We start from the raw sequence: 144,179 nt of genomic DNA, 5'->3' as shown, positions 1-144,179 counted from the left end.
TCCCAAAGACCCTGAATTTTCTAAAAAGTTATGAAGTCATACTGTTTTTGAAAATGGGGAGGACTGTAATATCACAACAGCAAAGTGATGTTACAAAATCTTATCATAATGTTTTATGTTTCAGTTATATTGTGAGGTCTTAGTATTAATGACATCACAATACATTTGTGATGTCACAATGTAAAAATAGCAATCTAGATGTCTATTGTCATGAATTCACAATGAGTATATGAATTCATAAATGGATTGTGACATTTCCAAAGGGATATATTGTCACAAATGTTATGATGTTCTAACAGGTTTGTGGTGTAGCAATATGAAATGATTATCATGACATATGGCAGTGTGGTGTCATAATAGCCATGATGTCACAGTGGATTTCTGACATCACATATCATACCTGAAATATTACATGTTCACAAACAGATTATGAGCTCACAAAATGCCTAAGATATCACAATGGCAACATACCACAAAAGTTATGAAGACAGGACAGGATTATTATTTAACAATTATGATATCACAATAACAATGTTATGTCACAAAGGGATTTGGGTGTCACAATGCTTATGAGGTGATAATGGGTTTCTTGTGTCAACTGTCATGCCACATTTGAAATAGAAGAAAATCACAGAATAGGTGTTCACAATGTGACTCTGATAGCACAATGCCAATGTGATGTAATAATGCTATGATGTCATTGTCTTTTTGTGATGTCACATGCTCTGATGATTTCATAAGGATAATGAGGTGTCACAGAGGAGATGATATCACAAAGGGTTTATGATATAATGGCATATCTAATCCAAATTTTTCTTAATTCATAATAAGGATATGGGTGCTTCAAAGTACGGTGATGTTACAAAGGCCATGTGTATTTTCAAAGTTGCTAAGGTGTCATAGAAGGATTGGGATGTCACAATGTGGTCATGTTGTTACAATAGCAATGGAATGTTACAAATGGACTGGTATGTTACAGTAGTGATGGTGCCATGATGGGTTTGATATGTCACAAAGAGTTTGTAATATCACAATAACATGTCCAATTCCAGTTGTTAATACTTCAGAATGAGGTTACAAGTTCACCAAGGAGATTGAACTTCCTAAGTCCATGAATTTTTTTTGGGGGGTCCAGTTGTGGGGCCTGAACTCTGGGCCTGGGTGCTGTACCTCGGCTCTTCAGCTTAAGGCTAGAGCGACAGCGCCACTTCCGGCTTTTTTCTTTTTGCTTATGTGGTGCTGAGGAATTTAACCCAGGGCCTCGAGCATGCAAGGCAAGAGGGCTACCACTGAACACCTTCCCAGCCCAAGCCTATGAACTTTTAAAAATGTTATAAGGTCATAATAGGTTTGTGAAAACACAATGAGAGAGTGATATCACAATGGCTATCTGATGTCACAATATCATGTCATAACAATGTTTTGATGTCACAATTAGTTGGTGATACCATACTGGTCCAGGCTTCATTTGCTTCTGGGTATCCAGCCCAAGACAAGGTAGCCACAGGCCCCATTGTAGTGTAAATATTTTTATTTTAAATATGCTTTGATAGATTGTCTTATTCTTTAGAGGTCATAATTTTTGAATGTCCCAGTGAAGTAATCCATCTGCATAGCATTGGGACATGAAGCCCTGGAAAACCCCCTCATAGCTGAGTATTTCAGCCCTCAGGGGTGAGAGTCTCCCTCAAGTGATTGTTTCCTGAGGACCCATTTGGAAAAGAGTAATAGAGGAACTCCATTGCGGTGAGCCTAGATGAGCTTGACAGCCTGTATTTGGGACCTCCTTTGGAAGCCATGTGGGATCTCTTTCCGAGATTATGTGGAGATGTTTTGAGAAGCCATCTTTAACCTCTGGAGGTCATGTGGAGCTTCCAAAGGAAGCCATTTGGGACCTCCTCAAAAGTCTTTTCGATTTACTGTGGAGGTCATCTGGGGCCTCTTTCAGGGCTCATCTGTGGGCTCCTCAGGAGGCTATCTGGGACCTTCTCTGGAGGTCATCTTGGGCCTCTTTTAGAAGACATTTGGGACCTACTGAGAAAGTCATCTGGGTCTTCCTTGCGAGGCCAGCTGATTCTCCTTGAGAGGTCAGCTGGGACCTTCTTCAGAGGTTATTTGGGACCTTCTTTGGAAGCTGTGTGAGACCTACACTGGAGGTCATCCCTTAAGAGGTCACCAGGGAACTCTGGGTCATCTGGGTCCTCTTCCAGAGGTCATCTGGGGTTCCTCAATCAGCCATCTCATAGCTACTCCAGAGGTTATCTGGTGTTTCTTGAGAAGCTATTTGGTACATACTCCTGAGGTCAGCGGGGTGTCCTTGAATTGCCATCTGGGACCTCATTGTGAGGTCACCAGAGGCCTCATCGCGAGGCCATCTCATTCTTCCTCCAGAGGTTATCTGGGAACTGCAGAGATCATCTTTGAGAGATTTGGGACACACGGATTTTGTGACTTTTTTTCTGTTTGTTTGCTGATAGTTCTATGTCCCATATATACACTCTGGTTTATTCCTTTTTTCAAGGATTGGAGGACAATATCCTAAATTTCTCTTACTGAAAAATTTTCTCCCCCTGTATTACAGGATCTCTCAGAGTAAGACCAACAGGTTACTCTCCTTCTATTTCTGATCAATCCATCAACACCTCCAATGTTAAGAACCTCCCAAACCAACAGTGATTCCTTGAACCATCCTTAGGTGCTACAATGTGTTACAGTCTCCTTATTATCCTTGAGACAGGTTCATGGTGAAGATGGTGGCCAGGCCCCTTTTCTGAGAATGTTTGCTTTACAAATAGTGAGCTGTATAACTGGAAACAACAAAATGTGTCGTTTTCTAAAAAATCCCAGTGATCATCTTATTATTAGAGATAGTATTTTTCACATGCCAGCCCACATGGGATGATTGTCAGCAAATTTTACAGGTGCTTTTTACCTGTAAAAGGCAAAGGGAAAGAATCTAGCACATTGCCTTGAAGGCAGTCCTTGGATCTGATGATTCCCCCACTGATGACCTAGTCCATTTGGCATAAGTCTTTCCTTTGACTAACCCATGCTGGGACTATAATAGCAATCGAGGTAAGGAAGTACTTACCAATTAGTACCAGATACTGTTATCAGGGTATAGGCACTGACTAGGAAGCCAATTCATTAATCTATGGTGAGTGAGACTGTACAGCTCCACAGTGAGTCCCCTAATGCTTTTCTGGAACAGCTGGTAGAGGCCTATGGGAGGAATAAGTCTATAGATCCTGAGGCCCAGGAAATTGGAAGAGTCCTAATTATGGACTTTGTTACCCTGTTAGCCCCAGAATTAGAAGAACGTTTCAAAACAAAAAATTTGCAGGGAAAGCTGTTGAGTTGGTAGAGGTTACCCAGTGGTTGTTTGATAAAAGAAATAACCAAGAAGAAGAACAGACTAAGCAGGGGGTTTGAATTTTCGAAGCAGCAGCAGGACATGGATCAAGAAACCCTCGGTAATGAGAGTAAAATTCATTTGCAAATGGCAAGAGGGAACCTCTAGGACTAGATCACAGTATCCCTGCTTACAAAGTGTGGTGTTAATTGGTACATGCCTTTTATCTCAATTGTTTTGTCATCCCAGCTTGGGCAAGACTGGCAAAGTACTTGCGCCAAATGGACTGAGTAATCATTGGAGCAACCAGATGGTTCAAGGACCACCTTAAAGCCATTGTGCCAGATTTGTTCCCGATCCTCTTGTAAAGCAGCTGTAAAAGTTACTGACAATGGCCAGGAGATGATGGTTCAGAGCTGTAAATCTAGCTACTGAGGAGGCTGAGATCTGAGGATCACAGTTCAAAGCTAGCACAGGCAGGAATGTCCCTGAGACTCATCTCCAATAAACCACTAGAAAAACAGAGGTGGTGTTGTAGCTCAAGTAGTAGAGCACTAGCTATGAGCTGAAGAGTGCAGAGATAGTGCCCAAGTGCAGACTACACACACCATGACCAAAAAAACAAAAACAAAAACAAAAAAGGTTGCTGACAATCATTACAGATGGGTCATGTGTGAAAAATACTATCTCTACTAAAGAGATGAGTCCCTTGGGTTTTTCAGAAAAGGACAGATTTTGCTGTTTCTAGTTATATAGGTCATAACTTATAAAGGGAACACACATTAGAAAGGGGGCCTACCCACCATCTCCCCCATGTGCCTCTCTCAAGGTTAATAAGGGGACTGTACCACCATGTAGCACCTAAGGCTGATACAAGGGAGGATTTCTGCCATCAGAGGTACTGATGGCACAGAATAGGCACAGTGGGTCTTCCTCTGGGGGATCCTGTAACACAAAGAAGAGTTTTTAGTTACTAGAACTTGAGGACATTTTTCTCCCATCCTAGAATAAAGAGTAAACAGAGGTGCTGATAGGACATAAAAAACACGCATAGATAGTAAACATACAGAGAGAAATTTCCACAGACACTTAACCTACATTTCCCAAATCTCTCAAGGGTGCCCATTTGAGATTGCAGATGACCTGTGGAGGAGTTTTCAGATGACCTACTGAGGAGGCCCAAGATGACCTCTGAAGGAGGTCCCCAATGGCCTTTTGAGGAGACCTGAGATGACCCCTTGAATAGGTCCCAGATGACCTATGGAGGAAGTCCCAGATGATCTTTGGAAGAGGCCTCATGAGGAGGCCCCATATGAACTCCAGAAAATGACCCAAATGACTTCCAGAGGTGTTCTCAGATGACCGGTCAAGTCCGTCCTGGAGGCCTTCTTAAAAAATCTAGGTCACCCCCAGAGCAGGTGGATTAAGGAAGTACCATATGACCTCCCAAGGAGGTCCAAGATGGCTAACCAAGGAAACCCCAGATGACCTCCAGGGGGGTTCCCCAAAACAATCTAGCAAGCTTTCCCTAGACAGACCCCAAGAATCCTACATGATTCATGTCCACACTTGTCCTCAGAAAACAGAAATATGAAGGAGGTTGTGAACCCTGAGAGTCAAGACCCTCACCTATAAGGGAGTTTTCCCGTGGCCAAGTCCCAATGATATTCAGATGGATTATCTTGCAGGGGCATCCAAAAATTATTACCTCTAAAGCACGGGACAATCCCTCAAGGCACATTTAAGATGAACAAAATTATCTACACTAGAAAGGGGCCTGAAACTACCTTGTCCTGGGCTGGATACCCAGAGCCACGAGCAGCCTGGACCACCAAACCTCAGACCTCCAATGGGCAGGCTCTCCCTTTGTGAATTGGTCTGCAAACCACTCACCCCCAAAATTATGTTATCTAAAGCTATAAACTTTTTTCTTTAACCTTCCTCCCTCCTCCTCTACAGATTTGTCCTTTCCAGGTCTTTCCCTTTTTCCTTTCCACAACTTCCTTAATTCCTTCAGTTCTCTGTAATCTCTACAGACCTAAACTGCTCTGACCCGGTGTCAAGTTGCTGTACTTCTCCTCTGGCTGTTCCTTATCTTCCTCTCCTCCCAGGACTTTTTTTTTTAAACTTCAATTACAGGGTTGGGAAGGTGGCTAGTGGTAGAGCGCTTGCCTTGCATGCATGAGGACCTGGGCTCAATTCCTCAGCACCACTAAGCAAAAAGAAAAATAGCAGGAAGTGGCACTGTGGCTCACTAGCCAAACTAGCCTTGAGATGAAGAGCTGAGGGACGGCGCCCAGGCCCAGATTTCACCCCCCACGACCAGACCTTCCCCCAAAAAAACCCCTTCGATTACATGAGCTAGGTAATGAGTACATTTCTTGTCAAGCATTGTTGTTTCCTCCCTTGTTTTCCCTTCCTATCCCTTCCCGTCTCGCTCCTCCACTCCCACATCCCAACCCCTACTTCCAGACAGAGTTTTAATTTTGTTTTTCGACATAACGACTTATACATCTCATTGTTGCAAGGGTCCACCTGTATCCCTGGTGAAACCATTTGTTTTTTTTCCCTTCCCCTCCACAAATTATAACAACATCAAATAGTTTCTAACATAATTATAAGATGATTTGTTTGTTGCTTTGCATGTCTCTTCCCCATGGTATAATGGTATAACACCTGCTTTCATTGTATTTGATGTTGGTATAATTTGTGGAGGGGAAGGGGAAAAACAAACCGTTTGAATAGGGATACCCATTTCCACAAAGAGATGTACAAGTAGTTGTGTCTTAAAATGAACTTTATAATTTTGGCTGGGAGTGAGGGGTGAGGGGTGAGGGTGGGGTCTGGGGGTTAGGAGATGGGAAGGGATGGTAAGAGGAAACAATGGAGGAGGCAACACTGCTGCATAAGGAATATATTCAATTCCTTGCTCATGTAATTGTAACCCATCTGTACAGTATTTTCACAATAAAAAGTAAAAGGGAAAAAAGTCATCAACACTTTGTGACATCATCTCCACTGTGTCATCTCATTTTCACATATAACTCCATCAGTTCATTGTGACATAACCAAAATTCATTGTCATCATAGCATTGTCATTGCCTTGTCTTTGGGATATGGAATTATAAATGACTATTCTATGATTTCATTCCATTTGAAATGTGGCTTGTAGGTCTCTAGCCAAAACCCTTGGTGACTGCATAACCATTGTGACATAACAATCCCATTTTGACATCACATTGACATTGTGATATCACTAACCCACTGTGACTTCACCAACCTGTCCTCTCCTCATAAATTGTGTGACATGCTGCCATTGTGATATGCACCTTGTCAGATGATTATCTGTTTCTGACCTCAACAATTTCAGGTATAACATCTGATATCAGAAATATACATTGACTTCAAGATCCCTGTGGCATCACAGTGCTAGACTTCATGACAATTGTGTCACATTATGACATCAAAACCTGTTAGGACTTCATTATATTTGTTATAACACTTGCATTTGGAGACATCACAGTCTCTTTTGCGCTCATATACTCATTGTGAGTCAATGAGAATTGAGATCTGGAATTCCATTATGACATCATCAGCCCATTGTTATATCACAGAACTATAATGTCCTTAAGGCATAGCCAGCTATGCATTCAAAATATTATCATGAGGAGATATCGTGACATCATATTGACATTGTAATATCACTGTCCCATTGGTTTTTCACACACCTATTATACGTTACAATATTTTAGCAAAGTCGTTTCCTTTGGGATTTACACTCCTTCTCTGAACTCCTATCCTCATTTTGAACTAGAAACATTGCAATTGTACACATGATTGTGATATTAGAAACTTGTGATTTCACAAACCCCAAGGGACATCATTACCACTGTGTTATCACAAACCCATTGTGATATCACATTACTGTTGTGATATCATGATCACATTGAGACATCATCAAACTCTTATGAACTTTCAGCTTCTTTCAAAAAACAAATTGCCTTTCGGACATCACAATCTCTCTGATTACCCACATCCTCACTGTGACCTCATGACAATTAAGATCAGACACGTCTTATAACATCACAAATACTTTTTGACATCATCACCAGTATGATACCACATTGTCATTATGACACCATCCACTCACAAGTGACATAACAAAACTACATTTGCATCATAGGATTGTGACATCTCATTGACATTGTGACTACATAGACACATTGTGCATGCCTATTCTGTGATTTCATTCTATCAAATATGTCATGGGAGTTGATGTCACATGCCATTGTGGCGTTTGGGTTGATGCCAGAAGCCCATTTTGATCTCATTACAATTGTGAAGTCACAATCCCTTTGTGACATCACATTGCCATGTTGATATCACTAACCTGAAACATCACAAACCTGTCCTCATTACTTTTGTGACATGCAGCCATTATGACATCTTCGGCCCTTGTTGAACTCATATTCAGTTTTGGACTTCATAATACTTCAGGTATGATAGGACATAGAAATACACTGACATCATGATAACTGATTCTTCAAACTGCCAGATGTCATGACCTTTGTGGCACATTTTTACTTCATAAACATGTTAGGACATCACCACATTTGTGACAACACATGCCTTTGGAGATATCACAGTCCTTTTGTGAATTCATATAGTCACTGTGAGTAAATGAAAATTGAGATCCACAATACCATTGTTACCTTAAAACCCATTTTGACATCACAAAACTATTTTGACCTCATCTCCATTATGGCATCATTAACTAATTGTGACATCAAAACAAGATTATGATATGATTCTGTGCCATGACATTGCTGTTATAACACTATCACATTGTCACTTCCCAGACCTATAATGACCTTTTAGCACCTTTGAAAAAACACATGGCCTTTGTGTCATCACACTCTTTGTGTGATGTCACCTATATCTTCATTGTGAGCTAATGACAATTGTGATTAGACATGCCATTGTAATATTACAAACACTTTGTGGCATCATCACATGTGACATCAAATTGTTTTTGTGAGACCATTCATTCATGAGACACCAGCAAAGTACAAGGACATGAAAGCATTATGTTTTCACATTGTCATTGTGATATCATACACACATTATAAGTTTCATTTTATATTAAATTTGGCATGTGGGTTGACATCAGAAACCCATGTGACATCATAATTATTGTGGCCTTACAATCACTCTGTGAAATCACATGGACATTGCAATATCACTAACTCATTGTGACATCACAAATTTGTCCTGTTCTCATGTGCTGCCATAGTTACATCTAAGTCTATTTGTGAGCTCATAATTTGTTTTTGACCTCATAATATATCAGATATAACATGCGATATCAGAAATCCACTGTGATATCATGAGTATTGTCAGTCATCATGAACCTGTGTCACATTGTGACATGAGCACATTGTTACGAATTTCTGCATTTGTGACAAAACATGTCCAAGGAAATACCTCAGTCTCTGTGTGAATTCATATACTTATTGTGAATGAATGACCTTTCATATCAGTAATGCCGTTCTGACAAACCCGTGCATATGACATCAGAAATTTATTTTGACCTTATCATCAATATGTTATCACCACCTAACTGCAATATAAGTACCTTAGTATGATGTGATATTTTGAAATCATAATGACATTGTGATATCTCAATTCCATTGTTTTCACAAACCTATTATGACCCCACAATAATTTGGAATATTCACGTATTTTGAGTACTAGAGCTTCTTCTGAGAACTCACAACCTCATTGTGAACTAGTACAGTTGAAAGTGAATATGTAGTTGTTATATTACAAACTTGTTGTGACATCACTAACCCTTTGTGATCTTATTACCATTGTGAAATCACAAACCCATTTATATCACATTGCCCTTATGACTTCATGACCACATTGGGATATTCAAAACTTATTAGGACCTCTAAACACCTTTAAAAAGAGTTCATGGTCTTTGTGAGACCACAATCCTTTTGTGTACCCATCTGGACATTGTGAACTAATGGCAATTGAGATCAGACAAGTCTGTAACATTGTAAACACTTAGGATGGCATGTTATTGTCATTATGAGAGCATCAGCTCACTGTAACATCCCAAAATTCAATAATATCCTAACATTACATCACAGTCATTATGAAGTCAATGAAACATTATAATGCATATTATGTATTTTCTTTCTATTTCCCATAGGGTATATGGATTGATATCAGATACCAATTATGATCACACAACCATTGTGACATCACAAACCCCTTGTAATATCACCTTGACTTTGTGATATCACAAACCCACTGTGACATCACTACACTCTCTTGAACTCAACTTTAGTGGCATGCTGCCATTGTGATATCTTAGGACTTTTGTGAGCTCATAATCTGTTCTGGACCTCTTAATATTTCACATATGACATATGATACATAAATGAACTGTGATATTATGACCTCTATGACATCCCACTGCCAGATTTCATGACCATTTTTCACATTATGATATTGTATTACAGGTTTGTAAAATCACAAAACAGGACTTCATTAAATTTGTTACAACACATCTTTGTAGACATCATATTTTCTGTGAACTCATATACTCATTGTGAGTTAATGATTTTATGTTTCAGCATTCCATTGTGACACCACAAATTTATTGTTACATCACAAACCTATTATGACCTCTTCACCATTATGGTACCATGAAATAGTTGTGACATTAAAACATTATTATCACATGATATTGTTACTTAACATTGCCATTATGATATCATTGTCTCATTTTTTCACAAACATAGTATGACTACATAACCTTTTAAGAAATTCATTGACTTTGGGAGTTCATGCTCCCTCTGTGAACTCATATCATCATTGTAAAACAGTAACATTTGAAATTGAAGATGGCACTGTAATATAATAACTCATAGTGATATCCCAAAAGCTTTGTAACCTCAACACCACTGTAAGAACACAATCGGACATCAGATTGCTGTTGTGACATCATGATCACATGTTATCTCAAATATATGACCTCTTACCATCTTTTAAAAAACATATGTCCTTTGTAGCTTTGTGACATCACATCCCTATTCATATTGTCATTGGGAAATAATGACAATTGAGCCCAGACATGCCATTGTAACCTCACAAGTACTTTGTGACATCATGTAAACTGTGACATCTTATTGTTATGATGACACCATCAGCTCTTTATGACATCATAAAACAGCAATGGAACAATAACATTATGACATCACATAGTCATTGTGATAGCATAGATTCATTGACAATGTCTATTGTATGATTTCATTCTATTTCAAATGTGGCATATGTATTGATATCAGAAACCCATTGTGATCTCATAACCATTGTGACATCACAATCCATTTGTGACTTCATATAGCCATGGTGACATCACTACCACAGTGTAACATCATAAACCGGTCCTGTACTCATAACTTTGTGGCATGCTATAATCATGATATCTTCGGCCTTTTGTGAGCTCATAGCCTCTTTTCAAGATCATAATATTTCAGGTATGGCATGTGATACTAGAAATCAACTGTGACAACATGACCACAGTGCCACACACTTCCTGACATCATGACCATTGTGTCACATTGGGACCTCACAAAACTGTTAGGACATCATCACATTTTGTGTTTCAAGACATCCTATTCCCTTTGTGAACTCATATAATCATTTTGATTTAATGATAATTGAGATTGGGCGTGTCTCTCTGACATCATAAAACCATTACAACATCACAAATCTACTGTGACCTCATCACAAATTTTGCATCACCAACTAATTGTGACATCAAAAAATTATTATGGAAGGAGGACCCAGATGGCAACAGAACACTTGTGAATCACCACAGCTCTCTCCAACCAAATAGAGTTCAAGTTCCAACTGTTTACATAGCAAAATGATGAATACGCAGAGAAAAACAGGAGGTGTAAAAAACAAAAGGATAATATTTCAGAACAGAAAAGCATGAAGACCTTCCCTCACCCTTGATAAACTGTGGCCTGGCCCAGCCTGGAGCTGCCAGAGTCCCCAAAGCAACTGTGGATAATCTGCAGAATGGCAATGCAGCAGACTCCCAAAGTGGTGATGCCGGTGATTATAAAGAGAGAATCCCTGTAGTTTGCAAAATGAACAAAGACCCTTTGCACACCCCTCATTAGTAGAGCAGCTCCCCACCATCTCACTAAGTCAATTGGTATGACAGCCGGGGAGGACCCGATAAACAGGGGTCTGACCACAGAAGACCAGTGCAGAGGACTCCTACGGTGCCAGGGCTAACCCAGAGAGTGCAAATAGAGACAGAATTATTGGTCTAGAGCACGTGCACCAAGACCCTTCCCTATTCCCTGCTGATGGCACAACTACATGCCATGCTTGAGCATGGGCCAGTCAAGAGTGACCAGGGACCCTAGAGCAACAGTGGGTAGTCTGCAGAATGCCAGTGCAGCAGATTTCCAAGATGCCTGTGTCAGGCCTGATGATTTCAATCAGAGCAATCTTTCAGCTTAGAACCTGTACAAAGACCTTTCCCACACACTTCATCATTGAAGCAGCCCTGCAGAATTACCAAAGCCATCGGGCCTCATAGCTGTGTGGTGAAATCCCAGAAATACAGAGGTCTATCCACAGAATGCCAGTGCAGAAGACGTCCAAGATGCCAGTGCAAACTCAGAAAATGCAGAGAAAAAACCTTGGAATTCAGAACCTGCATGAAGACCCTACCTACTCCTTGCCAGCAGATGAGCTTCTCACCTTCCCACCAAAGCCCACCATTCCCCAGAAATAGAGTGTTCCATGCTATCACAAAACAAGCCTATGGCACTGACCTGGACAGCATAAACAGAGGCAGAGATGGTGTAAAACACAGAAGCTGAGCCACCACCACCATCTGGCCCAGTTCACAATTATCTCAATGGATCTCAGAATACGGTAGCAACCAGTGTCCTACAGCACACAGAAACAGATAGACCACCGCACTACTGAAGAGCTCCCAACCTGCTCCTGGATAAGTGAGCACACCACAGGGACAGCCTTTTCCCCAATTGAGACCAGTGAGGGAGACCAGTGCCTACCATCTAGACTACACACCCTATTAAAACTGGGAAATGTGCAAGCTTCTCATTAGCTTGTGTAGTACAACCAGCTCACCAAGCTTGACCAAGAGTGCCCTGGAGAGGAATCATAAAAGCTCAAGCCAGGAGCAGCCCCTATGGGCGACAGCATTCAGCAGAAGAAATCCGAACTGCATAATTAAAGTGGAAAATCCAGCATAACAGGTCCCACCTGAGCCCAAATAGTGTGTCGCAGTCTGGGGACCAGGAGCCAGGGCCAGGACTTGGGAAAGCATTCTTGAGCCACACAACCCACCAGTCATGATTGAAGTGAACAGCTGAGTACATGCCTCAGAAGTGGGTGGAAAGAAAGGAAAATCCACACCTAGGAACCATTCCTGTTTTGGCAAAAACCTGTGTATCCAGGGAGATAGAATCAGAAGCACAAATCTCACCAGTACCTGGCCTATATATGATGGGGATTGGACAGCTTAGGGTACTAGCACATTAGTACACTCAGGAATTCCTAGAGGACTCCAGCAACTGGAGCCAAGAGCATCCATAAGAGGGAGCAGGAGCAGTATAGGCTGCTTAGTCCTTGGTTGAAGATGGGAACTGCCTTTGATCTCCAGAAGAAAACTGAGAGTCCTATGTACATCCGATTATAATCTGTAGGTTGGCCTCTCTCCTAACAGAACTGATACCAGGTAAAGACTCAGCCAAATCAAAGCTGAGAGTGAGCTTTCTAAATTGGTCCAGGAATCAACCAAGATCCAAGCAAAGTCAGTCAGTTAATGACCAAATCAGTCAGAGTTTGCAATTGTGCTCCAATAATCCCTGAAACCTCATGCAAAACTCACAGCAAAAAATTACAAAATTCATCAAGAGCTAAGATAGAAAGCCTAACCCAAATACCAACAGACACCCAGAAAAGAGCCCCAGTGAAAGCAAAACAGAAATGAAAGACAAATAGTACATCCAAGAGATTTTAGCGATAATGTTCAATTATTAAAGCAAGACATAGATCAGAAATTTGAAGAACAAAACAATGAATTATCAAAAGATATACAGGATTTTCAAACATTAAATGCATACAAAATTAGCTGCAGTACTCTGAGAACCAACATTTTAAAAAGACAAAGAAGAACACTACATATTAATTCAGAGAACAATTCAAGAAGAAGATAATAACCTCATCAACTTATACTCCTCAAACCTTGATGCTCTGAAGTATGTTTGTTAAATACTCTCAGACTTACAGAATAAAATAGATCCAAATACAATAATACTGGGACATGTTAATTGTCCACTCTCACCAAAGGACAGATCTACCAATGACAGGATTGACAAAGAAGCCTCTAAATTCAATGATGCCATATCTCAAGCAGAATTAATTGGCATCAATGATGTTTTCGACCCCACAACAATCCAGTACACATTCTTCTCAGCACCCATGAAACTTTCTCCAAAATAGACTATATCATAGTTCATAGAAAGGCTTTAATCAAGTAAATGTGGATGGACCTATTCCCCTGTAATATTTGGCTATAGTGGAATCAAGCTAGTTCTCAATATCAAAGCACACTATAGAATTAATGAAATAAATGGAAATTGAACACATACTTCTGAGCAACACCTGTGTAACAGGAGAAATTAAAGAAAAAATTCTAAAATTCAATGAAAATGAATACAAATCACAAAGAAACCTGTGGGTCATGGCAAATGTAGAGTTGAGGGGCAAAATCTTCCTCTCAGTGCATAGATCCAAAAAGTAGAGACAGAGCAAGTAAATAATGTCATGTTGCAAGTAAAACTTTTAGCAAAGCATGAACAAATTGAACCTAAAGTTCTAAATGTAGTGAGAAAAATCAAAAGAAGAGCTGAAATTACCGAAATAGAGACTAAGAAAACTATAAATAAGTTTAGCACAAACAAAAAGGTGTTCACCTGAAAAAACGCTGGCAAGATTAAAAGAAGAAGAGAGGAAATCAAAATCAATAAGATCACAGATTCCACGAGAAAAGTTAACAAAAACTGACATTCAATTCTAAAGAATTATTCCCAGAATCTAATCTCAGTAAGGGAGAAAAAAGCAGCAGAAATGGATGAAATTTTACAGATATATAAATTGCCCATACTGAACATGGAAGAAATACATCAATTAAAATAATCCAATAACATACAATGAGATAGAGGAAACAATCAGAAGTCTTCAAACAAGGAAAAGCCAAGGACCAAAGAAATATGATAAAACCTTTAAACAGGAACTAATACCCACACACCTCAACTCTTCAGAAAACAAAACAACAACAACAACAAAAAAGAAGGAATTCTATGAAGCCAATATCACAATCATCTGCAAATCAGGCAAAGATCCAACAAAGTAGAGAACTACAGAAAAATCTCCTTGATGAACATAGATGAAAATCTCCTCAAAAACATTAGCCAACAGAATTCAGAAACATATAAAAAAAATCATATATCATGATCAAGTAGACTTCATCCCAGAAATGATGGTATGGTTGAACATATGTAAATCAATAAATGTATTCCATCACACCAACAGATCCCAGCTCAAGAACGACATAATTATTTCCATTGACCTGGAAAAGGCCTTGGATAAAACACAATATTCATTCATGTTAAAAGATCTTGAGAGCATAGGTATAGTTGAAACATTCTTTGAAACAGTAAAATCTATATATGACAGACCAATAGCCAATATTATATTTAATGGGGAAAAACAACAAAAAATTCTCCTAAAATCAGGAAGAAGGCGGGGATGCTCACTCTCCCCACTTCTCTTTATTACAGTTTTGGAATCCTTAGAGTAGTAAAGAAAGCAAAAGACACTAAAGAGATCTGCATAGAAAAGGTGGAATTGAAACTATCCCTTTTTGCAGATGATCTGATAATATTGCTCATTTGTCCCAAAAACTACAGCCTCAAACTTTTAAAACTTGTAAACCACTTTGGCAATGTCGCAGGATACAAAATTAACCAACAAGATCATTTGCCTTTCTGTACTCTAAAAACATACAAGCAGGAAGGGAAAGCAAGGAAAGATCCTCATTCACAATAACCTCAAAAAAAAGAAAATATTTAGGAATTAACCGAACCGGAGATGTAAAGAAACTATTTAATGAAAAACTATAAAAACTTAAAGAAAGAAATCATAGAGGACTCCAGGAAATGGAAAGATCTTCCATGTTCTTAGATAGGCGATTTAATATGAGGAAAATGACCATACTCCCTAAATTAATATACAAATTCAATGCAATTCCCATTAAAATCCCAATTACGTAATATATTAAACTTGAGAAAACAGTCCACAAATTCATAGCCAAAACCATTCTATGCAGAAATTCCAACAACACTGGAGAAATGATGATAAGGTTCTCAAACTATACTATAGAGCCATGATAATAAAGAGAGCTACTTGGTACTGTCAAAAAAGCAGGCCCCAAATCCATTGGAATGGATTAAAAGATCCAGAAATAAAACCACATTCTTACAGTCACCTGATATTAGACAAAGAAGCCAAAGACATGCAGTGAAGAACCTTAGCTTCTTCAATTACTGGTGCTAGCAAAACTGGGCAGCTACATGCAGAAAGCTAAAAATGGACCCTACATCAACTCAAAATGAATTGAAGACCTTAACAACAAATGTGAATTTCTGAAATTACTTCAGAACAGAGAAGGACAGACACGAAGTTATAGGCACAGGCAGGAATTTCCTGAACAGAGTCACAGGGTCAAAACAAATTGAAGAGAGATTCCACAAATGGGACTACTTTAAAAAGTTTCTGCACGGCTAAAGACATAGAACTCAAACTGGAAAGACAGACAACTTATTGGGAAAACAATTTCCCCATGATATATCCAGTATATACAGGGAATTCAAGAACATGATCCTTCCAAAAACTATCAAACCAATTTCTAAATGACCAAGGGAACTCAAGACAGACTTCTAGAAGAGATAAAAATAGCAAAGAAATACATGAGGAAATGTTCATCCGCCTTGTCTATAAAGGAAATGCAAATAAGAATAACCCTGAGATATCACCTTACCCAATCAGAATGGTCCACAGCCTAAATTCAGCCAATGACAAATGCTGGAATGGAAGCAGAGAAAGAGAAACACTACTGCACTGCTGTTGGGAATGTGCACTAATACAAACACTTTGAAAACAGTATGGAGATACCTCTGAAAGCTAAATAAAAATTTCCCCTATGACCCAGCCATAACATGCCTCAGAATCTACACTGAGCAATAGGAAGCAGTATACAGGGACACATGAATCTCCACATTCATTGACGCACGGTTCACAATAGCCAAGATATAAAAAGAACCCCAGAAGCCCCAGTGCAGGTGAATGGACCCAAAAATTGTTTCACTTGTATACAATAGAATATTACACAGTCATTAGAAAGGAGAAAATAATAGAATTTGCAGGAAAATGCATGGAATTTAGAAAAAGTTATTTTGATGGAGGTAAGCCAAGAGTAAAGAGACAAATGGTATGATGTCACTGATATGTGAATGTAAAATACAAAAAGTATAGAGATATGAAAAAGTAAACAGGTCCCTAGACCGAATGACCTCCACTCGTCTTGTTATATCGTTACATAATGACCTAATTCTGCTCACCAAATATATGGCATATATGTGCAATTCTGAGGGAAATTAGGAGGAATACACCAAATCAGAGGTAAACTGGGAAGATCATACAAGAGGGGCCCACCAGCTGCACTGGACACTGATGAAAATGAACTGGACATGTCATTGTGATATCACAAACTTCTAGCTACATTACAAACCCATTATAATCTCATCATCACTGTGACAAAACTATTGTGAAATTGCATTGCTGTTCTGACATCATGATCACATTGTGACATTCCAATCCTACTATAACCTCTTAGAATCTTTGAAAAAACACATGTGTACCCATGTCCTCATTAACAAAAGACAATTGAGATGACATGCTATTGTAATGTCACAAATCCCTTTTGACATCATCACCAGTGTAAAATCACATTATCATTATGACACCATCAGTTCAATGTGATATCACAAAAACACAATGACATCAGAGAATAAGGATATCACAATGTCATTGTGAGGTCATAGACCCATTGTGAATGCCTATTCTGCAATTCCATTCTATTTCAAATGTGGGATGTTTGTTGATCTGTGAAACACATTGTGATTTCATAAACATTGTGACATCACAATCTCTACGGAATTCACATTTCCACTGGAACATCACTAACCCACTGAGACATCACAAACATGTCCTGTCTTCAAATCATCTCTGATATGCTGTTATTTTGATATCTTAGGATCTTTCTGAGCTCATAATCTGTTCTGGACCTCATATTTCAGGTATGACAAGTGACATCATAAGTTCCACTGTGACATCATGACCATTGTGATATCACACTGCCAGACATTGTGACCATTCTATTACGTTATTACATTGAAATTCTGCTACAACACAGGTGTCTCCACATTTATACCCAGTTACCACTGTTTTTGCTTCTTTCAATGTTACCTACTAGTTTTAGTGTGGTCTACCCACCTACGAAATTAGCTCAGTGGTTTCCCTGAACATCAGGGGACTCTAGTTCCTTTAACACCTGCTTAGTATCCTTATGCTCAGTCTGGAACATTGGAGACTCCTTCCTTTTTATCCTCCTCCTTTTCTCTCATGAAAACTCCCTTTCATGATCCCAATCTCCTTTTCAAAATCCTCAATTTGCAAGTGTGCTTCCAGAGTCACAGGAGAGTTCCTTTGGCTGTCCAACTGCTGCTCCTTTTCACAGCACCTTTGCTTTTCAGCTTCACCATGAAATTCTCAACGCTGCTATTGAGAGTTTTTCCATACCTTCACATTTTGCACTGGGACATGCACTCCTGCATTACCTTTCCCGTGAGGATCCCAATAGTCTGTTAAGTCTTCTCTTTAACAGTATTCTTTCTTGTTTTTCACTTCAATTTATTTCTGTGACAGATCTTTGAACTGTTTGTTTAGCTGTAATGTTTTGCTGTCCAATGCTCGCTCTGTTTCCCACGCATTCACAATCAGAGCATTTGTGTATTTTAGCTCTTTCTGAAAAGTAACAATTTTTCTATTTTAATTTTAAATATATATTTTTATTTTTATTGCTCTAATTCTATTTTTCTCAATGATTCTACCTCAACCTATTAATTTTTGGTCTGCTGAACACCTTTATGATGTTCTTAGCCCAATAATCCATAGTAGTTTGATGTTGAATTAGATTGTATGTGTTGAAATAGATTGTGTCTGCAGCCATTTTGACTGCATCAATCAATCTGTACAACTAAAGGTATGTGGTTGATGCTTGCCTTAAAATTGTCCTCACACTAAATTGGTTCATAACAAGTGGGCAGAACAAGCCAGAGGTACACAAGAAAAATGGCAAGTCCAGGTGTCTCAAGTCCCACTCATGGTATCTGGTGACAGAACAGTTAATGAATAATCCAGAGAATTGCCCAGAAGTTCTAGAAACATTGGGAAACATGGTGAATAATAAGATAGAATGCCTGCAAAGGACTCAGTGTGAGCATGATAGGGAGCAAGAAGAGGCTAACCAAAGAATGACACAGTAACTTCGTGAGCATAATCAAGGTGACAAAAATTAATACAGGAATCTCCTGACCTTGAGGGAGCTAATCAAAGAATAATACAGGAATTGCCTGAGCAGGCAGAGAATAGCCAAAAAGAAAGACAGGAATTGCCTGAGCCTGAGGAAGCTAATCAACGAGGAATACAGGCATTGTACAAGCTGGATGAGAATAGACAAAGTTCAATGGAGTCGTTCATGAAATCCAAGTGGAGGAATTAATGAAGTCCATTCAAAATTGAAAACAAAGCTCCGACAAAGAATTTGAAGTCATAAAAGCAGACTAATTATAAGGAAAGGAATAAAATGCAGAATAGAAAGTCTTGACAGTAGGTTAACCATGCAGAAGACTGAATCTTTAGGAGTGAAGACAACCTAGGTAACAGAGAAAGAACATACAATGATACAAGACATATCCAAGACATATGATAGGTCTATTACATATTTTGAAAACACCTTTAGAAAGCCTAATGTGAGGAAAATGCGTGTACAAGAGCACATAGTAGTTAATGTTCTACGAATTTTAATTAACAGGATCCTGGCCGAGAACTAACCTAACATGCAAAAACCTAGGACTTTCAGAACCCCAAATAGATTAGACAAGAACAGGACCTACCACCAACACAGTATAATACACATAGGATCAATTCAGAGAAAGCAAAGAATCCTTAAAGCTGTCAGGGAGAAATATCAATCATTCAAAAAGGAAAAACAATTAGAATAACCAAAGATTTCTCAGCAGAGTCAAGCAAAGCAAGAAGAACCTGGAATGATATGTGACATGCTCTAAAGACAAATTATCAAGCAAGAATACTGTACCCAGCTCAAATCTCCTTTATAATGGAATAAAAAAAGCAACCTTCCATAGCAAAGAAAAACTCAAGCAATATATGGAACAAAACTAGCCCTACAAAAGATACTTAAGATGTCCTACACCTAGAAAACCAACAAGAGCATTATAAAGGCCAACAAACCACACCCAATCTGAGAATCAAAGAACCATAGGAAGAACCCAGCTGTCACATTCCCCCAAGAATGTGAACTACATGGCAGAAACTGCCAAAGATCATCAGTTCTAATGCTCAATATAATGGACTAAACTCTCCAATTAAATGACATAGCCTGTCTAGATGGATTAAAAAGCGAGATCCTTCTATCTGCTGCTTTCAAAAATCACAACTTGCCCATAAAAACAAAGATATTCTGAAATTGAAAATCTGTAATAATATGTAGTGAGTAAACAGTAGGAGTTTCAATCCAAATATCAGATAAAAAAGACTTCAAAATAAAATTAATGAGAAGAGATAAAAAAAAGGTCCCTACATACCAGTGATGGGATCTCTCCTTCAGGAGGATATTAAAATTCTAAACATGTATTCACCAAACAAAGGAGAACCCAGATTTACTCAAGAAACCCTACTTTTCCTCAAATCTCACTTAGATCCAAAGACATTAATTGTTAGGGAATTTAACACACCATTATCCCCTCTAGATAGATCAACTTGGCAAAAATTGAACAGAGAAACCACAGATCTAAACAACTGCATAGAACAACTACATTTAGCAGACTAGATTTAACAGAATATTTCACCCAGCAACATCAGAATACACAGTCTTCTCAGCAGAACATGAAACATTTACCAAAATAGAGCACATTTTAGGTCACAAAGCAAACTTGTCCATATTCACAAACATTAAAATTATACCCTGCATTCTCTCATTCCTAGTGAAAAAAAATTAGAATTCAATACCAAAACCCAGCAAAGAAAGTCTCTTTTAACACTTGGAGGCTGAACAACACATGGCTGAATCACCAGTGGCCCATGTAAAAGATTAGAGAGGAAATTCAAATGTTCATGATGTTCAACAAAAATGAACACACAAATTAGAAGTTCCTCTGGGACACAGGAAAGGCATTACTCAAAGGCAAGTTTATAGCTCCGAGTTCTTTCATCAGCAATTTGGGGAGATGTGCATCCAACAATTTATTGAGACATCTGAACCTCCTTGATAAACAACAGCAACCTAAACTCCAATCCAGTAGATGGAAACAAATAAATTACATCAAAACTGAGTGAATTAGAATCCAAAAAGATCACAGATACATTCAACAACAGGATTCTCTTCAGGGATACAAAGCTGGATCAATATATGCAAATCAATTATTACAAATTATCTCTTCTGAAAAGCAAGGAAAAGAATCAAATGGTTTTCTCAATAGATGCAGAATTAATATTTGACAAGATCCAACACCACTTTATGATGAAGGCTTTGGAAAAATTTGGAATCCATGCAACATTCGTCAATATAATAAAGGCAATAAAAGACAAACTTACAGCAATCATTTAACTAGATGGTGTAAACTAAAGCCATTTCCTCTAAAACCAGGATTGAGTCAAGGATGTCAACTCTCTCCACTTCTCTTCAATTAAGTATTAGAATGCCTTGCTACATCAATAAGATGATACACATATAAAGGGGAACCAAAAAGAGACAGATGAAGAAAAACTCTCCCTCTTTGGGGATGACATGATGTCATATTTAAGAATCTCACTGACCCTACTCACATGTTATTTAAGCTGATCTGAAATTTTGGCAAAGTAGCAGTGCATAAAATTAACCCTCAGAAAGCAATGGCTTTTCTGTATGCCAACAATGAGAAGAGAGCTGCTAAAATCAGTAAAACTACTCCTTTTGTAATACCGTTACAAAAAATAATATACTTAGGAGTTAACTTAACTAAAGAAGTGAAGGATCTCTACGATGAAAACTTAAATTATTTGAAAAGCATATCAAAGGTGAACTTAGGAAGTGGATAACCACCCATGCTCTTGGATTTGAAGCATCAACAGTGAAAATGACAATACTTCCCATGGCTATCTATAAATTCATTCAAAAGATCAATATTCAACTTCATCCTTCAATGAAGTAGAAGAAGCAATCCAAAAATTTATATCGAACAATAAAAGACCCTGAATAGCAAAAACAATCCTTAAGAGAAAGAACTGTGCTGGAGGAACATCAATACCAAATTTTAATCTCTACTACAAACCTATAGTAACCAAATATCTTTGTACTTGCATAAGAAGAGACCTAAGGACCAATGGAATAAGATTGAAATCCTAGAAATGAACTGAAAACCAATAGCAGCTAATCTTTGATAAGGGAGCAAAAAGAATAGTATGAAAGACAGCCTCTTCAGTAAATGGTGCTGGCAAAATTGATTAATCACCAGAATCACCTCCAAGTGGATCATAGAACTCAAAGTCAAAGCAGACACCCTGAAAATATCACAGCAAGCAATTGGAGAATCCCTAGGTCTCTTTGACACAGAAACACCACAAATCAAAGAATAGATGGACAAATGGAATTGCATGAAGCTTCAGAGCTTTTGCATGACAAAATATACATACTTAGCAAGATCAGATTGGGAGAAGATCTTCACTAGCTATACAATGGACAACAGTCTCATATATAAAATATATTTGAAACATGAAAATGTCAATTCTATAAGAACAAATCCTCAAAGAAACAACTGCCTAGGAGGGAGAGGAAGATGGCAAATGAAAAGCTGGAGACTAAACATGCACTTGCATAGAAAGCAGATTTAGTGTTCCAGTGAGCAGTCCTAGGCTAAGGAATCACACCAAGTTGTGCCATCACAGTACAGAGTTTGGCCAGAGAGGGGAAAATCCAAGCAAGGATACAGATAGGACCACTTGCTAGTAGCCCCAGCTGTGGAGGCAGTGGTGGCAGTGGCGGCAGCTGTAGCCTCCATACCTTCAACAGAGAGAGTTCAGGACAAAGGTGCAAGATACAGCAGGGTTATGGATTCTACTCAACACCAGCAAGAACTAATGAGTAGCAGATATTTTCATCCTGCCGTTCACAGATCAGAGATGTCCCAGGAACCATGAATCTGGAGTGGATAGAACCCTCATATCCTCACTCCTCAGTAAGCAGAGGAGGAAAGGCCGCCCCTCCCCCACCACGGAGAAATCCATCATTAATATTGACAAAAGCCTAACTGAGTATCTAGCTCCAACTCAGGCCTTAGAAGAAAACAAAAGAGTCATGTCACAAGAACCTAACCTGACTTGCCAGGCTCAGCACCACACAGGGGAAAGTCACTCTGCCCAGGAACATGTAGCTTTGCCCCTGGTGGAGTAACTTTATTCACTGGGTATCCAAAGCCAGAGACTGCCCCTCTCTACAGAAGCATAGACAAAATATTGAAACTCAGTAAACATAAGCCCTGAGATTTACACCATGATGGGCTCTGTGAGTGTCTCAGGAAATAGCCCCTCAGGAAAAAGCTGCTTGCTGAAAGGCCTCAACCCTACTCAGAACCTAGCCTCTTCACAGCATTTCCAAACTAGAGGAAACAGCCATCTTCCTCTTTTGTGAAACTCAATGCAGATCTCCCTACCACTGAAGTAACCTGGGAAGAGGATCATAAAATCTTGGGTAAAGCAGAGCATTTTTCTGCCTGCTCAAACAAACTGACTTAAGAAACCCATCAAACCATAGGAAAACCAAACACCACAAGTAGACCAGAGACCCTACCAAGGGCCTGCTTATGGACCTAGAGGAGATACACGATATTCCCATCCCTCCCCACAAAAAATATATCAAAGAACTCTTTTTGTACCTTTTTAAAAATGAAATTAAGAAGTGTTTTCTATTAATCTTTTTTCCTTCAAAAGTTTTATTTTAGGTAATATATGGATGTGTGTGAACTTCTTTTTTATTTTTTTTTTTTGACATTTGGGTCCTTCTTTTCATTCTTTTCATGTTTTTCTCTTTTTTTTTTTTTTGGATGACTTAATGTTTTGCTCATCTCGAGATATACACCCATCTTCGAACATTAGAGCTTATCCTCCATTGTTTACATGTTTAATGCAGAAATTCATTACTTGATTCACAAGGTCTTAGGCTTCACTACTTTAATAGAGTATTATATTTTCTTTCCCCTCCTCTCATCCTATCCTATTCTTCCCTCAATATAATTATCTTAGACTTACATTATTTTACCTTGGAAATACACATTATATCTAGTGGGAAAAAATGGAGATTTTATGCTGAAGAACAGTGTAGGAAAAATAAAGTAAGAACATATAATGAGAAAAATACTTATTCACTGTCTTACATATATAAACTATTCCCTCTGTACATCACCTTGACAAGATTCTATTTAAAAAAACAGTATTGATATATAAACCACAATTTTCATAAATTTACACATAGAAACTTGTCGATGGGTTTGTAGTACATACACACACTTGTGGAAATAGTTTTGTTCTCTTGACTTTCCTAAAACATAGAAAAGATACAGTTTCCCTGTCACCAAGTTGCAAGGCAAAGTTGACAAATGAATGTTGAAATCATTTTTGTTCAAATATTTCTGTATGAATCCCAATTTGAAATTGCAAACCTGGAGAAATCCTGAGGCTCAAATATGCTCAGATTAGAAACCCTTACAATTTCACATCTATCATAAATGTGAGCAAGTGTCTCACATGTGAAATTTCCTCATCTACAGTCAAATATTTCAACTTTTTTGATTACACCGGAATCCTAACTATTAATAAATATTTTTGGCCAGAGAGGTCTTCCTAAAGTATATTTCAAAGGCTATTCCATTTATCAGTAGGAATGCTGTGGACCAGGAATGCCAAATGAACCATAACATGGTTGTGGTTGGCCCATAAATTACCCACAAATTGAAAGCAAACATTCATTTGATATGGTTTTGTGAACTGGTCTTGAATTATAATCCAAAGTTACAGATTAATCTTTCTTCAAAAGATTAGATATGTACCAGAAAATTCTCAAATTACACACGTATTCTTATCTGATAAATCACAGATTCTATGTACAAAATATGGTATCTTCAAAAAGTTCACATTGCCCCCTCCAAAACCAAAAAAAATTTTGGTTGGTATTGTGTGTACCCCTGCAAGAATCTTTTTCCCTGCTACAATCAATGGGAAGAAGTCATAGAATACTGTAAATTACATAACACATGAAAAATATTGAGATTTAGAATATTGTGACTTGTGAAAAACATTGCAAAATTAGATGGTGTAACAAACTCATAAACTTTCCCTACCCATTCTTGTGTTTGGAACACAGAAGTTGATCTGAAATTTTGATAAGGAATCAAATATAAGTAAACTTTTCTTATACATACTATTCCAAGAAAAACATAAATATTGTGATGGTCCCACTTACATTTAGAATTTAGAAAACAGTACTTTCCTCAGTTATCTTTCTTCACCCAACAACCTAGGAATGCTAAGTAATGAGCACTTCGCTATCTCCAATGTGTCCCTGAAAGATGTGCTTTTGTCTTCTATGCCCTTCAATTCCACATTTTGTTTCATTGACTGTTTTGGCATGAGGCACAATTATTCATTATGTAAAATAGTCAAGGTATTTAACTCCCCCAAAATCAGAAAAAAATCTGATTCTTTTCTATTTGCCTTGAAATGTTTCTGTAACTCTTGTCCCTGTCACTGCAGGACAAAACAGTCATATAACTTTTGCATTCTCTGGAGAGACATAATTCCAAATCCCTTGTTGGTGTCTCATTATTATCAAATATTCCATTGTACATTGGTTCATATCTGCTGTCAGTAAGTCGTTCATGGAAAATTGTTGATGGTACATAGCACACTAGTAAGAATTAAGGTATATGAAGGAAATGGCTATTAATACCACACATTCTGCTCATTGGAAACCCCCTTTGTAAAATGTGTGATTCTTTTTGAAGGAAAATTTTGAATGGAATGATTCTGAACTTTGTAATTTTGCAAAGCTCTGTAAAATTCTTTCAAAAAATGCCATCTCATCATAAGGCAGTTAGTATTTTGAAGCACTTGGGCCAAACATTAAGTTTGTAGACCTTCAATTTTACACAGAAATATTGTGAATGTTTCTTCCTTTTATTGTTTGTGGGGGAGTTTGTACTCTGGGCTTGGGCTTGTTCCATGAACCCTGCAGCTAAAAGCTTGAGCTCTGCCACTTGAAAGAGACTGCTATTTTTGGTTTTCTAGTGGTTATTTGGAGACAAAATTCTCACTGACATTCCGGCCCATGCTGGCTTTGGAACTCCTTCCTCAGGATTTTTCCTTTTACTCTCGGTTGTCTTCCTACAAGTTCATTCTCTTGTCATATTCTCTAGTTTTGGTTGAAATACCAGGATACTACACAATGAATTGCAATATTGTTCTTATCACATAATTGTAGAAATGCTCTCTAAATTTCTAGCCAATATTCCATTAAGTCTCCAAATTTAAATCTTTGTCTTTGCTAGGAAACTTTTAGGATTGTTTACTAACAGTTAATAATAGCACAAGATAAGTATCAAAGTATACTTTCAAAAAATGACATTATCCAGGCACAGAAACTATATAATTATACATTTTCAGTAGCTTCCTGGGAATTTTTCCTGATAATTCAAACTGTGATCCACAAAGTAGAAATGCTCTACAAAATTCACTAAAAAATGTACATTTTAAAATAAAATTTTATTAAAAATTTAGGGAAAAACAAATCGTTTAAATAGGGATACAGGTGGATCCATTGTAACAATAATATGTACAAATCATTATGCAGAAAACGAACTTTACAAAATTGGGTGGAGGGAAGTGGAGGGGTGGCGAAGGGATGGGAAGGGGAAAAAAAGCAGGTGTCTACAATGCTTGATAAGAATATACTCATTATCTTGCCCATGTAATGGTAACCCCTCTATACAGTATTTTGAAAATAAAAAATAAAGCAAAAGTTTTTTATTAAATTCTTCTGAATAGTTCTGAGAATTGGGCTGGTTATCCTCCATATGCTATGGACAAGTAATAGTACAGAATTAATTCCAGAAACATTCCTAACATTTAAGTTCAAAATATTTATTAAATATTGAGAAATATTTCTATCAAAAAGTGGACTTCAAATAAATTTAGTAGTTATCCTGACGTTTTATATCTGAGATATCATTTCTATTTTTTCACATCAACTTAGTTTCTAAACATGGACGTAGGGGAGACATTGCAATGCCTTTGATTTAAAGGAAACAGGAAATTATTTTAATATATTCTGCAATAATCAGTTCTACCTAGCTTGTAGCGACTCTGGAGAGAGGAATCCAGAAGGCAAGCATATTTCCTGAAAGTCATATGGGAAATAAAGTGGAAAATAAAAAAAAGTACCTCACCTGAATGAGTAATGAAGAATAATCAATCAGGGTTGATACTGATTAAGGACTCACAATTAATAATTTATGAGAAGAAAATTCACCATCAATAACCAAAAGTCTGAGAATTCTGAAAAAGGGAGCATGTTTCATGAATAAACACCTTTTGAGAAACGACTCCCAAAATAATCTTGTATAAACTAACTTGGAAAATGAGTGACATTTTACATTACCTGTACTGTTTTGATTGAGTTATTTATTCATTTTATTAATTTTCTGCCTGAAAGGGTATAGTGATTAAGTGGATGTCCTTCAGTTTAGGTGCTCTGGGAGGACAAACACACTGTTCAGATGACATTCCATAGGATCTACATTTTATGCAGTTAATAGTAATTATACTCACACATTCTACCTTTAATGCATGTAAGATGCACAGCTGACCTAACAAGAACAACACTGTATGTCTGACTACAAAATCACAAGCTCTGTTTCTTTTCAGGTGAAGGTTGATTTACTTATGAAAATTTATTCACACTTGTAAAAGTTGTTCAATTTGAGACAGCACTCCATCTGCTGAATCTGAAATACTCTCCATTTTCTCTTTGAATTTCCTGGAGAGAAAATTCCCAAAGGCAGTTTGCTAAGTAAATATGATTTCCCGATTATAAATTTAGACAAAACGGTTTAATGAGACCTAATGATAATTCGAATATTTTAACCTCATTTTGAAAATAATTGTCAGCTCAAATTATAGTTCTTTTAGGAGGGACGTATACAATCGTCTAGATATTTGTGTAAAGAGAACATGTGAAAATTTAGTGGCCAAATGAATACTTTCCATTTTTTTCCCACAAAGTATTGATTTGTTTCTTTGTGTCGAACTATGTAATGTGTGTGTACTCATCACTTGCTATATTCTTCTTAGTTTCTTCCTATAATTTTCTCTTATATATGTTTCTGAAGTATTTGATTTCATCTGGCGCAATCTTGTTTCAACTTATGCCTCCTCAGTTGCAAAAACAAAATTTTTCTTACATTAGTTAGGGAAGCAGAGATATTCCCAGGCTTTTAATAGGATTAACCCAAACATAAATGTGTATAACATGGCACCTTTCAATAATATTTAAAATAAAACCTTTTTTATGTTTCCTGCCTAAAATTCTCTCTTATCACTCATTTAGGATAACCACTAAGTTCTCTAACATTTATAGGATTTAAAAAATATAGATGTTCCCTTTCAGTACAGGTCTGAAGACACAGATATGTGAAAACTAATTTTAAACAGGATTCAGTCTTTAGAAACACCTCACATTGTGCTGTTGTGCAATATTGACATTTAACATTCATAAATTTATGAAAATATAATTAATTTACATAATTCTATAGCTTTCCCTATTATCACTACATACTGTGACTGTTACTACTTTACAAACAGTGCACAATTCTTAAGGGAAACAAAGCGATTCTCAGTTTAAATATAGGGCAGAATTATGCATGGCATGCCTTTTATAATTATATTGAAGATTTTTTTAATCATATCACTTCATAATTTTTGGTAAGTTGATACAATTCTTGCATGAATTCTTACATTTTTCATTACAGAATATACATAGCTTCACATTGTGTTGTGCAAGAGTTTTTTTTTTTTTAATTTGGGGGGAAGGGATTATGGGGCCTGAACTCTGGGTCTGAGCACTGTCCTTCAAATCTATAGTTCAAGACTAGTGCTCTACCACTTCAGCCACAGAACCACTTCTGACTTTTTCTGCTTATTTGGTTCTGCAATTGAACCCATGACCTCATACATGCAAGGCAAGCACTCTACAATTCAGCCAACCTCCCAGCCTCAGACAAGTCCTATTTTCAGAGTTTGGGATCTATAGGAATCCCCATGAATATATGTACCAGTTATTTCCTGATTACAGAAAATATTTTAAGGTCTTTTGCACGAAAATACATTAATACTGTATTGTTACCATTGAATAGTATTCTCCAATTCAGGAATTACTTTTTAGCACCAAATAAATCGTTTTTTTCTTTCTAATCACAGGAGAATCATTTATTGCAAGCTCGAGCCTAGTCTCCCAAACTTCACGGATGCAGCGGGTCATAGTTGAGAGCCCCAACTTATGGGTTGGCAAGGTTTTTATCACAAGTAAAGCAAGGGCAGGGGGCCCCCAACTTAGCAGTTACATCATTGGCTAACAAATGGGTAGCTAAGTGTTAGTAAGTTTTGTCACATTCTTATCGGCTAGTACAATTGGTTATTCTTTACCAATTTTAGCAGACATTTAATCAGCGTTTTATAACAGTCTTGTAACAGTCTCATTAGATAGGGCAGCGAGCTAAACCACAAAAAATATGCTGGCAATGCAACAATTGTGGTCTCAGGGTCTCAGTCTCTGGGGACTTTCCACCTTCTCACTCATTGACTGTTGCTGGGGGAACTTACCAGGTAGGGTGCAGGTGGTACATCTGTGATAATTTCGGAGACCTAAGCTCATATGCTGGAAATAGGCCATGTCTCAAATTGGACCTTTTATGCACAAAATGGTGATTGTCTTGGTAGGGTTCTACATACCACCCTTTTCTTGAAATTAGATAGGGGATCCAATCATGGACCCCTAATATTAAGTTCTATGCTAACTTTATCAATGAGTGTATGTTAAGTATTGTCTTAATGTCTTTGTATCAGAGCACCAAATAAATCTTTACAAAATTTTATATTTTACAGAAATTTCAAATGGATTTAAATGCCCCAAACACAGGAATTCCCACTGACATTTGAACTAGAGCTTTCAAGAAAACTTTTAGACAAGAATAGACTACTGTCATGGTTTTGACAGAATCATTCTATCACAGGTGATCACTGAGTAAATTGGTTAATGTACAGTGAGATTTTAGATTTTAATATTTACTCATATTGCTGAAGGAACTTCAAAGAGAGAAGACATGCTGAATATTTTAAGAATGTGATTTTTCAAAAACTCTTGAAACTAGCAACATGAAAATGTATATTAGGTGTTGATATGGTGAGATAAATTTTAGGAAAAAATTCCACATCCTGTTACAACAGTTGTCAAGTTACACCTCCACCCACACAAACCAACAAAAATAAGATACATAAAACTAAGTTGCTGAGAATTTCATTTAGCCAAGTACAAATCCCTCTTTTAACACTAACTGTAAGTTACATCATTTTCTTGTTACTTAATGAATTACTACTTATAATTAAGTTGATAAACTTTATCTTCTTTTGGCTGGACATTGCACTATAATAAAAGTGTGTTTTATACAGTTGTGTTTCCTTTTTCTTCTTTTTCTTTAGGACGCTTTGATTTGTGTGCTTTTAATTTTATGATGCATGTCTTCATATTTTAAAGCAGAATGTATTTGACAAGAATTTTTCAGGAGTAGTCATTCTGAAAATCAATAAACATGAAGTAAACGTTATAATTCATTTCAGTTTAATTGCTTTTCAATTTTCTGCTAAATCAATAGAATTCCACCATTGAGAATAGAAAAAAAAGATAATCATTCCTTAATACACTTTGTTCAACGTAGCATTTAGGGAATAATGCAGTCTAATATCAACTGGTCTATTCTCTTAAATCCTGGTCATATTTTCTGTACCTTTCAAGAAGGCTATATTCCATTGAGAACTCAAAAAGAACAAAAATTTCACAATGCAAAAATTGTCATATGTGATAGTGCTACCTCTACGAAATAGAGTAATAGGGAATTTGGATGCCATAAATAGTTCATTTTTGCTTTGTGTTGGCATTTTTTGTTCTATTTTAAAAATGTTGTGAAAAGATGGTGTAGAGCAGAGTTACATTTATATCACTAATGGGTATATTTCTTGTGGAGCATTTTTATCCATCCTTTGCTTTTTTTTTTCCACTAACATTTCCCTCCTCCATCTCCAATAGTCTTTTTCCATCACAATGTGGTAAATTTCATTTCCAATGGAGTGTCCTGTGATTATCATTATTTGAATGGGTCATATTTTTTTCTTCTTTCAAAATTTTAATTTTCTCCTTCTCCTCGCAAATTAGACCAATTTATATAGAAAATAGGTACCAAAATCAAATGCAGTGACAGGAATATACCAAAGGAGAAAGAACATACAGTAGAAACAACAACAAAATTCATGTAATATATTAAAATCAAGAAAAACAAAGAAAAACAGCTTCTGTCCATACCTTTTTTGATTTCACATAACATAGTTTTATATAGTATTACAATAATTATATACATCTATCTATCTATCTATCTATCTATCTATCTATCTATCTATCTATCTATCTATCTATCTATCTATCTATCTACCTACGTACCTACCTATCTAACTATTTATCTATCTATTTCTCTCTATCTACCTATCTATAATCTATCAATCTGATTCATTTTCTGCTCATCTGATATCATATACATATGCCAATTTTTGCAAATGATCCATTTGTGTTGATCATTTGGAAGGAACAATCCTAATAAGTATCAACACAAGAGACTCTAAGGGGATTCTATAAATTCCTATACCAATCACATCTAGATGAGATAAAACTGGACTTGAGAAATATTCAGTAGATACTGCTCAGGTATATTGAGATAAAATCATTACCTGTCCAGTTACAACTAAAAATTTTGTTGACGATTGCAAAATCCTATTTTCATTAATTTTGCTATACATTTTCCTGTCCTTATTAGATGATTAAAATTGGATACCTGGACTTGGTGTTCAAGACCTAAAGGGACACAAACAGTCTTTGATTAATGGATTATAGTCTGATATGAAATGTAGAGTATATAATTATTGGCAGGAATTGAAACCCAATGATCTGTATTAAACTTTCAATGTGTCATTTCAAATACACTTCGTTTTGATTAATTTCAGGAGATAGTTATGAGGGCCAATACTTAGAGATTTCCTGTACTCTAGTAATAAATACATAAAGAAGGAATGGAATTTCCTTTTTGAACATTAACAAAATAAGCCAACAAACAAAATGCATGAAATATGAAGAAGGAATTTATTCAAGGAAAACTTTCTTTCTATGTCTTTCATAGAGCAAATGGGAAAATAAATATTATATATCATTTTCTTGAGATCAATGCATTCTTGGTTTTTCCAAATGTTACTTCATGAGAATTTTAGAAAAAAATGATATTGATCATATTTTTTCTTACTTGTCAACGAAAAATTACAGCCTTCAAATATACAATTAGGATAAACGCTAAAACACTATAATCTGCACATTTTGAAAGTACTGATGTGTCAGAAGCATATGCTACCCAAATGCATGCCAATTTTAACAATTTTGCACATGAGTTGAAACACTAATTACTAAATGTTTCCCACATAATGTATTTCATTGTTCATACAAACCAGTGTTATGATTACCTTTTTTCTGAAATTACAAATTGTTTTCAAATAGTATTGCCCATGAATAAATAATACTGTGGAACTATTACGGTTGCTAATTAGACTAGTTCTTCAAAGCTTATTTTAAGAATTTCTACCTTGTGATAGAAACAGGAATTGTGTAGTTAGGGTACAGTTTAGATACGTGAATACGGATGATGATCATCACGTATGCTGATTTTGAAAACAAGTTGTTTCTGGTGATGTGCATATTTAGTCATTAGTACTTTTCCTATTGAATAATATAAAATATTGGCTGCAATCTTTGCAGAAAAATTTAACATGAGTATAATTGTTGAACTTGATTCAAAACTAATACTTACTTGAATCCTGGAAAAGAGAGTTTATGAGTTACCCTAAGCAATTTCTATTCCTATTAGATTGTGTAGAGACTAAAGAAAGACCAAGGAATCAACATAAGCAGAAACGTTTTACAATGCATATTAAAATGGAAAAATGTGAGAATATATACATAGATTGACTATATCTGCCCTTCCAGACAGTAACCAACATAAGTCAAGAAACATTCATTTTTATAAATTGCTACACGTTTCTATAAGTGTTCATGTCAGGAAAATGGAAGCCTGTTGGTTGTGAGCAAAGCATTTTTTAATATTCACATTTTATTATTCTGTATTTGGTTGTTGTCTAGGTTCAAAACACCTGGACAAAGTAATTAAAGCCAGAATAGTCATTGGAAATTGGATGAACTCCTCAATTTCAGAAGTAACATGATTTCTCTGTCATCAAAAAATTCATAGATGTTCAACTCAGAAGATTTATTTGTGACAAACCATTTTTGAATAGATTTACAGTTTGGTCCATGACATTTCAACTCCAATAGTGCCATGAAGCAAAGCGTTCATTTAATCATTTTCTTTGTTACTTATCCTGTGTGCACCTTTTGCTCAATTACTGTTAGAACAAATTGCAAATATTCATGAATCCTTGAATGCCATTCACTAGAATACAACTCCAGTGATTTTTTTTGGTTCTTCATGAGACACTGTCCTATCAAATATTATCCCAACATATACAATGTGCATGAATTATTAGTATTTGTAGCTATCAGTAAACTCCTTTAATGAAGAAAACAAGTGGAAGCCTACTCCATCTGTAAAATGTGCTTAGTGATTTCAAATGTAGTCTAATTTTATCTCTATAAATTCGATTGAAACTGGTGTTAACCAAAGTATCTTGTATGCAGTATCTTACAATGCAGTAGCATACACAACAGGGATAGAGAAAACAGGACTGACTAGTAGAAGGAATTAGAATGAGGATCAAATTGCAGGCTGGTCAGTAACAGGGAGAAATCAACTACTGATCAAATTATTGAATTTTAATACAGTTGAAATGAATTCTAATTCATTGAAGAATATAAGATGTTGGATGTTGTCCTAGACTTTGACTTAATTATCAGAAACACATGTTGGGCTGGAAGTCCAGAGATCCTGATTCTTATATGAGCTTGATTTGTCCTAACAAGAATGATGAACACATCCACAATAGACATAAAACCTCCTCTTTACTCCTGAGAAGCCTTCTGAAGGGAATCGTTTCTATCTACTTCAGAGATGGTTCCTGCCCTGCTTCATCAGATATCAACACTCCTATACAATCATTTATCAGATCCTAAGTTTTCATGTTTTTATTTTTGCTCAGGTATTTGGCCTGACTTTCCATTTAAAGACAAATAATGGTTTTTAATAGTTTTCTCCCTTTGCGGTTTTGTTAGAATTGTCTCAAACCATGTTCCATTGTTTGACACATAGCAATATTGAAATTCTTCAGTTCCTCAGGTTCATCAAAGTGCAATTCCAAACAGGGAGATTTGACAACCCACATTATCTGTTCCTTATATTTTAATAACAACTACTTATATTTTCAGTATTTTGTTCAGATACACTAGATATTTAATGAAGGAATGTGCCACTGAGTAATACATACTAGCAATTTGCTTAAGTCTCTCTACTCCCAAAGTCCCCTGAATATGACTACAAAATATTGCGTAGGAGGTTTTTAAAAAAATTACTTGGTGTTTATGAAAACTATGGGTAGTGAATCTACCTAATACTAGAATTGTTACAAATACATTGAACTGTCTTCTACATGTCATTACACATGATGATTTCAATTTTAGAACTTGGAATATATTATTTTTAATAATACACAATTTGATTTCATGTTTTCTGGATAGATCTGTCAACCAAGACTTTAAATGAAAATTCTACAAAGAAGTTATATTCTTTTTAAATATGCAAATTCGTCCTATTATATGGAACACAAATACATAACATTATATGTGTGTACATAAACACACACATTCAGTAATATTTCTTTATAGAGTAAATGCTTTGGTTCTTTGTGTTATATACTAATGTTAATATTTATATGTATGTTTGTATATATACATATATAGATATATAGATATAAATATCTTTATATATATGAGGCATCCATTCTGGGATCAGGTCTTTTTCTTGCTCTGTTTATTTTATATTTGCAAGTAGTTGCTTTGAGAAATCTTAGCCCATTTTACTAGTACTTTACATGAATATGTATCTAAGGTATGAATTAAAGAGACATACAGAAAGATGAACCACATGAAGTAAGAAGATGGATATTTTTGCCATAAGTCAAATACATTCTAAAAATACCTTATGAAACTACTTTTTAATAAAATATTGCTAATTGTCATTCCTGTATATAAAAATAAACACTGTCATTCAGAGACAAACTCTCCCCTTACAACAATATGGATAACTTTGTGTAATGATGGAGTCAGAGAATGAACATGAAAGTTTTATGTATAAACAGCACTCAAACTTAACCCGAGACAATTTGCTTTAGTAAATTAGCAGCAGTAAGATTTACTTTTGTGATGTATTATGATCATTTTTTAGCATGTACCATTTATGAACATGAGAATTTTCCTAATGTTCAAATGATGCTGCCTGTTTGTTTACTAAAGTTAGCATTTTCAAGATGTTCCTGGCTATCAGTAGGAAAATAACGAAAGGAAGAAGGGAATAAAACAGTAACAGTTAAAGATTGATTTATTGTGGCTTATGAACCACAGAAAGTGTATTGCTGTGTAGGCAGAACTAACAAATAGGTCTTGAATATGAGGTCTGGGCATTTAACTTGTGGACCGCTCTTGGAATTGCAGTCCTGGGACTTTAACTCATATCTTGGGACCTGTACTCAAGGCCTGTGAGTAGAATTTGCTGCCTGGGTCTTGAACCAATGGCCTGGCCCTTGAACTCAGGATGGGTATTGACAGTAGTGCCTGGGCCTTGAATTTAACTCCTGGAAGTTGAAATTACTGGAACAGACTTAATCTTGGCTTGGGCCTTAAAGTCAGTGTCTGGGAGTTAAATTAGAGCACTGGACCTTGAAAACGGTGCCTAGGATTAGAACTGGGGTCCTAAGACTTGAATTCATATTACGCCTTGAAACTGTGTCTCAGCCTTGAACTTACAGCTTTGGACCTGAACACGGGACCTGGAAGTTGAACTGGGCCCCTGTTCCTTGAACTCTGAGCATACAATTTTAATTTGGGACCAGATATTTTTACTCATGGTCTTGGACTTGAACTCTTGGCTTGGCACTAAATTCAAGGCCATGCTCTGGAATTCAAAACACACATTTGAACTGGGATCCTGGGCCTTGAACTGGGCCCTGGGATTTGAACTTATTTGTGGACCTGAAACTATAGGCCTGCACATTGAATTCACACACTGAACCTTTAGCTCACAGCTTGAGCCTTCATCTCAAAATGTGTTATTTGAATAGGGCCCTGCATCTTGAACTTATGGTGGAAGTGGGAACCTGGTATTTAAACTCACAGCTTGAAACTTGAACACATGCCTGATCCTTGAAATCACTTGGATTGTGGCCAGAACTTTAAACTCAGGACCTGTGACTTAAACTTTTAGCATAAGTCTTGATCTCGGGGCCTAAGACTTGAATTCTAAACTTGGGAATTGAGTTCACAGCCTATGCTTTGCAGTTGGGGCCTAGGTATTCAGCTTTCTGCCTGGCTTTGAATTTGGGCCAAGGACTTGAACTTTCAGCATGGAACCTAAACTCAGGGCCAGAGCCTTGAACTAGGCATCCAGGTCTTGAATAACCAGCTTTTGCCTTGAACTCAGGCCCTTAGCCTTCAGCTTATGACCTGATCCTTAAACTCAGGTACAGAGACTTGAATTCAGAAACTGGGACTGGAATCCCAGACTGAGTCTTGAGATTCTGATCTAGTCCTGGAATTCAAGGACTTAATCTTGAACTCATTGCCTGGGACTTGAGTTTAAACCTTGAGCAATGAACTGGGGCCATGGGACTTGAATTGCCAGCCTGGGAATTGCAATCAGGATATGAGACTTAAAGTCACATCCATGGCATTTAACTTGTGTCCTAGTGCATTGAACTTGGGGCCTAGAATTTGAACTTGGACCTTGAGAATTGAACTCAGGATTGGGACTGGAACTTGCATGTTGGGACTTGAACTCACAAAATAGGATTTGGACCTTGACAGTGTACTCAGTGTCAGGAACTTGAACTTGCAGTATGCAATTAGAACATGGGGCCAGGGATATTAACACAGCCTAGGCAATGAATTGGTCCTGAACCTTGAACTTGGAGCTTGGTAGTTGAACTCAGGATTCGAATGGAACTCCCTTGCTGGGCCTTGAACTCACAAACTGGGACTTGAATTAGACCTTGTACTCAGTGTTCAGGCCTTGAACTCACAGTGTGCAAGCTAAACATGTGGCAGGGGATGTTAACAAAGCTTGGGACATGAACATGACCTGGGTTGCAAAATCAGGATCTGGAACTTCACCTCATGGCCTATCCTTAACTTCAGTGTCTGGAACTTGAACATACAGACAGGAGCTTGAACCATGGGATGGTACTTGAAATGCTGCATGGAACTTGAACTTGCATCCTGGGATTTGAAATCCTGCCTGGGCTTTGAACACACAACCCAGGCTTTGAACTGGGTGTCTGAGCCTTGAATTTGGGGCCTAGGAATAGAAATCATATTTGGGGCTGAAACTCTGGGTCTGGGCCTTGAACACTCAACCTGGATCTTGAAGTGACAGTCTGGCCCTTTATCTCACAATCTGTGCTTTAATCCTAGATCTGGGCCTTGAACATCCAACCTGGGCCATGAATTCAATGCCTTTAACTGACAGTCTGTGATTTGATTTTATATCCTGGTTTTTGAATGGGGATCCTGGACCTTTAACTCAGCAAGAAGGGGATACTGGTGCTTCAATTTGTGGCCTGGCCCTTCAACTCATGGTCTGGGCCTTAGTCTCCTGGTCTGCTACTTAAACTGAAAGCCTAGGATTTGATGTCTCTGCCTGGGTCTTGAATTCAATGCTTTGGCATATAATTTGTAATCTGGGCCTTGAACTGGGTACCTCAAACTTGAATTAGAATCTGGAACTTGAAGTCATAGACTGGGCCTGAAACTCTGGGTCTGGATTTTGAACTCAAAGATTTGGCCTTCAACTCACAGCTTGGGCCTTAACCCCACAACGTTGAACTCTAAGAGGAAGAGGGAACCTGGGACTTCATCATGGGTCCTAGAACTTAAATTCACAGCCTGGGCCTTGACCCAGTCTTGGCACTAGAGTTTATGTCCTGGGCAGTAAACTCAGGACCTCGAACCAGAACTTATGACCTGTGATTTAAACAGTGGCCATGGACCTTTAACTCAAGGACTGGGACTTGGACTCAGCACCTATGACTTGAATTCTCAGCCTGGTCATGGTCTGGTACTTGAATTCTCAGCTTGGGATTTGAATTCCTGGCCTGCAACTTCAACTGTTGGTTGGGATTTGAACTACTGCCCTGGCCATAAACTCTTAGCTGGGCTTATTACTTGAACTCATAGACTGAATTTTCGCCTGGACATTGAACTTAAAAACCTAGGAATTAAACTCCGACATTGAGCCATGAACTCTCAGTGTGGCATTTGAATTGAGAACATGGACCTCTAAGTTGGGGCCTGTGATTTGAAATAAAGTCTGGGACTTTGAACTCAAAACCTAGGCCTCAAACTGGATGGTTGGACATTGAACTGTTTACCTGGGACTTCAACCCATAGCTGGGCCTAAAACTCTGCCTGGGACCTAAACTCACAACCTGGGCCTTGAAACTCAAACCTGGGCATAAACTCACAACCTGGGCCTTGAACTCAAAGCCTGGGACATGAACTCATGCACTGCTAGTTTAATTGGGACCCACGTCGTTGAAATCTGGGTGTGAGGATTGAATTCAGGGCCTGGGTCTTGAGCTTTGGGCCTTCAACTTGAAGTACAGAACTGGGAATTTTACTGTGGAGCCCTCGGTTCTGTTCAGGCATATGCGTCATCTGTACAAGCGGCACCTGGCACTGTGAATGTGTATCCTCGGGTCTCTGTGTCTGTCAGTACTGGCAATCCTGCTACTGCACATGTGGCATTGATAGTGAGGACTCCTAGTACTGTTAATGTGTATCTTGGAATCCTTGTGTCTGTTCATACCAGTGAGCCTTCTGGGTACAAGGTGCTGTGGATTCACATGCCTGCTCTATAATCACCGGTGGGTTTACTAGGACATCCTATTGTGTCAAAATCGAAAGTTAAGAATAGGATAAATGAATAAACTTTCTGGTCTCCAAATCCATAAATTTTCCTCATTACAATGTAAGTTTTGAATTTCTGTATGATCTGTTGACCCTATGATTTGTGACAAACTTCAAGAGTAATTTCACTGGGACCGATAAAAAAAATGTCATCACCCAAACTACTTCAAAACAAAATTACTGTATCTGAATATTCACTTAATTCTTGTTCTGTGTTTACATTTTTCTTTTATTTATTTTTTCTCATTCTCTTATATTCAATTTTAGTAAGGGAAGGAGTAGATGACAGTGATATGCCACACAAATATTTTTATTCCCATTTTCATGTTTTCAGGATTCATTCATCTCATCAATTCTGAAATTGTGAATGGGAGTATGTTTAAATGGTAATTAATCAATGTATTCACATGTGAGTGCGTACTATGTCTTCATTCTGAAATTGATTAACGTAGCTCTATATTAAATAAATGAATTTAGAGTGAATGTTAAACCACCTAGACATAAATGGATTTCTAATTTCACATTCATTATGAAATATGAAAACATTCTATATTTTGAAGATAGGAAAATCAAAATAAATGTATTACTTCAAAAGTTATTGTATCTCTGAGTGAGAGTATGTATGAGATTGCTTAAAGAATTGTAACTGGTGGGATATACTTGTCCTTATGTAGTCCCAGAATAGATTGCATTTTTGAATTTATGGAATATTAAAATAAGAATTCTCGCTTAATAACATGGCATGGAGCAAATACAAGAAAAATGAACAGTAATTGGGCTTGCCAGGTACTCTTCATAAGCATTTATTCCATTTGGAATCATGTGATTTGTGTTGCTTGCCAATATTTGCCCTCATCATTTTGTAAATGAGACAGTAGATTCAAGATACATTGATGTATTCAAGTATTTCCTTTGTGGTCAGTTCTGAAAAAAAAAAAAAAAAAAAAGCTTGTTCAACTTAGTATCAAATTGTTTATATATAAGTTGGTCATAATGGCGGGGCCTCATGTATTTTTTTTCCTTTTATTTTATTTTATTTTTTTTGTGAACATACTATACAGAGGGGTTACAATTACATGGACAGGATAATGCGTACATTTCTTATCAAGCATTGCAGCCTCCTCCTTTGTTTACACTTCACATCCCTTCCCAGACAACCTCCCACCACCCCAACAAATCCCCCCCCACTCTCCCCCCCCCCGCACCAACGTTGTAAAGCTCGTTTTCAACATGACAACATGTACTTCTCATTGTTGAAACAGGTCCACCTGTATCCTTAAACGACTTGTTTTTCCTCATATCCTCCACAAGTTGTACTGAGATCAAATATAGTGAAAGCAGGAGTTATACTGTGGGGAGGGACATACACAGCAACAAAGAAATAATCTTATAACTGCGTTAGAAACAAATGAATGAAAGAAAAAAATCATTAAAATACATATCTAAGGATTTATTTTCCTAACATCACATTATCTGAACTTTTCTGCTTGACTCATACATATACTAAATATTGAAAATAAGGGAAACCATGGGACTTACGTTTCTTTGGGCCTGGGTTACTTCACTAAATAAAATTTTTTCCAAGTCTATCCATTTCCTAACAAATGGGGCAATGTCATTCTTTCTGATGGAGGCATAGAATACCATTGTGTATATATACCACATTTTCTTGATCCATTCATCTACTGAGGGGTATCTGGGTTGGTTCCATATCTTAGCTATGGTAAATAATGCTGCAATAAACATAGTTGTGCTGGTAGCTTTAGTGTGGTCTTGTTTGTAAACATTTGGGAAACTGTCACAAAGTGGATTGCTGGGTCATAGGGGAGCTCTATGTGAAGTCTTTTGAGGAACCTCCATACTGCTTTCCAAAGTGGTTGAACAAGTTTACATTCCCACCAACAATGAAGTAAGGTTCCCTACTATCCACATCCCCTCCAGCATCTGGTGTTGTTAGAGTTCTAACTTGAGTGAGGTGGTATCTCAATGTAGTTTTGATTTGCATTTCTTTTATGGCTAGGGATGTTGAACATTTCTTCATGTGTCTATTGGCCATCCTTCTTTCTTCTTCAGAGAAGATTCTCTTTCTTTAGCCCACTTATTTATTGGGCAGTTGTTTCTTTGAGGATTTGTTGTTGGGGGATTGAATTTTTTGAGTTCCAATTATATTTTAGATATGAGACCCTTTTCTGTTTTATAGCTAGTGAAGATATTCTCCTAATCGGTGGGCTTTCTATTGATCTTGCTAGCTATGTCCTTTGCCATGCATAAGCTCTGAAACTTCATGCAATCCCATTTGTCCAACCTTTCTTTGATTTGTTGTGTTTCCAGGTCTCTATTCAGAAAATTTCGGCCTGAGCCAAGGAGACTTAGGGTTTCTCCTATTCCATCCTGTAATGTTTTCAGAGTGCCTATTTTGATTTCGAGGTCTTTGATCCATTTGGAGTTGATTCTGGTGCAGGGTGATATATAAGGATCTAGCTTTAGTTTTCTACAAGTAATTAACCAATTTTGCCAGCACCATTTACTGAAGAGGCTGTCTTTCTTCCATTCTATCATTTTAACTCCCTTATCGAAGATTAGATGACTATAGGTCTGTAGGTTCATTTCTGGGTTTTCAATTTTATTCCATTTGTCCTGAGGTCTGTTCTTATGCCAATACCAAGGTGTTTTAAATACTATGGCTTTACAGTAAAGTTTGAAATTTGGTATTGATATTCCTCCAGCAGTGGTCTTTCCGTTGAGGAGCGTTTTTGCTATTCGGGGTCTTTATTGTTCCATATGAATTTCTGGATTGCCTCTTCTATTTTCTTGAAGAATGAGGTTGAAATTTTGATAGGTTTTGCATCGAATTTGTAGATAGCCTTGGGAAGTATTACCATTTTCACGATGCTAATCTTTCCAATCCAGGAGCATGGGAGGTTTTGCCATTTTCTAAGTTCTGTTTTGATTTTCTTTTTCAAGATTTTAAAGTTTTCATCATAGAGGTCCTTCACTTCTTTGGTTAAATTAATTCTTAGATATTTTATTTTTATGGGGCTATTACAAATGTAGTTGCTTTCCTAATTTCAGCAACAATTTTCTCATTGTTGGCCTACAGAAAAGTCATTTATTTTGGTGGGTTAATTTTATACCCGGCTACTTTGCCAAAGTTTTGAATCAGCTTGAGTAATTTGGGAGTGGAGTCTATGGGATTCTTTAAATACAAGATCATGTCATCTGCAAAGAAGGAGATTTTTATTTCTTCTTTCCCTATTTGGATCCCATTTTATCTCTGCATCTTGTCTTATTGCTGTGGCTATTCTTTCTAATACTATATTGAATAGAATTGGAGAGAGTGGACATCTTTATCTTGTTCCTGAGTTAAGAGGAAATGGCTTAAGTTTTTCATCATTAAGTATAATGCTGGCTGTAGGTTTGTCAGATACAGACTTTATTGTATTGAGGAATGTTCCATGGATTCCTAATTTTTCCAAAACCTTCATCATAAAGGGTTGTTGGATCTTGTCGAATGCTTTTTGTGCATCTTTTGAGATAACCATGTGGTTTTTATTCTTGCTCCTGTTGATGTGATGAATAATATTAATTTATTTGTGTATATTGAACCAGCTTTGGGGCCTCATGTATTCTATACCTGAAAAGGTAAAAGCATTTTAAAGAAAATATATTTGATTTTCAGTTGTATGTCAAATATATTTCAATGTTGTCTGAAAGATGACTTGGCAGTTTAGAGAGCGAAGAAACTGCCACTTGAGGAGATAATACTATTGGAAAAATTAGTCCTAAAAAAGGATGACAATTTTCTTATTCATGAAGATTATAGAGACTTCTAAATCACATACTGTTTTCAAAATATGCAAATCAATTCCGTATTTGATCAAGAGAATATGTTTATTCTTGTGGTTATCGCGATCAGCGTCCTTGTTCATGCAGAGGAAAAAGTACAGGACATGGGAAATGATTTTTGTTGTCGAAAACCACACTTGAGCCAGGCCAGGTGACAATGGTGTTAATTCAAGCATCTCAAGTGTTTTACACTGGAGGCTGTCATTACAAATCAATGAAATCAAGGATTTTTCTCAGCTTCATTTAGGGAATGAAGCCCTCAAAAAGGAATATTATAGAGTATTATCCTTGAGAAAAATCATGGTTACTCATAGACCAAAAAAATGCCATCAATACTGTATGGATAACAGAGAAAAGAAGCCTGATACAGGTCAATTAGAAACCTGTAAGAGGCTGACATCTGAGGTTCAGGTTTCATGGTAGCCCACCAGGAACCTCTATAAGGCTCTCATCACTAATTCAGCACCTGAGAATTGGAAGTGGAATTGTTGTTTTATTGGGACTGCATTAGCCTTGATGAGAACAGGCCTGGGAGTTGAAGCCCAATGAAAACTTCAACAAAAACCAGAGACAGATATGGCATGCAATGTGTAGAAATAATGCCCCATACTCATGGGTATTTCCAGAATCTTTGAATTAATTTAAATGATATAAGAGTCATTTAGATTTTATTTACTCTCTATTTGGACCATCTTGCATTTTCTCTTTGATACTCAGTCATGTTTGAGGGGCAGTGATATTTTTCTAAATTCCTTGGTTGTTAGAACACTGAATGTAACTCCATGGTAATACTAATCCTGTTACCTTATTCTAATATGTCTTAGATATAAAAGCATAATTATTTTGGCTTTTAAAAGTAGATGAAACTAGCAATCTGTGAATTCATAAGAGAATCTATGACAATGTAGGATACCAGGTTACTTGCTGATGTCAATTAAGGTTTTAATCAACACTATCTTTGTAATTATACACCTGTGAGAAGATTTCTGTTCATGATCAGACATTTTTATTACCTATCCATTTGTAGATCCTTGTCTGTTTCTGTGAGGGTGTGTGTATATGTGTACAAACTGAAATGATGTCACAATTTTTCCCTACGCTGTTCAGCACCCATAAGGTGAAGAAGAGCACATTACTACGATTTTGGGAATTTTAAACTCAGGAGACTTGCCCACCTTCAATACTTGATTTTACTCAATCATGATAAACTTCAATCACAGGTTGTACCATATATTTTTTGTATTGCTTCTTTGGTAATGAGGATTGAATCCATGATTGGGTCATTGCTTTCAAGCCTCTTACCTTGTGTTCAGTCCCAGGCAAGTGCTCCAAGTGTTGGTGTGCCTCTGGCATAGAATTCTCAAAGTCATACATATTTGAGAAAATATTCTTAACAATGAAATGGTAATGTAAGTTAATGACAATCGTTTCCATGTTCATAAAGTCCAATATTTCCATGTTCATACTGACAGGTGACATTTACATATTTTTTTGCCTGGCAAGATATTTACGTGATAACACTTCACAATGTGACTGTCACTTCATAACGGTATTTGTTTTGTCCGCATATAAGAATGTAAAAAGTTTTTATTTATTTGAGTGATGTCACATTGCTTGTAATTGTACCTGAAGGTATTTGCATGCTATCCCTTTTATTTTGCTTGCCTAACTTTAAGCATGTAGCTTTGGTAGGACACATCTCATGAAATAATCACTCTGTGTGCTTTGTTGTTAGGCATTCCTTCACAAATATTGAAATGGAGATCAAACTATCATGTTGATTTGTGTTCATTGCAATAAAGTTATACAGTATATCCACTGTAGATTTTCTTTCCATTACAACCATTGAAGGATTCCTTCTAATTTTTTGGATGCATAACATATTCATAAATAGTTCATAAGAGACATATTTCAGAACTTGTGCCAATAAATAACTGGGCCTGAATGAAAAGTTTAGAGTAAGGTTTGAAGAACTGGGCGATAATAATTAAAGAAATAGATTGACTACTGTCACACTTCAAATGTTCAAAAAACTTGAATGTGTTGGGAAAGAGTGTCAAAGAGTAATTTAGAGAAGTTGTGAATACAGTGACAAAGTTTGAATGGAACTAAAAGTGAAAAAAAGCATGAAACTTTTGACAATAACTGCTGTTATTAGTTTTTGCATTTCTCTCCAACCACTACTCAATTTCCTTGTTTTTTATAGGCAGAATACAGACATATATCTTTGGGTCTTTTTCACAGAAAGAAAAATAATATTGTTTTCTCTTACTACTCTGCAGGAATGGCCAGTGAACAAAACATGAGTTGAAACCATTTCTCATTACTTTACCTACATTTTAAATTTATAAATACATTGTGAAGCTCAATCAATGAAATAAATTCGTTTTGATTTGTAATACCTATTCAAACTTTCAAATTTCATTAGAGTACACATTGTTTTCCTTGAACTCAGAATTAAACCCAGGTGTTTATATTTATTGCAACTCACCATGTCAGTTTCCACATAGATTTGGTAAGGTATATGGAAATTTCAATTATTAAGTCCAAATGTGCATGCTTCCCTAAAGAGAACAAGGCATAGTTAATTTTTCACTTTCCTCATGTTTTCTTGTGAATATCAACTTCCATTTCATTTATTGTAATAATTGTAAAGCCCAATAAATCTGTAACAAAAGTTTAATGACACACTATCCCTTATATTAATCTTACATCAATTCCATATTAAATGGCATGAAAATTTAGACGGGATTTTTCAACCAAAATTCTGAAGTGTACGTTTTACTATACAAGATGCTCATCCATCTCAATGATTTCCATGTGTAATCTCACCTGAAGGACACTGTGAGTTCTTTCCAAAGCCTGTGGCAAGGAAAAGAACAAGTGCACAAAATGCGTTTGGTGAAGATAGCATATGTTTGTGCATAGAATGTGATATTTATAGGGCATGAAGATATGCATCTTTAGTAATTTCACAATATATATTTACAATGTTCCAAAAAAAATGGGCTGTGACTGTCGAGTACAACACAAGGCACTTTCAAGAAACCAGATTCAATGACTTTAACTTCATTGTCAACTTGCCACATGTATATATGGCCCCCACATATTTATAGTTAATTTGGCACTGTCGTCCACAAAATTCGAGATGCAAAAAGGAATACTCTTTGATGTATATTTTAGAAAAATCCACCTTGACAAAATTACTGGAGGGATTTCTATGAAATCAGTGGAGTTGAATTATTTGAGGACAGATGAGGGAGTTAAAAGTTCTAGAATTTGTCTTATAATTACTGGTGTTGAAATCAGAGAATTTCTGATTATGGTCACATTTGTGCACCTATTGTGTAATTTGAAATATATATTGGTCTTCTCTAGAAATAGAGAGCAAGAATGGATTCCGCATTAATTTTTGAAGGATAGTTTGGAACCTGTAGACTCAGGGAAAACTGTGCCTTTTCTACTTCAATAGGCAAGTAAAGAGACCCAAACTATCAATACATGTCTGTATAAGGAATACTATATATATATATATATATATATATATATGTATATGTGTGTGTGTGTGTGTGTGTGTGTGTGTGTGTGTGTGTGTATCAATGAGTAAACTTAAGCAAATCAAGAGAAGTGTATGTAACAACACCTTTCTTTTTTAGTTAAATCTTATTGTCAATGTGATGTATAAAGTGATTATTATGTATGTAAGGCAATGAATCCTTTTCTTGTCATATTTTGCCATATCCCTCATTTTTCTCACACTTATTTTGCCTCAAATCTCCCTTTCCCTAATTGTACATGTCTCTTCCAACATGTTGACTTCTGAGAAATATTGTAGCATTGGTTAATTCTGTGCCCTCTATCCCAAGATTTTGTTGTTCTCCTTCCATGAACTATTTAGATTAATGAGCATAAAACCACAGACTACCAAAATCAAATAGAGCTGCAGCAAGGAAGAAACCCTATAGAAAATAAAGTTAAAAATACAAGAAAAAGAGAGATAGTTCTTTTCAGTATTTTTAGAAAAAAAACAAAAATGAAGGACCTCTTGTTTCCAAAATTTGCAGTTTATTTTGCTTAAGCTAATCTTGTATGTTTATATGTTCATAGCTGTTAAACTATTGCAATCTTCTATTAGACTGAGCAGGATATATACCCTGGTACCTAGCATGTAAGTGTCAGTAGTAACATAAAAGGTAACTTCATTTGGCAAGTTCAAACTTAAGCAGGGAAAATGCTGAAAAATGAATAAGCTATATTCTATAACCAATTCTGGGAAAATTGGTTATATAGCTATAAAATAATGTTACATACTTATGTATCACCTTCTGTCAGCATCAATTCCAAATGAATCAAAGATCTGAAGTTAAAGGAAAATATTCTGACGGGAAGGAATATGAGAAATACTAGGTCTCCTTAGAAGACTTTGAAACTTTCTTAATATAAATGCCTAAATGCATCAAGTAAAAAAAGCTTATACAAACGGCAATGCTTGAACATGCAGAGCTTCTTCATGACAAGGGCCTAGTTAAGTAGGTAAATAGAAAGCCAAAAGACTGAGAATAGTTCTTTAGTAGCCATGAAACAGAAAACATTCTTATCTGAAATATAATGAAAATTCAAGAAGTTGATTTCCCCAAAAAACTTCCAAACAATAAAGCCACCATATGATAAGAAGGGTAAATATTTAGAGAGATATTTCATTGATGAGGAATTGAGAATGCCCAAAAGACATATGTAGAAATTCTCAACAGCTCTGGCAATAAAATCAATGCAAATCATGTCACCATTGAGATTTCACCGCATCCCTTTAGAATGGCAAAATCATGTTCATTGCAGCATTATTTACCATAGGGAAAACAATGATCCACCCCAGATGCCTGAGAATAGATTAATGGATCAAGAAAATATGGTGTATATTGACAATGGATTCCTATGTTTCTATAATAAAGAATGACATAATCCCAATGTTAAGGACATGGAAAGACTTGGTAAAGAGCATATGAATTGAATGGGCCAGAACAAAAGAAACATAGAATCCGTGGTTTCTCTTATTTGCAAAAATTTTTATATGTCCACTTTAGTCTCAGGAGAGTATCACAATAACTTAATAGCAATATACATATGTCTATAGAGGATTAGGCTAAGCAAAATGAACTCCAAGCTACAGAAACCATAGGCTTATTTTTGTTGCTTTTTTTAAATGTACTGTGAGAAGCTACTTCTTTTTATTTGTGTTTTTCTTTATTTTCCCATTTTTATAATTTTTTTATTGTGAAAGTACTGTTCAGAAGGGTTACAGTTACATGAGCAAGGTAAGTGCATTTCTTGTCATGTAGTCATGTTATTTGATTTTGGTACACTGTGTACTACATGTAAGTTAATGAGAATCAGAAATTTGAAGAGGAACATCAAAATCTGAGACAAAGTCAAAAGAGCAAACCGAGAAAAACAACAATGACAAAACAACACGTTGGAAATAAAAATTAAAACTGGTGGGAGTGGATGGAGATTTGAGGCAGAAGAAAAGTATGAGAGAAATGATCATAACATATGACCAGAAATGTACTCACTCGGTGATACATATATAATTCTAATCCCTCTGTCTATCACCTTGACAATAAGATTCCGTTATAAAGCAGAGTATTGTTGCATACACTTTTCAATTCTCATAAATTTCTGCATAGATATATTTATTGATGGGTTTGTAGTACATGTGCATACATGTGGAAATAGTTCTGTTCTCTTTACATTGCTAAACACTTAGAAAAGTCATAGGATTCCCTAGGTCACCAGGTTCCAAGCCAATATTGTCAAATTACAAATTAATACTGAAATCATTTTTGTTCAAATATTTCTTTTTTTAACTACCTATTGATTATTTTTTATTATGAAAATACCATAGAGAGGTGTTACAATTACATGGCCAAAGTAATGAGTATATTTCTTATCAAGCATTGCTACCTTCTCCTTTTTTCCTCTTCCCTTCCCTTCCCATCTCCCCCGCCTCAATCTCCCATTCCCACTGCCCATTCAACTTGTCCCACCCTCACTCCCGTTCCAATGTTGTAAAGTTCGTTTTTCGACATAACGTCTTGTACATCTAAATGTTGCAATGGGTCTATATGTATCCCTATAAGCATGGCCCACAGAAACATAGGTCCCATGGTTTTCCTTATTTGCAATAACTACTATATGTCTGAGACAAGCAGAAATGGTCAGGTAAGTTGACATTAAATGAAGTGAACACCAAAATAAGGACTCAATGTGTTTTTCCGTTGTTGCTGTTGTTTCTAACTTATTTATAAGATATTCCGTTGTTGTTTTGTATGTCCCTCCACCCACGGCAAAACCCCTGTTTTCTCTGTATTTGATGTTGGTATAAATTTGGAAGGGGAAAGGAAAAAACGAATTGTTCAAATATTTCTGTAGGAATTCCAGTACTCATGTGAAATTGCAATCCAAGAAAAGTCCTGGTGATGAAATATGCCCCAAATCGGAAACCTTCCTATGTTCACACCTTCACATTTTCATAAATGTGAGCAAGTTTCTCACATGTGAAACTTCCTCTTCCTTTGGCAAGGTTCATCTTCCTAAAATATGCTTCAAAGGCTATTCCATTAAGCAATAGCAGTGCTGTGGACAGATAGAACAAATCATCGATAAAATTGTGGGGGTGGGTCATCTAAATAAGAGGGACTTATGATAGAAAAGGTGAAAACAAAGTTAGATTCATCGGATATGGTTTCATAATCTAGCCTTCAATTACATCCAAAGTGACAGATAAATCTTCTTTGAATATTTTAGAAATATATAGGAAAATTCCCAAAAGATGCCTGTATTCTTTTCTGATAAATGTCACATTCTCTATATAAAACTATGGTATCGTCCTAAAGTGAACATTGTCCCCCAAAACTAATAAAAGTTGGGTGATAGGTTATGGACACCTGTAAGTATGTTCTGTATCTCTGCCACTGGCAATGGGAAGAAGTCACACTCTTCTCTTTGTACAACAGGAGTTGATGGGAAATTTGCATGAGATTACATTATCATTATACTTATATTTTTATTATGTTGTACAGCAGTAATAAATGAAATGGAACATATTATTCCCATGGAAATGTAACTATTTTGAGGGGTCTATGTATGATTAGAAATGAGGAAAAGTCCTTTCTTCAGGTTACTTTCTTCATCCAAAAACTTGGCTCTATCCAAGTTATCCCTGAGAGACCCGCGTTTAGCTCCCATGCCCTTCAATCTCACATTTTGTTTGCTTGACTGTTCTCCAGTTAGACACAATTGTTGATTGGAAACATTACTCAAGATTCGTGACTCCCCATAACATCAGGAAAAAGCAGATACCTTTCTATCTGACTTGGAAATTCTCTGTAAGTCCTGTCACTTTCATTGCAGGACAAATGGTCATATAACTTTTGTGTTCTGAACAGAATTCCAGATTCCTTGTTGGTGTCTCAATATTCCCAGATTCCTTTCTACATTGATAGATATCAGCTGTCATTAAGTCATTCATGGAAGACTCTTGATAGTACATACCACAATTATAAGAATTTAGGTATATATAGGTAAGGAGCAATCTCACACCTTCTCCATCATAAGAACCACATGTGTAATATGTGTTTTAGAATTTTTGAAGAGAATTTTTGAATATTAATTCTGAATTTTGTAATTTGGAAAAGCTGTCTATACAATTCCATCGAAAAATGGCACCTCATCATGACGCAGTAAGAATTTGCAGCACTTCTGACAAAGACTAGAACTTTCAATATTACACAGAAATGTTTCATACATTTCTCTTTGTTATATTTTTGTTTGTCTATCATGGAGTTTATACTGTGGGAAAGAAGGAAGATGTGAAGGATAAAAGAACGAAGGACAGAAGGAAGGGAAGAAACAGAAGGAAGGGAAGGAAGACAGGGAAGAAGGTGGGAATGAAGCGAGGGAGGAAGGACAGAAGGTAGGAAAGCCGAGAAGAAGGCAGGGTGGGAGGAGGGAAATCATGAAGGAAGAAGGTAATGAATGAAGGGAGGAAAAAAGGAAGGAAGGAAGGACAGAAATAAGGAAGAAAGGAAGAAGGAAGCGAAAAAAATAGAAGGTATTAAGGGAGGGAGTCAAGCGGGAAGGAAGGAGGGAATGAAAACCGAGAGTGAGGAAGGAAGAATAAAGAAAGGAAGGGAGAAAAAGGTAAAAAGAAGAGTAAGCTGGAAGTAAGGAAGAAGGAAATTAAGGAAGAAGGGAGGAATTGTGATCTTGGCACAGTGTGGAGGAAGCTCTTTGGTTCACATCAGGGTTGTCTGAACTTACTTGGTTTCTTTCCTGGGTTTCAGTGGCCATGTGGAGGTCCAGTGACTGAAATCTGACGATGTGTTTGTGTGTGTCCGGGGGGTAGGGTGGAGGTTGAGGGCACTTTCCCTGGGAAATGCCTGTAATCCAGCCCTATATATGTGGTGAAATTTAAGCGCTGAAGGATCACATGTTTGATTCTAGGCTGTTCTGCTTTGCCAGTGTACAGCCAGCCAATGCTTGATCCAGCCCCACAAACTTCCTGTTCCAGAAGGTGGGCGGGAATAAATTCACACAAATGACGAGGAGAGGGAAGGGGAAACAGAGGCTGTGGGTGATCAGCATTATTCGGTTATCTTCCTCAGAGTGTTTTCAGGGCTTCCTCTGCTTTATCCCCAGAGCTCCAGATAGGAGTTGGGGGCGTCCACATCCTCCTGTCCTTCTAAATCTTTACCTCCATCAACCCGAAGGTAGCCATGGACTCCCACTAGATTACCATCTGGGAAAGGCATAAGCCATGGTACAGTCAAATCTGTTATAGGAAGACAGGAAGTGACAGCAGGAAGCCCTACGCCAGGATTAGGATACTCTGGAAGAGAGCTGATGGAGAAAGCTGAAGGTGGGTGTAGATGGGGAAGAGATACCTGGCAGTTACAAGAATGGAACAAGGCTTTGGGTCCCATAACAGGAAAGATTCTGTTTGTGATGACCTCTAGTGCAGATCTTACTTCACTCAGAAAAGATTAGTTGGTTGACTGGTCCTTGCAGTGGGTTATTTGGTTGATTGTTGGGTTGGTGGGTGACTTGGTAGGTTGGTTAATTAGCCAGAGCAATTCTTCTTTTCTCATTTGATAGTTCTTATCACAGTCTCTATGAACCTGGTGTCCAGGCTCATGTGAAAAAATGATATTCAGATATCAAACTCCTGCATTGATATGATTTCATACATGAGGAATAATGAGAGGCTTCATGAAATATTTTATTAAACTTTGGAAACATAAATATAATCAGAATTTCTGCCTCTGTTTATGCAAATAATGTTTACTTATATATATATATGATGAATGTATACAAAGGGTAATAGAAAAGGATATTGAAAACATCCCAAATGGAGGGTCATCACAGGTGACTTGTTTACAAAACACAAGAGCAGAAACTGTTTCTCCTATATCTCTGGAACTTACTGTAGCAGTGTTAAATTAGGAAAAATCTAATTTTCTAACTACAATTGTGTCAACCTTCAAATATTGTGAGGTTATTCATCAAAGTAAGAGCAATTTTGCAATCAATACCCTAGATAAAGAAAGAGAAACAATGAATCTCTCCATGTTATAAGTTTATATCCACGGACTGAAATCTAAAGGATTGAAGCTGAATTCAGATTGTAGGATAATAGAGTGGATGTCTTAACATATTAAAATTTAACCTTCAAGAATATCAGGAATTTACAAGTTTACCACTAAGCAATAGTGAGTGAAAGGAAGCCACTTCCAATATTATTGAAATCTGGCAAAAACAGTTTATTGTCCAACAAAAAACATGTTTTCCATGCTCTGCTTTAGAAACACACAAGTTTAACTTCAACTATCATAGTTTCCACAAAATGCTGCATTTTTCAGAAAAAATAGAAAAGTCTCTACATGACATTACTTCCCACATACTCACTCATGTCATTCACAACATTTTCCAACATTTTCCTTAAAAGATATACCCAAATGTATTCATGAACTGATACCGTTATGTGGTACCAATATATTCTACTGAAACATTAACTTTCTACATTTCCCCAGATGGTATGGGAATCTGCACAATCTAAGACTCTAATTTTTATCATTGGGACACTGCAATAAACTCCAAGGACCCCCAGATTCCTCTGAAAATAAAAAAATAATGTACTAGAGAAAGGAAATATGCAGTGGAAAATAGAAACTTTTGTCGTTATTCCTTTAAGATCTGTAAAATACCTTAGGAATCCCTATTAGAAGAATGAAGATCAAAATATGATGAAGTTATATGGAAATTACCTTCTGATGTATCTCACTTCCCTATAGGTAGTTCTTATTTTTTCTTTATTAAAACATTCATTCCAGTTAAACAATTAATGTTTGAGTCAACTGGCATTGTTACTCTGTGTTGTCTTCTAAAAGTGTACAACATGCAGCGTTCATGATTTACCTGCATTTTTATAATTCAATGAAGAAAAAGCCCCAAATTTACTTGTTTTTTTTTCCATCTCAACCTGGCCTACATAATGTTAAAGTTATATTTATCCTCATGGCTAAAATTTCAGAGTCCATAAAGAGCAATGTTATCTATCCTGTTCTGATGCTTCTGGGAATATAACTTCTGTGATTCAAAAAAAAGAAAATAAGGTGAACTCGACCAGGCAAATAATTTCTAAAAATATGTGTATGTTCTTCTATTGAGAGGTAAGTAAATGTCTGCAAGTCCGGTGGGAGAAAAATACACAAAGAAAAATCATGACTAAATATTTCAAAATCAGATGACATATATGAAATTACTTCTTTAGTGAAATGTAAAGCACATAGGTAGAACATATTTATCTCTAAATCTTTTTGTAGCTAGACACACATGCACTGAAATACATTGATTTCTCTCTCTATTTCACAGATTAGGATCACTTGTAGTAAGCAATAGCAATATATAACTTTTGAGTGCAACACAATCCATAATTTTCAGGTATTTTTTTTCTCCATCATAGGCAACCAGTAAAGGAAAATATGTCATGACAACTTTTAAGCGAATTTGGAAAAGGCTTCCTAAATTATAGATGTCTGAATTAATCAATTGCATACCTCCTTTTAAAATATCTAACACCTATAAAAATATACACTCATCTGAAAGGGGATTTGCCATTCTTCTATATCTATCTGGATTCCTGCTAGGATTATAAGATCAGTAGGGAGAATTATTCAGATAACTGCTTCTTAGAGAAAATAGTACCACAAAGCAAACGAATCATAAGAGTCAAAGTTTGAAATTGGGACTGTTATTCAATAAATATTAAATTACAGTAGAACAGTGTCTAGTTGACCAGGAAGGAGAGCCAGAAGCCATTTAAACACAGGACTCACAAAAATGTCATGGGAATAGAAGTAAAATTGAAGATCGCCAGAATGAAAAGTGCTATTTTCTGAAGTGTGGTGAAGTAAAGATTTTGATTCTTCTATCCATTGAACAAAAGTGCCCACTTGGAGAAACTTTTATAAGTACATCTTGCAATATCATTTGTAGAAAGAAAACAAGCCATTCAGAGGAAAATGTCCCAGTGACGTTCAAGAGCCAAATAGATATGGAAGAAGGAAATGAGAGCAAGGAACTGTTACCTGTCTTCTAAAATTAACTGGATTCACGAAACAAGTTCAGTATCCATTCTTCCGTACAATGGAAGATATACCATACTTAAGATTTCTACAGCATTCGGAACTTCTGTGTAGAATCTTTTCTGGGTTTGTCACAGTTAATGTGATGTAGCCAATAATCCTCACCTCTTTTTAACAAACTGAGGAAATTCAACCCTATTTTCCTATGTGAAAATAGAAATGCCTCTGCCAGCCTGACACCAGGAGGCAACATCTCATTTTCTCTTATATGCATTGTTGGATTATAATTCTGTGGAAGACAAATGCTCTCAATATTCAAATACTGTGAATTGATTTCCCACACTTTTCAAGTATGTGTGTGTGTGTGTGTCTATGTGTGAGAGAGAGTGTGAGTGTGGTGTCTGTGTTTTAAAGATACTGTAAAGTGAGGTGACAGTTACATGAGCAAGATAATGATTCCATTTCCTATCAAGCATTTTTACTCTCCTTGATTTTATCCTACCATGCCTTTCCTCCCTACCTCTCCAACTCATCGCTCCCCTATGCAATGTGGTGAAGTTTGTTTTCAACAGTATTTTGTAGATTTCATTGTTACAATTGTTCAACTTGTAACCTTATTTAAGCATTTTGTTTTTTCCCTTTCCCTCCCCGAATTATAGTAGTTTATATGCAGGATTCACGACACCCACATCAAATACATTGAGAACAAGGGTTCTACCATGGGGAAGCAACATACAAATGAAAAAATAGTAATTACATGGTGCAATATAAATACATTAGGATCAATAGAAAGAAAGAAAAAAGATATTTTATGTTCCTATCTTGGGTTTCATTTCACTTAACATCATCTTATATGATCATATGTACAAAGATTTTGGCCTGTTCTGCTTGTCCTACACATGTACTCCTTATTGCAAATAAGGGAAACCATGGGACCTATGTTTCTTTGGGACTGGCTTACTCATTTAATAAATTTTTCCAAGTCTCTATTCTATAACAAATGGGGCAATGCCATTCTTTATGATGGAGGCATAGAATTCCATTGTTTATGTATATACCACATTTTCCTGATCCATTCATCTACTGAGGGGCATCGGTGTTGCCTCAGTATCTTAGCTATGGTAAATAATGCCTCAATCAACATAGTTGTGCTGCTAATCTGTACATGGCCTTGTTTGTGATCTTTTGCAGAAATGACCAATAGTGTGATTGTGGATCATTTGGGAGCTCTATATGGAGTCTTTTAAGGAAACTCCATACTACTTTCCAAAGTGGTTGAACAACTTTTCACTCCCACCAACAATACAGTAGGGTTACCTTCTGGCCACATCACATCCGTCATCTGTTATTATTAGAGATATTGACTATAACAATTCAAAATTGAGTGAGATTGAATCTCAATGTTGTTTGGAACTTCATTTCTTGTATAGCTATAAAGGTTGAGCTTTTCTTCTTGTGTCTATTGGCCATTCTTATTTCCTCATCATAGATTTTTCTCTTTAAGTGTTTAGCTCATTTATCTATTGAGCAGTGTTTTCTTTGAAGATTGGTTGGGGGATTTAATTTTTTGCATTCTAAGTATAATTTAGATATGAGACCCATATATGTTTTATGGGTAGTAAAAGTCTTTTCCCAATCTGTGGGCTTTATATTGATCTTCCTAGCTATGTCTTTTGCCATAGAGAAGCCCCACAGATTCATGCCATAACATTTGTCGAACAATTATTTGTTTTTTGAGTTTCTGGGTCTCTATTAATAAAATTTTAGCTTGTGCCAAGGAGACCTAGGGATTCTCCTGTTATTTCTGGTAAGGTTTTCATTGTGTCTGCTTTGAGTCTGAGGTCTTTGATCAATTTAGAGTTGATTCTGGTGCAAGTTGATATATAAGGATCTAGCTTTAGTCTTCTGTGGATGATTAACAAATTTTGCCAGCACCATTTACTGAAGAGGCTGCCTTTCTTCCACTCTATTTTTAGAACCCTTATCGAGGATTAGATGGCATAGGTCTGTGGGTTCATTTCTGGGTTTTCAGTTCTATTCAATTGGTATGCAAGCCTGTTCTTGTGCCATTACCATGGTGTTTGATTTTATGGCTTGCAGTGGAGTTTGAAATTTAGTATTGGTATTCCTCTAGCACTGTTCTTTCTGATAAGGATCATTTATGCTATTCGGGGTATCTTATTGTTCCATACGAATTTTTGGATTGTTTCTTCTATGCCATTAAAGAATGAGGTTGAAATATTGATAGTTATCTCATTGGATTTGTAGATAGTCTTTGGAAGTATTGCCATTTTAACATTTATATTTCCAATCCAGGAACATGGCAGTTTTTTCTGCTTCCTAAATTTTGATTTGATTTCCTTTTTCAGATTTTTAAAGTTTTCATCATAGAGGTCCTTCACTTCTTTAGTTAAGATAACACCTATATATTTTAACTTTTGTGGGGCTATTACAAAATTGTTGCTTTCCTGGTTTCAGTTCTACTCTTTTCATTGTTGGAATACAGAAAAAACATTGATTTTTGAAGGTTAGTTTTATATCCTGCTACTTTACCAAGGTTCCAAATTAGCTGGTGTAATTTGGGAGTGGAGTCCATGGGATTCTTTAAATACATGATCATGTCATTTGCAAAGACGGAGAGTTTTACTTCAACTTTTCCTTTTTGGATCCCCTTTATGTTTGCATTGAATTGCCAATACATACATGAAGATATATGGCCAAATAGAAATGTCAAAAACTCCAGTGTACACCCAATAATTTCTTCCTAGCATCTGCATGAATTTTTATAAATAAAACAAATACAAGAAAATATGGGATTGTATTAAGGGTATAAGACAATTTGGTATAGTGATAAATCTAAATTGTCATGATAACGCTCTTTGAATTTTGTAAGATAGTCAAACCAAAATTCTAATGCAGTTCTTTGCATATAATGTGTGATAGTTATTCCACCCTCACAGTGGAATTTTTAGTGAGTACAAATTCATTTTCCTATTTGATGTATCTTTTCAATTTTACATAATTGATATTGATATAGTTTCTTTAAAGGCTCTCTGTTGATACATTTTGTTATTCTTGAATGTGACTATGAAATATTCAAATATTCAAACGTTCAATTCAGGTAATAATCAGAGTTAGTTATTGGATTGGACATGTAGCAAATGCATCATATTTAACCTTCAAGATGGTTAATAAGGAAAAAAATAAAATTCCTTGCACAAACATCGATTAGTCTGCAAATTTCAAACCATTTCCATCCAAAAATAATGTAAATTAGAACTCCAATGAGATTGCTACTTATTCCAGTTTCGGTGGGACATATTAAGAAAGGAAATCATATCACAAGCTGGGAATAATAGTAGCCCGATGTATGAGTGTAAACAAGGTTCAAACATCTTGGAAAGCTCTATACAATTTCTTCAAATATTAAAAAGAGAACTCCTCCTTTATCTGAAATCCATTCATTTGCATTTCAAAATTTCATAATTAAGGATACAATTCACATACCAACACGAGTATGATCATTTTATCATTACTTACCTTACCCTGTTGGATATATAAATTTTTGCATACTACCTATAACCACATCACAAAATGTCCACATCTTGTATTTTGAATAAAACTCTATGAGATTAAATGGAATTCTATAGATAAAGTTGTTAATGCTGTATTTTTTTAGCCTTTTCCTCCTTAGAAAATCTATTTCTACTGGGAGCTGGTTTCTCAAGCTTGTAATAATCCTAGGTATGCAGGAGGCTGAAATCTGACAATCACAGATGAAGGCCAGACTGTTATCTCCAATAATCCACTCCAAAACCAGTTAGTGCTGTGGCTCAATCATTAGATTCTCCTTGAGATGGAGAATGCGGGGACAGCACCCAAATGTATGTGTGTGTGTGTGTGTGTGTGTGTGTGTGTGTGTATAGTCAGATATATATATATATATATATATATATATATTCTTCTATTCAACATACAAAAAGAATTATACCAATGTTCACATATTTCAGCAAGATTTCAGAACCTGATTTCTGATGAGAACATGTTAGTCATACACACACACTCACACACCCATACACACACACACACACACACACACAGAGTTAACACCCCAAAAATAAATATTAAATAATGAATGATGATCTGGCTTGTCATTAAACCAAGTTGCTTAACCAGGACAGAATCCCACTTTGAAAGGTTGTTTATTCACTCAGTCACATTTTTTTTTGCCTTGAATTATTTACCCAAAACTCATTCAACTCGAAAAAACACTGTTATTATGGATGAAAATTGAACAAATAAGACAAAAACCCACACATGTTAATTCCATTTGAGATGCTGGAAAATTTAGATGTCATACAATTGGACATTCACTTGAAGCCTTAGAATAATATTTTATTCCAAAACCGGTGTATTTTGATGCCCAATTTAAAACTTTCCCTTTGAAAGTACTTGGATTTAGGTCATGGCTTTCTTTCAAAGTATGTCCTAGTGAAATTTGTCATTGCAGATTAGCATTACAAATATTTACCTTTTCTCACCATTTTGTACATTTGAATATTAATGTACACAATACTTTGGTTTGAAAATTACCATACAGCTGCTACATTGCATCATTCGGCATGAGACATATATATCCTTTGAAAATTTCAATGAGTTATTGAATATACTAATTATGTATTTCATACTATACAAAATACATACAAAATGAAGGATTCTTATCATGGACAAAAGTATGACAAAACATGAAAATACTGAAGTGGATTACCATATAGCAAAGTATGCTTACATTTCAATGATTGGACAATTCCTAACATTAAAATATACATTCAAAACTGAAATGGATGATTTTGATGAAGTCACAAATATCTGCAAGTGTTGGTGACTTCAACAAGTAATTAAATATCGTTATCTGTACAATTACATGGTAATTCATATACATTCATAATAAATTGGCTGGAAGTAATCAAGAAAATGAAAAAAAGGATGCACTGGTTGCATTCATCATATACTAATTCATTTCAACTGCAGTTCAGACAATGAGAAACACTTTAAAATCATGGGTACATACCAAAATGGATTAGTAAATTAATCCAGTTACATTTATGTGTAAAACAATCTTAAATACATTTGTCTGGTTTGGAAATGTTTAGCAAAAATATTCATGGGAAGATTGAAAGCTACCTGAAAATTGAAAATGGCACTGATGAATATCCTCAAGTCATAGATGTGCTCTGAAGTCCTCATAGATTGATGAAAAGTTGCTAATTGCCAAGCAAGAAAATGTAGAGTAATCATAATATGCTGTCTTTCCCAACAATTTGCAAGGGGGTTGTCTATACGATACATGCTCGTAAGGCTTACACTCTTTCTATGATATAGTTCTACTTAGAATCCGTATACCAATAACAAAACCGAAAATAGTATATTTCTTTTTATATTATTCATAAGTTTTTTGTTGCAAAAATACCGTACAAAGAGGTTACAATTGCATGAGCAAATTAATGAATACATTTCTTATCAAGCATTGTTACCTACTACTTTTTTGCCCCTTACCATACCTCCCTTCCCATCACCACCCACACCCGCCCCACCAAAGTTGTAAAGTTCATTTTGCAACACAGAATCTTGTAAATTTCATTGTTGCAATCGGTCCACCTGTATCCCTATTTAAAGAATTTGTTTTTTTTTCTCTTCCCCTCCACAAATTATACCAACATCAAATACGGTGAAAACACCAGTTATATTGTGGGTGGGGGACACACAAAGCAACAAAAAAATCATCTTATAAATACTTTAGAAACAAAAGAAAGAAATAAAAACCATTTAAGACCTTGTCTTGGGGTTCATTTCGCCAAGCATCAATTTATCTGACCTTTCCTGCTTGTCACAGACATATACTAGTTATTGAAAATAAGGGAAACTATGGGACCACTGTTTCCTTGGGCCTTACTTACTTCACTTAATATAAATCCCCCAATGGCAAATCCTCAAAGAAACCACTACCCAATAAATATGTGGGCTAATGACTTACATAGAAATTTATCTGAAGAGACAAGGAGGATGGCCAATTGACACATGAAGAAATGCTCAAACTCTTCTTGCCATGAAATAAATAAAATCAAAACAACACTGAGATACCATCTCACTCCAGTAAGAATGGCTATAATCAAGAATTCTAACAAGAGATGCTTCAGGGAATGTAGACATAAGGGAACCCTACTTCATTGTTGGTGGGAGTGAAAACTTGTTCAACAAGTTTGGAAAGTAGTATGGAGTTCTTCAAAAGTCTCCACATAAAGCTCCGCTATGACATAGCAATAACGCCATTGGGCATTTACCCAAATGATCACGAACAAGATCATACTAAAGCTGCCAGCACAACTACGTTTATCACAGCATTATTGATCATAGCTAAGATATAGAACCAACCCAGATGACCCACAGTAGATAGGTGAATTAAGAAAATGTAGTATATATACCTAATGGAATACTATGCCTCCTTCAGAAAGAATGGAGAGGCTTGGAAAAAATTATATTTCCTTAAGGTGATCATGTTCACGTGTCTATTTTGTCATTCAAGGCAATTATTTTAACATTTATATGGAAAAACAGTGAATAAAGTAATGGGATATACAAACTAATTTTTTTCAAAATTTTTTTTTTTGTTTTTACAGAAAAATAGTGTACAGAGGGGTTGCAGTTAAATTAGTAAAGAATAAGTACATTTCCCGGAGTATTGTTACCTCCTCCTTTGTGTTTCCCATGCCAAACCTTCCTTCTCCACCTCCCTTATTCTTCCCTCCAATCCTCAATTTTTAAAGTTTATTTTCAAAACAGTGTCTTGTATATTTCATTGCTACAATGGGTCAAGCTGTATTCTTGTTTCAACATTTTGTCATATCACTTTCCCTCTCCAAACAAGGTGCAGGGCACCAACGTCAAATACAGTGAAAACAGTTTATACCGTGGGTAAAGACATTACAAGAGAAATAAAAAAAAAAAAATCAGACAGTGTATTTTAGCTACGTTGAAAACAATAGTAAGAAAGAAAATAGTATTTGGCCCTGGGTTAGGGTATATTTCACTTAACATCAACTTATCTGCTTATATGTGCATAGATTTTCATCTTCTCTGCTTGTCCTTGACTTATACTAGATATTGCAAATAAGGGAAATCATGGGACCGATATTTTTTTGTGCCTGGCTTACTTCACTTAATATAATTTTTTGCAAGTTTTTCCATTTTTTAACAAATGGGGGTGATGTGATTATTTATGATGTAAGCATAGAATTTATATATATATATATGAATATACATATACATATACATGTATATATGTATATATATATATATATATACATATGTGTATATGTACATATATATGCAATGGAATAAGATGCCTTTTCCAAATTTAATATGAACCATATTTCTGTAATTTTATTAAAAATAAAGTTTTGATCAGAGAAATGCACAAAATATATCTACAAGTACTTCTATATGCATATTCCATCTTCAGCATAAATTGAATGAATACATTTTTTAACTGTTGAAAATTTTAAAATGAAGGAATATATCATTATACCTTCTCAAAAATAGAAATTGTGGAAACAAGAATGCCAAGGATATTACATCTACTTTTTATGTTTAAAATCTTCTGGTAATAAATAATGATTCTCACCCGAAATATACTGCTTTTCTTAATTTCAGAGTCCAAATTGAATCCAATAAATTGCTTGTAGTTAGGAAGGAAGTAGTTTATTTTGAATAGTATGCTATATTACCATTGTACATGGTTTGTATATTTTTGGTTCGTATAGTTCTGAAAATTTACTCATATGTTCAATGTCAAGCCCATATCCAGCTATTTAAAAAATCTTAGCATGCTCTCTCCCCTGGCCTAAGAGAAATTACTTCAGAGTCTCTTACGGATTATTAGAAGGATAAATGTAGAGATAGTGAGGGATATTGAATGTCATAAAGTAGTATTTTGCCCAGCATGGAGTAAAAGTAATTCCTTACCATAGAAATTATCTTCAAAAAAGGAATGCTATTGGGAAATATGTTTCATTAGATATAAAATTGACTGTAGAATATTTGTCTAACCTTATAACAAAGAGATAAATGACAGCACAATTTTACAGTTAAATTTGTTCTTGAAATGCATTGTTGACAAATGAAAAACACGGTCTTCAAAATAATCTTACTTCCATGAATGTATCCAGTTCAATTCAAAAGAAGAATTTCCAAAATTATTTTCAAAAATTTTATGAACATGGTTATTCGTCTTAGCTCTATATCTCTGAAAATTTTCATTTTCCTCAATCATTGATATCTAGGTTTCCTCTTCAGGAGGAAGCAATATGAAATTTGGATAGAAGTCTTTAATGCAAATATCTTTGGAAATGATGTAAAATTTCTGCAGTATTGTTTCAACATCTGAGGGTGCCTCCTCCCACCATTTTATATTTGACTTTCATTCCAGGGACACAAAATTCCTACTGCTAAATGTAATAGCCTTTGAAGCACATTTTAGGAAAATATTCCTTGCCAAAGTATTTATTAGAGAATAGGATTCTCATATAATCAGTAGAGTTCAAGTATTTCACTACAAAAAAGGAAGTTTGGCATATGAGAATATTGCTCACATTTCTGATAGGTGTTAAAATATGCGTGTTTCTATTTATGGGAATATTTGAGCAAGAGGATTACTCTTCATTTGTAATTCCAAATGTTTTTTGGATTGATACACACATATTTGAAAAAAATCAACGTTAATTTGTAAATGATGGCTTGATATCTGGAAAAATAGGGTAAATTGTGTCATTTCTATTCATGTTTGGCTGTAAAGAGAAAAGAACTATGTCCATGTGTCTGTATATGTACTGCAAACTTATCAACATTAGTATGTACATTTATGAGAATTAAAAAGAGTGCATGTACGAATTCATCAATAAAGTCAATCTTATTGTCAAGGTGATGTACAGAAGGATGAGACTTTCATAGGTAAGGCAGTAGGTACTTTACTGGTCATATGTTCACACCCACTCTTCATTTGCCTCAAATTTTTCTTGTATTTCAATATATCCCCTCCCACATGGTATAAAGTTTACTTCAAACATGTTGTTTTCTGAGACTTGTTGTTGGATTGGTTTTCAAATACAGTGACAACATTGGATAAAACATAGGAAATTAACATGTAAAGCAAGTGAAAAAATAGCCTCACATAGTACATTTAGAAAAACAGCAACACATTTCAGAGGTAGATGAGGGAGGAGAAGCTAGGGGCTAAGATCTGAGTTGAAACCAGGGAAAGGACCAAGGCTAGACCTAGTAGTGTCATCATAGTACAGTTTAGTCAGAGAGAAAAAAACTCAGATAGTTTGGTGAATGAGACAGATTCAATAACATTCAGGTGTCCACAGCTGGAGTTGCCATATCTACAGAGAGAGCCTGGGATAAAATCCAAAACCATGTGCAAGCAGATTCTATTCACCACCACCATGAACTGACAAGGAATTGTAATCTTCTTCCTGCTGATCACAGACCATAGCAGACTGTGGAGGGTCCGGAAACTAAGGGAAAGGTGTTAGTAGCACATTGGGAGTAGGACACAAAACACAAGATTAATCTTAATAATATTTAAAGACCACACAAGACATCCTAACTCCTTACAGAACAGTGGTGGGAAGGTAGCCCTTCTCAATCACTAGAGTAGATATTAACAAAGACCAGACCAGAGATGCTAGCACATAATTCTGGATGTGTAAGAGGACAATAGGAGCCATACAAAAGGTCAAAGGAAACTGATATGTGAGGCTTAACTCTACTCCTGGGAAAAGTTTCCCTTCCCAGGTAAAGGCCTCACAAAAAAGTAAGTTCCTGGAAAAAATTAAATATAAGAGAAATCATCCAATACAGGTCTTTCTGCTTTCCCTGTTGTCCTGCAAATCCTATTCCTATTATCAAGAATCAAGAAAACTGAGATTCTTGGCTTCTTTACCGATTCAGCTCTGTTACCGATAATGCTAAACAACAACAAAAAAATAGGTTCAAGACAAGATATGGCTGACACTTGGATGTATTATTTTTTTGGTGATCAACCTTACTAGGCTAATCAGCACTTGATTCTGTCTTTATTGTGTAAAGCCAGGAGTTATAGCATTATTTTGTTAGCAACATTTGAATTATTACTTCAAAACAAAATATTGGCTTCTAAAGAGAAAAAAATAACACCTCAAGTTATATTTGTATCTATATTTGACATGTGCATTGGGTATATTTTTGATGCACTGTTTGGAAAATTTGAAGAACAAACTGGCATGAGATTTCCTGATTCTAATGATGCACTTTTATTTTTTTTATATTAGGAAGTAGAAATAATTTGAGATTTTCAGGTTCATGGGATTTGTTTTTTTCCCAAACTATCTCCATTACAATTAATCTTATAATTGGAAATTATATTAAATTTGTGTCATGTTACATTCCCAAGAAGGATCAGAGTACATATAATCCAGTCAAAATGATGTAGCTGTAACCTTTCAACTGAAAGGGCAACTTTAGAGTATACATTTGATATTCAAAGAACAATCTGGAAATATTTGATTTTAATGGTTATGATTCAGAAATGATACTGATTTATTTATAAAGTTGGTTTAAATTGCAATCAAATGAGAGAAGAACCAATGTATTTGTTATTGCAAAGATATATATGTACATATATACATACATATATATGTATGTATATATACATATGCATATATATACATACATATATACATATAGAGAGAGAGGTGGGGAGGAGTTACACTTACATGGCAAGGAAATGATTCCATTTTCTATCAAGCATTGCTAACCCTCCGTGTTTATCCCCTACCATCCCACTCAAATTTCTCCCTCTTCCCCCATCCGACAAAGTTGTAAAGTTCATTTTCAAGTTACAGTCTTGTACATCTCATTGTTACATTGGGTCCTCCTATATCCTTATTTCAGCGTTTCTTTATTTCTCTTCCCTCCCCAAATTAGAGCAGTGCTTCTTCAATCAATTTTGGTGAAATGATACTTAGAATTTTAATATCTTCCAGATGGACAAATGCCTTAATTAATATTTAGTGACTTTCTTATCTCTTTTGGATAATTTTAATTTGAAATCCATTTTATTGGATACTAGGATCTCAACTTCATCCTGTTTATGTGGGCTATTTTCTTTGTAGATTTTATTCCATCCTTTCAATTTCAGAATGGTTGTTCCTGTCATGAAACTCATCATCTTGGGACAGTGCGATCAGGGTTCTTCCTATGCTTCTTGGGTTCTCTGTGGGATGTTTCTTGCCCTTTATTGTGCCATTGTGGTTTTCTGTGTTTAATACATATTTAATTAACTTTTGTAGAGATATTTTAGTGGAGATATATTGTTTAAATTTTATTCCTTGGGGAAGGTTTTTATTTGACCCATCATTAAGAAAAAGAGGTTTTCTAGGTACAGTATACTTGGTGGACCGGCTCTTCTTTATTTAATGATCTATGCTGAGAAATCTGAACATAGTATTATGATTGTTGACCCATTAAAGGTGATTGGTCATTTTTCCTTGATGGCTTTAAGGATCCTTTCCTTGCTCTGAATTGATCCTGTGCAGAATATTATATGAAAGAGGAAAGGATGCAAAATTGGATCACCATATAGAACTTAATCAATGTAATACATTACATAAAGAAGAACAAAATAAGAACCACACGATTACCTCCAAAGATGCAAAAAGAGCAATTGTCATGTGCAACTCCCCTTTATGAAGAAAGCAATGGAGAAACTATCCAGGGAACATTTCTCAGTTCAAAAAGGCTGTTTATAACGAACCTAAAGCAAGTAGTACATTTAATGGTGTAAAGTTAATGCCATTTCCTCTAAACTCTGGAAGAAGAATGGGATGTCCACTTTCTCCGTTCCTCTTCTATATCGCATTAGAAGGGCTTGATAGAGCAATTTGACAAGATGCACATATAAAGGGAACATGAAGTAAAATTCTCCCTCTTTGCACATGAAATGATCTTTATTTAAAGCACCCACTGACTCCACTCCCAAGTTACTCTAGCTGAGTAGAATCTTTGGTAAAGTAGCAAATATTCCCTCAAAAATCAATGGATTTCTTTAATGCCAATAATGAAAACAGCAGAGCTGAAATCAGGAAACAACTCTGCTTGTAATAGCCACAGAAAAAGTAAAATATCTAGGAATTAAATAGATGAAGGCTCCTTATGTTGAAAAGTTTCAAAACCTGAAAAGGAAATTAAAGGAGAACTAAGGAAGCAGAAACATGCTCCTGGATTTGGAAGATTAACATTGTGAAAATGACAATAATGCCAAAGACTATCTACAACTTCAAAGCCTATTCATTCCAACCTCAATCCTCAATGGAATAGAAGCCATCCAAAAATGCATATAGAAGAAGAAAAGATCAAAAGTCTCAAAAATAATCTTTACCAGAAAAAAAACAGCACTGGAGGAATTATAATACCAGACTCCAAACTCTATGACAAGTCTGTAGAAACAAAAGAGCTTAATACTGCCACAAGAACAGATTTGAAGACCAATGGAATGGAACTGAAGAAACAGAAATGAAACCACAGAACTATAGCCATCTAATCTTCGATAAGGTAGCCAAAACCATCAAATGGAAGATAGACATTCTCTTCAGTAAATATTGATGGAAAATTGTATAAACGTTGTAGAAAACTAAAATTAGATCCTTATCTATCACCTTGAACCCGAATCAACTACAAATGGAACAATGACTTCCAAGGTAAAGCAGAACCCTTGAAAACACTACAGGAAAGAACAAGAGAAACACCAGCTCCTTGGCACAGTCTAAAATATTCTTTATATAGACCCAGAAACACAACAAATAAAAGAGAAGTTGGACTAATGTCATTGCACCTAACTCTAGAGCTTCTGCATGGCCAAGGACATAGCTAGCAAGGTCAATAGGTAATCCAAAAATTAGCAGCACATCTTTAGTAGTAGCTACAAACCAAACAACTGCCTCATATCTAAATTATACTTAGAACTCAAAAGATTAATTCCTCCAAAAACAAATCCTCAAAGGAACAATCAGAGCATCAGCAGGTGTGCTAAGACTTAAAAAGGAACTACTCTGAACATGAAGTAAGAATGTCCAATAGATACAGGAAGAAATACTGAACTTTCCTGGCATAATCAAAAGAAACTGGCAAATCAAAATAATATTGAGATTCCACCTCACAACATTAGAATGTGTTGACCAAGAAAATTAATAACAGTTGCGGAAGAGAATGTGGTCATCATTGGTGACAGTGTAAACTGATTCAACCACTCTGGAAAGCAATATGCACTTTTGTCAAAAGACTACATATAGAGATCCCCTATGATTTAGCAATCTCACTTAGGTGTATTTATCCAGTTGAAAACAAACAAGGCCATATTATAGCTACCAGCACATCTATATTTGTTGCAGTACTATTCACCCTGACTAAGCTATGATAGCAAACATAATACCTTCAGTAGACAAGTGGATCAAGAAAATATGGTGTGTGTGTGTGTGTGTGTGTGTGTGTGTGTGTGTGTGCATTCTATGCTTCCTACAGAAAGAACGACATGCCCATTTGTTTGGAAATTGAAAGAACTGGGGGAAAATTCATATTAAGTTAAGTAAGGTAGTCCCAAATAAATTTAGGTTCCATGGATTCCCTTATTTGCAGTAATTAGTACCCATATAGGATAATCATCTCAGATGAGCTGAAAAGATAAAAAAATTATGAACATATTTCTATAAAAGATGTTGATTAGTGAAATGAATCCAAGATATCGACTCAACACTTCTGTGTTGTTATTGTTTTTTTTTTTAAATTTATTATGTGCTTTTTTTGTTTCCCTTATTTGTTTTTCACCCTATGATATATCTCCCTTTGGCACCTTACAGGATTTTTGTAAGCTGTATCTAGCATATACATTTGTCTAATCTAGGAAGGAGAAGGGGAATAGCAAAGCACTGAACAAAGGATGTAGGATTACCTATTGCAACAATGGTACCACAGGAGAGTATATTGGAGAAGAATTTGACCTCTTTGAATGCAGGAAAGTGTGGGTGGGAAGAGTGTGGAAGTTGAAGGGAGGGACTGTCAGACAACCATAAAGGAAGAGGTAACAATCATTAACTAATAATGTATTATTGCCTTACTCATGTATCTGTAATTCCTGTGTACAGGATCTTTACAAGAAAATAAGATTTAGAAAAAGAAAATATACTTCAGAACCAATCCAATTCCCAGATGGCGGTTTTCAGTGCACTACAATCCAAAAAAAAAGTAATTTCAGAAAGAAAGATGTACATGACAGCAGATTCATGAACAATGAAAGACTTTATGGAAAAAGCAAGTAGTAATTAATAAACCCAGTTGTAAAATTGATTCCTAAATATTTTATGGAAATGTATGCCTCATAAAATTTGGGTAGAATTTGCTTATAGCAAATCAATATTTTGAAAATATGCAGGTAATAGTGTTCTTACCATTTCCCCTAAATGTATATTAGAAGATTTTAATTTATCTTTGACTCAAGGTAGAAAAAATAACCACAACAATTATTCCAACATTCTCAAAAAAACCAACTTTCAAAAATAATTATTACATTGATTTTAAGCAAAAGTATATTGTATATTTAGGTTGTGCAACACTCTCTGAAAAAGACAGAAAGCTAGAGAGCTGCTTTCCTTGACTCCTTTCTTCTTAATCGTTCATGCCTTTTGTTTGTTGGCATATATTGTTAATATTACAGAAGCAATATATATATCCCTTCTTCAAGGAAATACTTTGTGGAAATCACAACATAATGACCCTGATGACTATCACTGGAAATTAAGCAAAGTACATTGGGAACGAGTATTTGAACTTTTAATATCGATGTTTATATTTGAAATCATGCCTGTTATTACATTCATGCATTCATCACCTCATATTACAATGAATCAATCAAAAATATTTGGGTTCTGTTAGTCAATTAATATTGATCCAAACAGACTTACACAAAGTTTAGATCTTCAAGTTTTGATCATCCCAAAATACAAGAAAGAAATGATATCAAAATACCTGAAAATGAATGATCTCGCAATCTTCAACTAAATCACATGATGGTTGTATTGGGGACGTTAATAATGTTAGGAGAGGTAACTATGCCTTAGAAGTATCACCTGAAAGTGTTTCTCACGGCAGTTTTAACTGTTGTTAGTTTGACTAGTATAGTAAATTTCAAAGTGCTCTTCATGTCTTCTGTGTTCAGACTTATTTGTTTGGTCCCTTACGAATGATAACCTGAAAACGGATTGGATCTTCAAAATATCTGATTAATCTGTATGTGGTAGAGGTAGCTTTATCACATATAACAATTTTGCGCTGTGAATTATTTGATCTCTTTATATTCTTTATACCATTTACTGAAAAAAAAGTTGAAAGTATGAGCATAATATAAGAGTCCATACATACAATATTCTTCTAGATGTTAGATTGTACCAATTCTTCAATGCTAAAACGAATACAGTGTGTTAAAGAACTATCAACGTTTTTTTTGTTCTCAATTATGGAATTCGATTGATTTAGGTAGAAAAGTGAAAAGCAATTAATCTTTAATCAAATCTTAATGTTGACCTCATATTTATTGATACCCAAAATGCCTCCATCGCCTCCTGAAAAGGTTGTCAAATGCATTCTGATTTGAAATGAGAAGACACAGGTCAGGAAATAAGAAGCATACAAGGAGATTTTAAATTGAAAGCACCCTAAGGCAAAAAGAATAGATGCAAGCCCCAAACCAAAACCAAAATGAAAATTAGGTTCTTTTCTTCTATCACATTGCAACGTCCATCCAAGATAAGGGAGAGTTTATCAACACTCATATTGTGTAATTCATTCAAGGGACAAGAAAATGAAAGCAAGTAACGTAGAGATATATAGTTGAAAGTGGGATTCATACTTACGAATACAAAGTTTTCATCAATTTTGCTTTGTACAACATTTCTTTGAGGAGGTGGACATGCGTGTTAGATGGAGAAATTGTCCAAGGTCTGAAACAGGCTGTGGAATATTTTCTCAAATGTGGGATTTCAGAAATTTCACCAGATGATACAATTCTATGCACTTCTAGGGCCAAGAGGGATTTTAAGAAATCACAATCTTAAAATATTAAGCATATTTTTTTTTAAAGTTTTACTGTAAAGGTTCAGTACAGAGGGATTCCAGTAACATGAATAAGGCAATGAGTACAATACGTTTTGGTCAATTTTACAGTTTCACTTGTTGATGTCCCACTATCCCTTCCAACCTCAACTTCTTCACTCCACTGCCTACCCCTTCTGAAGAAGTAAAGTTCGTTTCTAATATACTGTCTTGTGGTTATTCTAGTTGCAATATGTCATCCTGTTCCATAATTCAGGCATTTATTACACCCCTTCCCTTCTCCAGATCAGACAAATATATAAACATGATGTATGGTACCAAAATTTAGTACAGTGTCAACAGGAGATATGCCATAGGGAAAAGATCAAACAAAGAAGACAACAATAAAATAAAATCACCGAGGACATTTAAAACAAGAACTATAAAGACAGCTCTTTTGTCTTCATATTTTGGAGTTCATGTCACTTAGCATTATTTTACATGATCATATGTGCATCAGTTTTGAGCTTTTCAGCTCATCTAATAAGATTATATTATATGTATATTATTATTGCAAATAAGGGAAACCATGGGACCTAAATTTCTTTGGGATGGGTAACACAACTTAATATGATTTTTACAAGTCTTTCCATTTCTTAACAAAAAGGGACAGTGTCCTGTCTGTTGGAAACATAGAATTGCTATCTTTATACATATGTACATACAAATGTATAGATTGGCCATATTTTTTGAGCTAATCATCTAACTCATCTATTGAAGGTCATTGGGGTTGGTTGTATTTCTTACTTTTTGTGAATAATACTGAAATAAATATAGTTGTGCTGGTAGCTTCACAAAGGCCTTGCTGGTGATCAAGTAGTTAAGTGCCCAAAAGTAGGATTGCTGAATCATAGGAGAGCTCTATGCATAATATTTTGAGGAACCTTATACTGCTTTTCAGAATGTTTGAACAAGTTTACCATCCCACCAAGAGTACGGTAGGGTTCCTTTAGAATTTCTTTACAGCTAGAGAAATTGAGCATTACTTCAAGTGTCTATTGACTTATCTCATTTCCTCTTCAGAGAGGTAATTTCATTTTGGCCTTAAAGAAATTATGAAGACCAATTGTCTGAAACCAAGAAGTGTGCCCTTTCAGAGAATTGTTTAGATTTATTGGATAAGAAATATAAAACGTTTTCATCTTACTCATCATCTATTTATTTATTAAAACTTAGTTTTACCTAGGAGAAATGTTTCAAAATAAAGGGTACTTTTTGGACTGGAGCATCTTTTCCAAAGGAATAGGACAAAACAATATTTATATAGTTTCTGTGAAAAAGAACTTAACACATATTCTGTAATCAGGAAATAACTAACAAGGTTAATCATAGTGGTTGCTATAGATACCAGAATCTGAAAATAGTACTTTACTAATGACTCTAAAACTCTTTTGTGAAGGATTGTCCTTTTGCTGTTTAGTCATTCCATTTAAAATGATCTGATTAATAAGAAGAGATTATCACCTCATGTATGATTTTTTCTGCAATTATATAGTCACATTCAATTCAAATTATTGCTTGTGTTTAGAAAGGAAGCAGTTCGCTTTTTAGTCATTGTATATTTTCTTTTTCATTTCAAATAAGTAAATGATTTCCAGATGAAAACTGTATTACTGTTGTGACAGTTCTGTATTATTGTGACAGTACGTGATTTTGTCCCCAAATTTTGGGGCTAACGTTCTCAACCATAAAGTCCAGGAGAGATACAAATGCTCATTTAAGTGCAAGATGAGAGTTGAGTTCAGGCCCTAGGATAGGATATTTTACTTTGAGTAAGTTATAAGAGAGTGTGTGGAAGACACTAATCTATTTCCATAAAACAACATATTAGAAAAAAAATAATAATTACAACAAATGGTTGTAAAGCCTCAAGGAGAAAATAACATTATGCCACTTTCTGACATGTTTTTTCACTTCAGTTCAATTGCAATAATTCATGAAACAGGATGGATAGGATTGTAAGGACTTGCACTTGCAAGGAAGAAAGGATTGAGCATATTATTTGGTGTGTAAACATGACTGAAAAAGTTGTCATCATTGAAGAGATTTATGCATGATAAAATGCAAAGCTGAATGAGATCTACTTACTAAACTCAGCCATTCTAGGGGAAAGGACAATGCCATGTTACCAAGAAATGTTGACTACACCATCAAAGAGATAGTACATCCACCATAGTAAAAGGACGACGTTTTATAGGACTTGTGCTACAAATGAAGCTTACCTGTAACTTCCTCATTAGATTTGGTTCCATCGAAATTAGTGTATGCTTATTGGTTTGATTCCATGGAACTAATTTGTGAATATTTTGAGGACACACAGCCAAATTGACAGAAAGGTCAGCTTGTTTATATGCAACCAATGTCTCGTACAGAAAAAAAAAAATATTTGAGCATTTTATATTCTGATGACTGAACTTTGTATAATATTTCTAGATTATGGATAACAGCATTAATTAAATGAAAATTATTCCACAAAATTATCAATAATCCACTGTGGCCCAGTAGACCTATGAAGAATGCTTTACCAGTATCATGTCATTTACTGAAAATATACCATGGTCTTGCAACTTGATTAACAGCTAGGAAATATGACTGAACAAGTCCTGATGAAGATGTAAAGTAAAAGTACAAGGAAAGTGAGAAAATATTGAGGCTCATATTGTGAGATTTCTACTTCAGTTCCGTAGTTAGAAAATATCTTCACTTAAGTATGTAGTTGCTTGGAGTTATAATAAATACAGCAATGTTTATAGGACATTTAATTAGTCAAAAGTCAAACCACTGAATTTTAGAGAATTGGAGAACAATGTATGTTATTTAGATTGAAGACAGAAAGGAAGAAAATGAACTAGTACATGCTACAAGCTGAAAATAAATTGAACCTATCATTAAATGTGACAATATGAATGAGTCTCACCAACTACAGCAAGTAACCTTACCCTCTGAAGAAAGAAAGCTTACATCAAGCAGGTATGTCTACTGTTGTTGTCCCTTGCTTCCAGTGTGCCTTTGGGATGGGGATCTACTTATTGTATATTTACATAACCATATTTTTTATTGTGAAAATACCATACATAGGGGTTACAGTTACATGGCCAAGATAATGAGTATATTTCTTATCAAATATTATTGTCACCTCCTTTTTTCCCCTTGCATTGCCTTCCCATCTCCCTACCCCCCATAACCATAATTTCTTTGTCAACATTACTCAGTGTATTGAACACCACCCCACATGATGGCTCCCAGAAAGAGCAAATTTCGAAAGCGAAGATACCACAGCGTGCCCTAACTTTTCCCTTTTAGAATTCTTGAGAATTGTGCTGTGGTTCAGTAGAATTGAATTTTAGGTGGAATTCTTACCCTTTGTAACTCACATATAAAAATGTCCAACTGCTTATATGTATTTGCCTTGCCTACCCTTCATCTAGGTTCGATTGGTACACTCATTTCATGTGCACTTTTCATTCTTTGTAATTCCAGTGTTCATATGAATAGAAATCATAAATTTGGACATTATATATTAAGTTTCAATCAGGGTGATTATAGGGCAGTAGAAGAACCTCCTCAAATGACCTCTCAAAATTCACAACTGCCTATTGAAGACATGTACTCATATGAAGAAGCCTTTACCACTATCATATCAATTACCCGAATCTTACAATACCAGCAGGCATTACTTCAGAGTTTATTAAGGAGGATTTGAAGGATGAATGTGGAGATAGGGAAAGAGAGTAAAACTTGTGATATAGTAAGTTTTGTCTAGCTGTCATGAATAAAAATAAATGCTTACAAATAATTATCTTCAAAAAGAGAATATTAGTTGAATAATATTTTACTGTGTCACAGAACCCAGCCTGGAGCCATTCTCAGGATTTATGTTTACTGAATTTCAATTGATTTTGTAGGCTGTTGTAGGGGGTGGCACCCTCTGTTTACCCAGTAGAAAGCCACTCCTGGAGGCGCATTTTCCTCTGCCTGTGCTGGGTGACTTTTTCCTGGGTGGAGTTGAGCCTGGTAGGTCTGGGCTGATTCCTGTGACCTGCTAACTGATTTTCCTGTTTATTCCCAAGGTCTGAATTGGTGCTAGCAGCTCAGCCAGGCCTTTTGCACTATCAAAGATGGATATCTCTGGTAGTGGGGTGGGGGATTGGTGGCCATCCCTCCTCTGTTTCCTAAAAAGGAGTGAGGATGTCAAGCTTCTACTCACACCTCCGGAGTGTTGATTCGTGGGTCCGTCTCTGGTCTGCAGTCTTCAGGATGAAGGTATCTGCTCATTTTCAGTTCTTGCAGGTGTTGAGTAGAATTCACTTGCTGGCTCCTCTGGCACCTTTGTTCCATACTTTCTTTGTTGCAGGTATGGTGGCAGTGGCCACCACCTCTGTGGCAAATGCTCAGAAATATCTCCTTGCCTGGATTTTCCTCTCTGGCAAAACGCTCTGTACTGTTATAGCACACTTGGTGTAATTATCTGGCCTACGATTGTTCACCGGAACACTAAAACTGCTTTCTATGTGAGAGCTTGTTTAGCCTCCAGCGTCTCCTCCCCCATCTTCCTAACACTTCACCAAATATTTTGTATTTAATTATTTTGTTGTTTCAAAAATAAAGGTTGAAATATATTCAGATGCCAGTGGCTCTCACCTATAATCATAGGTACTCAGGAAGCTGAGATTTGAGGATCTCAGTTTGAAGCCAGCCTGGGTAGAAAAGTCGATGAGATTCGTAACTGCAATTAACTCCTCAAAAACATCCAGAAGATTTGCTAAAGATCAAGTGGCAGAACACTAGCCTTAAACAAAATGAGCTCAGTCACTGAGCACAGGCTCTGAATTGACATCTCTTGGCAGGCAAAAATCAAACAAACAAAAAACAACGGAAATAAAAAAAAGCCATAAAAATTATTAAATATTTAATAAAATCATATTTTAAGATCATTTTTAATTTCTTATCACATACCAGACTTTATGCTCATACCACCTAGATTACTCAAAAAGTTTTTAGTTTGTGAGAAATAAGATAATCCTGTGAAATATAAGAAGTTTTCAATATATATAAAATGTATTATGTGTAAAGTAAATTTTATGGTACTTTTGTTTTGGAATCTTTTGGGAAGAAATAATAAAATATTAGTAAACTATTCAGGGAAGAAGTAGCCAAGTGCCTCAATGTTAGCCTTGAATATGTAACCTAAAGTTTTAAGAAGGTTAAGACAGAGGTCTAGGGGCATGTTATTAATTTGAAAATAGATAATAAATAAGCATGAAAAGTCAAGGTCATGTATTAGACAAAGTCTTGGCAAAATATCCAGATTGACAAGCAATTAAGATGAAGTTGGAGACAGAGACATGTAGAAGTCTGGCAAGAACATAGTATAAATAGGAGTGTGATTCTGTAGCCAGACTTAACAAGTTGAACAGAGGTCCCTTAGATCATAATCAAAATGAGAGAAGGAACACACTCATTAGGATCTATCAACCTACATGATAGAGAAAAGTTAGTGAGTGTAACAATTAGGGAAAGAATGAAAAGGCAAAACAAATCAACTCAGGATGATTGAAACCTCTCGACCAAAAGTGAGGGGAACAGAAAAAGGAAAAGATACTCCATTAAACTGATTGCTTACACATGTATATTTTATAGTTTGTGAGGAATAAAGAGAAAGTGAAGATGAGCAGCATAGTTATGTAGTTTAATAAGAGGACTATGAGCCCCTTACAATATTTTACACATTGAAATTGACAAAATGCTTGTTGAAGCAAGGTCTCTCTTCTAATTTAGTAAATATCAGATAGTGGCAAGTCTTCTTTAGCAGGAATTTTGACCGTGTTTAGAACAGATGAAAATGAGTTATGAAATGATAAAACATATGAGAAAGTATATGTATTTGTTTCCATTTAATTACAATGAACAAATGTCTGACCCAGTTTGAGAAAGTCAAATACATTAACATAGTGTTATCTCCAAAAACACAGACGTAAGTTGAATTTCACAGTAGTATTTACCTAATAACAGAGGAGTACATGACTCAGAGTTCTCTTTTTAAAATTTTTAAGAATTTTACTGTCTTCAGAATTGTTTCTTTGAATTCCACCTAATCTGTTTGAAACGTGCAGAATTCCCCATCCAATATGTAGAAAGTTTACAATGGCAGGTACATACATAAAGTCAATAATGCACAGCTCAACTCCATTGTTCTGATAAGTGGGATTTAAATGTGATTGTCTTCGATTTAGTGTGATTGTGGTTGGCAGGTTTGATAAGGTGGATAATTTGTAAGAAGAGTAAAACAGGAAATGGATAGTAAAAGGACAAGCTGATATATATACATCCCTACTATAGTGTGTGTTGTATCCCAATTCTGTTTTGCAGATGTTGTAAAAAGTAATCAGAGCAAGGACAGAAATGTAGAGTAAGGAATTATTGTGCAAAGTGACAAAGATAAATAGTAATGTCATTTGTTTATTTCCCCACTGAGGTACTATGAAATGGAATGTAGTGAGTAAATGACATCACGTTTTTCCTTCAGAATATTGTTATATTCAACTTTTATTAGAATAGTGGATGACAGGAAATTTCAAATAATTTATAGTCATTTGATATTATGTTGAAAATGAACTTTACAAATTTCGTGAAGGGGTAAGTTGTGAAGTTGGGTGGGAACGGATTGTAAGGAAAAAAAAAGAAGAAGGCAACAATGCTTGATAGGAAAAACACTCATTACATTGATCATATATCAGAAACACCTCTATACAGTATTTTTACAATAAAAAACAATGAAACTCAGCTAATAAATAAGTTAAAAATAATCGCATTTATTAGCTGTTTTTTTTGTATTTTTATTGCAAAAATAGTGTACAGCTGGCCAATAAAATTTACAATCACTTTTCTGCTACTTCCACTTTTTAAGTCTAATACTGTGTCTCATCATTTGACGTACAGGTTCTGTGGTACTCCAAAATGCCATAGAATCTTTCACAAGAAGTCCTGAGTAGCATCTGCCATTTCAAATTCTTCTTTTCCAGCATAATGTTGAAAATGAAATAATTTCAAGACTATTCTATCAGTTCCATATGAAAAATTGCAAAGATATATTTTTAATAATAAGGAGAATTATGGCAAATAGTAAGATGAATGAAACTGATTGAACTTACATTTTATTATAGGAAAACTGGTTTATATTTATGTAATCTGAATTTACAGAAAGAAATTGACAATATTATTTCACATTCGTCTCACGTCACCATGAAAATGACTCAAAAGTATACATTTTTATCATTTTATCTATGATTTTACTTAATCTTTCCAATTAATCTGAGAATTTTATTGTACCTCCTTTGAAAAACAGAAAATTAATCTGACCTGACCTGACAATCCTCATATTATTCACCCATTGCCAACATATCGAGCAATTAAGAAAACATCAGAGTTCCTTATTTCATATCTACCAGCTTAGTAAGTTTTTAAAAAAAGACTAATATTTATTATTTAGTTATATCACAATGTTATGTGAATTTGTAATTAGTCTTAGTTATAACTCATATGCAATTTAACATTCTAAACTTGCTAAAATTTAAAAGCCAATTTTTGGATTTAAACATTAAAAATAATTCACTTATGGCTTTCAATAATAGCATTCCTTCCTTTTGATGTTGGGTTATAGATTTTCAGAAGCTTTCTTATTTTTGCTTCTTTTTTTGTATCTAATGTCCTTGGCCTAAGGTTAAGTCAAACAGAGAAGGGCTCATGATACATGCATGAATATTCATTGGAACTTAAATTAAATAGAGATGCTGCTTTCTAAGTTTCATCCTCATAGTGGTTCACTTTTTCTTCTGATATGATGGCATCAAAAAAGTCTCAATCAAGGTGAATTTATTCATTTACTTTTTTATTTTTTAATTGTCCAAGTACCATACAGAAGGCTTACAATTACATGAGCAAATTAATGAGTATATTTCTTACCAAGCTCTGTTTCCTCTTCCTTTGTTTTCCCTTCCATTCCCTTCCTACCTCCACCTCCCACCCCCTACAACCCTGGCCCTCACTTTGTATCCTGCAAATTTGTAAATTTGTAAAGTTCGTTTTTCGACATCATGTCTTGTACATCTTATTGCCGCAATGGGTTCAATTCTATCCCTATTTAAACAAGTACTTTTTGCCCTTTCCCTTCACAAATTATACCAACATCAAATACAGTAAAAATACGGGATATACCGTGGGGCAAAGGACATTTATTTTCATTTAAGAAGAAAATATAGTTTGTTATTACCAGTGGACACCTCATGAAACATGAAAATGATATTCACAATGTGGGTATTAGAGAAAAATTTGTTTTTTGTTACTATTTGTGTTGCTTAAAGAATTTTTTATTGTAAAAATGCTGTAGAGAGGGGTTACAATTACATGAGTGAATTAATGAGTATATTTCTTTTCAAGAATTATTGCCTCCTCCTTTGTTTCCCAATCCAGTCCCTTCCCTTTTACCCTGCCTCCGTCCCCGCCCATCCTATCCATCTCTCCCCTCCTTCCTCCCTCCTTGCCAAAGTTATAAAGATTGTTTTTGGACATATCGTCTTGTACATCTCATTGTTGCAAAAGGTCCACCTGCATCCTATTTAAACAGTTTGTTTACTCCCTTCCCCTCCCCAAATTATACTATCAAATACAGTCCAAACAATGGTTACACACTGGGGGAGGAACATACAAAGGAATAGAAAGAATTACGAGGACCTTACAAACAGAAAAAAATAGCAAGAAAGTAAAAAAAAAACAAAAACACTTGAGTCCTTAATTTGGGCTTTATTTTGATTAATATCATCTTATCTGATCTTTTCTGCTTGTCTCTGACAAATACGTTATTGCAAATAAGCGAAACAATGGGAACTATGTTTCTTTGGGCCTGGCTTACATCACTTAATATAAATTTTTCCAAGCAGAACATTTATTAATAAAGACCCAGAGACACAACAAATCTAAGAAAGGTTGGAAAAATGGCACTGCCTGAAGTGGCAGAGCTTCTGCATGGCAAAGGACATAGTTAGCAAGGTTAATAAAAAGCCCTTGGATTGGGAGAAGAAATTTACTAGCCATACAATGGACACGGGTCTCATACCTACAATATACCTGGATCTCAAAATATTAAATTCCCAAAAACAAATCCTCAAAGAAACAACTTCCCAATAATAAGTGTGCTAAAGACTTAAGGAGAAACTTCTCTGAACAGGAAATGAGAATGGCCAATAGACACAGGAAGACATGCTCAACCTCTCTTGCCATAAAAGAAATGCAAATCAAAACAACATTGAGATTCCACCTCACCCCAGTTAAAATGGGTATAATGAAGAACTCTAATAACAACAGATACTGGAAGGGATGTGGACAGCAGCAAACCCTACTGCACTGTTGATTGGAGTGTAAATTTGTTCAATCACTTTGGAAAGTAGTATGGCACTTCCTCCAAAGATCCATATCGAGATCCCCTATGACCAAGCAATTCCACATTTGGGCATTTACCCAATGATCACAAACAAGTCTATACTAAAGTTAGCAGCACGACTATGTTTATAGCAGCATTATTACCATAGCTAAGATAGGTAACCAGACCACATGCCTGCCCCTCAGTAGATGAACGGATCTAGAAAATATTGTACATAGACACAATGGAAGTCTATGCCTTGATTAGAAAGAATAGCATTGCCTATCTTTTTGAAAATGAAAAGACTATTTCCGATATTATATCAGACATTTCCATACAGAAGGAACACTCAATGCCATATCACATCTCTGAAGTATTAGAAAATTGTTATTAAAATTAACATTTATTCCCTATTGCTTTCTCTCTTCATATAAGCTTATGTTAGAACATTTGGTATTATTACTCCATTTTAGTAACTGCATTCTCCACAATAATAAGATTATTTTATTCAATTAAAATCACACTTTCTCAACAATCATCCACAAAGACAAAACTTGCATTTTTAAACTATATATTAATTTGACTAATTTCAAATTTCATATAAATGTCTGATACAGAATAAAAGTAATTTTTTGCTGTCAATAATTTATTTTCATCCTTGGCATTGCATCAGTTAACAGTTTAATTATTTTACTATATACTAATCTAATTTATGAAAATAGCATATCGTTTGTCATTTTTCTTTTGGTGTATATTTTCCACTTATTACTTATTATAAATATACATATTATTAGAATTCATATAAAGAGTTTCAGTAGAAACACTTTTTTCTTTGTTTACCCTTCACATCCCTTCCCAAAGGAGGAGGCTTCAATGCTTGATAAGAAATGTACGCATTGGGGCTGGGAAGGTGGCTCAGTGGTAGAGCGCTTGCCTTGCAAGCAAGAGGCCCTGGGTTCGATTCCTCAGCACCACATAAGCAAAAAGAAAAAAGCCGGAAGTGGTGCTGTGGCTCAAGTGAAAGAGCGCTAGCCTTGAGCTGAAGAGCTGAGGGACAGCGCCCAGGCCCAGAGTTCAGGCCCACGACCGGACCCCCCCCCCCAAAAAAAAAAAAAAAGAAATATACGCATTATCCTGCCCATGTAATTGTAACCCCTCTGTACAGTATGTTCAAAAAAAAATAAAATAAAATTTAAAAAAAAAGAAAGAAAGAAAGAAAGGAAGAAAATAAGAAAGAAAAAAATGCTCTCTTTTAATGGTAAAATATTATCTTGTCCAAAATCTGTCATGATTAGTACAGGGAAAATAAGAATTGTTCTATCTTGACACTAAACTTAAGCATAAATCTAAATAAAATTTAGTGAAATTCAAAAAAAAAAAAAAAGAAACTCTTTTTTCTAAGCATTTTATTTTAGTGTCTTTTGTATTTTCTATTCTTTACTGTGTTCTTTAATTCCAGTAGTTTCTGTTAGCTTTAGTCTAAGATTTTGTCTGATTCTAATTTCTTAGAATATGAATTGGGCTATTTTATTATTTTTTATGTCAGTCATGGGTCTGAACTCTGAGCCTGGGTTCTGTCCCTCAACTTTTCAGTTCAAGGATAGTATTTTCTCACTTGAACCCTTTCCAGCTTTTTTTCTGCTTATATGCTGCTGAGGAGTTGAACCCAGGACCTCATGCATACAAGAAAAGCACTCTTCCACTAAGCCACCTTCCAAGCTCCAAATTATGGTCTTTTCCTGGTTGCTCTAATATTCAAAATACAGAGTAACATAACCTAAATTCCTCTAAAAATAACAGGATACTATTCAAAGTTGCTATCTCTAATTCATAAGAGAATATTCCCAGTTATTCTCTCATTTCCCTAACAAAATTACTGTCATTCATTCCCCTGTATCATAACCTCTAATCATTTTATTCTCTTTTGCTATTATTACTTTTAATAACATTCTATCAGTAATCTATAATTAACAGAAGGAGAATACTTTATTTTGATACATGGAAAACACCAGAAATTAACTTTTTTTGAGTGTAAAAAATATAATTTGGATCTCTCCCACTTCCCTCTTTGTCAAGAAGATTCAACATTATCTGCACAGCAAGTTCATTTGTAACAAATGGCTTGAGTTTTTTTTATTGGAGACAATCTTTGTCTCTGTCTCTCTCTGTATTACTGTCTCTGTCTCTCTCTGTCTATCTCTGTCTCTGTCTCTCTCTCTCTCTCTCTCTCTCTCTATATATATATATATAAAATCACTGAATGAAATTTTCTGGATTGATTGTGATTTCATTTCTTTCTCTTGTTTTACATTATAATCCCAACAGCTTTGTAAATAATCTCTCCATTTTTTGCCATTAAATATTTTGCAATTTTAAAAAGATAGGAAGATTTTCATACATGATATATAAACAGACATTTCCTCTCATTTTACTTTACAGCTAATATAACTGTTACATCAGTTCAGGTGAGCCTTCAGATAGAATTAGAAAACAATACATTGGTTTATGCTCTTAATCTAAATAGCTAGGTGCACCTGTTGCAGTAAGTGAAATTGTTGGAGAACTCCAGGACTTTCTCAAACACCATAAATTTAGAAATTAAAATAGAAAGCCTGAGTTCTGCAAAATATCAACTCTCTCTACTCCCAAAATCTCATTGACATTGACAATGTTACCCCACTCTCTCCTATTTACCACAGCAGAACTTTGGAATACTAGAGACTAAGGGTAGAGCTCAGTAGGTTTGTCCTTTTTCTCCACATATTAACTCCTCTGTCTACCTATACATGCACAACCAGACCGTTCTTTGGTTGAGAGCACAGAGGTAAAAAAAAAAAAAAAAAAAAAAAAAGTACTCTTGGACTGATTCTGTTCTGATGCTGTTACAAACCATTCATCTTTTCCTTTAACATATTTACATTTAAATATTAATCTCTGATTTTTATTTTCAAAGACATCCACTCATATTTTAGATTTTCTACACATCCTTTCTTTAAGTCGGGTGGTGATTTCTCTTGTGATTTACCATTTGCATCTCTTTCTGTACTCTTTGGAGTAGCAAAAATAACTCCATCTTGATTAACCTAGCTTCCTCTTAATGGAATCATAATAAACACATTTTTTCTTGAACAAAATCTTGTAGATGGCAGTTGCTCTCATATCCTTTTATTCTTAATAGTTTTTTAAAATCTCTCATATTTTAGGAAGCTATATATTCCACTGTTCAATTCATAATTCTCTAGCTTTTATTGCATCTAAATTCAAGAACAATAAATCACCCAAGTCCCGTAGAATACTTACAATAATTTTGGGGAAATGGTTTAGAAGTCTCTTTCATGGGCCTATGGTGAAATCATCGCCTACTCCAAACTGTTGCGTAAGGTGAGCTTAATAGACCATTTCTTACAAGTGAACTGAAACAATTTTTTGGTTATTATTGTCATTAAAGTATTTATTAGGTACCATGTGATTTTTTTTATCGGATTGTATTTCCCTCCCCCTGGTATAATCTGTTTTCACTGTATTAAATGATGATATATTTTGGAGAAGGGAAGGCAAAAACAAAATAAAATACAGGTTGACCTCTGACAACAATGAGATATAGAAGACACTATGTTGAAAAACGGATTTGACAATTTAGGCTGGGGACTTTGGGGGGAAGTGTAGTTGTGGAAATGGGAGGGAAGGGATGGTAGGGGAAAAACAAAGGAGGAGGTAACAATGCTTGATAAGAAACGTACTCATTACCTTGCTCTTGTAACTGTTACCCCTCTGTACAGTAGTTACAAAATAAAAAAAGTTATTTAAATAAAAATTACACGTATATTTCTAGCTATTCCGGAGTGTGGAAATCTTAGGGTCTCATTTCCAAGCTAGCTCAGGGGGAAGAGTCTGATAGACTCCATCTCAAATGTAACAACAAAACCAGGGCTGGAGTGATAGTGCACTTAGCAAAGCATTAGCCAATAAAACCAGAGAGTGAGTAGGAAGTCCTGAGTTATAATAGTAGTACCACCAAAATCAAGGAAAAAATTCTCACTTTCTTTTGATTCTTTCCCAGTAATCATATTGAAATACGTTTTACATGTTTGGGCTTTGTTTCGGTTCATAATTTAAGATGACTTACAATTCCGGAATACATTTTCAAAATTTCTGGTTATTATTAGCAATTTCTTTTTTGAAATATTTTTGTGAAAATGATATACAATGTGTTTACAGATAGGTATGGAGTACATTTCCTTTTGAACAGTATCATCCCCTTCCTCAATCTCCCCCACCTGACTCCTCTCCACGTCCCAGTTATATAGTTCATTTTAACATATTTTTCCATTTGATTCCTTGTTATGTTCATATTCTGTGTTTTTCATTCATATACAATTTTAGTTAGAATGAATAAATTCCTCTACTTATATCTAACAACAAACTGAAATGTATCTTAGTTATATTGATTTTTGGTGACTCTTTTATATTAACCAATATTAATAGAAAGAAATTTCATTGTAGAATTTACCAGCATTTATATAATATTCCTTAATAAAAACCATCTTAGGTTACATCATTGCGTTTCCATAAAACTGTATAGAACATTATGATCCCCATTCAATCTATTCCAGTTGTTCACTCCTTTTCTGTAATCTTCACTGCAAAATACTCTTTATTTAATGTATGTTATTTATTTAAGGTTCCAAACGCACATATAAAAATCTATGTGATAATATCAGTCTTTCTGCTAAATATAGAACACTTGCCACGGTGACTTTCAATTTTCTCCATTTTCCTGCAAATGACATAATTCTTGATGCATGAATAATAATCGACTGTGTAAATACACTACATTTTTTTGATTATTTCATTGTTTGAATGGATCACCTAGTTTGATTGCATTGATTGACTGTGTAAATTATGCTTTAATATATGTTTAGTTTAATGAGAAACTTCCATTGTGATTTCCATAGTGGATTTACTAATTTACATTGCTATAAATAGCATAGAGATTACTATTTTCCCAACATCTTCAATATCACGTGTTTTGTGTTTTTGTTTGTTTTGTTTTATTGCTTTGAGGATAGTTATTCTGCCGACGAAGACACAGAATTTCAGCGTCTTTTGATTTGCATTTTTCTCTATAAGAAAGGATGTCAAATGGTTCTTTATATATCTGTCAACCATTTTTACTCCTTTGGAGAAATGACCACTTATTAAGTTGGTTGGTTGTTTGGGTAAATCCTCATATAGCACCTATGCCACAATATAACCAGATCATATTTTTAACTCCTTTGGAGAAATGACCACTTATTAAATTGGTTGGTTGTTTGGGTAAATCCTCATATAGCACCTATATCACAACATAACCATATCATATTTTAGTCAGGCCACACTTATAATATTAATGTGGTCATAAATATAGTTGTTCTAGTTGCTTTCACATGTTGCAGTTTTCTCCGACCACCCATATAATCGACAGTATTTACTGATAACAATCTTCAGGCAATCTATTTAACTGTAAAACTTCTTGTTTACTAACATTGCTGTAAAATCATCCTAGCTGAACTCAATAATTAATTTTCCAAATTTATTCATATTAGTAACTCTATATAATAATTCTATGGGCAGACTCCCAATTGTCCTCCCATCTTTCATTTTCTTTCAGTGGATCACTCAGGTTCTACCATGGTGTTTGCTTAACTTATCTGTCTCTTCTTCTAAACTCTGTTGATCCAATAACCATCATCTTTAACTGGGTTCCTTATAACTTGTTGATTTTTCAGTAGACAAATCACAAGAGATTTTGGAGAGTGATAGATTGTGTTAATGAATTATGCACAAGGAATGAATTGTCTGATGAAATATGGAATACCATGATGAATTTGCATTTCAGATGAACATACATTTACTAAAAATTATATATTGTTTATCTGAAATGCTAATTTAAGTGGATATTTTGTTTATTCCAGGTATGCCTCTGATATTATTTTTGGCTATCCTGAGGCTTGAACTCAGGGCAATGTCTCTCAGTCTGTGCTCATGACTAGCACTCTATCACTTGAGTCAAGGATCCACTTCTGGGTTTTTCTTTATAGTTTATTAGAGATGGGAGTGTCATGGACTTTCTTGCCTGAGCCTATTTCAAACCAAATCCTCAGATATCAGCATCCACAGAAGCTAGGATTAAAGGTGTGAGCCACTTGCACGCTCTATTAACATTGATATTCCAATGTATAAGTTATGGTGAGGGTAGTTCTCACATTGATTTCTTTAAGATAATCAGACTATTTTCCACTGTGGCTCTCTAAACCCACTCACATTCCTGCCGGAACTGTAAGAGTTCCTTTTATACACACTATGGCCAACATTTGTTAACTTTACTAGTAAGGATATTGTATGACCTGATTTCTATTCTGTTTAAGTTCTGTGTTAAAAAGGTCTAAATCATCCATATAAGCTTTCAAAACTTAACATACTTATCCCATTTTTAAATACATTTTTATTCTAAAACTACTGGTACAGAGGGGTTACAGTAATGTGAGCAATGCCATGAGCATATTTCCTATGAAACATTATTTTCTCCTCCTTTGTTTTTATCCAATGCTCCCTTCCCACCAACCTCCGCAACTCCCCGCTCTCAGCCTAATTTGTAAAGTTTGTTTTTCAGCGCAGTGTCTTGTACATCTCATTGTCACAATGTGTTAACCTGTATCCCCAATTAAGCATTTTGTTTTTTCCGTCATATCCCAAATTAGAGAAGTGTATGTAGAAAATAGAGGGCACTGACATCAAATACCATGAAAACAGGGGTTATATTGTGTGGGAGGAACTTAGAAAAAAAAAACATGGTACTTTACAAATAGTTAGGAACAATAGCAAGAAAGCAAAACTCTCACTTGTGTCCCTATATTGGGGTTCTTTTAGCTTAGCATCAGTTCTATGGTCATATGTAAATAGCTTTAAATCTTTTCTGTTTGTCCCAGACACATATTGTTTATTGCATGTACATGAATGAACACAATAGTTTCTATGTTTCATTGGGCCTGGCTTACTTCACTTAATATAATTTTTCCATGTTTTTCCATTTTCTAACAAATGGGGCAATGCTATCATTTCTGATGGAGGCATAGAATTCCATTATGTATATATAATACATATATTATAGAAAATTATACATAATATAATATATATAATTTTATTTAATTATATATAATTCCATTTCCATATATATATATATATATATATATATATATATATACCATATTTTCTTGATCCCGCCATCTAGATTGGATTTGTATCTTAGTTATGGTAAATAATTCTGCAATTAACGTAGTTGTGCTGGTAGCTTTAGTAAGGTTAGGAGAAACCCTATTTTTACTAGGGACAGGCCGAAAGTTTCTCAATACAAATCAAGAAATACAACTAATCAAAGAAAGTTTGGACAAATCTGATAGTATAAGCAACATGGCTTCTGCATGGCAAAGGACATAGTAAGGAAGATCAATAGAAAGGTCATAGATTGGGAGAAGATATTCCAAACATACATGGAACTCAAAAGACAAAATCCTCCAAGAACAAATCCTCAAAGAAACAGTGTCTGATAAGTGGGCTAAAGACATAAAGAGAAACTTCTCTGAAGAGGAAATAAGAATGTTCAATCGACACATGAAGAGATGCTCAACCTCTTTAGCCATGAAAGAGATGCAAATGAAAACAACATTGAGATTGCACCTAACATGGTGAGGGTGGCTATAATCAAGAGATCTAATAACAAGAGTTGTTTGAGTGGATGTGGCCAAAAGGGAACCCTATTGCTTTGTTGGTGGCAATATAAAATTGTTCAATCACTTTGGAGAGCTGTAAGGAGGTTACTCACCTACTCCACATAGAGCTCCAATACGACTCAGCAATCCCACTTTTTGGCATTTACATAAATAATCACATACTTTTCCCATTTTGTGTTTGCAACTAACACTCCAAACAACACTCCTACTTTCTCTTTTTCTGTACAATAAACTTTCTTTCAAAGTCTTCCAAATTTTTCTACACAGCTTTGGTTCTTTTAGGTTCAAGAGTACAAGATTTGGTCTCTTTCACCTAAAACTAGAACTTTCATCTTGGAAATAAAGTTTCATTCCACTTATGGTGGCACACACCTGTAATCTCAGCATTCGATTAGTAAAGGTAAAATCATCCAAAGTTCAAGGCAAGCCTGAACTACGTGTACAAAGGAAAAATGAATTCTTTTTTCTCTAAGTGCTTGCTTTTCCAAAGCCTGCCAAGTGGTCACTTGATTCATCCCACAAGAAAACATAAAGGACTAGCAGGATTTTCACCACAACTATTTGAAAACAAACTCTAGTATTTGTAAATCCAAGCTTAAATATTCTGACATTTAATATTTTAACATTTACAAAAGCTAAACCATAAGCTCTTTCAAGGGTTATAACTCTTTCATCTTATTTCACAAATTTCCAGCCGATAATAAGAAAAAAAACATTCAAAATGGCATTCCTGCTGGTACCTACTAGAAGTTCAAAACAGTTCAGCTCTCATGTAAATTAATTTAATAACTCAATGATATCATCATAATTCTTCCATTATTTCATTCTGTCAATTATCATGCTGTATTCATCTCAGAGTTTGCAGTAAAATGGTAGTGCCAGTTCAGTTCATGATAATTACAGACACAAATAAACAACCATAGAATTTACTTAACAAGAAAAGCTTTTATAGAATTGCCAGCTAGTTTTTTAAAAATCACATTATTTTGAAATGGATGCCACTCTAATGACTAAAGTTTTCAAGGAAATGAATACAAATACATTGACTTAAATATGATAGCAAGAATTTTCCTGTTGTTAACAATAGAAGATAATTGTACAACTACGCAGCACATAAGTCATCAAAACCAGGACATGTTAAGAAAGAGAAACAAAAAAGTGAGGTAGACTATTAAAATATTTGCTACTCTTTCAATGTGGTCAAATGGTATATGTTGAAGCAATACTTACCAATATAGATAAACACCTGGAAAATTATATTAACACTATGTGTATGCTTAATAATTTCTATGTTCATATCAATGTATTTGGACAATTCTTTCTTACACATAGTTTTGTAGTATTTCGTAGGACATGGTGCAATCCTGTTTCACCCTATACTTCCTCGGTTTCAAAAACAGAATTTTTTTTCTTACATTAATTAGGGAAGCATCGATCTTCCCATTTTTGTAATAGGAATAACCTATATGGCACCTTGTAATAACATTTACAATAAATCATACTTTTACCTAACACTTTTCTACACTAATGTCTTCTTCAAATATACTAAGATGACTAATACTTGCAGAATTTGCAAATATTGATATCTCTTTTCAGAAGTCAGTCTTCTGAAACTTCTCATATTGCCCTTTTGAATTGCTATATTCACATAGAGATTTGGTGTTCATATATTTATGAAAATATAGCTAATCGTATGTAATTGAATATCTTCTGTGTTATGACTGGGACTATTTTACAAGCATTTGCATTTTTCACTCATCCTAAAGGGAAAAAAGCTTTTCTCTGATTAAACATAGAGGCAACATATACATGAAATATCTTTTGTAATTGTATTGAAGATTTTTCTATTGTATCACTTCAAAATTTTGCATACATTGTATAACTTCAGTCAATTCATGTCAGTCTTCTCATCAAAATAATACATACCACTTCACACTTGGATGTGCAAAAGTTTGAGAAATGTGTAAAGGAGTAGAGTAGTCATATAAAATCATGAATAAAGAACTTCCAAATTTAGTAATGTTCTATTGTATTTTTATATCACATTATGACATAATTTTCCAAACTCTGTACTTATTGACAGTACACTCAGGTTTATGAAAGAGATGTATTATGAAAGTGTTATAAACCTTTTCAGAAGATAGTTTATTCACCATAAGGCTCATTTGTAAAGGTAGACCTAAACCATAGAACTTATGCAATTAGTAGTGTTACAACAATATGGTAATAGCAAAGGTAATATGTTGGATATGATATTTACAACTTGGGTGGTGAGATATTGGAGATTGAAAGAAAGAAAAATGAGGAAAGAAGTAACACTTATCACAAGAATTTTATTCAGTCCCTTATTGATTTAATGATACCACCTTTGGATCTCACCTTAAGAATAACATTGAAATTTAACAAAAGGTAGACCTAAATCATAGAACTGATGGAAAGTCGAGTTTCACTTACAGAATTCACTTTTAACGTGATGAGAATGACAGTATCTATTAATTCATTTAATTATTATTTTGCAATTAGCTATCTTTTTGATATACAAGACAAAAGCAACATAAAAGAATTTTAGACAAATAAGCCAAATGGTATATTTTAAATTCTGTTTTCTTCACTAATACATATGATATAATTGTTAGGTATTAAAATCAAATACAGTGATAACAGGGATCTGCAATAGGAGGAAGACAATGAAATAGAAACAGAAACTCACATAGTAGAGTATAAACAAGAAAAACACACACCAAAAAAACCCTTATGCAAATATTTTGACATAATTTCATTTGCCATCATAATTTATAGTTATATATATGCTTACACAGGCATTTAAATGTTTATATACATATACGTATGTACATATACATATACAAATGTACATATAAATGTATATGTATAAACATACATATATATGTACGTATATACATATATATGTACATGTACATGTACATATGTATATGTATATATTTTTTATCTTTTATGTTCATCTTACAAGCTTACCTTAAACATATACTAATTATTGAAAATAAATGATAAGCATTATCTTGATGGTGTACAAGTGACAATCCAAATAATTCTGAACACAAGGGCACAAGCAGGATTTGAAACTTACTTCACAAGTCCGCTGAAAAGAGTTAAAACCTGCCTTGAGAAATACATTCAGTATATGTTGTTCAGGCAAAATTACCTCACATAAAACAATTAGATGCTTAATTACAACCATTATGTTAGTTGGGTGAAGCTTGCAAGATCATTTATTTATGCCTTTTGATATCCTTTGTTTCCTGTTCTTTGGTGTTGGTTAAAATTGAAGACCTTAACTTGTGTTCAAATCAGTTTGGTTCAAAACTAATTGACTAAATGGACATGAAAAGTGTTTGACTGATTTATTGTAGTATGAGATAATGAATTTGACACGATAATAAAAGGCAGAAATTAAAAATTAAGGATCTATATTAATAGCTCAAATTCTGTTTCTATTATCGTTTGTTACATTTAATTTTAGGTGAAAGTCATCTTGGCCAATATTTTGAAATGTCCACTACCCTAGTAATAAAATGATGAAGAAGAGATGAATACTACTTATTGAATATTAATAAAATAAGCCTACAAAAATGCATGAAATATGTAGAAGAAAGTGAGTCGAGGAACATTCTATAACTTTCTAACTCTTTGAAAGAGTGATGAAAATAAAAATATCCAATATCATTCTCCTTGAGATCAATGCAATGTTGAGTTCAAAACTACTTCCTCAAGAGATTTTTATAATAATGTATTTGACCATTTTTTCCAACTTGAGTCAAAGTTAAAATACAGTTTTCTATTATACAATTAGGATAAATGCTAAGATCTATACTTCCTACATATTTTGAATGTACTGATATGCCATAAGCAAACCCTGTCCAAGACCTTACCAATTACAGATATCAATTTACAAATGAGTACAATCATTAAGTATTATTGTGTTGCACATAAAATCTTGCATTGTTCATATCAACTGGTGTATTTTCCTTTCTAAAACTACAATTTAGTTTTAGACATTATTGCACATGAATAAATAGTACACTAGCCCCATTTCTGCTGCTAATTGAACTGGTTCTTTAGGCACATTTTATGAAGATCTACATTGTGAAAAAAATTGGAATATTGTACTTAGGATATAGGTTATGTATGCGAGTTCATAAGATGATCACCAGACATGCTAGTTTTGAAAATAGGTTGTTTCTGGTGATATGAATATTCAGCAGTTTAATTTTTCCTATTGAATAATAATAAAAAACTGAAATATTTGCATAAAACGTTGAAAATGACTACAATTCTTGTGACTGATTCACTTGTAACAATTATTGAAATCCTGCAGAGTCTATAAGTAAACTGTACCATTTTTCTATTCATATTGCAGTATGTCTCAAGGAATCAATATAAGGGGAAACCTCTCACAAGGCATATTAAAATGGAAGAATAAGAGTATATAAAGAGATTGAGTGTTTCTGCAACTTACACACAGTGACCAACATAAACTAAGAACAGATATTTTCTGACATATTCCTACATTTTTGCTTGTGTTAATGGAAAGAAATGGAAGCCTGTTTGGGTGGGTAGAGAAATTATCCATGACTATGTTTTCAGACTCTATGTTAGAATTTTTCCAGGCATAATTCACCTGTTTAAGGAACGGAAAGCCAGTATAATCACTAAGAAATGGATATATTCTTGATTTTATAAGTTCCAAATATTCCCTATTGTTAATCAGCTTATGGATGTTTACCTGAGCAAACGGTGATTTCTTTGTATTCACTTTTTGACAATTATTCAGATTTTCTCCTGTCATTCTGACTCTAGTATTGCCAGAAAAGAAAATTGTCATTAAATCTTTGTTAATCAGCTTGTGTGCACCATTTGAATGAATGTTCTTCATACAAATTACAAATGTTTAAATACATCAATGTCATCGACTAGAATACAAATTCAGTGATTGTTTCCTGTTTCTTTATGAGTCAATCTGTCTTATCAAGTTATATTTTCCCAACATATACAATGTGCCATAGTTATTTCTAATTGTCGCTATAAGTTGGTAACTTGTATGAAGAAAAACAGTGGAATTCTACTCCATTTTTCAAACATTTTTGTCTAAATTTATATCTCTTACTTGTTTGGAAAATAGTGTTAAGAAAAGTAACTTATAGGTAGTCCCCAACTGGATCACTAAGGAAGATAGAGAAATATCACTGGATTAGAAGAAAGAATGAGAAGGAAGATCAGATTGCAGGCTGCTCAATAACAGGGAAAATTCCATCGAGTGTTCAAATGAACTGAATTTTAGTACAGTTGAAATGAATTTTAGATCATTTCACCATAAGAAGAAGGAATTGAACATTATGTTTTACAATGACTCAATTTACTGGAGCACCTATGCTGAAATTTCTGGTATCTTGGTTCTTACCTGAGCTCACTAGAATGTGAATACACCCATACTAGAGAGTTAGAAAATCTGATCATTGCTTCTGAGAAGCTTTCTGATTGGAATCATTTCCTGCTCAGCTTTGGTGCATCTGATTAATTTCAGGAGATATCAAGTACGACCATGCCATCCCTTCTTTTATCAGAACCTGTGTCCAAGTTATTTGGATTGTTCAGAAATTTTGTCAGATTCTCCATTTAAAGACTAAACAGACTTTGAAGTCTTCTCTCCCATGTCAGTCTTGTTAAAATCGTCTCAAACCATATGCATAACAATATTGAAATGCTTCAGTTCCTTAGGATTCATAAAATAGTAATTCCAAACAGGCAGATTTGGAAACTCACAATAAGATGCCCTTATTAGTGTAACACCAAACAGTTTTATTACCATTTTGTGGTTAATATACATTAGATGTTTAATAAAGGAACTTGCCACTGAATAATGCATACTTCCAATGTCAATATTTAATTACCAATACCCCCAAAGTTCCCTCAGTATAACCGTGGTAGAAGATTTAGATAAAAATAATTGCTTGGTATTTATGAAAAATAAGGATAGGATATACTATGTGTACATAAAAAATCATTCTGTGAAACTTTCTCTTTCCTGCTTATTTTATTTAACATTTGCTAGTACTTGTTTTGAGAAGTCTTTGCCCGTTTCACTGTTACTTTGAATTAATATGGAGATAAGATGTGAATTAAGAAGATATACACAAAACATATCTACAAGGCAGGCAAAGCAACATATGTGTCAGAAACTGGATAACTTCTAAAAATGGTTCATATTGAAATTACCCTCTAATAAACATAAACATAAAACTTGAGAGATTTATGAAAAAATAATCACTGTCATTCTCATACAAAGTCTACCATTAGTAGAAGGTTGTCATCTTCGTGTTATAATTGTGACCCAGAATGTTCATTAAAGTTTTATATAGAACCAGCATACAAACATAACCCAAATCAATTTGAAATAGAAAATTTGCGCTTGAAATGTTTATATTTGTGTTATGTTTGCATCATTGTTCAGTAGTCACCATTCATGAACACAAGCATTTTCTGAAAGCTCAAATAACACAGCCTGTTTCTTTCCCTAAGAAACCATTTTCAAATTTTTCCTAGCTATCACTATGAAAAAAAGATACTAAAGAAGTGAAGAAAATAATATTTTTTTTTTTGGTCCAGGCGTGGGGTCTGAACTCTGGGCCTGGACGCTTTTCCCTCAGCTCTTCAGCTCAAGCCTAGCACTCTACCACTTGAGCTCTGGCGCCACTTCTGGTTGTATTCTTTTTTGCTTATGTGGTGCTGAGGAATCAACCCCAGGGCCTCAGTCATACATGGGAAGTGCTCTACCACTGAGACCCCTTCCCAGCCCCAAGAAAATAATATTTAAAGATTGATTTATTGCAGCTGTGTGAGACATAGAAAGATTGCAGAACAACTCAGAAAGAATGAGCAGTTGATATCTACATGAAAATGTGTGAAAAAATTAAAATACCTAGGAGTAAACTAAAGAAGTGAGGGACCTCAATGATGAAAACTTTAAAAACTTGAAAAAGGAAATTAAATCCTGACTAAGGTAATGGAAATAAAAAGTCCCATGCTCCTGTATTCAGAGGTTTAACATCGTGAAAATGGCAAAACTGCCAAAGGCTATCTAAAAATTCAATGTGATACCTATCAATATCCCAACCTCATTTTTCAAGGAAATAGAAAAAGTAATACAGAAATTGGTATGGAACAATGAAAGAATACAAATAGCCAAAAGAACCCTTACCACAAAGAACAGCACTGGAAGAATACCAATACCAACCTTCAAATACAACTTCAAAGACATAGTAATCAAAAGAGCTTGGCACTGGTACAAGAACATATCTGAAGATCAAAGGAATAGAACAAAGAATGGAACAATGGGCTAGACAAAGTAATAAACACACCGTCCTTTAGCCATCTAATCTTTGATAAGGGAGCCAAAAAAATAGAATGGAAGAAAAACACCCTCTTCAATAAATGATGCTGGCCAAATTGGTTAAACCTCAGGAAAACTACTACTACAACTTTAGATATCACCCTGCACCAGAATCAACTCCAAATAGATCAAAGACATAGAAGGCAAAGAAGACACTCTGAAAATATTACAGAAAGGAACAGGAGAAACTCTAGGGCTACTTATCATGGGCCAAAATTTTCTTATTTTTTAGTAGTAATTGTTTTTCTTTAAGTAATAAGTTTCTTATTGTGAAAAATACTGTACAGGGGGGTTACAGTTATATGAGCAAGGTAATGGGTAAATTTCTTATCGAGCATTGAATGATAACAAAGAAACACAACAAATCAATGAAACTTTTGACAAGTGGGATCGCATGAAACTCCATAGCTTCTGCAAGGCAAAGGACATAGCAAGCAAGATGTATAGAAATCCAACCGTTTGAGAGAAGATCTTCACTACCCATAAAACAGACATGGATGTCATATCTAAAATATATTTCGAAAAATTAAATCCCCCAACAAAAAATCCTCAAAGAAACAACCATCAATTAACAAGTGCGCTAAAGACTTAAAGAGAAACGTCTCTGAAGAAGAAATAAGAATGGACAATAGACATGTAAAAATCGATCAAGTTCTCTAGCCATAAAATAATTGCAACCCCAGATGTCACTGTATTTGATTCAATTGACCTGCAACATGTATGTACATTTTTTTTGTAATTCGGGGGGGGGGGCAAAATAACAAAATGATGAACTAAGTATATAGGATGACCCATTGTATCAACTAGATGTACAAGGCACTACATTGAAAATGAACTTTAAAATTTGCAAAAGAGTTGAAGGGAGGAATTGGAGAAGGGAGGGAGTAAACGGGTGGTAGGGAAAAGCAAATGAAAGGGAACAAGTTCGATATGATATGAACTTTTCACCTTGCTTAGAAAATTATAAGCGTTCTGGGTAGTCTCTTTTCAATTAAAATACATATTTAGGAGTTCCGGGAAGATGGCGGAGGAGAAGCTGGAATCTGAACAAGCTCTTGCATAGAAAACAGTTTCAGAGTTCCAGTGAACAGTCCCAAGCCAGAGAATCACACCAAGTGTGCCATCACAGGACAGAGAGTTAGTCAAGAGAGGGGAAGCCAAGCAGACACATCTGAGCAGCTGCCGCTGAGGCGGCAGGGTCGCAGCGGCGACCACCGCCGCGGAGGCATACCTGAGACGCAGTCCGGGACGAAGGAGCCAGATGCAGCGGACGAGCGGATTCTACTCAACACCAGCAAGAACCCACAAGGAACGGACAACTTCATCCTGCACTTTGCAGACCAGAGACGACCCGGGATCCAAGACTCCGCGTGAGTAGAAGCCCCACTTCCTCACTCCTTCTCTGGGAGAAGAGGAGGGAAGGCCACCCCTCCCCCCCCAGCACCGGTGATCTCCATCTTGGATACCGACAAAGCTCAGAGGAGCGGCTAGCTCCAGCTCAGGCCTTGGAATAAAACGAGTCATTTAGCAGGTCACAAGAACTTAATGGCGAAGTGACCTCACAGACTCAGTTCCATCCAGGGAAAAGTCACCCAGCTCAGGCGCCAGCCATTTGAGTGGCTCTCCTCACCGGGTAACCAGAGCCAGAGGCTGCCCCGCCCTCTAGCAGCCACCACAATCAATTGAAAAACAGAAACCCTGAGAATGGCTCCAGGCTGGGTGCTGTGAGTTTTTTTTCCACAAAATAGCCCCAGGGAAAAACTACTGTTCGTTGAAAGGCCTCAACTCTACCCAGAACCTAGCCTCATCACTGCATCCCCCTCTTTTGTGATTCTCAAAGCAGATCAACCTCCCAGTAAACTAACCTGGGAGGGGGATCTCAAAATCTTGGGTAAAGCAGAGCATTTTTCTGCCTGTTCCAACAAACTGACTTAAGAAACCAATCAAGCCACAGGACCTCAAGCTGACCAGAGACTCCAACCAGACTCTGATTACAGACAAAAGGGAGATACAGGACTCTTCCCACCCCTCCCAAAAAAAAAAAAAAAAAAAATCAAAGAACTTTTTTTTTCTTCTTCTTCTTTTCTTTTTTTTCTTTTTATTGTTTTGTTTTTTTTCATTTTTTTGTTACCTTATATATATATAAAATTTTTTTTGTTTTTCTAAAACTTTTATTAATCTTTAATTTTTGCCTCTTCTGAAAAAATAATTGTTTTCCATTAACTTTTTTTTTTCTCCTCTTATAATTTTTATTTTAGGAATACGTGAATGTGTGTTTTCTTTTCTTTTCTTGTCTTCTTTCTCTTTTTCTTTCATTCTTAATTATCTTTTTTTTTTCTAGCTCTACTGAACTTCTGATCTTTTCTTCTCACTTTCCTATCCTTTCCATCTTTTCCTCTTTGTTCATCTTTATGTGACTTAACTCTTGTCCTGCACATCCTCAGATAAACCCGTAGTTAACCAGTAGACCCTATCCCCCATTGTGTACACACTTAATCCACAAACTTATTACTCAATTCAAAACCTCTGAGACTTAAATTCATTAATAGCAGTACTACCTCTTTATATCTATATAATATTTTAAGCATTTTTTTAAAGTTTTTCTCATCTCCTCTATTGTCCCTCCCTTTCTCTCAACATATTCATATTCCTCTATAAATAGATGGTCTTTTAATCTCTAAAATAACATTAATTTTTACGTTTCTATCTTATTTTCTGGTCTCTTTTCATTCCCCTTTCCCTTTCTTCTTTTTCTCTCTCTCTCTACTTACATCCTACCCAACCTATTTCCTGCATTGTGATTAGGACATAGTTAACTCTCCCTGTGCCTCCCCACACCAATCTATTCCTATTTTTTACCCACATCTCTCCCTAACCCTAATAATTTCTGGTTTTCCAAATTCTTCTCTGTGGTTCGAAGTCCTTTAACATAAAGTTGTTTGATGTCGAATAGATGTATCTGTTGAACTAGATTGTATCTGTAGACTATTGACTGTACAAATGCAAACTTTGGTTGATGGTTGCCTTAAGATAGTGTTCGAGCACAAAACTGGTGCTATCTTCATCTCAAATGGGCAGAGTAAGCCGGAAAAACACAAGAAAAATGGCAAATTCGGGTATCTCAATTCCCAATCCTGATAATCAGGGGTTAGAACAGATAATGAATAATCCAGAGGAGAGTTCCCAAACAGCTCTACAAACACTGCTGGCAAACATGATAAAAGAAAAGTTTGACAACGTACAAAGGACTCTGTATGAGCGTGATAGGGAGAGAGAGGAGGCATCCCAGAAGTTTATACAGGAATATCATAAGCGTGAGGAAGCTACTCAAAAACTGATACAGGATTTGCCTGAACAACTTGAGAATACTCAAAGAGAAAGAGAGGAATGGCGTGAGCAGGTTGAGAACACTCAAAGAGATCTGCAGGCATCCCACGAATGGGAGGAAGTTAATCAAAGAGTAATACAGGAATTGAGAGACCAGGTAGAGAACACACAAAAATCACTAAAGGCATTCATGGAATCCATTAACAAAGAGCTGAAGGAAGTCAGGGAGACCACAAAGGGAATGCTGAATGGAACCCAACAGAAGGAATGGGAGCCCAAAGAAACCATAACCAATCAACTAAGTGATTTGAGGACAAACACTGAACACCAAATTAAGGAAGTAAAGAAATTCATACAAGACCTAAAACACAGCTTCAACAAAGAACTTGAAGCCATCAAAGCTGTCCAATTAGAAGGAAAAGAGATAAAAAAACAAAGTGGAGAGTCTTGACAGCAGGTTAGATCATGCAGGGATTGAAGACAGCCTAGAAATTATAGAGAACGAACATACAACCATCAAAGACAAGTCCAAGAAATATGATAGCTCTATCCAACACCTGGAAGACACCATCAGAAGGCCTAATCTAAGGATAATGGGTGTAGAGGAGCACCTAGAAACAGAAGTTAATGGTCTAGGAAATTTGATTAACAGAGAACTTCCCAAACATGCAAAAAGATAGGCCGGTTCAGATACAAGAAGCCTTTAGAACCCCAAATAGACCAGACCAGAATAGGACATCCCACCATCACATTATAATCCACACAGGATCAACTCACAACAAGGAAAAGATCCTTAAAGCTGTCAAGGAGAAAAGGGTAATCACCTATAAAGGGAAACCAATTAGAATCACCTCAGATTTCTCAGCAGAGACAATCAAAGCAAGAAGAGCCTGGAATGATGTATGCCATGCCCTAAAAACAAACAACTATCAACCAAGAATACTGTACCCAGCTAAACTCTCCTTCATAAATGAAGGCCAAGTAAAAACCTTCCATAGTAAAGAAAAATTGAAACAATACATCTCCACCAAACCAGCCCTACAAAAGATGCTTAAAGATGTCCTACACATAGAAAACCAACAAGACTGCAATAAAGGCCAAGAAACTGCACCCAAACTGAGAATCCACGAACCATAGGAAGAACCCAGTTTTCACAACGCCCAAGAAGGTAGATAACATGGCAGGAACTCCCAAATACCTCTCAGTCCTATCTCTTAACGTTAACGGACTGAACTCTCCAATTAAGCGACATAGACTGTCTAGTTGGATTAAAAAACAAGACCCTTCTATCTGCTGCCTGCAGGAGTCACATCTTGCCCGTAAAAACAAACACATTTTCAATGTTAAAGGCTGGAACAATATCTACCAAGCAAACGGACCGCATAAACAGGCGGGAGTTGCAATCCTAATATCAAATAAAATAGACTTCAAATTAAAATTCGTGAAAAGAGATAAAGAAGGTCGCTACATACTAATTAAAGGATCTCTCCTTCAGGAGGATATTACAATTCTAAATATCTATTCGCCAAACAATGGAGCACCCAAATTTATCAAAGAAACACTACTTCCCCTCAAATCCCATATAGATCCAAAGACATTAAGCCCCTCCCACACACACACACATTACATGCTCCCTGCCTCCCAGCCCAGCCCCTACAATTTCACATAAAGGAATTATTTACATATAAAACAGAAGTAAATAAACCAAATGTGAGAAATATGCAGCCAGATGGATTGACTTTCTTGTAGTAAAAAGTACATTTGTGATTCAAAAACTAAAACTAAAACTAAATATCTTTCTCCACCCATGGAACAAACACAAAAAACAGTTGAGTCTCCAGTAGTTGAGCACCAGTATTGAGTACAAGAAAGCTCAGGAACTTTACTGAGTTTCCAAATTTAAGGCCTCGGAACCATATTCAAGGTTTAGGTCACTTGTTCAAGTCTCAGAACTGAGTTCAAGCCCCAGGCTCCTAGTTCAAGGCACAGGATGTGAGTTCAATTTCTAGGTCCCATTTTCAGGGCACAGGCTACAAATTCAAGGCCCAGAAATGAGTTAAGTTCCTGGGCCAACATTCATGGCATAGACAGTTAGGTCAATGAACAGAATGGAGTACAAGACCCAGGCTGAGTTGAAGGCCTAGGAACCAGTTTCAAAGCCCCAGCTGTGAGTTCAATTCCCAGGCAATGAGCTCAGGCAAGGATCTCTGTTCAGGTCCCATTTCCCTATTTTTCAATCTCAGATGACAAGTTCATCTCAGGACATGAATTCAAGACCCAGGCTGTGAGCTTAAGGCTCACACCTGACTTCAATGTCCAGCTACGAGTTAAATGCCTAGGATCCAAGTTCAGAATCCAGACCTCCTCACTCCTACTCAGGAAGTAGAGGAGGGAAGGCCACCCCTCCCCCCCACTAGAGGATCTCTCCATCTTTGATATTGACAAAGACCCATGGAGCAGCTAGCTCCAACTAAGGCGTTGGAACAAAACCAAAAACCATTTAGCAGGTCACAGGAACCTGACCTGACCTGCCAGGCTCAGGCCCACCCAGAAGTAAGTCACCCAGGCTATTCATATACAAGAAGCTTTTAGAATCCATAATAGATCAGACCATAACAGGAAATCCCACCATCACAGTATAATCTGCACAGGATCAATTCAGACCAAGGAAAAGACCCTTAAAGCTGTCAAAGATACAAGATAAATCACCTATAAAGGGAAACTAATTAGAATCACTTCAGATTTCTCACAAGAGACAATAAAAGCAAGATGATCCTGGAATTATGTACGCCATGCCCTAAAGGCAAACAATTATGAACCAAGAATACTGTACTCAGTAAACTCTCCTTCATAACCCAAGGTCAAATAAAAAACCTGCCATAGCAAAGAAAAAGTGAAAGAATATATCTCAACCAAAGGAGCCTTGCAAAAGATACTTAAAGATGTCCTACACATAGAAAAACAACAAGACCACACTAAAGGCCAAGAAACCGCAAACAAACTGAGAATTCAAGAATCATAGGAAGAATCCAGTTGCCACACGTCCCAAGATAGTTGATAAAATGGCTGGACATTCCAAATACCTCTCAGTCCTCTCTCTCAACATTAACGAATTTAATTCTCCAATTAAGGGACCTAAAGTGACTAGTTAGATTAAAAACCAAGATCCTCCTATATTCTGTCTTCTGGAGTCACTCCTTGCCCATAAAAACAAACATTTTGACTGTGAAAGTCTACAATAAAATCTACCAAGCCAATCACCCCTATAAACAAGCAGGAGTTGCAATTATAAAATCAGATATAATAGACTTCAAATTAAAATTAGTGAGTAGAGATAAAATCACTGCATAATAATAAAGGGATCTCTGCCTCAGGAGGATATTACAATTCTAAATCTCCATTCGCCAAACAGTGGAGCACCAAAATTTATACAAGAAACACTGATTTCCCTCAAATCTCACACAGATCTAAAGCATTAATTGGGGATTTTAACACACCACTATTCCTACTAGGTAGATCAACTCGGCAAAATCTCAACAGAGAAAATACAGATCTAAACAACAGTATAGATCAACTAGATTTAAAAGCATGTACCGAATATTTCACTCAGCAGCATCAAAATGCAAATTCTTCTCAGCACCACATGCAACATTTTCCAAAATAAACCACGTTTTAGGTCAGAAAGCAAACTTTTCCAAGTTCAGATAAATTGAAATTATACCATGCATTCTCTGAGGCCATAAGGGAATAAAAATTCAAACTCAACACAAAAGCCCCCAAAGAAAGTCCTGTAACACCTGGAGCTGAACAACACACTGTAGAATCACAAGTGGGTCATGGAAGAGATTAGAAAAGAAATTCAAAGCTTCACGATATTCAACAAAAATAAACACACAAATTACCAGCTCCTTTGGGACACAGCCAAGGCAGTACTCAGAGGCAAGTTTATAGGTCTGAGTTTCTACATCAACATATTGGAGAGATCTGAAACCAACAATTTAATGAGACATCTGAACCTCTTTGAAAAATAGCAGCAAGATAAACCCCAATCCAGTAGACGAAATTGTCCAAGAGAAGAAGGATTTAGGATTTTTTTTTAATTCCTCATGATTGGCAACCCAGAGTTTTCTAGACTTCACTGGTCCACACCAGATACTTGCTAGATAAAACTGTCAGATTAAAAAAAAAAAAATCAGAATTAAATGAATTAGAATCCAAAAACAAAAAAAATAGAATCAACAAAACAGAGATTTGGTTCTTCGCACAAATTAACAAAGTTGACAGTCCATTAGCAAATCTTATCAGAAAAAGAAGAGTACACACCCAGATAAATTAACTTAGAGATGAGTATAGAAAAATTAGAACAGAAACAACCATAAATCAGAACATTATACGGGAATACTTCTCAAAACTTTATCCTAATAAGTTTGAGACCATGGCAGAAATAGAACTGTTCCTAGCAAATATCCACTATTGAAACAAAACCAAGATGAGTTAAATCATCTTAACAGTCCCATATCAAGCATTGAAATAGAGACAACAATAAGAGACCTCTCATCTATGAAAAGCCCAAGAACAGATGGTTTTACACCAGAATTTTACCAGGCCTTAAATAAGAGCTCACACCAATACTCCTCCAAACTCTTCAAGGAAATTGAAAGAGAAAGTTCGCTAACGTACTCATTCTATGAAGCCATCATAACTCTCATCCCAAAACCAGGGAGGGATTCATAATAGAAAGAGAAGTACAGACCCATTTCTTTGATGAGTATTGATGCAAATTTTCTCAACAAAATTTTGGCCAATCGACTTCAAAAATTAATCAGAAAAAAAAAATTCACCAGGAACAAACAGGATTCATTTCAGGCATGCAAAGCTGGTTCAATATATGCAAATCAATTAATATAATTCATCACATCAACAAGAGCAAGGATAAGAACCATATGATTATCTCAATAGATGCAGAAAAAGCATCTGACAAGATCAAACACCTTTTTATCATGATAATTCTGGAAAAATTAGGACTCCAGGGAACATTCCTCAATAAAATAAGGCTGTATATAACAAACTGCAGGCTGTATTATACTCAATGGTGAAAAACTAAAGCCATTTACTCTTAATTCAGGAACAAGAAAAAGAAGTCCAGTCTCTCCACTTCTCTTTAATCGAGTATTAGAGTGCCTAGCTACAGCAATAAGACAAGAAGCAAACATAAAAGTGTTTCAAATAGGGAAAAGTGAAATAGAACTCTCTCTCTAACAGATGATATGATCTTGTTTTTAAAGAATCAAAAGGACTCTACTCCCAAATTACTCAAGATGATTCAAAACTTTGGCAGAGTACCAGGGTCTGAAATTAACCCTCAAAAATCAATGGCTTTTCTGTATGCCAACAATGAGAAAAGTGTGGCTGAAATTAGGATACTCCATTCATAATATCCAAACAAAAAATAAAATACCTACGAATTAACCAAAGAAATGAAGTATCTCTCTGCTGAAAACTTTATAAACATGAAAAAGGAAATCAAAACACAACTCAGAGAGTGGAAAAACTCTCATTCTCCTGGATTGGAAGGATCAACATTGTGAAAATCGAAATACTACCTAAGGCTATCTACAAATTCAATGCGATAGCTATCAATATTCCAAGCTCATTCTTCAAGGAAATAGAGGCATTCCAAAATTTCATATGGAACAATAAAAGACCCCAAATAACAAAAACATGGAGAAATATCAACACCATATTTCAAACTTTTCTACAAAGCCATAGGAATCAAAATAGCTTATTACTGGCCCAAGAACAGAACTTAGGATCAATGGAATAGAATTGAAACCCAGAACTGAACCTACAGCCCTATAGCCAACTAAACTTTGAGAAGAGAGCTAAAAAAATAGAATGGAAGGAAGACAGCCTCTCTGGTAAATGGTGCTGGCAAAATTGGTTAATCACATGTAGCAAACTAAGCTAGATCCTAATATATCATCCAGCACCCGAATCACCTCCAAATGGAGAAAAGACCTTGGAATCAAAGTAGACACTGAAAACATTACAGGATGGATGGAGAAATCCTAGGTCTCCTTTGCAAGGGCCGAAATTTTCTAAATAAAGACCCAGAAACACAAAAAATCAAAAAGGTTGGACAAATGGGATTCCATGAGCTTCTGCATGGCAAAGGACATAGCTTGCAAGATCAATAGAAAACCCATGGATTGGGATAAGATCTTCACTAAACATACAACGGATAGGGGTCTTATATCTAAAATATACCTGGAACTCAAAAATCTGAATCCCACAACAACAAATCCTCAAAGAAACAACTGCCCAATAAATGAGTGGGCTAAGGACTTAAAGAGAAACTTCTGTGAAGAGGAAAGAAGGATGACCAGTAGACACATGTAGAAATGCTCTACCTCCCTAGCCATAAAATAAATGCATATCAGAACAACATTGAGATACCACCTCGCCCCAGTTAGAATGGCTATAATCAAGAACTATAATAAAAACAGATGCTTGAGGGGATGTGGACAGAAATGGACCTTACTGCATTGTTGGTGGGAGTGTAAACTTGTTCAACCACTTTGGAACGCAATATAGACGTTCCTTAAAACACTTCACATATGACACAGCAATTCCACTTTTGAGCATTTAACAAATGATCACACACAAGACCATACTAAAGCTAACAGCACAACTATGTTTTTTGCAGCATTATTTATCATAGCCAAGATATGGAAGCAACCCAGATCTCCCTCAGTAGATGAATCGATCAAGGAAATGTGGTATATATACAAAATGGAATTCTATGCTTCCATCAGAAAGAATGACATTGCTCCATTTGTAAGGAAATGGAAAGAATGGAAAGACTTGGAAAAAATTATGTGAAGTAAGCCAGGCCCAAAGAAACATGGGTCTCATAGTTTCCTTTATTTCCAATAACTAGTATATATCTGAGACAAACAGAAAAGGTCAGATATGGTGATTTTAGGTGAAATGAACCCCAAGATAAGTATTCAAATATTGTTTCTTTCTTGTGATTGTTTCTAACATATTCATAAGATGACTTTTTGTTATTTTTATGTCCCTCCCCTACTGTATAACCCCTGCTTTCACTTTATTTGATGTTGGTGTAATTTGTGAAGGGGAAGAGAAAAGATAAATCATTCAAATAGGGATACAGGTGGGCCCATTGCAACAATGAGAGTTACAAGTCATTATGTCGCAAATCGAACTTTACTAATTTAGTCGGGAGCTGGGGTGGCAGGGGGGAAAATGTATCGGGTGGGAGAGTGGGATGGGAAGGGTAAACAAAGTAGCAGGCAACTATGCTTGATAAGAAATGTACTCCTTGCATGCGGTTCAGGGAAGATGGCAGAGAAGAAGCTGGAGGCTAAACAAGCTCTGGCATAGAAAGCAGTTTTAGAGTTCCAGTGAACAGTCCCAAGCCAGAGAATCACACCAAGTGTGCCATCACAGGACAGAGAATTAGGCCAGAGAGGGAAAATCGAGGCAAGGAGACAGATCTGAGTGCATGCTAGCAGCCGCAGCTGCGGCAGCAGTGGTGGTGGCAGTAGCCACAGTTGCCATACCTGCAAAACAGAGAGTTCCGGAAGAAGGAGCCAGATATGGTTGGTGAGTGGATTCTACTCAACACCAGCAAGAACTGGACATCTTCAATGAGTGGGCATCTTCATCCTGCAGTTTGCAGACCAGAGACAACCCAGGAACCAAGACTCGGTTTGAGTAGAAGCCTGATGTCCTCACTCCTTCTCAAGCTGCAGAGGAGGGAAGGCCACCTCCCGCCAGTACCGGAGATCTCCATCTTGAAAACTGACAAAGCTCTTCGGAGCTGCTAGTTCCAACTCAGGCCTTGGGAGAAAACTAGAGTCATTTAGCAGGTCACAAGAACCTTACCTGACCTGCCAGTCTCAGCTCCACCCAGGGAAAATTCACTAGCTCGGGCACCAGCCCCAGGATTGGCTTTCTTAACTGGGTAATCAGAGCCAGAGGCTTCCGCTCGCTTTAGTAGCATTGACAATCAATTCAAATTCGGTAAACATAAACCCTGAGAGTGGCTCCGGGCTGGGCTCTGTGAGTTTCTCACAAACTAGCCCCCTGGAAAAGCTACTGTTTGCTGAAAGGCCTCAACTCTACCCAGAACCTAGCCTCATCACAGCATCTCCAAACTTGAGAAAAAAGCCATCTCCCATTTTTGTGATACTCAAAGCAGATCTCCCTCTCATTGAACTAACCTGGGAAAAGGATCACAAAATCCTGGGTAAAGAAGAGCATTTTTCTGCCTGTTCAAACAATCTGATTTAAGAAACCAACCAAGCCACAGAAAAATCAAACACCACAATCAGACCAGAGACTCCAACAAGAGGCTGGTTATGGACACAAGGGAGATGCAGGATTTTTCCCATCCCCCCAAAAAAAAATAATCAAAAAACTTTCTTCCTTTTTTTTGCACCTTTTTTCCAAAACTTTTTCTTTTTTTTAATTTTTACCTTTTTTGAAAAAAATTGTTTTCTTGTAACTTTTATTTTCCTCTGAAAATTTTTGTTTTAAGGTATGTGTGTGTGTGCGTTTTTCTTTTTCTTTTTTTCCTTTGTCAAAAACCAATTTTTTTTTGTTTTTTTCTAGCTCTACTGAACGTCTGATTTTTTTTCTTTCTTATCCTTTCATCTTTTCTTCTCTTTCGATCTTCTTTATGTGACTTAATTGTTGTTCTGCACATCCTCAGATAAACCCGTAGTCTATTATTAGACTTATCCTCCATTGTGTACACACTTCATCCTCAAATTTATTACTCAATTCAAAACCTCTTATACTTAAATTCCTTAATATCTCTATAATATTTTAAGTATTTTTATTTTTAAGTTTTTCACATCTCCTCTATATCCCTCCACTTCTCTCACTATATCCACGTTCTTCTCTGCATATTTTGTTTTCGATTCTGCATAATATTTTTATTTATTCCTTTTCTATTTTTTTCTGGTCTTTTTGTCCCCTTTCTCTTCCTTCTTTTTTGCTCTCTCTCTGCTTTCTTCCTATCCAACCTATTTCCTGCTTTGAGATTAGTACTTAGTTAACTCTCCCTGTGCCTTCCCACATCACTCTATTCCTATTTTTTACACACATTTTTCCCTAAAAGTAATAAATTCTGGTTTACCAACATTCTTCTTTGCAGTTCGTAGCCCATTAATACATAGTTGTTTGATGTTGAATAGATGAATCTGTTGAAACAGAATTGTATCTGTAATGGGTACTTAGTATTTTCAGAAGAGAGAGATTTTCCTAGTCCATCTGCGAGTTTCAATATTCACTAAGATGTCTTTGTGCTATAGTAAGTATCTGTTGTCAGTAAGTCATTCATGGAAGTCTCTTGATAATATATAGCAAATTGGTAAGAATCTAGTTATATGTAGGCAAAGGACATTGATCACACACATTCTCCTTCATAGGGAAACAAATCTGTGATATGCCTTTGGAAATTTTTGAAGGAAAATTTTCAATTGATTGATTTTGAACTCTAACTTGGTATAACTATATAATGCTATCAAGAAATGGCTTCTCATCATAAGCCAGTGAGTATGTTGAAGCACTTATGCCTAATACAAGGTATGCAGACTTTCAATGTTATAGAGAAATACGGTGAATGATTTATTCTTGCTACTTTTATTCATAACATGCCTGTCATAGGGTTTGTATTCTGGGTTTGGGGGCTGTCCCTTTCCTCTTCAGGTCAAAGCCTGAATTTTGCCAGTTAAGTCACAGGGCCACTTTTGGTTATTTGGTTTTGGGGGTCATTTGGACATAAGACTCCCATGTACTTTCCTGATCAGGCTGGATTCGAATACATTCCTCAGATCTCAGCGTCCTGAGTAGCTAGGATTACAGGCAAACTCCCCCAGCCACCAACACTTGGCTCTTCTTACTTTGAAAATATAATACCAAATAGAAAATTTAAAATCATGCTTAAGTATTTAAACAACATTGAAGTAATTTTGCATCATTTCCAAAGAGAAGACTTTCATGGAAGTTTTCCTTCCAACTTTCATGTTGCTTCCACCTGAAGAGCAAACCCAGATATCAGTTAGGAAGGGAAATGAAAATTTTCAGAAATCCATAGAGCAAAAAATCATGTAGAAAATTCTTCCTTTGTATTGAATGGGATTCATTCATGGAAGTAAGATTGTTTTCAAAGCCAGTGATTTTCTTTTTTAACGATTGCATGAAAAGAACAGATATTTACCTCTAAAAGTACGGTATCATTTACCTCTTTTTTATAAGGTTAAACACACTTTCTACTGTGTAGAGTTTCCTTTGTACACTGTAAAATATTTCTGAACTAATATTCTGTTTTTGAAGATAATTTCTTGTAAGCATGTACTTTTACTCACGGCTTCTGGAAAACTTACTAATTCACAATTTTCACTATCTCTCAATATCTCCACATTCATCCATCAAAACCTCCTTAACAAACTCTGAAGTAACGCCTGTTCATATGGTAAGATTTGGATAAATGACATGCTAGTGGTAAAGGCTTCTTCATATGAGATCATTTCTTCAATAGGCAGTCGTGAATATTGAAAGGTCATTTGAGGAAGGTTCTTCTACTGCCCTAGAATCACCCGATTGAAAACTAATATATAATGTCCAGACTTATGATTTCTATTTATATGAACACTGTTATCAAAAAGAATGAAAAGTTCACATGAAACGAGTGTACCAATCAAACCTAGATGATGGGTAGGCAAGGGCAAATAAATATAATCAGTAGGATATTTTTATATGTGAGTTAAAAAGGGTAAGAATTCCACCCAGAGTTCAATTCTACTGAACCACTGCACAATTCTCAGGAAGGCTAAAAGGGAAAAGTTAGTGCATGCTGTGGTATCTCTGCTTTCGAAATTTGTTCTTTCTGGGAGCCATCATGTGGGGTTATGTTCAATAAATTGAGTAATGTTGACAAAGAAATTATGGTTATGGGGTGTAGGAAATGGGAAGGGAAGAGAAGGGGAAAAAAGGAGGTGGCAACAATGCTGGATAAGAATTATACTCATTATCTTGCCCATGTAACCCCTATGTACGGTATTTTCACAATAAAAAAAAGAAATTATGGTTATATAAATAATAAAATACATAGATCCCCATCCCGAAGGCACACTGGAAGCAAGGGACAACAGCAAATGACATACCTTCTTAATGTAGGCTTCTTTCTTCAGAGGGTAAGGTGTTTGCTCTCCTTGGTGAAACTGGTTTATATTGTCACATATATAATAGGTTCAGTTTATATTCAATCTTGTAGCATGTACTAGTTTATTTTCTTCACTTTTCTCTTAGGTCTAAATAACATACATTTTCCTTCGCTTCTCTAAAATTTAGTGGTTTCGCTTTTGAGAAATTAATTGTTCTAAACTTTACTGTATTTATTATAACTCCAAGCAACTACATTAGCAACTACATACTTGTTAAGATATTTTCTACCTATGCAACTGAAGTTGAAATCTTGCAATATGAGCCTCAATATTTCTTCACTTTCCTCATATTTTTATTGTAAATCTTTCATAAGGACTTGTTAAGTCATATTTACTAGCTGTTAACCAAGTTGCAAGACCATGGAATATTTTTAGTAAATGACATGAAACTGGTAAAGGAATCTTTATAGTTTATAGGTCTTACTGGGCCACAGTGGGTTATTGATAACTTTGTGGGAATTTTCAATTCTTTAATGCTGTAATCCATAATCTAGAAATATTCTACAAAGTTCATTCATCAGAATATAAAATGCTCAAATATTTTTTTATTTCTGTATGAGACATTGATTACATAGCAGCAACCCGATCTTTCTGTCAATTTGGCTCTGTGTCCTCAAAATATTCATGAATGTGTCCCATGGAATCAAACCAATAATCATATACTAATTTTGATGGATCCAAAGTCTAAGTAGGAAGTTTAGGTTAGCTTTATTTGTAGCACGAGTCCTACAATAACGTTGACCGTTTAGTCCTTTCCTATGCTAGATGTATTATCTCTCTGATGGTGTGGTCTACATTTCTTGGTAACATGGCATTGCCTTTTCTCTTAGAATGACTGAGTTTAGTAAATAGAGTTCCTTCAGTTTTGCATTCTATCAGGCATAAATCTATCTTCAATGATGACACTTCTTTTGTCATGTTTATACACCAAATAATTTGGTCAATCCTTTCTTCCTTTTAAGTGCAAATCTTTAAAATCCTATCTATCCTTTTACATGAATTATGGCAATTGAATTGAAGTGAACAAAACATGTCAAAAAGTGGCATATTTACTTTCTCCTTGAGGCTGCACAACCATTGATGTAATTTTTTTCTAATTCGTTAATTGTTTTATGGAAATACATTAGTCTCTTCAATATACTTCCTTATACCTGGCTCAAAGTAAAACATGCTGTCCTAGGGCCTGAACTCAAATCTCATCTTGCACCTAAAATGAATATCTGTATCTCTCCTAGTAATTATGATTGAGAATATACTAGCCCCTAAATTTGTGGACCCAATCAATTATTGTCACAACAGGCAACAGAAATACCGTTTTCATTTGGAACTCTTTTACTTATTTGAAATGAAAAAATATATACAATGACTAAAAAGTGAACTTCTTCCTAAACAAAAGCAAAAATTTGGATTGAACTGTGACTAAATACTTGCATAAAAATCATACATGAGGTGATAATCTCTTCTTATTAATCAAATATCTTAAATAGAATGTCTAGACCACAAAATGACAATCTGTCAGAAAAGAGTTTGAATGTAATTAGTCAAGTGCTATTTAAAAATTCTGGTATCCAAAGCAACCTCTATGATTGACCTTTTTAGTTATTTCCATATTACAAAATGTGTGTTATTTTTTACAGAAACTATATAAATATTGTTTTGTCATATTCCTTTGGAAAAGATGCTCCCGTGCAAAAGGTTCTGTTGATTTGAAGTATTTCTGCTTTGCAAAACTGGATACAGGTGGACCTGTTGCAACAATGAGAAGTACCAGTTGTCATGTCAAAAACGAGCTTTACAACGTTTGGTGCAGGGGGAAGCAGGGGGGAGGATTGGGTGTGGGGGCCAGAGGGGTTGCTGGGAAGAGATGTGAAGGGTAAACAAAGGAGGAGGCTGCAATGCTTAATAAGAAATATATGCATTATCTTGCCCATGTAATTGTAACCCCTCTGTACAGTATGTTCACAAAAAAATGAAATAAAATTAAATTTAAAAAACTAAGTTTTCATATATAAATAGATAATGAGTAAGATCAGAAAAGTTTTATATTTATTATGTAATAAATCTGAACATTTCTCTGAATGGGTACACTTCTTATTTTCAAGGATTCACACAATTGGTCTTCAAAATTACTTTAACGGTAAAACGAAATTACTTCTGTGAAGATCAAATGAGAATAGTCAATAGACACTTGAAGATATGCTCAACTTCTTTGGCCATAAAAGAACTGTAAATCAAAACAGTATTAATATTCCACTTTTTACAAATTAGAATGGCTATAATAAATAGTCTAATAATGACAGATACTTGGCCTGGAGAAGTGGTTCCAAAAGAACCCTACCACACTGTTTGTGAGAGAGTAAACTTGTTCAAACATTCTGAAAATCAGTATACATGTTCCTTAAAAGATTATGCATAGAGCTCTCGTATGAATCAGCAATCCTAATTTTGGACATTTAACTACATGATCACTAACAGGGCCTTCGTAAAGCTACCAGCACAACTATATTTATTGCAGCAATATTCACAATAACTAAGATATAGAACCAACCCCAATAACCCTCAAAAAATGAGTTAGATGAGTGTATCAAAAATAAGATAAATACAAACATTTTTATGTACATATGTATAGAGATAGCAATTCTATGTTTCCAACAGAAAGCATGGCACTGTCCATTTGGTTAGGAAATGGAATGACTTGGAAAAATAATAATAAGATGTGTAACACAGTCCCAAAGAATTTAGGTCCCATGATTTCCCTTATTTGCAATAATAAGATAAATATAAGATAATCTATTTAGATGAACTGAAAAGATCAAAAGTGATGTACATATGATCATATAAAATAATGCTAATTGAAATGAATTCCAATATATGAAGACAAGAGATCTCTCTTTATAGTTATTGTTTTAAATATGCTCTGTGATTTTATTTTATTGTTGTTTCCTATGGTATATCCCCTTTTGGCACTGTACTCAATTGTGGTACCATGCATCTTGTATATATATTAGTCTAATCTGGGAAGGGAAAGAGTGTAATAAATCCCTGAAATAAGGACACATTGCAAGTAGGATAACCGCAAGACAGTATATTAGAAATGAAAATTACAACTTCGGAAGGCGTACGCGGAGGAGTGAAGAAGTTGAGTTGGGAAGGGATAGTGGGCCATCAACAAGTGAAAGTGTAAAATTGGTCAAAAAATACTGTCCTCATTGCCTTATTCATGTGAATGGAATTCCTCTGTACAGCAAATTTACAATAAAACTTTTTTTACAAAGCAACATATGCTGAGTATTTTAAGATTGTGTTTATTTCCCTGTTGGACCTAGAAGTACATAAAATTATACTGCCTGCTGAAACTTGTGAAATCACAAATTTTAGAAAATATTCCACAGCCTGTTTCCCCACCCAACACGCATCCCCCACTCCTTCAAAGAAATTTCGTACAAAGCAAAATTGCTGACAAGGTGTTTATGTGTATATATTCAATGCTTGCTTTTTAGGGGGATGTTGGGTCCAGTCATGGGGCCTGAACTCTGGTCTTGTGCCTTGTCCCTCAGCTCTTCAGCTCAAGGCTAGTGCTCGACCATTTGAGCCACAGTGACAACTCCTGCTTTTTTCTTTTTGTTTATGTGGTGGTGAGGAATCAAAACCCAGAGCCTTAGGCATGCAAGGCCAGCGCTCTACCACTGAGCCAATGGGTGATCCCCCCAACGGGGGATCCTGTGTAAGAGCAATACTCACAAGACAATGTGTTGGATAAGTTCTGTAATGAGAAAGGGGGTAACAATTTTAAAAAAGATTGGACTCATTACTTGTGTAACTATACCCCAACTTTGGTCACTATGACAATAACATTTAAATAAGAAAGTAAAATTCGATGTAAATAATAGAATTGATGGAAACACTAGTGTTACATATCACAAATTCACACTTTGATACAGATGATTATAACAATATATATATATCAGTTTTTTGAATACTAATTTTGCAATTAGCTTCTTTTGGCATATACAAAATGAACAGAGGATAAAAGAATTTTAGGCTAATTAAACAACTGTTATTTTTAGAAGTGTTGTATCTATAACCATCTGTATGAATATCCTTATCATTTATTTCCTGATTACAGAAGTTATGGTAATGTCTTTTACACATATAAAGATATGGTTTTGTTAACAGTGAATAGTATTCTTCCATTTATGTATTATTCCTTAGTACCAAATTACCCATTAAAAAATTTGAAGTTGTACAGAAATTTCATAAGCATACGTATGCCCCACTCTCAAGGCACACTGATAATGGAACGAGAACTTCCAACGCAAGTTTTAAACATGAATAAATTGCCAGGGTTTTGACAGAATTATTCTATCACGGGTGATCACTGAGTAAATGGTGAAAGTTGTATGATCGCTTTAGATTGTAGTAATTACTCGTAATAAAATACGAGCTACACATAGAACACATGTCAAATATTTTAATAAGGTGATTTGTGAAAACCTCTATTGAACCTAGCAATATATATATTTATACTATGTGGTGAAATTTATAAATTTTACAAAAATTTTACAGCCAAATACAACTACGGGCAAGTTCAACTTCCCCCCACACACACCACCAAAAAAGAATGGCATATAAAACAAAGATCCTGAGAAGTTCTTTATCCAAGAATGAATCACGATTTTAACACTATATCTGTTACTTTCTTTCATTTTATTGTCACTTGAATGAATTACTGCTTATATTAAAGATGATAAACTATACCAAGTTTGGATGAACATTCCACTCTAATAAAAGTTTATTGTTGTTAGCATTATTTTTTTTTTCTTTTTGTCTTAGGCCACTTGTGTTTCCAAACAACAATGTAATTTTCTCAATTCATAACATTTGTTTCGTATTTCAAATCAGAATGTATTCGAGATGCTGTGATGTGGCTAGTTTCTGGGTAGAGTTGAGGCCTTTCAGCAAACAGTAGCTTTTCCCAGGGGCTAGTTTGTGAGAAACTCACAGAGCCCAGCCTGGAGCCACTCTCAGGGTTTCTGTTTACTGATGTCGAGGCTGATAAAGGGAAGGATAGACTCTGGCTTTGATTACCCTGTGAAGAAAGCTACTCCTAGGGTTGGCGCCCGAACTGGGTTACTTTTCCCTGAGTGCAGCTGAGTCTGGCAGGTCACACCGTTAAGTTCTTGTGACCTGCTAAATGACTCCTTTTATTCCAAGGCCTGAGTTGGAGCTAGCCGCTCTGCAAAGCTTTGTCCGTATCCAAGATGGAGATCTCCAGTACTGGGGGGAAGGAGGGGTGGCCTTCCCTCCTCTGCTCCCTGAGAAGTGAGGACTTCAGGCTTCTACACACACTGAGTCTTGGTTCCTGGGTCATCTCTGGTCTGCCAACTGCAGGATGAAGATGTCTGCTCCTTGTTGGTTCTTGCTGGTGTTGAGTGGAATCTGCTCGCCTGCCATGTCTGACTCTCTGTTTCAGGTATGGCAGTACGGCCGCTGCTGCCTCTGCTGCCGCCACAGTGGCAGCTGCTGGCAAGAGCTCAGATATGTCTCCTTGCCTGGATTTTCCCTCTCTGGCCTAAGTCTCTGTCTTGTGATGGCACACTTGGTATGATTCTCTGGCTTAGGACTGTTCACAGGAACTCTAAAACTGCTTTCTATGCGAGAGCTTGTTTAGCCTCCAGCTTCTCCTCTGCCATCGTCCTGGAACTGTTTGCTGAAAGGCCTCAACTCTACCCAGAACCTAGCCTCATCACAGCATCTCCAAACTTGAGGAAAAAGCCATCTCCCTATTTTGTGATACTCAAAGCAGATCCCCCTCCCATTGAACTAACTTGGGAGGAGGATCGCAAAATCCTGGGTAAAGAAGAGCATTTTTCTGCCTGTCCAAACAAACTGACTTAAGAAACCAACCAAGCCACAGGACCACAAGCAGACCAGAGACTCCAACCAGAGGCTGATTACAGACACAAGGGAGATACAGGATTTTACCCAACCTTCCCAAAAAACTCAAAGAACTTTTTTTTCCTTCTTCTTTTTTATAGCTTTTACAATTTTTTTTGTTTTCTAAACCTTTTTTTTAATATTTAATTTTTACCTTTTTTGAAAAATTGTTTTCTAGGAACTTTTTTTCCCCTTATAATTTTTATTTTAGGGATACATGCCTGTGTGTGTTTTTCTTTCTTTTTTTTTTCTTTTTTTAAAAAAAATTCTTTTTGTTTTTTGCTTAGCTCTACTGTACTTCTGCTCTTTTTTTTTTCTTTCTTTCTTATCCTTCTCACCTTTTCTTCTCTTTTGTTCTTCTTTATGGGACTTAATTGTTGTTCTGCTCATCCTCAGATAAACCTGTAGTTGACAATTAGACCCTATCCTCCATTCTGCACACACTTAATCCACAAATTTATTACTCAATTCAAAATCACTGAGACTTAAATTCCTTAATAGCAGTACTACCTCTTTATACCTATATAATATTTTAAGTATTTTTATCTTTAAGTTTTTCACATCTGCTTTATATCCCTCTCCTTCTCTCATTATATTCACATTCTTTGAATAGTTTGTTATCGCATCTGCATATTAATTTTTATTTTTCTATTTTTTCTGGTCTCTTTTTTTTCCTTTCTCGTTCTTCTTGTTTTCTCTTTGTCTACTTTCATCCTACCCAACCTATTTCCTGCTTTGAGACTAGGACTTAGTTAAGTTAACTCTCCCTGCACCTTCCCACATCACTCTATTCCTATTTTTTACCCACATCTCTCTCTACCCTAATAATTTCTGGTTTACCAAATTATTCTTTGCAGTTCATAGCCCATTAATATATAGATGTTTGGTGTTGAATAGGGGTATCTGTTGAACTAGGTTGTATCTGCAGACTATTGACTGTGCAAATTCAGACTTTGGTTGATGCTTGCCTTAAGTTAGTGTGCTAGCAAAAAGCTGGTGTTATTTTCATCCCAAATGGGCAGAGTAAGCCGGAAAACCACAAGAAAAAATGGCAAGTCTTGGTATCTCCGCTCACATTCATGATAACCAGGGGACAGAACAGATAATGAATAATCCAGAGGAGAGTTCCCAAATAGCTCTACAAACACTGCTGGCAAACACGATAAATGAAAGATTGAAAACATAAAAAGAACTCTGTATGAGTGTGATAGGGAGAGAGAGGAGGCAAACAGTAGGTCAATGCAGGAAAAGATTGAAAACCTACAAAGGACTCTGTATGAACATGAGAGTGAAAGAGAGGAGGCAATCCAATGTTTTATACAGAAATATAATGAGAGTGAAGAAGCTACTCAAAAACTGATAAAGGATTTGCTTGAGCAGGTTGATAATACTCAAAGAGAAAGGCAGGATTGGCGTGAGCAGCCTGAGAACACTCAAAGAGAACTACAGGAATGTCATGAATGGGAGGAAGCTAAGCAAAGAGTAATACATGAATTGAGAGAGCAGGATGAGAATACACAAAGATCACTAAAGGCATTCATAGAATCCATTAACAAAGAGCTGAAGGAAGTCAGGGAGATCACAAAGGGAATGCTAAATGGAACTCAACAGACGGAATGGAAGTCCAAGGAAAATATAACCAATCAACTAAGTGATTTGAGAATAAACACTGAACACAAAATTAAGGAAGTAAAGAAATTCATACAAGATATAAAACAAAGCTTCAACAAAGAATTTGAAGCCATCAAAGCTGACCAATACGAAGGAAAAGAAATAAAAAACAAAATATAAAGTCTTGACAGCAGGTTAGATCATGCAGAATATCGAATCTCGGGGATTGAAGACAGCCTAGATATTATAGAGAAAGAACATACAACCGTCCAAGACAAGTCCAAGAATATGATAGATCTATCCAACACTTGGAAGACACCATCAGAAGGCCTAATCTAAATATAATGGGTGTAGAGGAGCATCTAGAAACAGAAGTTAATGGTCTAGGAAATTTGTTTAACAGGATCCAAGCAGAGAACTTCCCAAACATGCAAATGATAGGCCTATTCAGGTACAAGAAGGTTTTAGAACTCCAAATAGACCAGACCAGAATAGGACATCCCACCGTCACATTAAAATCCACACAGGATCAACTCATACCAAGAAAAAGTTCCTTAAAGCTGTCAAGGAGAAAATATTAATCACTTATACAGGGGAACCAATTAGAATCACCACAGATTTCTCTGCTGAGACAATCAAAGCAAGAAGAGCCTGCAATGATGTATGCCATGCCCTAAAAACAATTATCAACCTAGAATACTGTACCCAGCTAAACCCTCCTTCATAACTGAAGGCCAAATAAAAATCTTCCATAGTAAAGAAACATTGAAACAATACATCTCCACCAGCCCTACAAAAGATTCTTAAAGATGTCTACACATAGAAAACCAACAAGACCACCCAAACTGCACCCAAACTGACAATCCAAGAATCATAGGAAGAACCCAGTTTTTGCAACCCCTAAGAAGGTGGATAACATTTGAGGATCTCCCAAATACCTCTTAGTCCTATCTCTTAACATTAACTGACTTAACTCTCCAATGAAGCGACATAAACTCCCTAGTAGGATTAAAAAACAGCATCCTTCTATCTGCTGTCTTCAGTAGTAACATCTTGCCCTTAAAAACAAATTTTCAATGTTAAAGGCTGGAGCAAAATCTACCAAGAAAACGGCCCCCATAATCAGGCGGGAGTTGCAATCCTAATATCAGATAAAATAGACTTCAAATTAAAATTCTTGAGAAGCGATAAAGAAGATCACTACATACTAATTAAACGATCTCTCCTTAAGGAGGATATTACAATTCTAAATATCTCTTCCCCAAACAATGGAGCACCCAAATTTATCCAAGAAACACTGCTTTCCCTCAAATCCCATATAGATCCAAAGACATTAATTGTTGGGAATTTTAACACACCACTCTCCCCACTAGATAGATCAACTCGGCAAAAACTCAAAAGAGAAACCGCAGATCTAAACAGCTGCATAGATTACCTAGATTTAACAGACATCGACCGAATATTTCATCCAGCAGCTCAGAATACACGTTTTTCTCAGCAGCACATGGAAGATATTCTAAAATCGACCACAATTTAGACCACAAAGCTAACTTGTCCAAATTCAGAAACATTGAAGTTATATATTGCATTCTCTCTGACAACAAGGGAATAAAATTAGAACTCAACACCAAAAGCCATCAACGAAAGCCCGGTAACACATGGAAGCTGAACAACACACGAGTGGGTCATGGAAGAGATTAGAAAGAAAATTCAAATATTGATGCTGTTCAACCAAAATGTGCACAAAAATGACCAGCTCCTCTGAGACAGAGCAAAGGCAGTTTTCAGGGGCAAGTTTATATCTCTGAGCTCCTACATCAACAAATTGGAAAGATCTGAAACCAATAATTTAATGACACATCTAAACCTCCTTGAAAAAGAGCAGCAAGATAAACCCCATCCATTAGACAGAAAGAAATAATTAAAATTAACCATAATTAAATGAATTAAAATCCAAAAAAACTATAGAAAGCATCAACAAAACAAAGAGTTAGTTTTTCGAAAAAATTAACAAAATTGACAGACCCTTAGCAAATCTTATCAGAAAAAGAAGAGAACACACTGAAATAAATAACCTCAGAGATGAGAATGGAAACATCACCACAGAAACAAGATTCAGAACATTATAAGGGAATATTTCTCAAAACTTTATGCTAATAAGTTTGAGAACTTAACAGAAATGGACCTTTTCCTAGCAAATATTGACATGTCAAAACTAAACCAAGATGAGTTAAACCAGCTTAACAGGCCCATATCAAGCCTTGAAATAGATACAGCAATAAGAGACCTCCCAGCTAAGAAAAGTCCAGGACCAGATGGTTTTAGAGTGGAATTCTACAAGGCCTTCAATGCAGAGCTCACACCAATACTCCTCCAAATCTTCAATGAAATTGGAAGAGAAAGTTCACTACAGAACACATTCTATGAAGCCATCATAACCCTCATCCCAAAACCAGGGAGGAGCTCATCAGAGAAAGAGAATTATAGATCCATTTCTTTAATGAACATGGATGCAAAACGTTTCAACAAAATATTGGCCATTCGACTTCAACAATTCTTCCCAAAAATCATACACCACGATCAAACAGGATTCATTTCAGAGATTCAAAGCTGGTTCAATATATGCAAATCAATTAATATTGCTCATCAGATCAACAAGAGCAAGGATAAGAACCACATGGTTACCTCAATAGATGCAGAAAAAGCATTCGACAAGATCCAACACCCCTTTATGATGAAAGTTTTGGAAAAATTAGGAATCCAGGGAACATTTCTCAATACAATAAAGGCTGTATATGACAAACCTACAGCCAGCATTATACTTAATGGTGAAAAACTAAAGTCATTTCCAGTTAACTCAGGAACAAGACAAGGATGGCCACTCTCTTCACTTCTCTTCAATCTAATAATAGTATGCCTGTCTACAGCAATGAGACAAGATGCAAACATAAAGGGGATCCAAATAGGGAAAGAAGAAATAAAACTCTCACTTTTGCAGATGACATGATCTTGTATTTAATGAATCCCATAGACTCCACTCTCAAATTACTCAAGCTGATTCAAAACTTTGGCAAAGTAGCAGGGTATAAAATTAACTCTCAAATACCAATGGCTTTTCTGTATGCCAATGAGAAAAGTAGGTCTGAAATTAGGAAAGCAACTGCATTTGTACTAGCCCCACACAAATGAAAATACACAGAAATTAACTTGAGCAAAGAAGTGAAGGACCTCGGTGATGAAAACTTTAAAATCTTGAAAAAAGAAATCAAAATAGAACTTAGAAAATGGCAAAACCTCCCATGCTCCTGGATTGGAAAGATTAACATCGTGAAAATGGCAATAATTCCCAAGGCTATCTACAAATTCACCGCGATACCTATCAAAATTCCAACATCATTCTTCAAGGAAATAGAAGAGGCAATCCAAAAATTCATATGGAACAATAAAAGACCCCGAATAGCAAAAACGCTCCTCAACGGAAAGAACACTGCTGGTGGAATAGCAATACCAAATTTAAAACTCTACTATAAAGTCGTAGTAATGAAAACAGCTTGGTACTGGCAAAAGAACAGATCTCAGGACCAATGGAATAGAATTGAAAACCGAGAAATGAACCTACAGACCTATAGCCAGCTAATCTTCGATAAGGCAGCCAAAATAATAGAATGGAAACTGGCAAAATTAATTAACTACTTGTAGCAAACTAAAACTAGATCCTTATGTATCACCCTGCACCAAAATCAACACCAAATGGATCATAGACCTCGGAGTCAAAGCAGACACTCTGAAAACTTTACATGATGGAATAGGAGAAACCCTAGGTCTCCTTAGGGCAGGCCGAAATTTTCTTAATAGAGACCCGGGAACACAACAAATCAAAGAAAGGTTGGACAAATGGGATTGCATGAAGTTGCAGAGCTTCTGCATGGCAAAGTACATAGCTAGCAATATCAATACCAAGCCCACAGATTGGCAGAACATCTTCACTAGCCATACAACAGACAAGGGTCTCATATCTAAAATATACTTGGAACTCAAAAAATTAAATCCCCCAACAACAAATCCTCAAAGAAACAACTGCCCAATAAATAAGTGGGCTAAAGACGTGAAGAGAAACTTCTCTGAAGAAGAAAGAAAGATGGCCAATAGACACATGAAGAAATGCTCAACCTCCCTATCCATAAAAGAAATGCAAATCAAAACAACAATGAGATACCACCTCACTTCAGTTAGAATGGCTATTATCAAGAAGTCTAACAATAACAGATGATGCAGGGGATGTGGACAGAGGGGAACATTACTTCACTGTTGGTAGGAGTGTAAACTTGTTCAACCACTTTGGAAAGCAGTATGGAGATTCCTCATAAGACTTCACATAGGGCTCCCCTATGACCCAGCAATCCCACTTTTGGGCATTTACCCAAAGGTTTACAAGCAAGACCACACTAAAGCTACCAGCACAACTATGTTTATTGCAGCATTATTTACTATAGCTAAGATATGGAACCAAACCAGATGCCCCTCAGTAGATGAATGGAACAAGAAAATGTTGTGTATATACACAATGGCATTCTAGGTCTCCAACACAAAGAATGACATTGCCCCAATTGTTAGGAAACGGAAAGGCTTGGAAAAATTATATTAAGTGAAGTAAGCCAAGCCCAAGAAACATAGGTCCCATGGTTTCCCTTATTTGCAATATCTAGTATATATATGAGTCAATCAGAAAAGGTCAGATAATGTGATGTTAGGAAAATGAACCCTTAGATATATATTTAAATGTTTTTTTCTTTCATACATTTGTTTCTAACTCATTTAGAAGATTATTTCTTCGTTCCTTTTTATGTACCCTCTGTACAGCATGTTCACAAAAATAATAATTAAAATTCAAAAAAAAGAATGTATTCCACAAGAATTTTTCAGGGATTAAGTCATTCTGAATATTAATACAGGTGAAGTTAACATATTTGACTTAATTGCTTTTCAGTTTTCATCATAAATCAAATTCCACCCTTGAGAATATAAAAAAAAAGTAAGATCATCATTCTTTAACACAGTTTGGTCAACTTAGCATTTAGTAATTAATACACTATAATATCAAACATTATATTTATATCAAATTTACTTCCTGCTCATATTTTCAGTATCCTTCAGGAAACGTTAATTTCCTTGGGGATCATAAAAAGAACAAAAATCTTACAGTGCAATGATAGTCACATGTGATAAAGCTACTTCAACCTCATACAGATAATAGGGCATTAGAAAAGCATAATCAATTTGGTTTTTGTTTTCTGTTGCAACTTTTTTGCCTTGTATTTTTAAAATCATTTTCTTCAAAAGATGCTTTATAGAAAAACTACATTCATGTCAGTAATGAGTGCATTTATTGTCAAGCACTATTATCCCTTCTTTCTTTTTTTCTTCTATGTTTTACTTCATCCACCTTCACAACTCTTCCTCCACCCCAGAGCTGCAAAGTTTATTTTCCATATAGTGTCTTGTGAATATCTTTATTCCAATGGGTCAGGGGTTACAATTATATGGGAAAGTTAATGACTACATTTCTTATCAAACATAGTTGCCTTCTCCTTTGTTTCCCCTTCCCATCTACCCCGCTAATCCCCACAGACACCCCCCTACACACCACCCCTAACCCTGACCAAAGAAGAAAATAAAGTTCAATTTTGCACAATGGCTTGTACCTCTCATATATGCAAAAGATCCTGATGTGTCCCTATTCAAACGATTTGTTTTTTCCCTTCCCTCTACAAATTATACCAAAATCAAATACAGTGAAAGAAGGGTTATATGGAGGGTAGCAACAATCAAAGCAGCAAATAAATAATCTTATAAATATGTTAGAAACAATTACATGAAAGAAAAGAAATATTTTCATGCTTATTTTGGGGTTCGTTTACCTAACATCAACTTATCTTAACTTTTCTGTTTGTTTCAAACATATGCGAGGGAAACCAATGGACCTATGTTTCTTTGGGCCTGACTTACTTCACTTAAGATACTTTTTTTCAAGTCTTTACATTGCCTAACAAATGGGGAAACGTCATTTTTTCTGATGTAGTCATAGAAATCCATTGTGTTTATACACCACATTTTCTTGACCCATTCATCCACTGAGGTGCATCTGGGTTGGTTCTATATCTTAGCTATGGTATATAATGCTGGGATAAACATAGTTGTGCTGGTAGCTTTAATAGAGTCTTGTTAGTGATCATTTGGGTAAATGCCCAAAAGTGGGATTGTTGGCTCATAGGGAAGCTCTATGTGGAGTTTTTTAGCAACCGCCATGCTACCTTCCAAAGTGGTTGAACAAGTTCACACTCCCACCAACAATGCAATAATGTTCCTTTCTCTCCACATCCTCTCCAGCATCTATTGTAATGTTGTTGAGTATAGCCATTCTAACTGGGGTGATGTGGTATCTCAATGTTGTTTTGATTTGCATTTCTTTTATGGGTAGGGAGGCTGAGCATTTCTTCATGTGTCTATTGGCCATCCTTCTTTCCTCTTTAGAGAAGTTTCTCTTTAAGTCTTTAGCCCACTTATTTATTGGATAGTTGTTTCCTTGAAGATATGTTTTTGGGGAATTTAAATTTTTTAATTCCAGATATATTTTACAAATGAGACTCTTGTCCATTGTATGGTCAGTGAAGATCTTCTCCCAGTCAGTGGGCTTCCTATTGATCTTGTAAGCTATGTCCTTTGCCATGCAGAAGCTCTGTAATTTCATGAAATCCCATTTGGCCAATATTTCTTTGATTTGCTGTGTTTCTGTTTCACTATTAAGAAATTTTCAGCCTTTGCCGAGGAACCTAGGGTTTCTCCTATTCCATTCTGTAATGCTTTCAGAGTGTCTCTTTGACTCAGAGGTCTTTGATCCATTTGGATTTGATTCTGGTGCAAGGTGATATACAAGGATCTAGCTTTAGTTTTCTACAAGTAGTTAACCAATTTTCCCAGCACCATTTACTGAAGAGGCTATCTTTCTTCTATTCTATTTTTTTTAGCTCCCTTATCGAAGATGAGATGGCTATAGGTCTGTAGGTTCATTTCTTTGTTTCAAGTCTATTTCATTGGTCCTGTGGTCTGTTTTCGTGCCAGTAATAAGCTATTTTGATTAATATGGCTTTGTATTAGTGTTTGAAATTTGGTATTGATATTCTTCCAGCATAGTTCTTTATGTTGTGGATCGTTTTTGCTATTCAGGGTCTTTTATTGTTCCATATTTATTTTTGGATTGCCTCTTCTATTTCCTTGAAGAATGAAGTTGTAATATTGATAATTATCGCACTGAATTTGTAGATACCCTCCAGAAGTACTGCCATTTTAACGATGGTGATCCTCCCAATGCAGGTGCATTGGAGGTTTTGCCACATTCTAAATTTTATTGATTTCTTTTTCAGGTTTTTAAAGTTTTCATCGTAGAGGTCCTTCATTTCTTTGGCTAAGTTGATTCCTAGGTATTTTATTTTTTGTTGAACCATTACGAATAGAGTTTTCAAATTTCAGACACGTTTTCTCATTGTTGGCATACAGACAAGCCATTGATTTTTGAGGGTTAATGTTATATCGTGCCATTTACCAAAGTTTTGAATCAGCTTGAGTAATATGTGAGTGGAGTCCCTGGGATTGTTTAAATACAAAATCATGTCATCTGCAAAGAGGGAGAGTTTTAGTTCATCTTTTCCTATTTGGAACCCTTTTATGTTCACACATTTTCTTATTGTGGTAGATAGGCATTCTAATACTAGATTGAAGAGAAGTGGAGAGGACATCCTTGACTTGTTCCTGAGTTAAGAGGAAATGGTTTTAGTTCTTCACCTCAGAGTATAATACTTGCAGTAGTTTTGTCATATACAGCTTTTATTTTATTGAGTAATGTTCCCTGGACTCCTAATTTTTCCAGAACCTTCATCATAAAAGGGTGTTGGTTTTTGTCAATTTTTTTTCTGAATCTATTGAGATAACCAAGTGATTCTTATCCTTGCTCTTGTTGATGTGATGAAGTATATTAATTGATTTGCATATATTGAACCAGCTTTGCATCCTTGAAACGAATTCTGTTTGATCGTGGTGTATGATTTTTTGAATGAGTTTTTGAAGTCAATTGGCCAAAATTTTGTTGAGAAGTTTTGCATCAATGTTCATCAAAGAAATGGGTCTATAGTTCTCTTTCTTTGATGAGTCCCTGCCTACTTTTGGGATGAGGGTTATGATGGCTTCATAGAATGTGTTCGGTAGTGAACTTTCTCTTTCAATTTCATTGAAGAGTTGGAGGAGTATTGGTGTGAGCTCTGCTTTGAAGGCTTTGTAGAATTCCTCTGTAAAACCATCTGGTCCTGGACTTTTCTGAGCTGGGAGGTCTCTGTTTCTGTTTGAATGCTTGATATGGGCAGGTTAAGATGGTTTAACTCATCTTGGTTTAGTTTTGGCATGTCAATATTAGCTAGGAAAAGGTCCATTTCTGTCAAGTTCTCAAACTTATTATCATAATGTTTTGAGATGTATTCCCTTATAATATTCTGAATCTTGGTTGTTTCTGTGATTGGTGATGTTTCCATTCTCATCTCTGAGTTTATTTATTTGGGTATGTTCTCTTCTTTTTCTTATAAGATTTACTAAGAATCTGTCAATTATGTTAATTTTTCCAAACAACCAACTCTTGGTTTTGTTGATTCTTTCTCTGTATTTTTTTAAATACTAGTTCATGTAATTCTGATTGATTTTTAATTATTTCTTTCTGGGTACTGGATTGGGGTTTATTTTGCTGCTCTTTTTCAAGGAGGTCCAGATGTCTCATTGAATTGTTGGTTTCAGATCTCTGAAATTTGTTGATGTAGGAACTGAGAGCGATAAACTTGCCTCTGAATACTGCCTATGTTGTGTCCCAGAGGAGCTGGTAATTTGTGTGTTCATTTTTATTGAATATCATGAACAGTTGAATTTCTTTCTAATCTCTTCTATGACCCACTCTTGATTCTGCAGTGTGTTTTTCAGCCTCTATATGTTACAAGACTTTCTTTGTTGGATTTCTCTCTTGAGTTCGAACTGTATTTCCTTTTGGTGTGAGAGAATGCAAGGTATAATGTCAATGTTTCTTAATTTGGACAAGATTGCTTTGTGGCCTAAAGTGTGGTATGTTTTGGAAAATGTTCCATGTGCTGTTGAGAAAAACGTGTATTTGATGCTGCTGGGTGACATATCCCTTAGAAGTCTGTTAAATCTAGTTGATCTATGCAGTTGGTTAGATCTGCGGTTTTTCTGTTTAGTTTTTGCAGAATTTGATCTAGCTAGTGGCGATAGTGGTGTGTGAAAGTCCCCAACAATTAATGTCTTTGGATCTACGTGAGGTTTGGGGGAACATCGTGATTCTTGTATAAATTTCAGTGTGCCAGTGTTTGGAAAATAGAAATATAGAATTGTAATAGCCTCCTTAAGGGGAGATCCCTTAATTAGTATATAGTGTACTTCTTTATCTCTTCTCACTAATTTTAATTTGAAGTCTATTTTATCTGATATTAGGATTGAAACTCCTGCCTGTTTGTGTGGGCTATTTGCTTGATTGATTTTGTTCTTACCTTCACTTTCAAAACGTGTTTGTTTTTATGGGCAAGGTGTGACTCCTGAATGCAGCAGATAGAAGGATCTGTTTTAATCCAACTAGACCATCTATTTAGTTTAATTGGAGAGTTAAATCTGTTTATATTGAGAGATAGGACTGAGAGGTTTTTGGAAGTTCCAGCCATTTTATCCATCTTCTTGGGGCTGTGGCAACAGTCTTCTTCCTATGGTTCTTGGATTCATAGTTTGAGTGTGATTTCTTGGCATTTATTGTGGTATTGTTGGTTTTCTATGTGTAGGACATCTGTATATCTTTTGTAGGATGTTTGCTTGAGATATGTGTTTTCAGTTTTTCTTTGCTATGGAAGGTTTTTATTTTACCTTTGGTTATGAAGGAGAGTTTAGCTGGGCACATTATTCTTTGTTTATAGTTGTTTGTCTATAGGGGATTCTATACATCACTCTAGGCACTTAATTGTCTCTGCTGAGAAATCTGAGGTGATTATAAATGGTTTCCCTTTCTATGTGATTGATCTTTTCTCACTGATATCTTTAAGGATCTTTTCCTTGGTCTGAATTGATCTTTATAATGTGACAGTGGGATGTCCTCTTCTGGTCTTGTCTCTTTGGGTTCCCAAAAGCTTCTTGTATCTGAATAGGCCTATCTTTTTGCATGTTTAGGAAGTTCTCTACTAGGATCCTGCTAAATAAACTTCCTAGACCATTGACTTCGGTCTCTAGGTGCTCCTCTACACCAATTATCCTCAGATTTTGCCTTCTGATAGTGTCTTCCAAATGTTGAATAGATCTATCATATTTCTTGGATTTGTCTTGGATAGCTGTATGTTCTTTCTCTATAATATATACACTGTCCTCAATCCCCAAGATTTGATCTTCTGCATGGTCTAACCTACTGTCAAAACTTTATTCTTTTTTTTAAACTTCTTTTCCTTCTTATTGGTCAGCATTAATGGCTTCATTTTTTTTTGTAACTTTGTTTTAGATCTTGTGTGAACTTCTATACTTCCTTAATTTGGTGTTCAATGTTTATTCTAAAATCACTTAGTTGATTGATTATGGTTTCCTTGGATTCCAATTTCTTCTTTCGGGCTCCATTCAGCATTCCCTTTGTGGTCTCCCTGAATTCTTTTGTCTGTCTGTTTATGGATCCCATGAAAGCCTCTATTGATCTTTGCCTATTCTCATCCTGTTCTTGCAGATCCTGTATTACTCTTTGATTAGCTTCTTCAAGTTTCACCCAATTCCTGTAGTTCTCCTTGACTGTTTTCAGCCTGCTCACGCCATTCCTAACTTTCTCTATGTCTGTTCTCAGGCTGCTCACGTATTTCTGGTCTATTTCTTTGTCTGTTCTCTGACTGCTCAGGCAATTCCTTTAGTTCTCTTTGAGTCTTCTAAACCTCCTCACAAAATTCCTGTATCAAACTTTGAAAAGCTTCCTCACACTCATGATATTCCTGTATTGACCTTTGGTTTGCCTCCTCTCTCTCCCTATCATGCTCACACTGAGTCCTTTATGGTTTTTCAATCTTTTCATTCACCATGTTTACCATTAGTGTTTGTAGAGCTTTTTGGGATCTCTCCTCTGGGTTATTCATTGTCTGTTCTGTCCCCTGATTTACATGAGATGTCATTTTTCTTGTGTTTTTCCAGCTTGTTGTGTGATTTGGTATGAAACTAACACCAGTTTTTGAAAGGAAACTATTTTAAGGCAAGTTTCAACCAAAGTCCTGTAGTTACACAGTTAAAGGGCTGCAGATACAATCTAGTTCAACAGATACCAATCTATTCAACATCAGAAAACTATGTATTAATGGGCTAAGAACAACAAAGAAGAATTTAGCAAACCAGAAATTTTTAGGTTAGGGAAAAATCGGAAAAATAGGATTAGAGCGATGTGGTAAGGTAAAAGGATAGTGAAATTAAATAAGTCCTAATCTCAAAGAGGGAAATGGATTGGACCAAATGATGGAGAGAGAAGAAAATAGACAAGAAAAAAATAGAAAAGCAAACATTTAAATTTAAAGAACAAAACAAAAATTATCTAATTTGAAAGATGAAATTGAGAGAAGAGCAGGGATTGGATGAGAGTAGGGGAGGGACAGAAAGAGACATTGAATTCTAAAAAAAATAAAATAAAATTCTTAAAAAAATTGTACTGGGTTCGGTTCTTGTGCCAGTACCAAGCTGTTTTGATTACTATGGCTTTACAGTAGAGTTTGAAATTTGGTATAGATATTCCTCCAGGACTGTTCTTTCTGTTAAGGATCGTTTTTTGCTATTTGGGGCCTTTTATTGTTCCATATAAATCGCGAAATGAACAGAAAGACTTATGGCTATCTAATCTTCAATAAGGAAGCTAAAAAATAGAATGGAAGAAAGACAGCATCTTCAGTAAATGGTGCTGGCAAGATTACTTAACTACTTGTTGAAAACTAAAGCTCGATTCTTATGCATCACCTTGCATAAGAATCAACTTCAAATCGATTAAAGACCTCAGAGTCAAAGCAGACACTCTGAAAACATTACAGAATGGAATAGGAGAAACCCTAGATCTCCTTGGCACAGGCCAAAATTTTCTTAATAGAGACCCAGAAATACAGCAAATCAAAGAAAGGTTGGACAAATGGGATTGCATGAAATTTCAGAGCTTCTGCAAAGCAAAAGACATAGCTAGCAAGATCAATACAAAGCTCACGGATACGGAGAAGATCTTCACTAGCCATACAACAAACAAGGGTCTCATATCAAAAATATACCTGAAACCCTAAAAATTAAAACCCCCAACAAGAAATCTTCAAAGAAACAACTGCCCAATAAATAAGTGATCTAAACACTTAAAGAAAAACTTCTCTGAAGAGGAAAGAAGGATGGCCAATAGACACATGAAAAAACGCTCAGCCTCTCTAGCCATAAAAGAAATGCCAATCAAAACAACCAGTTAGAATTGCTAAAATCAAGAACTCTAAGAACAACTGCGGCTGGAGGGGATGTGGATAGATGGGTACTTTACTGCATTGTTGGTGGGATTGTTAACTTGTTCAACCACTTTGGAAAGCAGTATGGAGTTTCCTCAGAAGACACATAGAGCTCCCCTATGATGCAGCAATCCCACTTTTGGATACTTAACCAAATGTTCAAAAACAAGACCACAATAAATCTACCAGCACAACTATGTTCATTGCAGCTTTTTTTTTTTTTAACAAAGCTAAGATATGGAATCAACAGAGATGCCCTCAGTAGATGACTGATTCAAAAAAAATGTGCTATATATACACAATGGAATTCGAATGGGTTCTATGACATTGCTCCATTCGTTAGGAAAGGGAAAGATTGGAAAAAAACTTCTTTTATGTCATCTATTTTATTTTTATATATTTATTTATTTTGGGAAAACCAAGTAAATATTTCAAATGTACCTAAATTAAGGGGGACATATTATATTGGTCTCTTTTTAACCTGGAAGCTATAGATTATGTTTGTTTGTTTTTTATACTCTAATTAGGGACAATGATCTGCTGTCAGTTATTTTCTTATCCTCCCCTTCTTTTGCCCTTTCATGTAGGTGATTTTTATTTAAAGAGACATAGTTGAGCTTTCATTTCTAAATTCTTTAATATTATATGAACTTAATCCTTCTGGCATCCTTCTATATCTTTCTCAAGTGAATATTTTATCACTTCAATTTTTATACTATATTATATTGGGTATCTTCTTGTGTAATTCAGTACAACATATTAGAATTGTTCAGATATCTCAATGCTTCTGCCACTACATAATCCTATCTTACTTAGAAATCATGTTTTTAGAATGTCTGTTAAATTGGCATCTGTCATTTTTGAGTGTTCCTAAGTGATACTTACAGGTAACTATCTTTAAAACTTATCTGCCTCTCAATGGATGAATCGAGAAAATGTGGTTTATATATTCACAGTGGAATTCTATGCTTCAATCAGAAAGAATGATATTGCACCATTCATAAGGAAATAGAAAGACATACAAAAATCCTATTGAGTAAAAAAAGCAAGACACAAAGAAACAAATTGCATGGTTTTCCTCATTTGTATTAATTAGGAAATGTTTAAGAGAGTCTAGCAGATGAGCAGAATGGCTCCATCCCTCTGTATATATCATGCAATAACATGATGTTGAGCAAAATGAACTCCAAGATAGGTTAACCGAGTTTTGTCTTTGCAATTGTTTTTGGTGTAATATGTGCTTGCGTGTGTGTGTGTGTGTGTGTGTGTGTGTGTGTTTGTGTGTGTGTGTGTGTGTGTGTGTGTGTGTGTGTTTTCCCCCTTTGCTTTATCGTCTGCTGTATTTAATTTTGGTACACTGTGTATGGTATATACATTGATTTTAATTAGAGAAGGGAAAAGCAACAACAAAATCGTGAAAAAAGGAAAAAGGGGAAAGCAATGCAATAGCAATATTCAAAAGACAATATGTTGGAAATTTACTGTAGAAATTGTGAGTGGTCTTAGGCTGAAGGAAAAGTGTGAAAAATCAGGATGGGGTAACAAATTTAAAAAGTTATGTATTCACAAACTTTCTTACTGTAACCCCTTTGTACATTACCTTGACAATAAAATTAAAGTTAAAAAATTAGGTACATAAAATATAATTTCATTCTATTGGTTTAATAAATATTATTCTAAGTGTATTACCTATTAAAATTAATACTATTTGCCATCTAATTTGAATTAATCACCCCTTCTTTATCAGAGGCTCATCAACTTGAATTGTATCAAACTATACAATATTTTCACAATATTTTCACATTTGACATTATTTTGAAAAAAATGATTATTTTAGTATTGTCTCATTGTAAACCAGAAAACAGTTTAATTCTTTGGAAATTCATCTTTAAAAAGTAGATAAGTTGTTAAGAGGACAGATAATATGTTTTCTTCAAAATTCCTTTAACTACTAACTTCATATTTTCAAATTCTCCACATTCCATACAAGAAAGATACAAAACATCACCTGCTTGCAATAGATGCTGTTTCCCATCAGGTGTTACATATTGAAAATTCGATGGAAAAATAGCCAAATTTTGGTAGAGGATAAAAGTCTGAAACATCTGTAATAATTCCTCAGGCGTAAGCACTTGTTCATTAGAATAAGCTATTATTTATCTTTTTTTAATTGTGAAAATATCATACATAGGAGTTACAATTACATAGGAAAAATAATGAGTACATTTCTTATCCAGCATTGTTGCCTTCTCCTTTGTTTCTCCTTCCAATCCCTTCCCATTAACCCTCCACCACCACCACCCTACTCGATCATCCCCCCCCCCCCCACCACCAAAGTTGTAAAGTTCGTTTTTGGAAATAACGACTTGTACATTTCATTGTTGCAATAGGTCCACCATTATCCCTATGTAAAAGAATTGTTTTTTCCTTTCCCCTCCACATATTATGCCAACATCAAATAAAGTGAAAGCAGGGGATGTACAATGGTTGAGGGACATAAAAAGCAACAAAGAAATCATCTTAAAAACATGTTAGAGGCAATTGGATGAAAGAATAAAGGTTGAATACTTATTTTGGGATTCATTTCCCTAACATCAACTTCTCTGACCTTTTCTGCTTGACTCAGATATACACTGGTTATTGCAAATAGGGAAACCATGAGACCTATCTTTCTTTGGGCTTGGCTCACTTCTCTTAACATAATGTTTTCCACGTCTTTCCATTTCCTAACAAATGGAAAAATGTCATTCTTTCTGATGGAGGCATAGAATTCCATTGTGTATCTATATACCGTATTTTCTTGATCCATTCACCTACTGATGATCATCTGGGTTTGTTCCATATCTTAGCTATGGTATATAAAGCTACAATAAAGATAGTTGTGCTGGGAGCTTTAGTATGGTCTTGTTTGTGATCATTTGGGTAAATGCCCACAAGTGGGATTGCTGGCTCATAGGGGAGCTTTATGTGGAGATTTTTGAGGCACCTCCTTACTATTTTTCAAAGTGGTTGAACAAGTTTACACTCCCACCAACAATGCCTTACGGTTCCTTTCTGTCCACATCCCCACTAGCAGCTGTTGTTATTAGTTTTCTTAATTATAGACATTCTTACTGGGGTGAGGTGCTATCTCAATGTTGTTTTGATTTGAATTTCTTTTATACTTAGATAGGTGAGCATTTCTTCATATGTCTATTGGCCATTTTGCTTTCCTCTTCAGAGAAGTTTCTCTTTAAGTCTTTAGCCCGCTTATTTATTGTGCAGTTGTTTGAGGATTTGTTGTTGGGCGATTTAATTTTTTGAGTTACAGGTTTATTTTAGATATAAGGTCCTTGCCCATTGTATGGCTAGTGAAAGAATAAGCTATTATTTCTATGAAAATCAATCACAAGCTTTTATGCCATAATCTCATCTTAGCTCATCAATTTCCAATTTATAAGCTGCACCTTTAAATTCCCTTAATTCACATCATTACTAGCTCATCACTATTGTTAAAAAATACTAAACCTCTGCTAATGTGGTGACCTTGCAATTATGGAAACAATACTGCACTAACTTTGCTGCATCATTTTTCACCTGTGGTATTCTTGAGATGAGAACAATCACCAAATATTATTTATATTTATAGTTTTAAATATCTTAGATATTCTGGGGACTAAGATCTGAAGATTATGGATTGAAGCCCACGCAGGAAGGAAGTTTTCTGAGAATCATCTCCAATAACTGCTCAGAAAAAGCTAGAACAAAGTGGCACTGCCAATCCAGTGGTAGATCAGTAGAATTGAGCACAAAAAGACTCAAGGACAGCGTCCAGGCCGAGCTCAACCCTTAGGACTAAACAAAACACAAAAACAAAAATAAAAACAAACCCCATAACTAGACTATTTCTTATTGTATATAGAGTCACGAAATTAAGGAAATTTATTCCTGTGTTACATATTGGTAGAAGAACCACGATTTCACACAAATACTCCCTTCATAACATAATATAACAAACCCTGAAATATTGCTCTTTACTTAAATTTATAAATTAATATCCATGTGTTGGAAACTCTGTCTAGATTCTTCACATTATCAATTCTTACATGAACTATTTAAATTATCTATTAACTAAGTTCTAATTTCTCCTCCCTTGAAAGAATATTCTAGGCAAAAAGCATGCCAGAATCATTTTTGAAATTGTAAATTAAATCTGCTACTAAGAAAGAATTTTGTAGTGTCCTATATAATACCCAATTACAAACAAATCCAAAATATTTATTTAAATCTATATTCCAATTTAGGAAGGTCTACAAATTCCTACATTAGATGAACTTTGCTATTTCTCCAGGCTTCAGCTTCTGTAATCCATCATTTATTTAAATACAACAGAAGGGTGCTTAGGTTTTCCCAATTTGGTTGGTAACCACGAGTGATATTACATCTACAAATATTCGCTAATGAAGGGAGCCTTTAAAACACAAATGAGCATTACATATGAATTGCATTTCAATAGGAAATTGACTTCCCAAAACATAATGACAAAATTAACGCAAACTTCCAACTCTGCATCTCTTTCTTGTTGTTTGGTCTATTTTATGGAGACAAAATTATACTACATTTTCCAGGGAAGGTATCACTATGTAATTCCAATCTCTAATCTCCTGTCTCAGACTGACTGCTAGAATTGCAGTCTTGTATTACATTGTCCTGCCATAGTTCGTTGTTGTTATTTAATCTAGATAACGAGTAGCAATTCTGAACTTCTTCTATGATCTAATGCACTAGAATGATTGTTCAGGCTGTATGTATTATTTTCAAAGATATTCTAACATTGGACAAAGCATATGAATATTTTCAGATGCACTGGTAGTGGTCTCTGATTGATTCCTCCATGGATCTGATACCTTTAGTAACCATTACTCGAATTCCTGACTATCTCTGCTCTCTACCTATGAATTATTCTCAAACTTTTTGAGGACAGTTCACATGAGGACTTTCTAGTATTAAAAATTATCAATTGATTCCAGTCTTACTCAGGACATATTTCCTACTGTTTTCTTTTTAATTTTTATTTTTTGTCAACATACTGTATAGAGGGATTACAATTACATGGACAAGATAATGAGTACATTTCTTATCAAGCATTGCAGCCTCCTCCATTGTTTATCCTTCACATCTCTTCCCAGCCTCCCGCCGCCCTCCCATCCAATCCCCCCTCCCCGCACCAAAGTTGTAAAGTTCGTTTTTGACATGACAAATTGTACTTCCCATAGATGCATCAGGTCCACCTGTATCCTTAAATGACTTGTTTTTCCCAATCTCCTCCACAAATTATACTGACATCAAATATAGTGATAGCAGGGGTTATACTGTAGGGGAAAGACATACAAAGCTACAAAGAAATAATCTTATAAATGAGTTAAAAACAAAAGCATGAAAGAAAAAAAACAGTTAAATACATATCTCAGGGTTCATTTTCTTAACATCACATTATCTGACCTTTTCTGCTTGACTCATACATATACTGCTTATTGCAAATAAGGGAAACCATGAGACCTATGTTTCTTTGGGCTTGGCTTACTTCACTTAATATAATTTTTTTCCAATCCTTTCCATTTCCTAACAAATGGGGCAATGTCATTCTTTGTGTTGGAGGCCTAGAATTCCATTGTGTATATATACGACATTTTCTTGATCCATTCATCTACTGAGGGGCATCTGGTTTGGTTCCATATCCTAGCTAAGGTAAATAATGCTGCAATACACAGTTGTGCTGGTAGCTTTAGTGTGGTCTTGTTTATAAACATTTGGGTAAATGCCCAAAAGTGGGATTGCTGGCTCATAGGGGAGCTCTATGTGAAGTCTTTTCAGGAACCTCCATACTGCTTTCCAAAGTGGTTGAACAAGTTTACACTCCCACCAACAATAAAGTAAGGTTCCCTTCTGTCCACATCCCCTCCAGCATCTGTTGTTGTTAGAGTTCTTGATTATAGCCATTCTAACTGGGGTGAGGTGGTATGTCAATGTTGTTTTGATTTGCAATTTTTATGGCTAGGGAGGTTGAATTATCTTAACCAAAGAAGTGAAGGACCTCTATGATGAAAACTTTAAAATCTTGAAAAAGGAAATCAAAACAGAACTTAGAAAATGGTCCTGGATTGGAAAGATTAACATCATGAAAATGGCAATATTTCCTAAGGCTATCTACAAATTCAATGCAATACCTATCAAAATTCCAACCTCATTCTTCAAGGAAATAGAAGAGGCAATCCAAAAATTCATATGGAACAATAAAAGACCCTGAATAGCAAAAACATTCCTCAATGGAAAGAACACTGCTGATGGAATATCAATACCAAATTTCAAACTCTACTATAAAGCCATAGTAATAAAAACAGCTTGGTACTGGCATAAGAAAGAAGGATGGCCAATAGACACATGAAGAAATGCTCTACGGTTTTCTACCATTTCCACACATTCTGAGTTGTATCATTTGTGTATGTGTGTTAGCACATATAAAGAACATATGTGTGTATAGGTAGGTTTGTATTACATGAGCAAAATACTCAAGCTCTTATTAAGCAGTCTTGCTCATGACTAGTATTCCATCACTTGAACCATTCCAAAGCAGCTTTGGACTGATTAATTATAGGTAGTGTGTCAAAGACTGTTCGGCCACACTGCCTGCAAACTGCATTTCCCATCCCCTTTACATACTTAGGTTTAATTTTTCCAGTAGTATCAATTTTTAAACTGTGAGTGTGAAGGGTAAGTTGTAGCCCCTGATTTTAAACCCTAGAATTCATACAAATAAAGATGTTCATACATATTACATATCCTGAGTGTACACTGTTCAAAATGAGATCTTAAACCAGGTGTAAGTGGCTCATGCTTGTAATCCTATCTATGCAAAAGACTGAGTTTTGAGAATGGGAGTTCAAAGGCATCTAGGATAGAAAAGTCCTTGAGACTTGTTTTTGTTTTTTTTTTATTTTTTTGTTTTTTATATTTGTTTTTGTTTTCCCTTGGTCAGTCTTGGACCTTGAACTCTGCCCCTCAGCTCTTCAGCTTTAGGCAACACTCTACCACTTGAGCCTCAGTGCTACTTCCATATTTCTAAGTGGTTTATTGGAGATAAGAGTTTCACAAACTTTCCTGCCCTGACGAGCTTTGGACCGAGGTCCTCAATTCCCAGCCTCCTAAGTAGCTAGGATAAAAGGCAAAAGCCACAGGTACCCAGCTCCATCAGACTGTTATCTCAAATTAATCACAAGAAACCTGAAAGTCATACTGTGACTCAAATGGTAGGAATTTGGCCTTGAGCTACGGAGCTGAGGGACAACATCTAAGCCCAGACTTCAGGCCCCAGAACCAACAAAAGGAAAGGAAAGGAAAGAGAAGAAAAGGAAAGGAAAAGGACGGAAAGGTATGGAAGGGAAAGGAAAGGAAAGGAAAGGAAAGGAAAGGAAAGGATCTTTGCCCCAAACTCATTGCTAGTATAATCCCTGTTTTCTCAATAGGGCCTTTTTTCCAGTTAAGTCCATGCTCTTATATCTGACTTGCTTTGGAACCAGGATTATTCTCCCTTCCTACTTTTTACCAATTTGTGTGATTATCAACCATGATTTAGATCAGGAGATGAAAGAGGCTGGCTTCATCCTTCATGTTCCACTTAGTATTGCTTTCTCTATATCACTCCCATAGATGAACATACTAACCTTGGCTTTACTGTTTCAAGGTTGTCTTATTTATAGAGTCTTCTATAGTGTATTGAACTCTTGTACTTTAAGACAGTACTTCTCTTTCATTTATTCCTCTTGTTCCCCTACTGTTAACTCATGTACACTTGGGAAATAATGCACAACACACATCCACACACACACACACACACACACACACACACACACACACACACAATTTTCTGAGTATCTTTTTCCTACTTAAAATTGGCCTTAATTTACGGAGCATTTACAAAATTTGAACTCAATGTACTCCTGGTTAATGTTTTATAAGCCATTTAAATTTCATATTTTCTCTTTACTAAGTTGTCTCTGAAACACATGTTATCTCATATCCAACGATATCCTTGTGCTATTTTAGTGAAGCAAGAAAACACTCATTGTATATTAATACCTTTAAACGAGCAGCACCACAGATTCTTATTGGAAGTAACTGGGAGGAACTGTTACTGGAATTGGAAACTGATCAAGGAGAGGAATTGAACATAGAGGATGACAAAGTTCAAGGTAATTTGTGCTCTCCTTTTTACTGTACAAGAAAAGAATCAAAGACTTAAAGGAAACTTTGTTCCAGACTTGTTAGAGTGTGTTCATTACTCATATAAAACTTATGTATAAACATCTAGTTGACAGTATTACAAAAGGAAACTTTATGCAATTTGAAGGACAACAACGAAAAAAAAAGGGGTGGACCTGTTGCAACAATGAGAAGTACAAGTTGTCATATCCAAAACGAGCTTTACAACGTTGGTGCGGGGGGGGGGGGGGGAGGGGGAGGGGAGAGGAAAAAGTGGGGGAAGGAGGGATGGAAAAGGATTGGGATTAGGGGGGGAGGGGGGAGGCTGGGAAGGGATGTGAAGGGTAAACAAAGGAGGAGGCTGAAATGCTTGGTAAGAAATGTACGCATTATCCTGCCCATGTAACTGTAACTCCTCTGTACAGTATGTTCACAAATAAAATTAAATTAAATTTAAAAAAAAAAAAGAAATAACTTTGTTTTCAAAGTGTTCTACTGCCAAGAAACAAAAACATGGAGGTTTTAAAGTGCCTTTTGGATGGATATTTCTCTCCTGAAATGATTCTTTTGTGGCAGGAATCAGTTATTAATTCCTATAGTTTGGCCCTGGGTTTTCCACAGCAACAAGGATTCAAAAAAGCAGGATCCAGTGAATATAATTAGCAAAAGGACACTCTTCTCAGACCAGTGCTGTTTTAAGAAGGGTCACAAAGATCTATCTGGTGGGTTTTTTGTTTTTGTTGTTGTTTTTGTTTGATTGTTTAGTTTGTGCTGGATCTGGGGCTTAAACTCAGACTCTGGACCCTGGCCCGGAAGAGTTGACTTCTCTGTCCACCTGCCCCCAAAGCTAGTACTCTACTGCTTGAGCCACAACTCCACTTATGATTTCTTGGTTTTAATTACAAGTATGAGTTTGAGAGGCTCTTCATCCTGAGTTGGCTGTGCAATGAGATAACAACTAAGACAAGTGACACTAATTGTATCAAGAATTCTGCCTTGAACTGAGAAATATTAGTAGAAATTTATTCTGAAGCTAATATTTGACAATTTTTGAAAGAGAATATGTCCAGCAAAGAAACCATAGATTTAAATCAGCAAAAGTAGGTGCACTAAATTATTTTTTTTCTGCTTGGGAAAATTACTATTGACATCATAGTTTCTCTTGGGGATACCAAAGTCATATTTTCTTTTTTAAATTTTTAGTCTTGGGGCTGGAACTCTGGTCCTGGGCATTATCCCTCAAATCTTCAGCTCAAGATGATTACTCTATCACTTTATGTACCTCACTGCTTCCAGTTTTCTGATACTGACTTAATTGAAGATAAGATTCTCATGGACTTTCCTTCCCAGGGGGACTTTGAACCTCAATCTTCTAGTGTCAGCCTCCTGATTAACTAGGATTACAGACATGTGTCACTGGCACCCAGCTAATATTTGCATTTGTGTGCCCTTTGTAGACAAATCACCGAAATTTGAATGAAATAATGACATTGCATCTATTCAGAATAATTGAAATAGCAATAAACATGTCCTCTTTTTCGGTGTTACCTTAATGACTGATTAAGTATGGGACCCTTACATTATCATCCTCTGCCTACTAGATAGGTGGACTCTATGTCAGGAAATGTTCATAGACAAAGAGAGAAAGACTGATATTTTTAGAAAGCACAGGCGATCAGGTATGAAAGATCAGCATAGAAGGAGATATAACTTGGTACACAGAGGTTAAGATCTAGCGTAAGGTATTTAGAATGCTAAATGCAATGAGGAATAAGCCTAGATAAATAAGACTAATTCTTAAATGTATAAAAATGGCTCCATGGAACAATTTCTGGTATACCTTACTTACTATCTTTTATTCCTTCCATCTGGAATTATTCATTCTCTTTTGTCATAATTATAAACTACTCTGTGTGTTTTTGGTGCTGTGCCTCACCAAATAGATTTCTAAATCTCACAGCGATTAACCTTTTCCTTGTAATTAGAAGTGATCAGTCAATAACCTGCAATCTTTGGATTTCTAGGATTAATCTTCACCTATTATCTAAGCACATTCTTGGCATTAATTGCCATGACCTAATGAACAATACAAATTTTTTCAACACAGTATCCTAATATAGGTAAGCACATGAATTATGGGCTCTTTTCAGGTATCAATATGGATGGAGCAATTATATATTCCAAGTATGGGTTCTTTATTTTGAATTTACTGTTTAAATGACCTTTTTCTGCCAGTCCCAGGGTTTGAATTCAAGGCTTTTATAACCCTCAAGGCTAGCAATCTACCACTTGAGCCATAGCACCACTTCCAGTGTTTTCTTTTCTGTTTATTTGGTACTGAGGAATTGAACTCAGGGTTCGATGCATGCTAGGCAATCACTGTACCATGAAGCCACATTTCCAGAGCCCTCAATGATTTTCTTAAGAAGTTATTACATTTTCATTCCATTACACAGTATCACAATTTTGGCCAGGTGCTGAAAAGGAAGTAGAAAACAATATTAACTCCAGTCACATCACTAAGAAAGTACAGTTAAAACCTGCAGGACTCATAGAACTGTTGCATGTAGCATTATTATGTAAAACAGCATAAACAGTCAGCTCCAACATCCATACCATTCTGCTTCCACTTTCAAGGCCAAAAGCCAAATAACTAAGCCTTTGTTTTGGGTTGAGAGTGTTTTCTAGTAAGGAAGGAGGGGGAGGTAGAAGGCGATATTGGAAAAATATGTGTATTAGCTTACTCTCCACGTATTTCACATTTTAAAAAGTGCTACTGATTATCTCCCATATTTATCTAATTGACTATGCTCTCTGCATAAGACGTAGATAAATGTAGAAATTTATTCTTGTGGACAGCACATATAGTTAACAAAATGTATTTATATAAAAAGTAAAGATACTACATTACAAAGTATAAAGTTCTCCTCCTAGTATTGAAAATATTGCTCCAGTTATCTTTGAGATGTTATGAACTCAGTATCACAATATTCTGTAATTCCTGTAACATCCAAGGCATGAAAACATGATTTGAAATTCTAATAGTTTTATAAACAAAGGTACATAATAGCTTCCTTCCTGCAGAGACATGTGATGGAAAGTATTGTTGATTGTATTATAATACTCTTCTTCTTTCTCTTTTTCTTAAGTGTTACATATCCTTGCAAATAACTGTATGACCTATATCAGCTTCCTGTAAGTGAGATTTCCCTCTATCTGGAATGTTAAGTTAGGTCATGTGACTTACTTCAGCTTACAAAATTGAACCAGAAGCAAGCGCTGAAAAACTATTTCTAGAGGAAGATTTTATCCCATTGTCTGTTCCTAACAAATGATTGTTTTCCCATATCTATGAAAGTAGCGTATTTTGTGGCTCAAGTGGTAGAGTGCTAGCCTTGAGCTGAAGAGCTGAGGGGCAGCACCCAGGCTCAGAATTCAGGCCCAAGACCGTGCCCAAAATAAACAAAAAACAAAAACAAATAACAGTAGCATATTTCCAGAGGGAGTCTTCCTTTAAATTATATTCTGGAAGACTAAAGCATGTGATGAAAAGGCAAAATTCAAATGCAGCCAAATATAACACAGCAAAAACTAAGCTAATATTAGAAGATAATATTAAGATGTTAGTTTCTTACCATCCTTGTATACCTTCATAATAATTGACTATAGAAGACCAGAATTTAACAAAATCTTAACATGAAGTAAACAAGTAGATAAAACTTCCTGCTTCATGCTATTACATTTTTTCTATCAATACGCATTCTACATGTGGTCACTTGCATGTGGGGTTATCTTTTCTATACATGAGTTTAATCACTCTTGAGCATGATATCTAATATCCACAATCATTATCCAGACATTGTGATTGAGATGTGGAGAAACAAAATGCCTACATTTCTCCTTCATATTTACCTTCTTTTTTTCTAATATGAATTATCATCCTTTCTCCAAAATCTCCTATTAATAAATGATGAATGACTAATTCTGGATATTAAGCAAAAGGCATCCATGCAAGAATTTCATTCTTTCAGAAATTGCTTAAATAAATCACAGTGGCTCATAGAAGAATAAAAACATGATTTTCTTTCCTTCTCCGGTTTCTACCATAGTGTCTGAACATGACTCTAAATATCTAATAAACCATTTGCTTTGGCTAAGCTTTTAAAACGAATAAATAGGAATTTTTTGTTTCCTTTTGAGACACCTGAAATAATGTTGCAATAACAATGTGTGTTGAGAGGCTAAATTTTATCAGAATCTAAACATAATGAAAAATAGATGATTTTAATGTAAATAGCGTATAGGTACATTTTGAACGTGACATATAAGAAGAGACTTTTTTTTATTTACTCTCCATACTGATTTAACTTCAATAAGTAGTTCAAATAATGCAAATAATTATGTTTCTTTCAGAAATAGATTAGACACAAGAAAGGTAGAAAAAGAGAACAAGTATTGGGTGATGCATTCTTTAAAAATAGCAGTCAAATAAATATAAACAATATTACCAAAAAGAGCTGTCGAATGCTCTTGAAAAGAGAAAATTTTTAAACAGTGTATAAAAAGTTACAGTGCCAGAATTGTTTCAGAAGCTGCTCTCTGGGATTTATTTTTCTAGGAGGTGACAATGTTTTAATTAGTATTATTTTTAGGGAGTAATTTTCATTTTTTTCAGTTAGATTTCATTGAAGAAATACGTTGTTCAAATCTAATGAAAGTATAACAGGACATAGTAGAAAGAATGCTACACATTCATTGTGGTAGGCAAAAAAATACCTTCCCAAAATATCTATTGTCCCCAGATATGCAATCACTCAAATGTAGATTTGGCTTATCCTAAAACAATCACTTTCCTTACCCAAAAGACTGCAAATTTGAATAATTATCACATGGAGGAACTATACTCAAATGGGTACTTAAATGTCCCAGATTTAGTTGGAAAGGGCAATGATTGGGGCCTAGCCATCAGAAAGGTGTAAAGATGGTACATTTGAAAACAAAGGAAAAGAGAACAATCAGATTGTGAAATCGAAAATAAAGGAAAAAACAACAACCATATTGTGAAATTTCTGGAAAGTGGAACAGAATGTAAATGCCTTGTAAAGATCATTTTTCGTCATTACAACTTGTACATGTCATTGTTGCAATCGGTCCACCTGTATCCCTAGTTAAATGATTTGTTTTTGCCCTTCCCCTCCAAAAATTATACCAACATCAACTACAACTTTGGTGTCAGGGTTAGGACCGAGTGTGGGGACCAAGGCAGACTATGGGAAGGGATGGGAAGGGTAAACCAAGAAAAGGCAACAATGCTTGATAAGATATCTACTCGTTATCTTGCCCATGTAATTGTAACTCTTCTGTATGGTATTCTCACAATTAAAAAGAAAAAGAAAAAAGAAAGTAAATGCCTTTTCCCCTTGAATCTCTGAAAATATTTCAGCTCTGTTTGTGGCTAGACTTTAATCTAGTGAGACTTCTTTTAGATATCTGTCCTTTAGAACTGTAAAATTATAAATATGGATAATGCAATC

The 144,179-nt window shown here is 35.5% G+C and overlaps 1 non-coding gene across 1 annotated transcript; it reads left to right on the top strand.

Annotated features, from left to right (window-relative positions):
• The first annotated feature begins 81,413 nt into the window (after positions 1-81,413).
• On the top strand, positions 81,414-81,478 carry Trnaa-ugc. The gene has a single exon. It is a non-coding gene; the product is annotated as a tRNA-Ala (tRNA).
• Positions 81,479-144,179: the final 62,701 nt, after the last annotated feature.

The sequence above is a fragment of the Dipodomys spectabilis genome, unplaced genomic scaffold (assembly GCF_019054845.1).
Source record: "Dipodomys spectabilis isolate Male_0828 unplaced genomic scaffold, ASM1905484v1 ptg000164l, whole genome shotgun sequence".
NCBI lineage: Eukaryota > Metazoa > Chordata > Mammalia > Rodentia > Heteromyidae > Dipodomys > Dipodomys spectabilis.
This window is presented reverse-complemented; position numbering and strand designations above follow the sequence as displayed.